The sequence below is a fragment of the Monodelphis domestica genome, chromosome 7, assembly GCF_027887165.1.
Source record: "Monodelphis domestica isolate mMonDom1 chromosome 7, mMonDom1.pri, whole genome shotgun sequence".
Taxonomy (NCBI): Eukaryota; Metazoa; Chordata; class Mammalia; order Didelphimorphia; family Didelphidae; genus Monodelphis; species Monodelphis domestica.
The window spans coordinates 146,888,626-146,991,920 of record NC_077233.1 but is presented as its reverse complement, the minus strand read 5'-3'; the positions used below and the strand labels follow the sequence as shown (position 1 = coordinate 146,991,920).

The following is a 103,295-nucleotide window of genomic DNA, read 5'->3' as shown; positions in this document are numbered from 1 at the left end:
CTTATCTGAAAAATGATTTAAGAGGAAAGAATCTCTATCTATAAGAACACCTGCCTTGCATGAGCACTAAAAGTAAAAAAACATGGCAGTGGGTGGGATTAAACTACCCATCAGGCAATGTCTACACAAGCCACCTTGTGGATCTCCAAACTCTGGCTGCTCTAGCTTCCAGGTCCTCTTCACTCATCCTAATATTTGTATAGTGGGACTCTTTCTGGTCCCCTCTGCTTCTGAGTCTCTTGTCTGTCTTTGGTGGGAACAATCCAGCCTGGGTTCCTTATGGTACCCAGTTTTTTAGTGCTTTAGAAATCAGCTCAGGTTCTATCTTATATGGCTTAGCTAAGGCTGAAAACCTATTTCCATATTATTCATTCTTGTTGGAAAATAATCTGATAAAATCAAACCCCCAAATCCTATATCCATATAAACAAGTGATAAATCTTATGTTTTCATCTTCATTTCTATTCATACTTCCCCCAGTTCTTTCTCTGGATGTGGATAGCGTTCTTTCTCATAAGTCCCTCAGAACTGTCTTGGATCACTGTATTGCTGTTAGAAGCAAAGTCTATCTGATAGACTCTATCATATTTGATTGTTCCACAATATTTCAGTTACTGTGTACAATGTTCTCCTGGTTCTGCTTATTTCACTCTGCATCAGTTCATGGAGGTCTTTCCAGTTCTTTCTGAAATCATCCAGTTCATAAGGAATGAGATTTCTGAAAAGAAAAAGATTCAAACCAGAACTAGTCCTGGCTGCTAAGAATCAAGCTGCAGAAAGGAGAAACAGGGAGCCAAGGTGAACAACACACACAGCAGAGATACTGCACCCAAGGACAAGAAAAAGATCCTTCTTTTCTGGAGAAGGGAAGGACCGAAGGTCTGAATTGTTCTGACAACATGTATACACACATGTATGTTATATATGTGCATGTCTATAAATATATGCCTATACATAATACTTCCCAAATACAATAGAATTTAATATGCCTGCATTAGGTATATAGATTTATTATGTAATCAATTATTATAATTATATTTCTATCTCTCCCAGGTTTCTAGCCAAATGTGTGCCATTTTGTATGAGACTTTCTTAATTGGTAGAAAGAGTGCTAACTCAATATTCTGTACCTACCTGAGTAGAGGACTGGGTACAAGAGCTTTGGAGAAGACAAAATTTTCTTCTTCAAAGATTCTGTTCTTGAGGAGAGATACATGAAGAAAGGGATTTTGGAAGTGATAGACATGGAAGGGAAGCTGGCTCCTTGCATGCCTCTGATTTCTAGCTGGCTTCCCAGAGACTTTGGGGAACATATCCTTAGGGAGATCTCTTGGTTGAGCTGAGATCTCAAATTACTCCCATCTGTATAACTTCTCCAATTTCCGTTTGTGGTTTGCTTGGATAAATGGGTTTAATCACTATTCACTATTTGTGATGGCATTTTGTATAAGCAGCATTTAGGGGGAAGGAGTTAACTCTGTGGGTATAACTCACAGAATTTAAACCTGTTGGCATAACTCATCGAAGTTAAGCCCAGAGGGCATATACCAATTAGAAAAGTAGGGATTTTTTGGACCTATTGGGTCCTTAGGCCAACAATATTTAGTGGGGTAGATAGGTATAATTTATAAGCCTGGCCCAGTTACTGTTAGAGAATAGAGAAAAGAGTGCCCAACATCAAGACTCATGAGGCTCAAGGATTTGCCTGGCCATTCCCTACTTCTCCAGTTATCATTGGCTCTTCTCCTCTCATCAGAGGCGGTCCAGATCTCAGATTATTTCTTCCCACACCTTCCCGAAATTGGTATCCATACCTTTACACAACCCACATAAATACACATATTTTAAACAAGCATGCATATCTTATGCACACCCATAATTCATACAGAAAAACAACATATACACATATATTTTGTACACTTGATATATACACACATATAAAAGTATACATTATATGTACATTATATGTGTATATACATATATATCCTTCATATTTTCAATAAGATTTCTCTCATTTTTACCAAAGAAATCCTTTTCCCTTTCCGACCCTGCTGCATGGCTATGTAGCTTTTGGTAGCCAGACTAAAAATTTAATATAGAGAAAAAAGAGAATGGGCTATCACTCTGAATTATGAGAGTCATGGAAATCTCCATATGACTTGCCCCTGTCCCGAGACTAGGAAATTTTCTTCAGTCTTACCAATTCTCTTATTTGTGTCATACATTATAGCGGCACATCTTTTATTGTGCAAAAAAAAAGAAGGAAAAAAAGGTCTCTGTCTCTTCCTGTTTCCCTTTCTCCATTAGTGCCTGAATGAACAACTGACCAGAAATCTCTTCAAGGAAAAAAGAAGAAGAATCTTAGAAATCTTAGAAGAATCTTAGAAATCTGAGGATCTGAACACTAGAGATATTTTCATACCTTCTCTTGTTGACTTATTGTTTTGTTTTAAACCCTTACCTTCTGTCTTAAAATCAATACTGTTTATTGGTTCCTAGACAAAAGAACCGTGAAGGTTAGGGATTGGGGATTGTGACTTGCCCAAGGTCAAGAAGCCGGAAGTGTCTAAGGCCAAATTTGAACCCAGACCTGGCTTTCTATCCATGTGGGATGAGGAGGAAGGGACAAGCCTCGAGTCAGGAAGTTGGAGTTCAAATCCAGCCTCAGATATTTACTAGCTATGAGATCCTCTTCCCCTCAGTTTCCTCAACTGTAAAATAAGCTGGAGGGGAAAAAAATGGCCAACCACTCCAAGATCTTTGCCAAGAAAATCCCAAATGGGGCCATGAGGAGTAGGACACGACTGAAAACTGACAACAAAACTTTGGGAAGGGAAATAAGTATCTTACTTTTCACATTATCATAATTTTACTGAAATAGTTCAGCCTGCTTCCCATGAAGATTCCTATTGCCTTCCCAATTTTCTGTGAACTTAAGGACTATACACAATAGATTCGAATACATATACAATTTCAGTAAATTGGAAACAAAAGATATAATGGTAAAACTCCCTAGTGGCTATAAACCCGACACTGTCAGAGAGGTCTGAAATCCCAGCTCCCCAGTGGGGGCAGCCAGTTCTGTTAAGATCTAAGTTTTCGATTTCACAGACCTGCCCAAAGGTCCTTTGCTGATGGGCACCTGCAATAGCCAAATACGAGAACAGTCTCCCCATCTGCTGGGCAGCCATTCGCTTTGCATTCTCAGAAAGATAACATTCAAATGATCCATGTTTACATGTTTACTCAGTGGGATTGCTCATTGGCTACAGGAGGGGGAGGGAAGAGGAGAGGGTAAGAACATGAATCATAGAACAATGGGAAAAGATTCTAAATTAATTAAATAAATAAAATAAAATAAAAAAAGAAAGAGATAACATTCACCTAGGTTCCTGCCAGGTCTGGCCACCAGAGGGTCTCTTCTATGGTTTAGATATCATGAAGGATGCAGCAATCTCCCATCCCCTACAAACTCAGGAGGGCTTCTCAAGGATTGATTCCCAGAGTGAGGAGGTGTAACAGTTAAAATTTAGGGAAACTGAGGCAGGTAGAAATTTGTTTCTCTCTGCAAGGAGTATTATATTTTTTAGAGGTTTATTAAAGGTTAAGGATTAAAGAAAATACAGAATAAGAAAAACACGTGCCTAGGCCAGAGGCCTAGACAAGATAACCTCACATCATGAAAGAATCGTGTCTGCTCCAAAACAGAAGTCCAAAAGAGGCCAAGCCTATTCACAACCAAGTTTAAATACCACATCTTACTCTCGGCCCAGGTGAGATTACAAAGCATTCTGGAGAAGTGGAGCAAAGGCTTGTGGGGATTGAAGTCCTGGATTCGAGTCTATTTTTACAGAGGGAAGAAGGGAGTAAGACAACATCAATCATATAACTTTGGAAAACTTATGTAGAAATTTGTTACTAAAATAAAATAATGCTAAAACATTAAAAAAAAAAGATTGATTCCCAGGCTTCCTTTGGATTGTTTCCTGTAATAGTCATTACATATGCCTTTGTTTGAAATACTCTGTAGTAACACACAATTCCTCTGACCTTTTTGGCAAATCCATGCATGTTAGTTCCCTGAGGCTATATAGGCACATACTTCTGTTTCCTTTGGTGCCTTCAGGGCAGAAATATTACAGAGGAATGTTGAGAAAATGGAAGGGGATGAGCCCTCAAAGTTGATGGAGTCACAGAAGAACTAGGAGGCAATCACAAAGTATAAAGCAGGTGTTTAAGGAGTTTTTCTAGCAACCCTCCCCCTACCTTCACCCTCCCCAAAATGTGAAGCAGGTATTCATCTCAAGAGGATTATAGAGGCTTGGTCATTGGATAAAGGCCAAGAAACATTTTGTGACCGACTGAAAGAATCTGTCATAGCCCTGAGGGCTACAAATTAAAGAAGCAAGCCATTTAGCTATGTGAAGAATTTAAGTTCAAGTTTAAAATTTGGAGGCAGTTTTCGGGGGACTCCTAGTCCTGTACCAGAAGGCAGTGATGGGGAGGGGGAAGGAATTGTCTCCTTTCTGCCCTTTCCCTCCACCACTTGGTTATGTCATTGAATGACCAATGGATAGGATACTGGCCTGGAGGGAGATGCGGCATTCAGCAGGTGGCAAAGATGCAGGGCCTAGACAGTCACGGATGCAGAGATAATCACTCTAAAGGAGAAGCAGCTTCAAGACGTGAAACCTCTGGCAATTGAGTGTTAAGCTGAGAAGGAATCCTTGGAACTGAGCTGGACAGACTGCCTGGTAAAGATGCTGTGCTAAACAGAAGCTTCTTATGAACTCTATGAAGATTTATCCTAGGCCTTGGATACCAGGAATTGTGAGTAGATGAGAATTCTTTCTACCTTTGCACTCTTAGCTTGGGTCCTCAGGGAGAGCCCACTATTCCAGATTTTAAGAGGGACCCGATTATTATACCTTTTAGCCCCCCACAGATGTTCTTCCCTTTAATAATCAGTCAGGAGATTTAATTCACTCTTTGCAAAGGCATTTATAAAAATGTTGTAGTAAGAGCACTTGGTACAAAACATTCTTTCTATAAAAGTGGAGTACACTCTTTTTTACAGAGTCCAGAGAAGGAATGGGCTGAAATATATTACACATATGCATGTATATGTATCATGATAGTGAAGCATATAGGTAGGAGCCAGAAAGCAGGAAAAAAACCCTGGTCTCTCTGATTTTAGGATCAGCCCTGTTCCCCTATATGAATTCACATTGATGTGTGTTAAGAAAAGAAGCTCCCTTATGAGATTAAGAAAAGAAGCTCCCTTAGTAGAAATGCATAAGAAAACATATGATTTATCACTTGTATAGGATTTGGGGTTTTAGTTTTTAAAAGATTATTATAAAAAGGAAAAATATGGAAATATGGTTTGAGTGATAATACATGTATAACCCAGTAGAACTGCTTGTCAACTCTGGGAGGAGGGAGGGAAGAGGGGAGGGAGACAACAAGAATCATGTAACTATGGTGTTATGGGCAAGGTCCACCCTCATTCCCAACTCCAGAGGTTCCCGACTGGTCAAAAAAATAACAAAGGCTTAATCATTACGGCCATGGGACTGCTTTGCCTCTTATAGCTGCTCCACCATCCCCAGGCCTGGCATTTATTTTTATACCTATTTTCTTGGCACACAGATACATTACCCAACACACATGTTCAAAGAGACATAATTGGAAAAGTGATACATTAACTTTTAACAAATCACTTGATTAACATTCTATATTCTTATATTGTGATTACAGACAGAATAAAAGGTTGCACACAAGATAAATGATTTTATCACAGGTGGCTTAATTTTCTCATTACCCTGTGAGAAGTTTTGAGCTTATAAACAATCAAGGAAAATTACTTATTGCTTTTAATAAAATGGAATAATTAATCAACAGTTCTTAAAAGACAATTCAACAATCATATCATTGAGGTTGAGGGGTACTGGGAACACAATCCAAATTTAATATTAGACTGGTCATTTCTCAGGATTTTTACTAGGGAGTTTCCCACTGGTGAGTTACTGGTTTGTGAAGTTGAGTCACTGAGGCATATTGAAGCTTAGTGTATTTGTACATTTTGTATGGGCCTTTATGATTGATTTGTGTGCTGGCTTCATGAGAACAGGTTTCTGTGAATGGTGTAACAGTTAAAATTTAGGGAAACTGAGGCAAGTAGAAATTAGTTTCTCTCTGTAAGGAGTATTATTTTTGTGAGGTTTATTAAAGGTCAAGGGTTAAAGAAAAAAAGGGTCAAGGGTTAAAAAAAAAACTTACAGTTGGAAAGTTTTGGGCTTGGCCTGTAGCTGCAGTTTCACTGGAGATCATGTACCTAAGTAAAAATTAACCCATGATAGTCTTTTGGGATAGGGTTTGAGGGTCTGATCTTTTGGTGATGTTTTAGAGAATTAGGGTACAGGTATTTTGCTCTTGCATTATTCCTTCTGAGACTGGGGGAATAGTAATCATGTCACTTCCATATGTAAGGGACATTGATGAGGGAGGTCATGTAAGGGGGACTGAGTGGGCAATCACATCTTGCCAAGGGCCACTCTGTGGCCTTCTTAGCTACCACACGTGACTCTATCAAGGTGTCATGGCCTGATGGCTCCCAGCATATTCCCCTTTTTTTTTAAATTTTTGAGCTGAAGAGACTTCAGTTCGATTTGAACTTGCCGAATGGTGGACCCTAGGTATTGAATAAGGACTGGAAAGAAAAAAAGAATAAGAAAAAATGAGACAAGAGAAAATCCACAATCAATAAAGGTATGGGTCAAAACATTGTTGGAGATTAAGGAAGAGATGATGTCATAAAATGAATTGGCAATGGATGAGGCTGAATAAAAGGAGGTACCAGAGTGACTGATATCCATGATTTGTCTGTGTAGTGTAGACTCCTTGTAGGGAAGGTTGCTAGTGATGCAATGAGTGCAGGGATACCCAAAATAAGGGGTGCAATGAAGGGTTTAGGATGATTTAAACTGTTGGAAATTAATTATAGGGCATAAATGCCTGGACCATCATACTAGTCAATAATCATATTAACAGGTAGCATAATAAAGGGTGGTTATTTAACAACAAATATAATGATAGCAGGAATGGAGGGATTAAGACAATTTGTTAAAATACATGCCAAGAATTTCTCTAAGTTGTGGGGGAAACACATTGTACAATCAATGTACAGGCTTGAATGGGCTTGGAATTTTTCTTGTCACTAGAGCACAGTAATACAGCAGGGGGAGAGAGAAGCAATGAATTTCCACAAAGAAACATGAGTAATGGGAGATGAGAGGCTTTCAATGGCAGAAATACCAGGGGGTACAGATAAAATGGCTAGCATGGCAAGAATTAAGGTGGCAGTGCAATCAAGAGGTGTAAATTGTTGCTTTTCCATTCTTTGTTTTGCTTGGGCTGCAAGTGGCCCAATTTGTACCCAAGTTGGTAGAGCATCTTGTTGTTTTAGCACAGTCTCTGTATCTGCATTTTCCCAGGCTTGTTGTTGGGATGGGAGTCATAGCAGGGACAGGTGAATCCTTATGGAATCCAAGTATATATGAGAGTACCTGGGGGGAAAACACATAAACAGATCCTTGCCCCCCAAAGTGGGCTGCGACTAACAATGATTAATAATGATACTTTTCCAAATTACCCTTTCTCTTTTTTTAAAGATTAATTTGAAATTAGCAAGAGCTTTGGATGTATGTTTTGGGCCATTATCTGTTTTGAAGGTTTGGAAGATGCAGAGAGCATACTGCTTCAGTAGCATGAATAGAAGTAAAAATTTAGATTAGAAGAGGTATCCAATGATACACAGATGGGCAGGATTTAACATCTATTCCAAATAGCAATTAGTAATATTGATGAAACTTTAGCTGAATTTTCTTTTCTTCTTCATGGATCTTGTTTGTCTGGATCCTGATCTATGCGGTCCATGTGGCTTTGATATGTCCTTTTATTAAGAAAAATTTTGGTAGAACTAGCATATTGTAAAATAAATTCTTTACTTCAGGAGATATAAAGATTCCTGAAGTCCTAACCTTTTACTTTAAATTTTTGATTATCTTTCCCTTATAAATAACTAAATTATATTTGTAACATTTAATTGTAGGCCAGTCAGAATCTCAGTAATGCAAGGGAAAAGATTTTGTTTAAAAATATACATGCATAGACTAAGCAGTAAAATCAATAAAAGCAAGCTATCATGGATGTGGTTTGTTTGTTTTTTTTTCTTAAAGAACAAAAATTCTACCCATAATCAATAATACTCCAATTTCAATCATTTTCATAATTTGGAAACAGGTTGCTTACATATTTACATAACCTGGCAATTGTAACCGTGAAAATGTGGGTTTCAAGACTGTGAACTGTCAAAACTGTGAAGATAATTTTTAGTGTCTTGATTTAAATAAAAAATAAGTGGTTGCCAAGGAAAAAATTCCCAAATATGAAAATACCCAAGTCAGCTGGGTTTTATGGAGATTTTAATTAATACAAATGAAGGAATTTAAGGGAAGGGAGAGAGAGAGAGAGAGAGAAAATAGTAGGAAGGGCCTAGGCCAAATGGCCTAGGCCTGAACCTTAAGAGAGACTAGTCAGTCTTTTATCACTCAACACAAGATTGTCCTAAAGCAAAACTCCAGTCCTTCACTGAAATCCTCAACTCCTGAACTCAGTTCAGAGAGCCAGCTCCTCCAAACTAACTTCAAACTCCAACTAAGTTCAGAGACCCTCCTCTGAACGCCTGACCTCCTTTTAAAGAGAATTTTCTCTTATGTCACCTCTCCTAAATTTTCACATCTACCAATCACAGTAGATGCTTTTCCCCAGGACTGTCCATTCTTAGTTCACATCTTCTTTTGTTATCACCTTCTCTGATTAGATTATATCTTCTGAGTATTTCACATCTCTTTGCTAAGCTTGTCCTTTGTAAGTTGCTTGACCTTTTAGTGATTAATTTAACCTTTATAGGTACTTATCACTTTTTTGTATTAGATCTAAAAATAGACCACCTAGCTTAGGGTTTTTGCTTCACTATAAGTATGAGTTGGGGACTTTTCATTGTTCAATCAGGAATTTGCAACTTTATCTTCCCCTAAGGCACTGTCTGAACAGAGTGGAGTAATTTTAAAGTTCTCAATACATTCCTGACCAAGTACCTCCATTGTAGAGAATGGGGAATAGCTTAATCAAATCTTCTGAAGTAGAGTCTGAGCAGTTTTAAGGTTCACACAATTGTTAAAATATTTACCTCAAATAAGTGTAAGGTTCTCACAAACTTTGCTGCATAGGAGCTTTATTTATGTGCATGTCACTATAATGGTGAAAAACTATCCTATCCTATCTTAAAGTCTATTTAAAATTAGTATGATAGAACTTCTTAGTGTTCTCTCTAAGAATTCTCTTTACTGTAGTAGGAAGAGGGAGGGGTAACAGGTAACTTGCTGTGACGGGAGAAAGGGGGGGTGAGTATGATGAAACAGGTTTACTCAAAAATTAAAATAAAATCTTTAATAGTATTATTTTAAGGTCATAGGATTATTGTTTTCAAAATTATATGTGGAGTCCCATACATGTAGGTGGATAATAGAATCCCTTTTCCAATAATGAAATTATTTGTAATCAAAAACTGCTTCTGTTTGCCAGCTACTGTATGATTATTTAACTCTAGCTGTGGGGAGAAAGAAGGGAGGGGTAGCAAGGACTCAGAATGAGTCATCAAGTTTGTATCCCAGCAATTCTAAATAATTCCTTTGAGGAATTAATATACTTAACTTTTCAAAATGTGATCTTAAATTTATATCATGAATGTATTATGGTTCACACGGAAGCATTTACAGAAAAAACTGACATGTTTATGTATAAAAAGTAATCTAGATATTTTCTCAAAAATGTATCCTAACTACTTGAACCATAAGTCTTTCAATTCTAATATATTCACATTAGCTCTTAAACTGTTAATCCATAAATCATTGCATTTTTATTTTTGTTTAACTAACTGTAATATAACAATTGTTGTTATTAAAAGGAAGGCATGTTTTCTAACCTGAGCTTCTTTACAATTCTGGATTTATAGTTTGGACTTTTGCAGTTGTATCACATAGCCAAATTGTGCAGTTTCAATTAAAAACCCTTTTATTCCTGTCTGCTTCTAGAAAAGCTCATAATTTTACTCAATAGTAGTTTATAGAAATTATAATATTTAGGCATACTCAAATAAACTCTTAAAATTCCTGTTACTTCTTTAAGCCTTAGCTGTAATATGTCTTATTATCAGATCAAAATTTATTAGCTATCAGCTAACCTCTCAGGTTTCTCAAATTATATCTTTAAAGTTTAGATAAAATAACTGAAAACTTTTATCTGTTTAAAATATTTTGTTGTACTGGTCCCTTAATAGAAATGTAAAATAACTGCAAGCACTTTTGTTCTCCTTCCTGTACCTGAGGAAGGGGCTAAATTACTTTTGGATTGTTTCCAAGACAGTAACTGCTGGACTGGACTTGTAGTATAAGATCTTTCCTTTTTTCCAATCCTTTTAACACTTTAGTTACATGTTTTTAAAACCTTGATATTAAACCACTCTCAGCATATTCATTAAAAACTTAACAACTTCCAAATTGACTTTGTTTAAAGTTTCCTAACAATATTTCCTTAAGATTCCAGTTTTCCTTTCAAACTTCTGCTCCAAGCAGAATAAAACCTTCAGTTTTTGTTTCTATTACTCTTACTATAAGTAGGGGAGAGGTGCTTTTACCTATATTTAATAGCCTACTAATGAATCTTATTTGATTTCTGAACTGGTCAAATTTCCTTTGCCAATTGCACTATACACAATCTGAATAAAAATTAATTTTCTTCACAGCACAATTTCATACATATTTTGTGTACATCTACTATGACATTATAACAAATTATATTTGAACAAATAGAAGTTTCTTCTTATTTGTAGCACATATATTCCCAATCAAGTATAACATTGTTTAAAACTTCCAACCTTAGTCATATATCACATACTTAACAACTATGCAAATTCACATATGCTAATTACCAGTCCTGAACTTCTAAAGTCTCAATGCTAACATGCAATCACTTGTTGCTGTCTTTGAAGGACATCTCATTTTGAAATTCAAAATTTAATTCTTAGAAAAAGTTCTCCACTATAACTGTTGTCTGACTGAATTTTACATATAAATATCTTATGTTTCACTAAGCATCCAGTATGGTTTTTTTGCCTTTTAAAAAGGAAAATTCCTCTTGGTGTCAAGCTGTCTATTAATTACCTTCAACCAGTTCTGAACTTATTTCAATCACTATCTCTTATCGGTTCTGGTGTTGATAAATAGACCTCTGGTTTGAACAGAATTGAATTTAGTTAACATATCACTTCTAACTGAGACACAATAAAATCACCATAAAATTCCACTTATCACAGTGCATTTTCAGACTAATTAGCAGTTTTCCAAGGTTACATATATAGATCTTTAATATCAAGTCTAAGAGAATAGCCAGTTTTGGGGATAAAAGTTCCCTTTGTGTGTTCCAAATCCTTCTTTCTCTCTTTTTTTCCTGGATGGGCCCTTTCCAAAACAAAAGGAGAGAAGATTTATGGAACCTAAATTACCTCTTTTTGGCGGAGGACTTTGAAGTATTTTTTGTAAATGTCCAATTAAGGAAACATGAACACAAAACTTATGACTCAGACATATATATGAGTCACACATAACAAACATTAAACACGTACTAAGGGAAGCATGCTTTTAAGAGTTAAGGTGTTTACTCAAGATCTTGAGGAAGAAAGAAAAAGGAAGAAGACATGAAAAATTCCATCTTTCTGTTTCCAAGGTACTGTCCCTTTAAAACTGTTAGAGGTGAAAAAAAATTTTGGCTCTAATTGTAAACATTTGAAAAGGCAGGTGACACGGGATTGAAAAATGGGCTTTTCTCTGCTAGAGCCAAGGATCTGGGGGTCATGGAGCTGGAGGAGGAGGGGGACCCCTCATTCCTGACCATTCACTCCTCCTTCCCTCAGGTGGAGGGGTTGCTTGGTGGTTATCTAGCCTGAACGGAAATGCTATAAGATTTAAAGTCAGGGCTAACTTTTTCTTCTGTGTCTAAATCTACCATCCATACATTGGGGAACCACAGACTGCAATTTTGAATAAACTCCAAGAGCTTAGTCAGCTGTGACTTGCTTACTTTTCTCTCTTTTACTCCTCTTTTCTTAAAACTGTGTTTAATTATTTCAGTGAATAGTTTGCTTTCTTTCAATTCACTGTGTTCCATGGCGGTCCTTTTCTTCTCCTACCTTTACCTGTTCTGAACTGCTCCTCTTATATTGGGAGCCCTGGATTACTCCCCTGCCCCAAACCCTGCTCCATCCACAGGGGGGCCTCTTGGGGGGGGGGGAGAATATGATCCATTCGAAACTTATGGGGCTTTGGGAAGGGGACTTGCCTAACCGAGAATGGTCCTGTTCTGGCACCAGAAATGTCACAGGCAAGGCCCACCCTCACTTGTGATTCCAGGGGTTCCTAACAGGTGGCGAATGATCAGTCAAAAAAATAACAAAGGGAAGACAGCTTAATCACTACGGCCATGAGACTGCTTTGCCTCTTATAGCTGCCATCCCCAGGCCTGGCATTTATTTTTATACCCATTTTCTTGGCACACAGATACATTACCCAACACACATGTTCAAAGAGACATAATTGGAAAAGTGATACATTAACTTTTAACAAATCACTTGATTAACATTCTATATTCTTATATTGTGATTACAGACAGCATACAAGATAAATAATTTCATCACAGGTGGCTTAATTTTCTCATTACCCTGTGAGAAGTTTTGAGCTTACAAACAATCAAGGAAAATTACTTATTGCTTTTAATAAAATGGAATAATTAATCAACAGTTCTTAAAAGACAATTCAACAATCATATCATTGAGGTTGAGGGGTACTGGGAACACAATCCAAATTTAATATTAGACTGGTCATTTCTCAGGATTTTTACTAGGGAGTTTCCCACTGGTGAGTTACTGGTTTGTGAAGTTGAGTCACTGAGGCATATTGAAGCTTAGTGTATTTGTACATTTTGTATGGGCCTTTATGATTGATTTGTGTGCTGGCTTCATGAGAACAGGTTTCTGTGAGTGGGAAAGTTTTGGGCTTGGCCTGTAGCTGCAGTTTCACTGGAGATCATGTACCTAAGTAAAAATTAACCCATGATAGTCTTTTGGGATAGGGTTTGAGGGTCTGATCTTTTGGTGATGTTTTAGAGAATTAGGGTACAGGTATTTTGCTCTTGCATTATTCCTTCTGAGACTGGGGGAATAGTAATCATGTCACTTCCATATGTAAGGAACATTGATGAGGGAGGTCATGTAAGGGGGACTGAGTGGGCAATCACATCTTGCCAAGGGCCACTCTGTGGCCTCCTTATCTACCACATGTGACTCTGTCAAGGCGCTGTGGCCTGATGACTCCCAGCACTATGGGAAAATGTTTTTAAAGAAAAATTTTAAAAAAGAAAAAGAAAAGTAAAGAAGCTCCCTTATGAGAGAATAATCCCTGAGCCACAGGTCACATAAATATCACAAAGGAAGTAATAAGAGGTTGCGAATTTTAGATCTTCTCCATTTTGCTTAGATTAGCACCCAGGAATATAGACACCCACATTTAAGGATTAAGTGTCATGGAGGAAGGCCTATGACTAGCATGTGCTAGCAAGTGACAAATCAGAAACAACTGACTGATCCTAGGACAACTGGGCTGTCCTAAGCCAAGCGTAAGCCATCATTGGCACATGTGAGACACAGGAAGAGATGTCAAGAACTGCCTTTATATTTTGTATCACTTCCTGCAGTGGGGGAGCTTTGGAAGAGTTGACCCTGGAACTCTAGCCTGGAGGAGCCCCTCAGATGATTTCCTTGAGACAGTCATGTGGTGAGTGATAAGACTGACTCCCCTTTCCCTTTGCTTTCTGGGGAGGCCCCCTTGGCCAAGGCCTCTGAATTCCTGCCTGACTCAGCTCGAGCTGGAGCAGTTTAAATTCTTTTCCTCTCTCTCTCTTTCTTAATTTCTTCCTCCTATTTTAAATAAACCACCATAAAATTCCATTCTGACTTGAGTATTTCATTGGGATTTAGAAATTAAATCCATGGCTTCCAACTAAATTTATATTCAGTCTCAACCCTAAATTTACTCTTAACAAGGTGCATGATAATTATGATCAAGGCTATAACATATAACAAACTTTATTAAACTTTGAAGAATTGGAGTAAATGAAAACAAATGTCTGCTTGAAAAAGAAAATGGATTGGTCACATGGTAAGAATGAGAGATGGACATTCCTAATATTTCACTCTTGCCTCTTGATGTCAAGAGAAAGCAAGGAAGGTTTCAGGCATGTTTAGTAAACCCCTTGTGATGACTTTATGGAAGGCCATAGAGAAGAGCCACATAGGAAGGGCAGGAAGGTTGCAATCTGCATTGGTGGAAAGAATATTCAATTGGAGAGGTCCCCAATCCATTTAAGAATCTGAGCACGCTCATTATAATCCAACAGAGTCATGGTGGCCAAAAATGTTGAAGAAATCTCATAGACTGCATTATGAGAGACATAACATCCAGTGTGAAGAAGGTGATAAGTTTTGCTATATTCTATTTTGATCTGACAACATCTGAACTATTATGTTCAGTTCTTGGTGACACTTTTAGGAATAACAAAGATAAACCATGCAACATCAAGAGATGTGTGACCAGGAGGATGAGGGAACTGCTAAATATCTTTAAGTGGAAGTTAACCAACTATTTGTTTGGAATGTGGAAGAGCAAGAAAACTATTCAGATACAGGTTGGATTAGAGGGCTCATGTTCCATTGGTGAGATTTTGGAATTCTGTGGGTCAGACAAGTTAAGTAACACTCAAAGTAAATGGGGATATTGAAAAACCCCAGTCTAATGCTTCATTTTAGGAGTTCATGACCCTGTATTCTCAAAACCTCTACTTACAAAACATAAGCTCTAGAAGGTTCTGTCATTCTGACAAAGTTTCCCCCTCCCTCTTTTTCTTTTTCCCCTTCCCTTTCTTTTTATCTCTCCAGACTGGAAGTGTGGCAGCCACTCATAGGCCTGATCTCAGTACTGGTTGGTATGAAGTCTTTAAAATCCTATTTTCCCAAAATGGACCCGTTTTCCCTCCAAACGCAGCCTGGTGGTCCTTTTCTCCCAGGGGCTTATGCTAGGGGGTGGACTTGTGGACCCCCAATCCTAAAAGTCAAATTATCCACCAGCCTTAGCCTCCATAGTAATGGGGTACCCTATTATGCCTGGATTTTTTGAAAAATTACTTTTCTCCTGACATATGAAGTCTGCTATAGAAGAACCAAACCAGTAAAGTAGGAAGATACTGATCAGCAATAGTAAGTAGGTCATTAGGTTATACAATTATTTGGGCATGGCAAGCCATGAAACAATGAAAAATTCAAAAATTGTTCCCAGTCCTAGGAGCCCTGTTTCACTTTCACAAATGACCATGGAGGAAGAATAACAGAAAAGAAGCAGAAAAATGGTGCAAAGAATAGTTTTTAGATGGTGTATAAATATTAACTTATCTGAAAACGCTCTAAACATGACATTAATGTCTAGTGTTTAGCATAGTGCCTGGAACACAGCAGGCACTAAATAAATGCTTATTAACTGATTGATAATGAACAAATCGAGGTATCAGTGGAAGAATTAAATTATACGAATGTTATATTCTTGTGATGAATGAAATCAGAAGCAAGTGGAAATTTGCTCCTTGGAGATATCGAACTGGTGGGCCTGACCAGGCCAGATCCCTTTTAGTTTAGATTAGATGTTAGAACAAAATGAAACATTAGTAGGTCACCCAGCAGTTAACAAAAGGAAGTTTACTTAACCCTAACACTATATTCAGCAAGGATACTGAAGCACTTAGACTGGGGTAGATGAAGTCCCCTCACTTGCATATGGAAATAAGGGTCTGGGGGTAGCCAGGCAGGACCTGGTGACTTGAGTTTTGGCATGTTTGCCAAGTTTAAAGAGCCCTGGCTCCAAAGCCATGTCAAAATGCTCAGACACTACCAAGAAACTGCCCCAGGATAGTTCTGTGGCTTTTCAGAAGAAAAAAAAACCAACAAACTAGACTCACCAAAATTGCAGGGAATAAGGAACCCTGGCACATAGTGTTACTCTCACAAGAAACAAATAAGATGTGGTTTCATCTTGTACCCAAAGACAACAAGAAATATAATTTCATGGTTTGTTTAAGCATCTGATCTTACAATAGTTTAGCAAAAAGGTCCTAATGTAGATAAATACAACATTCTAATATACTGAAAAGTTGAATAAGTAGAGAAATTCTTTAAAGAACTTGGCAAAAACCTCTACAATGCAAAAAGGAGTTAACCTATTTGCATTATGGATTCCTACATAGAATAATGTTTTTAATTTCATAAAATAAAATTTAAGTTTACAAAGGAAATCAATTATATTTAAATACAGTTATTAAAATATTTTTTAAAAAACAAGTTATGGGTCCCCTGGTTAAGAACTATTGCTCTAAGCCAAGTCAATATACAATTACCTTAATGAGCACTATGGGCATGAGGGCCTACAATTCTGGAAAATTCATGCCCATAGGCTTATTTACTGATGCTGGATAGCTAACAGTTGGAAGATGAAGACTGAAGATATTAGATAAACCTTTTCAATTATAATTATAAACCAGAGTTAAGGCTGACGTGGGAATAGGAAATCTGAACGCTCTCAATGCATAAATGCATTATGGGAAAATGAACAGAAGACACGAACTTTTGTACATATCCTGATATTTGGGGGATTTTCTTATTCAAAAAAGAACTAAACTTTATGTTGGCAGCAACCTTTCTGTCATGGTACCATTGTCTTTTAATATTTTTCAATCTTTGGGTTTATTTTATCTTATTTTTATTTTTAAATTTAAAACAATATTTTATTATTTATTTTATTTGTTGCTAAAGGTGTGAAAGATTGGTTTTCAGGGATAGTTACAGTAATGTGTGCTGACTGGTAGAATGTAATGCTGCATCTCCAAAAGGTGTACTTTGAAAAGAAAATAATGAAGAATTCATATTTGTGTCAGGTTTGGGTTAACTCTATTTCCCCAAATAGACATTTCTGCCTTAGAGCATCAATTACATTTATAACACTGGTATAGGCTATATATGACACTCAAAGTGTTGTAACACCAATAATCCATGTCAGTTCATATGTGTATTGCTCAGGCCTACAAGATGGAAGACTCTCACTATGCTAATTATATTGTTTTGTTTTTGTTGTGTATCAAATATGCATAGTAAGGTAAAATAGATGCTCACTCTGTCTCTGCTGGAAAATGCAAGTGCTGTTTTGCATTTTGGGTCCATTACCTCTCTGTTAGAAGTGGACATATACTTCACCACCAGTCCATGGTGGTTGGCCTTTGAATTAATCAGAATTGAGAAAATTTTCCCTGGACCACTGGTCACATCAGTATCACACAGGAAACAATGAGAGGTGCATGGTGATTATGATCAAAACTATAACAGATAATAAATATAGAATTTTGAAGAACTAAATTAAAGCAAATATTGGCTGGAAAAAGAAGATGGAGGGGAAAGGACCTATTTGTACAAAAATATTTTTAGCTGCTCTTTTTGTGGTGGCAAAGAATTGGAAATTTGGGGGATGTCCATCAATTGAGGAATGGCTGAACTCTTGTATATGATAATGATGGAATGGGATTGTGCTGAAAGAAATGATAAACAAGATGATTTCAGACAGCTGGAAAGACCTTCATGGATCAATGCAGAATGAAATGAGCAGAACCAGAAGATTGTACATAGTAACAGCAATATGATAAAATAATCAACTGTGATAGACTTCGCTACACTATGCAATACAAAGATTCAGAACAATTATGAGGGACTAATGACAAATACTATCTACCTCCAGAGAAAGAACTGTTGGAGTCAGAATGCAGATGGAAGTATATTATTTTTCACTTGTTTATTTGGGCTTTGGTTTTATATGATTATTCACTTATAAAAATGAACAATATAGAAATATGATTTGCATGATAATATATGTTTAACCCAGATCAAATTGCTTGCCAGCTCTGGAAATGAGAAGGGGAGGGAGGGAGGGAATTTGGATCATATAATTTCAGAAAACGTATGTGGACATTTTTTATTACATATATTGGTAAGAAAGATAAAGAAGATAGACTGGCCACCTGGCAAGAATGAAAGTTTCAAAGTTGTTTGTTTCTATTGTGTTATCAAATAAATTGTTTTCCTGGTTCTGCTCACTTCACTCCATCTTAGTCCAAACAAATCATCTCAGGTATCTCTAAAACCATCCTCTTCGTCATTCCTTATGGTACAATACTATTCCATTACATTAATATTTCATAATTTATCAATAGAAATTTTTTAGTTCTTTGCCACAAGAGAAAAAGCTGCGATAAATATTTTGGTACATATGGAACTTTTTCTTCTTTCTTTAATCTCTGTGGGGTTTTAAGACTTAGTAATGGACTTCCCTACTAGCCACAATGCAATGATCCAGGACAATTCTGAGGGACTTATGAGAAAGAACGCTATCCACATTCAGAGGAAGAACTGTGGGAATAGAAACACAGAAGAAAAACAACTGCTTGATAACATGGGTTGATGAGGATATGATTGGGGATGCAGACTCTAAACAATCACTCTAGTGCAAACATCAATAATATGGAAATAGGTCTTGATCAATGACATATGTAAAACCCCTTGCACGTTGGCTATGGAAGGGGGATGGGGAGAAGAGTGGGAAAGAACATGAATGTTGTAACCATGGGAAAATATTCTAAATTAATTAATTAAATAAAAATTTCCAAATTAAAAAAATAATAAAAGGTATCAGAAAGACTTAGTCAGTAGATGTTCTCCAACTATTTTGGCATCTTGAACCCCTCTGCAGTCTTGTGAAGCCTATTCTCAGAAAAAAAATTTAAATACATAAAATATAATACATAAGACTACAAAAGAAACCACCACCTATGTTGAAGTACAGTTATCAAAATATTTTAAAACCCAATTCATGTACTTCAGATTAAGAATTTCTGGTTTAGTATCTGGAATAACCAGTGAGTGAGTGTAATAAATATTCTGTCCACAAGATGCTGCTCTGTTCCAGCTCCCCTCAAGCTATCTCAGCAAGAAGACACCAAATAAGCATAAAATGGACCACACATTTCTATAAAGGTCTATTTTCATCATCAGGGACCACTGAACCCCAATAGCTTAAGTCCCTGAGATGCTACCCAAGGAAATTTAGGTAGCACTATGAAAAGAGTCACAGAGAACAGTTGAACCAGATCAAATCCAGACTGAGAAAATCTGTGCTAGAGGCCATCCAAAGAAAGCATGGGTGAAAGAATTTTAAATCTCAAGGAGAGGAAGATATCAAAAGATGGGGAGGGAAGGGAAGGGAGGGAATCATAGACAATATTAGTATTCTCCCTTTCTCCCAAAGAAATGAACAACAAGAATGGACACCCAGGCCTAATTTCTTATGCTTACAAAGTGTTCTGCACATGTATCCAGGGTATCCTTGATACAAAATGAAAAGGAAACAACAGGAAGCCTTTTGAAAAGAATTTTCTATAGTAGAACATATCTTATTGAATATCTTTTTATAGATATGTTTCATTTTTATATCACCCAGATTTCCTCCATATTCCTCCCCTCACTCCCTCTCAAAGAGTTGTCTCATAACAACGAATTTTTAAAATACAGTGATAACTCTGGCTTCAGTCTCTCAGAGCAAAACTGCCTACATCTCTCCATTCCTCAGGAGACTTAATTTCCTGGTTTCTTCTCTAATAATATTGGCTTGAGTTCCCACTCTGGTATTTTCTACCCAATTAAATTTGACACTCATTAATATTTATAAAGAGATATTTCTTCCTAAGATAAAGCAAGAACAAAAGTTCTAAACATTTCTCCCCAATATCTGGGGGCACAATCTCAGATCTTAGGGAGAGTGGGCTCAGACCTAATACTGTTTCTACATTCTATTGGTTCCCCTAAAGTTTACTTTCAAATGCAAAATAACTACTAGGTATTGGTCAAGCCTATCACTCAGAACCTTACTCCTTAACATCTAGCTTCAGCAAATCCCAGCATTGAACTCTAGTTTCTGGAATTCTGGTAGATTGCTCTTCCAACCTTTTGAAGCTCAACTTTTCGAAGTTATTGCAATCTCTAATCTTCTCTTCCAAAATACAGGAAAAAACAGACACTGTAGAAAAAGAAGCAATGGCAGGGCCATGAGCTCATGGGAAATTTTGTGGCAGTTGGTAGAGAGAAAAAAGAAGAGGGAGAGGTGAATAAAAATTCAACAAAACTAATCACTATGTTGAAAAAATTTGACAGCATCTACCAGAGTAGTGGTGACTGACAGCAAGCAAAGCTTCCATATAGGAGAGAATGAATGACCACCAACAAGAGAAATAGTCTAAGCCTGGCTGTTTTATCAGCAATTAAGCATCCAGTGTTGTTTAGATAGTGCTGACAAAAGCTGAAATATTAAATTGCCTACTTTGCAGTCCTGCAAGCTGCTCTGTGTTCTGATGAGGCATCTGATCAGCTTCCCAGCAGATTACACCAGTAGTTGTAAGTTAAGTTACTAAATCTTATTTTTTAAACCTTTACCTTCCACCTTAGAATCAATATTGCATATTGGTTCCAGGGCAGAAGAACAGTAAGGGCTAGGCAATGGAAATAAAGTGACTTGCCCCTAAATCTTATTTTGTTAATATGTGCCTGTGAGTCTTTTATAGTTGGAATTTTTTTGAGAGTAAGAATAAATGATCCATCTCATAAGAGATACATTATCTATGAATCTTTTGATAAAAGAATAAAATATTTTCATTGATATTTTTATATAGGAATTTCTTATTACTCCTTTTAAAGGAGGCCCTAGACAGGAGCCAAAAAATAAAATCACCCTCAAAGGTGCTTGAGTAGGGTTAGGGTTGTGTAGTAGTGTAGTAGTGTGTTGGTTAATATTTAACAATTAGCTTCAAAAAATATATGTACACAGAACCCATTTTAAACTTTAATCTGAATTATTAGAATTTTCTCTATCACTTTCTTAAGCTTAGATAATCAATGAAACAATAAATGAAGCCATGATTTGTAATGTTTGCTGATTTCTGAGGTGGACATGCTCATGCTGAAAATTTAACAATCAGTGGGAGATGAGTTGTTCAAACTAGCTCCAGCATACCACTGAATGGGGGGATTAACAAGCCAAAGAGTGAGAGGAAAGGGAGCCCTTTAACTCCTCTCATTAGAGCAAGACTGAACCTGTTCCAAACCACATGTCTGGGTATAGGACAGGGAGTGAACACAGTAGCTCCCAGGCCTTGTGGCAGCCTATCAGTGGTTCCCTAATGATCCAGAATTCCAGGGTTTAGAAGAATTGGATTAATTAAGACTCACAGATCAATCTCTTTGGCTAAGGACCCCACCCAATGTTTTTTCCTGTAATGTCAGAATTTTGCCTTTTGTCTGACCTAGAGCTTTAAAACTTAGCTATAATGTTCCCGTGAGTTTTTATTTTGGGATCTCTTTCAGGTGGTGATCAGCAAATTATTTTTCAAGTTCTATTTTACTCTTTAGTTCTAAAACTTCAGGGCAATTTTCCTTAATTTCTTGAAACATAGTTTCTGGATTTTTTTTGTCTTATCATAACTTTCAGGTTGTCTAACCTTTCTTATATTATATCTCCTCAATCTATTTTCCAAGTCAGTTTTTTAAAAAAGCCCTTACCTTCTGTCAATATAAATATGATTTAGTCTTTGGCTTTTTGGCTCTTCCAGTGTTCTATGATCTAAGGTCAGGTGTGATCACCAATTCTCTAGCTCACACCTTGATCTCTATGAGTGGCCTCTGACATTTCTCTCTGCCCCTTTCACACCAGGGCCCCTTCAAATGCTGTAGGTCTCTGTGGTCTCTCAGGTAGCAGAAAGAGTCAGCTCACCTCTCTGCCTTGGAATGGAAACCAGAGTCTGGGAGAGTGACCACAACCAGCTGGGCCCCCATCCCTCTTCATCCCTCTTCAACCACAGTCACTTCCTGTGCTTACTCCTCCTCACCTGGGGCCACAGCCTGGGCCCTGGTGTTGCACCAGTAGAGACCCCCCATAATCTTCCCCTCAGTCCCCCCACTGACCATGGGCAAAAAGTTCTGGAAGCCGAGGCTGTCCCCAAGACTTGCTATTTGTTGGTTCATAGATACTGGCCAGACTACTATCTTTGGAGGTCAAATCTTTCCTGACTTCCTTCCAAGTTGTCTTGGATAGGACAACTGTTTTCCCCAGACTTCTAATTATTTCTACCACACTAACATTCACTTCAAGGTGTCATTTTAAATCATTTGGGTGGGGAGGGGAAGTTATGCCTTATTCCTTCATCTTCCCATAATTCCCTACCAATGATGTGGGGCTGAGATTGGGATCTTGATCAAAGAATTAATGATTCAGACAATCTCCATGGTGAGGAAGCAAGCTTCATTGAGAGGGAGAAAGGCAGTGGAGTGATCCTAGAGATGGAAAGGTCATGGTGATAAAAGGGCTGGTGGTGGAAAGACCATGAGGGGTATTCAGGAATGCTTTTTATCTTGATTAGTTACTAAAGAGGGGGTCACTTGTTTGGGCATTGTTGCCCTGTGTGTCCAGGGAACTGATGCCACTTTACCCATGGTTCACTCTGTTTGCCTACTCCGGGGAGCAAGCTGTAATGTAAATGGAATAGGAATAGTATGTTAAATACCCCCGGGCAACTTCAGGTCACTTTACCCTGACTGTGAAAACTGAGCATTGTTTGAATCTAGTCCTATGTGACTGGGGACTGGAACCATCTGTGTTTGCTATTCAGAGACCCCCCATCCAATGACCTATGACAATGATCATCCTAAGATTGATGCCAGGAGTTTTCTCATAATTGTGAATCTAAGCAACTCACATGTCTTAGATGAAAGGTAGCCCCATTCTACTCCATTAGTTATTGTTTCTATGTTCTTTTCATTGTGTACTAGGCAGGCAGGGTTTGTGGGACATTTCAGCCTACATCAATAGCACATTTGGGTCAAATCATTTTAGTTATTTTTTTAAAAGACAAAATTCTAATTTGCTTTTCAGAGTAGTGGGACCAATTCTCAGTTCCACCAAGAATACATTATTAGTGTGTCTGACTTCCAATAATCCTCCCAACATTAACCATTTTCATCTTCTGACATCTTTGCCAATTTTCTGAATGTCTGGAATCCTTTCAGTTGAGGTCATCTCTCTGGTCTGAGGTTCCAAAAAGTTAGTGAACTATACAGAGGTGGGAGACTGTGGGTATGGAACACTGTATATAATGGCAGACTTTTTGAGCATATTGGTTAGTTTTGCTGAACTGTTTTCTCTTCTTTTTTTCTTACCACAGGGATATTTTTCTGGTAGAGAAGAACATCATGAAATATGAAATACAGGTAACATAAAAACAACTATCAATACAAATGTATTTTTTAAGCCATACCTTCCATCTTAGAATCAATATTAGGTATTGGTTCCAAAGCAGAAGAGCAGCAAGGGTGAGGCAGTGGGAGTTGGGTGACTTGCTCAGGGTTACACAGTTAGGAAGTATCTGATGCCAGATCTGAAGCCAAGTCCTTCCATCTCTACACCTGGCTCTATATCTACTGAGTCCATCTAGCTGCCACTAAATGTATTTTTAAAAAGAATTAATGAACTAAATGTGAGCTGTATTATTACCTAGCACCTATGGCATTCTGCTCTCACATGTGAGATCTCCAGAATAGCTGTTCCATGTTCAAGGTACTCTGTAGTTCCATAAACCCCAAAGCTCAGGAATGAGCCCTCACTGAAATGTTTACTGTTCTCCAGAGAACACAATTAGTTCAAAGCAAAAGGCATTTAATGAAATAGAAAGAAGATTTAATAAAAATAAGACGATGATATGCAATAGAACATTCCCCTTATAAACAACAAGGCATGCTATTACACAAATTTACATGCCACTAGTAGGAAGAATGAGAATGCCTAAGGATCATGGAGAAATAAATGTGGAGGAATAAACTCACATCTCTGATGTTTCCTGGCAATTTTATTGCTCTGCTCCCAGAGCTGGCTCTTTGCTGGCACGTTCATATCTTCAAGACCAGTTCAGACATATCAGTTTCAGTCCTATAGGGCATAGTGATTAAAATTGCTAGCCCCCACACCAACTAACAGAAGTCAAATTGTGTGCTCCTGGATGAAGGTCAGGTCTTTCCTTTATGTATCGGCTAGAGATCAAATCCTTCAATTACAGATAATTATCTAGTTTAGGGCTCATAAAATCTGATGCAACCCTATCATCCAGTCTGGCTTAGCTGTAAATATATTTGAGCCAGATTAAAAGGTAAGTTAAGATGACAAGTTTATATTTGTACAACTCAGTGGAATTATTTGTTGACTTTGGGAAGGAGGAGGGAAGAGGGGAGGGAAAGAAAATGAATCATGTAAACCTGGAAAATATTTTTTAATAAAATAAATAAAAGATGACAAGTTTAGTGTTCACCCAACTAATCAAATTTCTATTTTTATTCAGCATGTTTTTCAATAGCAAAACCTGAGTACTTTAGTGCTATATTTTGCCAGCAAAAACCTATTGACCTATAATTATTAGTAGTAGGGCCAGGCTCAAAACTTAAGTGTACTGATACTTAGCCCAAGGCTCTTTCTATCCAACCTCCTTAATATTTAAAAGGGCACCCATAATTATACTTTCAAATAATTTATACTTTATATAATTTTATTTATATTTATAATTTAAACTTTAATTTATAAGTTGTCTTTTACATACATTTTATATTTTTTGTAAATTTTATATGAATTAGATATATTTTGTAAGCTTTATGTAAATTAGATATGCATATACATTTTATAATTTTTTAACAAAATTTGTAAATTATATATAGGTATATTTTAAAATAAGCAATACAGATTTACATATAATTTAAGCTTGAATTTATACTGGGCACTCATAATTTGTGCTTTCAAATAATTTATACTTTCAAAAAAATTCAAAACTCAAAATAAAATAAACAATATGATCATTTATAATTATTTTAGTGCAAGCCTCTAAGCTAGCAATTCAAGATTGAGATGAGGGAAGCTAACCTAAAGGGAGAAGAGATTTTTCTCAGGTCAATCTGGGATGAGTGGTGAATAGCTTAGAAAGAGGGTTTCTGGAATTTTAATAATTTTCCAGAGCATTTCCTAGACTGCCTTTTTGAACCCAGTGAGAGACTTAATGGGGACACAAACTTGTAATTAGAGCAATGTTGGGGTTGCCATAGTTGCAGCCAGGCACACCTTTGGCATTGTTGTTGCTGGCAGTTAGCCTTATTTGGCAATCAGGAGACTCCTAGGACTATACATCCAAGGTCCTTGCAACAGAGGAGAACCCTTCCTCACCCCCAGGCCTCCCCTGAACCCAGCACACCCCTATGATACTTTTTCTACCTTTGTCCTTCACTCCAGCTTTGTAACACCCCTGAAACCTAGAGCACTCTTTGATTAAGAGATTCACAGACAATTGGAAGTTATGTCCACCTGGCTGAGGCTCAGGGATTCAATGCGTAGGGCTTTCTTTCTGCTAGCACATGGTGCCTGGGGTGGTTGAAAGATGAATTCAGAGTCATGAGAGGCCTGGATACAAGTCCTACCTAGCTCTGACACTTGGAGAAGGCTGATCAGATTAATCTTCCTGCTACCTCATTTAAAGCTAGTGTCAACATGATAAGCCTTGATAAGGTTACCAATTGAGAATTGTTCACTCTCTATTGTTCACTAGATGTGAACAAGGCCTGTAAGCCTCCCTAGGTGTGAAAATAAGTCTGTTTGGATTGGGTCATGCCCTCTGGTGTTTCTATAAAATGAGGAACATAGTTCCAAAGCCAAAGGACTTGAATGCCTTGTGGTAGAAAGAAGAGAGCTAGAACTAGGATGGCAATACTTTGTAGGGGGAGAGAAGAGTTTCAGTTTGGGCCAAGGTGTTCTCCTTGCACCCCTGTGATCTTTGGAAGATCTTCAGATTTTCTCATCAAAATATTACACTTAGCAAAATCTTGGAATAACGTCTATATTGGGAGCTGAGGACAGACTAGACACACTGAGGGAAAGGATATTCAAGACTACAAATCAGAATCAGAAAATCTACACTTTACCTAAGAAAATCATTGTGAAGATTCCATTAAAAGGGCATTCAAAAACTATGAGTTATCCCTTCATGTGCTTTCTAAGCTTGTCTACTTTTCCCTGAATTTTGTAGGCATTTGTGAGGGAGTGAGTCAAATACTTTGTGTGTTAGGGGGATGTTTTATTCCAACTGTTCTTATGATATCACCTTGGTGAATACCCCTTTCTAACAGCACATTAAATCTGATTGACTCATTTATATCAACTAATAATTAGGGGGAAAGCATGCTGGTGGGGGCTCATGAACTATAGAAAATAAATACTCTACCCTCCAAGTCTTTAGGGCTACATCTAGAACCCTAGGGAGATGTTACCACGGATGTCAGTATGAATGGGATTTGGGATAAGAACTCCTAGAGTCTATGCATGCTACATGAAGAGCCAGATATGTCATGGCAGGCTTGACATTTTGCCTTTCTAGTGCTTGGTTTACTTCTCAGTAAAATAAGGAAGTTGGACTAGATGACGTCTAATATCCTTTCCAGCTGGAATACTCTGTTAATGGTGTATGGAATTTCAGGCACTAGGGAGGAAAAAGACCAGGAATACTGGTCAGTCTCCATCCCAGCCATAGTGGTTTGAGTCAAGAAGGTTAATGTTGTCCTTTTGTTTCCTCTATAGTAAAGGTATTAAACCATATGTCCAATGAGTTCTTTAGGGGAGACACTGAAGAGAAAGAAAGTCTAAGAAGGTAAGAATACAAGCTGAGAGAATGATGAGGTTTTTTTAAAAAAATTAATCCATTCCCTAAATTTAACCCTAGGAATCCAGGGGCTCTAGGGAGGATAGGTTTCCTTCTGCACATGGGCAATTAGCAAATGTACAGTAAGCTGGTAGCTTATGCTTCCAGTGCCACCTGGTGGCACGCAGCATCCCATGGAGCTTCTGGAAGCCAAGCTCCCTAGTTCTATCAATACTGTTCAGGTGAGACTTAGATTGTCCTTGGTACTTGTAAGGAGGATAAGCATTTCAAGTAAAAAGAAGGGGTTGGATGAGATTAATATCTAACTTCTCTTCCAGTTTTCATTCCAACGAGAATATAAACTTACTTCAAACTCCATGAAGGCAGAGACTGAGTCCTTTTATATCTCTTACAAGACCTTTTAATTGAATGAATCTTGACCAAAATGATCTTTCTTCAATGATCAAAGGGAGGGAGGGAGGGAGGGAGGAAGGAAGGAAGGAAGGATGACCATGAAGATTTCAGAAAAACCTAGAAAGCCTTAAATGAACTGATACAGGTGAAGTGAGCAGAACCAGGAGAACACTGTTCATAGTAACAGCAATATTGTAGGATGAACAACTATACATGACTTAATTATTCTCAGCAGCACAATGATCCAAGAGAATCCCAAAGGATTCAGGATCAAAAAATGCTATCCACCTGCAGAGAAAGAACTGATGATTCAGACCAAAGTATACCATGTTTCACTTTCTTTTCTTCCTGTTTTATATATCTTCTTCCACAGAACAAATATGAAAATATTTTCTACAATAACACATGTATCACCAATACCAAATTTACTGTCTCAGAGAGGGAGGAGAGGAGGGAAGGAGCAGAATATTATCAAACAAATGCAAAAAAATTGTTTTTACATGTAATTGGGAAAGAATAAAACATTATTGGAGGAAAAAGAAAAAACAACATCCAAGGATTAGTACAGCATCTGTCGTATGATAGACACCTGCTGACTGACTGAAAGACAAGAACTTTACCTGAGGGGACAGACAGGGAGCCCAGGAGGAGACATAGGACTTGGGAATGGGGGTACAGACATAGGGCCCTCATCTAGGGGAACAGATAGCTCTAGGGTGATAAACATAGAGTCCAATCTAGTCTAATGCAATTAGTATCAGGCCTAGGATGTGAACATGGAACCCAGGTGGGCCACGTGGACATTAAAGGCCTGGGCATAGACAGGGGAGCCCAGACCTGAGAGGTGCAGACTGGACGAGGGACCACTCACTCTGATCATTATAAATGGATGGAGGAGAAAGAGGAGGGAACAAGAATTGTAACTAGGAAAGCAGAATCCAAAGCCAGAAAGAAAGGGGCACAGGGCAGGAAGGGCTAAGAGAGGCCTGGCCACGGAGGGGTGATGGAGCACGGTAAGAAAGGAAAGAGTGGGACTGAAATCCCTGCTCAAAGCTCTGACCTCAAGCCGCATTTCGTCGAACTTTTCCCATTCATTGCTCCCGTGGCTAAGCTCCACCTAGCCGTCTCCCCCTCCGTCATGGGCCAAGACACCGCCTCGTTACATTTACCCTGGTCAATCTAGGATAACCCTTCCTTGGGCCCCGCTTTCCCCTTCCCGACTAGAAGGAGAAGCACCTGGCTTTCAGGACGACAGTCCTCTCCCTTTTCCCCTCTCCCCTTCCCGGATGGCTGACCGCTCCCCAGGGGCAGGAGGGAACCAGGCGGATTGTAAAGAGAGCTCGCAGCTGAGTCTCCTGTCTGTTTTGTGCCACAAGGTAGCAGCAGAGAGAAGGGCTCCGTCACCATGACAGGACCGGAAGTTGACTTGGGGCGAGTGGGCGGAGGGGGTGATGGGAGAAGGCAGAAGGACCAAGAAGGGAGTCAGGGTCCTAAAGGGAGGAGCCCGGGGAAGGGCGTGGCCAGGGCCGAGGATTCTAGAATTTCAGAGTTGGAAGAGATTCCAGGGGTGATTTAGTCTAGCGTCCTCGCCCCCTGCTCCAAGCATTAATATCTTCTTCATCCACCCCAACGGAGGATCACGCTCCCCCATCCCAACCCCCGAGCCTTCACCAGAGAATACGGGAATCGTCCCCGGCTTCTGCCTCAGGGCTTTAGGAGGAGAGAACAATGTGTAACTGTCCTGGTGGGGGAGAAATCCGTGTAGGGTGACCAAGAATGAGAGTGAAGGGTGGGGAATCACCTGATGGAGTTAGTGACTGGCCACAAGAATGTCCCTGGACCTGAGGGACAACCACGATATGTGTGTGTGTACTCCAGATCTATCCCCAGTTCCCTCCAGCCCCTTCTTTTAACCAGCCGGAACCATTTAAAAGGAGCACCGGGGGCAGCTGGGTAGTTCAGTGGATTGAGAGCTAGGCCTAGAGATGGGAGGTCCTAGGTTCAAATCTGACCTCAAACACTTCCCAGCTGTGTGACCCTGGGCAAGTCACTTGACCCCCATTGCCTAGCCTTACCACTCTTCTGCCTTGGAGCCAATACACAGTATTGACTCCAAAATGGAAGGTAAGGGTTTTTAATTAAAAAAAAAAAAGAGCACCCACACATCCTCCACTAGAGATAGAACAGAGTGGGAGACAGACAGACAGACAGAGAAACCCGGGGCAACTCCTGCCTACTGGAGGACCTGGTCAAAATAAAGGGTCTGAGGCTATAGCCTCATTTTGTTGTGTCTCAGAATGGCTTTAACTGGTGGCCCGGAAACCTGGGTTCTATTTCCTATTCTGTCCTGGAATCTCTCTGTGTGATCTTGGGACCACTCCGGGGATTCCTCTGCCTCATTCCTCATTTGTAAAATAAGGATTACCATTCTTGTTTTGCTGGAGAGTCAAATGACAGAAGATACTCAATTAAATTCAGCCAATGTTTGGCTTAGTATTACTTGGGCCTTTCCATCTCCCCTAGCACCCTGGCAGCCCTGGACACCCCAATAAACTGTGCAGAGCATTGTGCTAGGTGGTAAGGGAGATACAAAAGTTAACAGCAGCAATTCAGTCTAGTGAATGAGGTACTAGATTTCAGTCAGAAAGATCTGGACTTCAATCCTGCCTTTTCTTCTTCTTAAAAAAAAAATACCTTACCTTCTGTTTTAGTATCAATGCTAAGACAGAAGCAGGCAATCAGGGTTAAGTGACATGCCCAGGATCACAAAAGTAGGAAGCCTGCCTCTGTTCTTACTGGCTGTGTGTCTGGATAAATCATATAACAAAGCCTTAATTTTCTCATCTGTAAAATAGGGATAGTAATAGAGCTCACAGAGTCTTGGGGATCAAATGAGATAATGCATGTCAAGGACTTTGAGGTCTGCAATATGTCATATAAATGTCAATTATTTTGACTATAATTCTTATGGAATGGTAGAGTACCTCAGGTGAAGTGGGAATAGCCATACCAAAATCTGCTTCATTCCACTACTGGCTCATCTCATTCCCTCTCTGATTCCCAGTGGATCCATATATGCAAAAATACTTAAAGGAGTTCTTTTTGTGGCAACAAAGAACTGGAAATGAAGGGATTCCCTGTCAGATGGAGAATGGCTGAAAAATTATGGTATATGAATGATAATGGAATACTATTGTGCCATGAAAGTGAGAACCAGGAGAACAATTTATATAATAACATTATAAATTTGAACAGCTCTGAAAGCCTAATTCTGATCAATGTCATGACTGTTCAGAATTCTAGGAGGCCAATAATGAAGCATGCTATTTAATTTCTGAAAGAGTGACAGACTCGAAGTACAGAAATGCGTTGTACATTTTGGACATGGCCAATGTAGGAATTTGTTTTGTTTGACTGCGTGTTTATTAGGAGTATTTTGTTTTAATTTTCTTCCAGTGGGGAGAGGGAAGGGAGAAGGGATGAGAAAATAAATATTTGTAAACTGAAAAATATTAATTTTAAAAATTCTCACTTTTAGTTTGAAGACAGTTTGTTTAATGGTATGTACTGGGGTGTTTTCAGAAATTACCAAACTTGCAAACTTTCTGTCTCAATCTCTACCCTGAAATAAAATCAGGGAAATTTTCATCTTTTCCCATGGGGTATTTTCCTCTCTCAATCTAGAACCACAAATTTATAGGCTCACACAAAACCATCATTAACTGCTATGTAATTTATTAGCACTATCAAGTAAAAGAAAAGCGGCTACACATTTCAACAAGGTAAATAGAGAAGGTTATAATGATGTTCACAGCTCAGGTCACTTTTCCCCTCTCACATCCCCTTTTAGGCAATCTGAGTGGTGATAGTTAAAAATTGGATTTAAATTATGGGTAGGAATGTCCACGGTGCTGGTTGTGCTCTGGAAAATCCATAGAAAGAAAGAAGCTGTTGGCTGAATTTCACCCTCACCAGCTGCCAATTCAATCTGGGCCCAGCGCCAGCACATTCCTGCCCCCATATGTGTCTTCTCTCTTCCTGATCTTTGGTCCATACATTCTGCTTAGTATTACTCAGACCTCTTTATCTCCCCTGGCACCCCAAAACTTGGTTAAAATCCCTTCCTCAAGGCTACTAGAAACCTGACCAACCTGAACTCTCTGGAAAGCCTGTTGTTAATGGGCTAGCTGGAGGATTCTCTATCATCCCTGAAAGGTCCTCCGGGATCTTTGGTCTTGGCAGTCTGGAACCTGCACTCATGGAGGTTACATACATCCTATAGGAGGATGACACTTGGAAAATCAGATGATCATCATTGTTTTCATCACAACTGGGCCAGAGGTATCACTCTCTAAGTGGGGCTAGTTTCTTAGCTGGGCATTTCTACTGCCTCTATTATGTTATAAATCTCCCCTCTCATCCCCCTCCCCCATCTTAAACCTTACCACCTCCCCAAAGCTTGAAATTTACCTTCTATCTAGAGGGGCGCCAATGAGGTAGAGGACGGTCAGGGTTGCACATTAGATCATTCTGGCTGCTTGTGCAGGGTGAATTGAAGCAGAGAGAGATTGTTTAAGAGGTCATTGCAATAGGCTAAATGAAAGCTAGTGGGGCCCTGAACAGGATGGTGAATCATTTATGTACTTACTAAAATCCCATTTCCTCTCCTGATCAGTGTCCCGAGAACTGATATTCCCACGAGGAAGCAGCTAAGTAGGCCAATGAATTGAGTACTGGAGTCCTGAAGTCAGAAAGAACTAGGTTCAAATCCAGCCTCAGTTACTGAGTATCTAGATGACCCGTGGACAAGTCATTTAACCTCTATCAACCTCAGTCCCTCAACTGTAAAAAGAGGATCAAATAAGATCATATTGTAAAGGGCTTAGCGCAGTCTGGTACAGAGTAGGCATTTAATAAATGTTTATTTCCTTCCTACTTGTAAAGAAAATGGGATGAATGGAGGGATTCTTAATCTATTTTTTTGTGTGTCACAGACTCCTTTGCAGTCCAGTGAAATCTATGGAACCCTTCTCAGAATAATGTTTATACTCTATGTATATTTATAATCTGGTTATTAGAATGTATCCTAAATATAATAAACAAATACTAAACAATATTCATATATATAAATGTGAATACATACATATGTCTATGTATGTATAGGCAGCAGCTTGGGGGCTCAATGAATAGAGCACTGGGCCTGGAGTCAGGAAGACTGAATTCAAACCTGACCTCAGACATTCTTAGCTTGTGACCTAGACAAGTCACTTAATCTCTGTTTGCCTTAATTCACTGGAGAAGGAAATGACAAACCACTCCGGTATCTTTGCCAAGAAAATCCCATGGACAGTACAGTCCGGTCCATGGTTCTCCAAGGGTTGGAAACAACTAAACAACATTTGCATATACATACACACACATATACATCATGCTTATACACAAAACATTTATATATTTTACTAAGAATACAATAATTTTGTGTTAATAATGTACTATATAGATGTATAGTTTCATATAGAAATCTTATATCATATATAACATATATCACATGTGTATGTATATAATGTTGGATCACAAAGGATTACATAAGGGATGTATTTTTTTTCTTAGCCAAGTTCCTGGTCTCTCTCCTGAAATCTCCTTATGGAGGGTGTTGAGATCTGTGGACCCCTGGTTCCAGGTTAAGAACCCCTGGTCTAGCAGAACTAGCCCCAGCCTGGGAGTCAGGAGAGAACTGTGGTCAAATCCTCCCTCTGTGACTTACTATATGACTATGCGTAAGTCACTTAACTTCTCAGTCTCAGTTTTCTCATTTGTAAAATGGGACAGTAAGCACCCACCTCACAAGATAATGCCCATAAAGCCCTTTATAAATTATTATGATCATCATCCCCTCCTCACCACTGAAGTCACCCTGCCTGTCACTAGATTACCTCCATTTTCCAAGCATCTGTCCCAGGAAGGCCCCTGTGGGACATGCGGTGGGAAGCCAAAGAAGATGCTGACCGATAATCCTCAGTTACCTCATCTATAAGAGAAGAGGGTTTAGCTAGCGAGCTAGATGCAGCCCTTGTTAGAATCTAGGCCCTGTGCTAAGGCACAAGCAAGCAACACAGTCTTGCACTCCAGGACTCGGTTTGAATGGGGGAAAACCAGTCATAAATGGGGCTAGAAAGCAGGGAGAGAGGGTCTTGCACCCAGGCAACATGTGGAAATGACCAAGAAGTGGCATAGAATGTTCCCCTCTCAGAACCCAGGATCCCAGAGGGCAGGATCCAAGGGTCCACTGATGGGGGTTGAGGATGATGGTCCAAATACAGGCAGCACAGTGTAGAGAAAGGTTCCTTTCATCTCTAAATCCTATGACTTATGAGATATGCCTTCAAGGGCCTTACTTCTATGGAGATTGAATTTGTAGGAAGAGAAGGGGAATGAGAAAAGGCTCTTTTGGATGATCTAGTCCAAACCCCTTATTTTACAGTTCAGATAACTGAGGCCCAGAAAGATTAAATTATTTGTCTAAGGTCACACAGCTAGCAAGGAGTGGACCTAGAATCTGAACTAAATATCTATCGCTAATAACACAAAGCAGGATGTGGTAGATGCTAAAAGAGACAAGAACAATTTATTTTAAGGACGGAAGGAGAAAAACTAAGGTAAGAGCTGCAATCTGTATTATGATCCAGGCGTACGCAGCATATACACTTGAGGTCCTGCTGGTGCAGCCTCCACTGTCTTATGTGCTGGTTTTCTCAAGCTCACACAAAGGTAATGTGTTCACATATTAAGGATACAGAGAGGAAGTATCATATCTGAATTGTCCACCATGTGGCACTATACTTAAGCCATCAACCAAGTGGTCTCATCACTCTGGTATGCTGTTGCAAAAGCCAGCCTCCTCCACTACCAAGTTGTGCCAGGCCAGAGGAAAAAGTCCCTACGCCGGATGGATTCTGAATTTAGACTAGAAGACGATGAAATGTCACTCAAGAAATTAAAATATATGCTGCTGGTGTTCTCATCTGTATATTCTTTTGTTTTCTGTTGCAAGCTAAATTACAGAATCTTTGCATAATGCTAATAAACCTACTTAAAAAAAAGAAATTATAAAACCCACAATTTGCACACTCAGAGCCCCCATCCTATAAGCTGGACTTTCCTTTCTCAGTTTGAATGATATTATCCTCCTACCTACCCGCAATTTATAGATCACAAGCATTAGACTGTAGTCATGCAATTTATCCCACATGGTAAAAATGCAAGGAAAAATGGTTTGTAGTTCTCCTACTTGGAGTATCCTACCTCCTTACTGCCTCCTTGCTCTTACCATCCCAGCTTTTCCTTTTGGGGCATCGGAAGGAAGAATTCTGCAGCATTTCTAGCATCTCCTGACCCCCCTCAAAGAGAGGGAAGGATTGAGTGCCTGATGACCTCATGACTGTAACTGAGAAGACAAAAGAGAGGACAGGGAGGTGAATAGGCCTCCCCAACTTTTGCTTGTTGATGAGGTTTACACATGCTACAGTCCCTGGTCCTCAGCTCAATTTCACCCCTACACCAATCATATTGCTCTCAGGGTTTGCTGGTCCCAGTTGCTATAGGTAGAAGTTTAGGGTAACAGAGGAGTCTGATCCCCCAAAGTCTGCTGTTTCCCAGAGGTAGTGTGTACCTCAATTTCCCTGCAATGGCTCCTGGTACCCTCACCCTTCCATGAGTTAAAAGAAAGTCTGTCTTAAGGGTAAAGGCAAAGGATGGAAGAAAACCAGTCCTGGACACCAGCATCCAAACTTCCTTCTTCCCATTCTATGGCTTCCTGTCAATGAGTGTGTCTGAGGAAGTATCACTTCCTCCTTCTTCTCCTCTCAAGTGGTTTCTTGCTTGTTGTGAAGGTGCCTTTCTTGAGCTTGGGGAGGGGGGAATGATGTGGCAGTGGTCAGCAACACTCAGTACTCAGATGATTATTACTCTGGGTCCTGAGGAGCATTATCATTCAGACAGACATTGCCTAGAAGAACTTGTCCCTTTATGTGTGCTAAATATTGGACCCAAAAAATACTGTTTAAGGCCAGTGAAAGACCTGTCCTTGGCCAGTTACCAAAGTCAAAGTAAGGCAAAATTAGTGGCAAGTAAAGTGGATCTCATCTCTTCCCCCGGGCTGATTCTTCTGTCTTTTCCTCTTCCCTCCTTTCCCCCAGGACAGTCCTGTGTCTCTTATTATCTATGCAAATAATTCTACTATCTATAGCTCTACCCATTTTCTCTCTAGAACTACCTTGTCAGATTTCTTGCTCTCAGCTCTCCATCTTTATGGGGAAGTCTCATCAACATTTCAGACTCAATAATCTAAATGGAACTTATCCCATCCCTTACCACCTGTGCCACTCTCCCCCTGCCCCCAAATACCAACAACAGCAGCAAAACTTGGCTTTGATCACAGTCACCTCTAACCATTTCTTCCTCTTCCCAGTCCCACCCCTCATTCAGTCCTCAGCAGTCTCTTCCAGTTCAATCTCTTCTCCATTCACAGCATTACCCTAGTTCAGGCTTTTATCACTTCTCACCAGGCTTAGTTACAGCTTCCTAAACTAGCATCACAGTCTCCAGATTCTCTTCCACTCTCATTCCCCTCCTTAAAATCCATGCCAAAGTAAGCTGCTATTAGACTACTCTGGTCACATTTCTGTTCTTAAAAACTTTCAGTGGGTGGCTCCCTATGGTCTCTAAAGGATCAAAAACACAAACCCCTGACCCATCATACCTTTTCTGGTCTGTTCTACTATCCTCTCGGAGTAATTTATATTTATATTTTAAATTTTTATTCATATATTTCATATGTATATATAATATACATATAATATATAAAAATTTTATTTATATTATTAAAAAACATTTTCCCATGTTTCCATGATTCACTTTCTTTCCCTTTCCTCTTCCCTCCCCCCTCCCAAAGCTGACAAGCAATTCCACTGGGTCGTACAAATGTTATCACTTGGTACCTATTTCCATATTATTCATTTTTGCTATAGAGGGATTTTTTTAAGCCTAAACCCCAATGTGATAAGTGAAGTCATGTGTTGTTCTTTTGCATTTCTTGAGTCATTTATATATTGCTGTCCAACTGGGTAGGCTTCTCTGGTCTCCCTGATTTCATGCAGTCTGCCCCCATTCTTAAAAGTCTCCCCAATTCCCCACTGCCTAGGAACTGCCTCCTCCAGAAAAGTTTCCTCACCCTACATAATCTCTCTTTTCCCCAAGCTCTTGCCACTTTCTGTTTTGACCTCTTCTAGCACTTAGAATATTTTTAACATATATTCTAGTTACCGTTCGTGTCTTAACCTCCTACCAGAGTATAAATTTCTTTAGAACAGAGACAATGTCATTATTCACCTTTATATGTCCCCAAATGCCCAGGTAATAAATATTCACTGAATTAGACTTCATTGTCCTCAACAGGTTATCAACTAATCCTCTTGTGGGTGTCAGCCAAAATGGTTCAGATATTACTATCCTCATATAGATTTGCATTGAAATTGGAAAGTTTTCTTCCAAAAGAAATGGCTGTACAATGGTGGATCTTCAGGCCCTGTGACAGGGAGTACTGCAGGTGGCAGGAAAAGGAGATTCCTCACTCTTGCTATGGGATAATGGAAACAATACCGGATTTGGGGTCAGAGGTTCATGACTCAGACGTGCCTCTTGGAATGACCCACTTAGCTCACCTCTGTGAACTTCAATTCTCTCAGCAGTAAGGGAGAATCATTTTTTTCACTTTGTGGTGAGAAAAGCACATTGTAATCCGTAAACACGACATTTAATCCATAAACTGCTATCATTATTGTTGCTGCAATTGTTATTTTTATTACTCTGAAATGATCCTGAACAAAACAAGGTGACCAAGGCAGAGAGCACCATGGCCTGGCAGACCAGAGCCAACCAGGAGGTGTGGGTTCTTCTACCCTGTCTCAGCCCCAAACAGGATGGGCAGAGACGCTGCTAAGTAGGGGGAAGCTCCTGTCCTTCCTTACCAGGAAGCCCCACACTGGGGCCCTTGAGGGATCCAGCTGTACTGGGGCCCAGATATGAAAGTGGAATTTGGTCCCATCTGTGATCCGACTCTAGGAAACCCTGTTGCTGTGCAATATCAACAGGTCATCGAGTGAGTGTGAATAATGGAGGAACCCTGGCAGCTTGGAGAGATTGGAGGACAGTGAGAGAGGCTGAAATAGATCTCCTCTGGCTCCAATCAGAGAGGTCCAGCCTGCTTGTGGCATCTGAGCTGCCCAGAGTGAATGGGCCAAGCCACCCTCTAGGAAAAAGATGTTGGGAGATCTTGTCAAAGCTCTTTCAGGTTTTCCCTCTAGGCCTGCCTCGAGTCCTACCTCCTCCAGAAAGCCTTCCTAGTCCATTCCACACTGATCTTTCCTTCCTCAAAATCATTTTGGCATTTGTGCCACTGCTGTGAAACTTGTCTTTCATCAATAATTGTTATTGTTGCTGCTCTGTCATTTCAGTGGTGTCTGACTCTTTGTGACCCATTTTGGGGGTTTCTCAGCAAAGATATTGCAGTAGTTTGCCATTTCCTTTTGCAGCTCATTTTACAGATGAAGAAACAGGGTTAAGTGATTTGCCCAGGGTCACTCAGCTAGACTGGGACCAGATTCGAATTCAAGAATTCCTCACTATCTACTGTGCAAGCTGGCTGCCCCCTTCCTCAGTAATAGCTAACACTATCTCACAAGCTTTACAGAGCCCTTCACCTCATTTGATCCTCATAACATCCTACAAAAATGGGTAATATGAATAGTATTATCCCCATTTTATAGATGAGGAAACTGAGGTTCTAAGAGATTAAAAAATTTGCTCAAGACTACTTTTTGGGATGGAGGCAAAACTATGACTCCAACCCAGGGCTTCAGCTTGCCGTTTGGGCCTCTTTTCACTGTATCATGTTGCCTCTGTGCTCTAGCATGCTTTTTCTTGTCTGAACATCTTGTCTCCCCTAAGCAGCTGGGGTGAAGCACACTTTGGATGGAAATTGAGATAAGCATTGAATGAATAGCTTTTGCTCATAGCTCTCTTTATTTAATAAATCCTTCCAAGGAATGATGGAAATGATTTTTCCCAAGGAAACCCCAAGTACCTGGTAAAATTTTTTTTCCTCCTCCACCCTCCTTTTTTTTTTCTCTTTTAAAATCAAGAATCGGTTTTCTTTTGTTAAGTCACTTCTTGCTATTTTATTAGTACTTCAAATTTGGTTTTTCCTAAATAAAGTTTTAATCATTCTTAATTGTTTTGGTCTTTATTTTAGTATGGAGGAAGGTAAACAGCAGGGAAGAATGTTAGATAGCTGCATAGATTTTTATCTCTCTGATCTGGTGATTAAAGGTCCTTCTAGTCTGAAATTTTATGGTCTTAATAAAAATGTTTATTAATAAGTTCCTATGACATAAGAAGAAAAATAGCAGAGAAAAAAATGATCCCAAATAAGCCCTGACTTATAGTCAGCAGGCACTGACTCTCTTCCATCCCTTATCTCTTCTTTTTTGGAAAGGAGCAGAATTAATCCCTTCCCCACCCACCAGCCTTCCTGCACCTTCAGGGGATTGGCGTTGGGTGGAGTCTCCCCCTTGGCCACAACTTTCACCAGCCTTTCTCTCATTCCCCACTTCCTCAATTCTGCCATAGGACACTCAGGTTCAAAGGAATCCGGTTGGTTTGATAAAAAAGTTAAACTCACAGTTTCAGAATAGGAGTGATTTTTTTTCCTTTCTTGCCCCCACAGTCCAAGTGGGTCCTTTTCTCTGATATTTTATATAATGAAAATTATTAATAATTTCATAAAAGGTAAGCTAGGTCAGAGATGAGAACCCCTGACCGGTAAAAATCTATATATTCAAATAGTCATTGCTATGCCCATTTACCTAACTGGCCAAAAAAGAATGATTACAATTCCTTTATCTAGGGAAATCCATATCTGCATTACTAATGAAATAATAAGGAATGGCTAAACAAAGGAAATAGAGACTTAGAATTTAAACCTGTATTTTTTTGGACAGAAAAAGGGAGCAGAGAAGAAAAAAGCTGCTTTACTAGCTGCTTGGGTTTTGCTTGGGAAAAAAATCAGTCCCCTCCTTCCTCAGGAGGATTGTCATTAAATAAGTGGAGCTGTGAGAAACTGCTTCTAGCTGCTCAAAGTCAGTTCCCATTCCAAGTGTCCTTCAGGCCATAGCTATCTCTTTCTCTTCCTCTCAGTTCACACCGTAGTCCCATTCCAAATTCCTAGAGCAGAATAGCCCTATCCAGTCTAGTTTAGTCCAGTCCCAAACAGCAATGACAGCCCCCATCTCTTTAGAGAAAAGAATGCCATTTCTTTGAAATGTCTAACTAAAATTTTCAGAGGGCACACTCTAGAATTTGTAATAAAAAACAAACAAACACAAAACCTAAAGGAGCTCATTTACTTGTTGGGGGAAATACATAAATAAGTGGGGAAAAACAGCAAGTCAGATAATATTCTCTTGCACAAAAAGGGAAATCACTATCTGTGGAGCTTACCAGATTCCAGATGTTATTTATCTAAATATATCTCTGCAGTGTGAATCATCCTGGGCCCCTGTGACCAAAATTTAAAATCTTAAATATGCAAAATAAATGTAAAGTAATTTCTAGGGGGGAGAGGACATAAACAACGGGGGGCATTAGGAGGCTTTTTATATGAAGGCAAAAATTTGATGGAATGGAAGTGGCCTGGATGTGGCCCCAGTAAGTCAAAAATAGGATGAGATGTCAGGATACCTGAATCTATAGGATGAAATTGTTAAACTGGAAAAAACATAGAACCATTAAATAGTCAGAAAAACTGTCTTTAATCAGGGGAGGGATAAATGGTACAAGGCCGAGGCTCTGGCTACTCTGGGTACCATGTCCCTGGGAGTGCCGCCACACTAGACAACAACTCCGAGGAAACTCCATGAACGTTAGGGAACTTTTATAAACCTCTTGGGGGAACTGAGGACTGGAGAGTATGGTTGATTGGCTTTGCCAGAAACTGAGGACTTCAGGACAGGATTATCAGGGAGAGGCTGATGCTTTACAACACACAAAGGGGAAAGATCCAGCCAAGGGCTGGGCCACCTTAGAAAGAAAGGACCTTGACCCAAAGGGAGAAACTACCCGGACAACAGAAGGGTACCTCACACCTGATTAAGTCCTCTAGCTCCACCTAAGATACTTTAAGGTCTATTGTTAGTCTGAAACTGTGAAGTTGGGATTTCCATCCCATAGAAATTCTCATGTGACAAGGTCAAACTTGAGGTCTTCAGACCTCTCGCTGCTACAAACTTGGGGCTCTCAAGATCTCCAGATTGGGGTTTCTAGACTCCAAGTTGACAAAATCTTATAAAATAGGCAGAAGAAATAAAAGAAAAAGGCAAAAGTTGCACCAGCTTTTTGTGGCTGACTAACAACTAACTACAAGGAATGGAAGTGTTACAGTATTAGATAGGGAGTTTCCTTTAGCTATATGGATTGAAGATTCCAATCAAAAGCACATTCCTCCGAGCAGAAGCAGCCATTCAGAGAAAAGATTCAAGTTTACCTAAGGCAGTGAGAGAAAATAGAAATGAAGTGGATAGTGAAAAAACTTCTTACAAGCTTTGATCACTTTAAAGATAGAGTTCGATCATGGAATGTTGGAATTACTAGCCTAGTGGAGATGAAGATGAAGCATTAAATATCCTAATACTTTGAAGAAAATAATTAAAGGTAGGTACTCTGATGAACAAATTTTAATTGTGGATGAAACAGGCTTATTTTGGAAAAGAAAGTTGTATTTCTAATAAAGAAAAAAAAACAACCTGGATTTAAAGGGGTCTACCAAAAAACACTTTTATTGAAAGGTAAAGGGATTTTAAATGAAAACTAATGCTTTAGCCCTAGTCCTAGGTTCAAATTTGGCTTCATATACTTCCTAACTGTATGACCCTAGGCAAGTCACTTAACCCCCATTGCCTAGCCCTCACTGTTCTTCTGCCTTAGAACCTTAGAACTAAATACAAGCAGAAGGTAAGGGTTAAAAAAACAACTAAATGCTTGTTTATTGGCCTAGAAATTCTTGCACTCTGAGAAACTACAACCACTCACTGATTATTTCTAGTTTTTGAGAGTCAAATAAGAAAGCTTGAAAACTCTGGGGATTCGAGGTTGTTTGTTTTTTTTCTCACTTGAGTCTGATTTTCAAGTTACTTTAGTCTAGTTATGGAAAAATATTGTAAGGATAACACTTTCAGATTTAAAGCATTAATGATTTTAGATAATATGTCAGTTCTTGGTTCAGTGCATGCAAATTTGTTTAGATGTGGATAAAGTTCTCTGAACCTAACAGTACTTGTATATAGGAAGATTTAAAGAAAGAGAGGAAAGTTCAATATATGCCAAAATATCTTAAATGATAATAACAATATTTTTGTCATCATCAGTTTATATTTATCTTTAATTACAATATTCAGTAATTTAAGTGTTTTTAATTTAAATTTTGTTTTCTATAACTATTGCATTAATTCATAGTAAATTAGAATTGGAATTATAGGTCTTTTTCCTATTATGGTACATTAATAAACAGTTGAAAAACTGTTTATTTATTTAAACATTTTCATTGCATATTTCCATTGAGTTGTAATCTATTTCTGTACTTTCCATATGAGCTATAACTTCAAATAGTGTGGATTCAAATAATACTACAGCTTCAAAGGAGTGGGTTTGCACTAATCTTTTAGGGGCATTTTGCTCTTCAGTGGGTACCTATAGATTCAGATTACTTAGAATGTTATCACATCTTTTTTAAAGACAGAATTAAAATGCCCATGTCTTTTATTCCTCTGGTTCAGATTCTTGGACTAAAGAAATTCCAAGGAGTTGAGATTTTCCAGTTGGTCAAGAGCAAGATTTGAAGTAGACCCCAGTTCTCATCAGACTGGTGGTAAAGTACCTGCTCGTCCTGACCTAGTGGGGCCTGTTGCTCATACTGCTGATTTGATCCCAGATGTTGGCTACCACCCTTTTGGATTTCCATTATCAGAGGATGAGAGAGGTTGAGAAGATGAAGAGAGTGACAAAATAAAGAATACAAAGCACAAATAAGATTCTTTTTATACTATCACACTGACTTCTGATTCTGTTGCCAAAAACAATTACTGTGATCCCAGAAGTGGGAAGGATAACCCTCTCCCCACATCAGGATCTCAGATGGCGCCCAACCAACTTGACAAGAGGTTACGGAGTAGGCCTGACTCATGCTAGTCTGCTGGCTCAGGTTTATGATTAGAACAAAAAGGGATCCTGGCAGGACACCTGATGGTTAACAGAAGGATATTTGCTTCGTCATAGCAGAAGAAGGATACTCAGGGCAGGGAAAGGATATACAGTGAGGAGACTGCTTTGTTTCCCAGTCACCAAGGTTGGTCAACAAGGTCACAATTGTCAGAATTGGAAGGAAGGATCGATCCTGTGACTTCTTATGTCTATAACCCAACAACAGCCCAAGACCTTGATCCCGGAGGCAATCAAATCTTGAGGATAGCTTGACTTGGAAGTAAAAACTAGTCTGGCCTGCCCATATTAGGCCTTGGAATACTGCTCCAACCAAGAGGCTCATAGTATTGTATGTAATGTATAGTATAATGGCCGGGATCTGAGGTTGTTTTGTGGAAAATTAATATTGAATTGGGATATTTTTAAAGAAATGGTTCCCCCTTTGTCCCCAAGAAGTCTATTTTTAAAAACTACAAAACCGTCTCTCTCCCTGGCTATGAAATTAGGTTGGGTCCTCTAGATATAAGACTGGCTGGGACCTGTTCCTTATTTATTTTATTATTAAACACCTGATTAGGTAACTTGGCTAGGCAGCTGCCATTTTAAGATGAAGTACTGTATAGCCACATGGCAGGGAGGAAGAGGGCCTCTAGGAATCCTCATGAGACCCACTTCTTCCTTCTTCTTGTGCTTAAGCCTCTGTTTGCCTCTCCCCCCTTTCCTCCTGCCCACTCTCCCTCTCGATATCTGTCTCTCTGTTTCCCTCTCTGTCTCTAACTCTGTCTCTCTTTCCCTCTGTCTTTCTCTCTCTGTCTTTCCCTCTCTCTCTGTCTCTATTTCTCTCTCTCTATCTCTCTCTCCCTCTTTGTCTCTGTCCCTCTGTCTCCGTTCCTCTCTGAGCAGACTGATAAATTGATATTTTAAAACTAAAAATACAACCTCCAGAGGATTTCATTCACTACAATTTGAACCCCAAATCTCTTTGTGCCAAGTTCTGTACACAGTCCATGTAGCCTATTTGTATAATATGTTTATTTTGGAGGGTCCAGATCTGAGATGTGCACTTGTTAAACATTTCAATAAAGGAAATAAAATTTTTATCTAAATCTTTTCCCACACTTTTATCACTGAATGAGAACACAAATACCAGTAATGTTACTGGCTTATGCTATGCCCTCTATCTCCCTCAGATTATTATTCTGCCCCAGTGCCTAGGGTAATGGTAGTATGGGGTATAGAAGGAAGAATAATAGAGTGTTGATGATAATCATCATACTTTCCTTCTTTCTCTCATCAGGAAATCAGTACTACACTGAACTGAACATATACACAGAAGAGAATGGAGCCACTCAATAGGAGAATAGGCTCCCCCCCTTCCTTCCTGTGTACTTGAGAGACTTGTTATTCTTTTCAGAAACAAGGAACAGAGAGATGGGCAACTGGGGCACCTGACAGGCAACAGTGGATATCTGCTCCATTATAATCTACAGTGAAAGAGAAGAGGGGAGAACGGAAATTGATCCTAGAGATCAGTGCTGTGGAGGCTGAGAGACCCAAGAAATGCAGACCCTAGCTGGAAACCAAGCCAACAGTCAAAGTAGCAACTAGCATGGAGGTGTGCCAAGGCCAGAGATCAGCTTCTGAAAATCTCAGCATAGAGACAGGCCAGGAGAATAATTCATCTCCTAGAACTCCTTCCAGTTTCTCCCTGGCTTTTCCTTTCTAAGTCTAGGACCCAGAGTTGAACCCCGGACAGCAATTTCCTTTCCTTGACCAATGGGTATTGGAGGAGGTTCAGTGATATGGTCATGAAGTATTATATAGGCATACCAAAATTTTTTCCTTGCATTTTTGATTTGTTAAACTATGGAACTATAGAAAGTTGATGTCCTGTGTTATAAACATATAGACTAAGGTAGAAGATTTCCAATTCGTAGGGTGGGAGAACCAAAGAGGCTTTCTAATTTCAGTTGTTTTGAACAATATTTTCTATCAACCTGTAGGTTAAAATTGGGGACCCTCCTAGCTAGAGTTTTTTCCCAAACATAAGGAGCTATGAAGCTAGGAGGCTGGGGGAGGGAAGCTCCTGCACACAGAGTAGAGAGGACTTCTTGCATGGGCATTGCAGAGACTTTACAAAATCACCAGGGGCATAGCTCAAGTACAGTGCCACCTGCCAATGAAGGATCATACTATTACCAGGGTTAAAATGAACTAATTATTGCAGCAGAGTGGCTCTTTCTATCTCTTCCAGTTGTTATGTTAAGGTTCCTGGGGGTAGGTCCAGCCCTCTCCTGGGCCCTTGTAGAGAATGGAAGCTGCACATCTCCCTACCTTAAAGAGGTTACACTCCCCTGGCTGCCCCTCCTCAATGTGTCTAACTGTCCCCTCTATGCTTCTGGCTAGAAGCATTGTGAGTGGCCCAGGATCTCAGATGACATGTCGAGGTAGGAGAAGAAGAGAGTATCACACTCTCTCTTGGCTCATCCTCCACCTCCTCTTCTGGTTACAGGTACAAGGGTCTGGCTCCTCCAAAAGATTAACTCAGCTGGAGAGCAATTCTACAACTTTTTTGCTGGAATCTTCTTCTTTGATATACACAGGCCCAGAAGTGAGTTTAATTCTTTCAATCAGTCCTAATTCATTTCATCACCCAATTTTATCCAAGTTCAAAATACTTCACTCCTTAATTCAGTTAACTAAGTTTGTGCCTAATTTGTGCCTTTAACGGAACAACTGATTCAAGAAAGGTGTCTTGAGAATCATTCTCAACTAGTTTATACATTTGATTGACTGATTTTTGTCAAAGAAATGTTCTCACTTGATAAGTTATCAGGGCATTAAGCATCTTGTTATATTATTTGAGGTTAGAGGGGTAAAATATAAACACTTATAAAATTCTCTTGCTGGTTAATGAATAAAATGACAGATTGTCTTATAGTAGACTTTTAGAAGTGAGTACACAAGCTGATTTGGACTAAAATTACTACTAACAAACCTCAAACATCATATGGGATCTCCCCTCCTCAAGTGTACAAATAGCCTGCATTTATGTCACATCATGAAATTATATATTGAAAGACAGATCTATATCAGGGGTTATGCATCTCATGTTTCTCATAATTCTCATGACTTCAGAGAATATTTTCCCTCCTGAACTCTAGAAGACACATTCTTGAGGGAGGTGGAGGATGTCTTGTCTGTTCATCTGAATTTATCTGTGTTACAGGGATTCAGGGCTCAAGAAAGGAAGGAAATCCTAGGAGGAGTGATTGAAATTGAGTGAGTAGAAATTGGAAGCTTCTCAGTCAAGAATTAGGCCTCTAGGAAAGTTTGGGCTGAGGGCTGGGAGACTCAAATCACTTTCATTCTAAAAATTCTTATCTCAAACAGAAAGGAACTAACCTACTTGAGCTCCATCTTCCCTCTAGTACTTTTTCTCCTAGTTTAGTGCCCCAGGCACTCCTCCTTAGAGTATAATGAAGTTGTAACTATGATAAGAATTTGAAATTAACTGGTGTCCTCTTCTTTCTCACTAATTCCTTATAAATTTGAGAGGCAGAACAGGGCTGAAAAAAAAATCCCAAATTCTTTACTTTGGTTTTTATCTCCATCAAGATGGTTTCTCACTGACAATCTTTAGCAAAACAAATAGAAGCTTTTGGCAGGAATTTTTCATTCAGTAAACACTCTTAAAAAACTGTCTTGACATTGCTCCTCGAGACTATTTTATTTTCTGATTTTGAATGTTCTGCCTTCAAACATGGACAAAGATTTAGTGACTTCCTGCTTTCATTTTGACAAAATTTCTCCTTAAGTGACCTGATGATATTTTGGTAAGCTTTCTGTGATCCAAGAACAATCTATATTATACCTCTCAACAAAAACTAATTTTTTCTTTCTTGGCAATGAAATTTTGCTTCCTTTTTCATCATCAAGAACAAACAAACAAGTATTATTTTTTGCAGATAAAATAATTTAGTGTCCTTAGTTTTAAAATCCTTATATTTCAATAGTATTTATATAGTCAGAATAATCATACACCCCAAAATATTTATAGCAGGGCCTTTTCTTAGTAGTAAAAAGTTAGAAACAAAGTAGGTGCCCATCAATCAGGAAATGGCTAAAAACGTTATGGTACATAAATTTAATGTTAATTCTACTATGCTTTAAGAACAAAAGAATATAATGAACAGAGAAGAACATGTGGAGAAACTTAAATGAATGCCTTTTGTTTTTACATCATAGCCATTTGCCATGCCAGCTTCCAAGAATAAATCCTCCCACATTACATAGAAAAACAATGAAAAAGAAATCCAATAAGGTATCTGACAATATATAAAATATTCTGTACCAGAAGTCCTCCAACTCACTGCCATAAAGGAGGCTATTTATTCCATTCTCCCTTCCCCAAAGTCTTTACAATTCATTGATTTTTCCATTATTCAGAGTTCAACTTCCTTTAGTGATCTTTTTATTTAGAGTTGAAGCTTCTTTGTCTATTATTCTCTTGGCTTGGTTCTATTTCTCTCTGCATCTATTCATATAAAACATCCCATATTTCTCTGAATTCCTCATATTTGTCATATGTTAATGCACAATAACACATACCAGACTCTTTTATCCATTTCCCAACTGATGGATACCACTTTGGCTCCAGTTCTTGGCTAACATAAGCAATAATATTGATACTTTGGTATATAGCGGATCTTTAATTCTGTCTTGACTTCTTTCCATCTGACCCCTCCTCAATTAGAATATGAGCTCTTTGAGAGCAAGGATGGTCTGACTTTTCTAGTGTAGTGCTTAGCACATAGTAAGGACTTAATAAATACCTTTTCATTCATTTTTTCCCTCCTAAAACCCTTACCTTCTGTCATAGAACTGATACTAAGTATTGGTTCCAAGGCAGAAGAGCAGGAAGGGCTAGGCAATGGGGTTAAATGACTTGCTCCGTCACACAGCTAAGACGTGTCTGAGCTCGAGACCTTCCATCTTAGGGCCTGACTCTCAATCCACAGAGCCTATCTCAAGACTGTCAGCGCCCCAGCCCTACAGAATGCTGTTCTGTCCAGGCCTTAAGGGGGTCAATCCTGTGATGCCAACAGTCCAGGGGCCCAACGTGTGCCTGCTCTAACAGTCAACCACTGCTCCTGCTTAAGTTTTACAAGGCATTGTCTTCACAATAATGCCCTGGTGTAGGCAGAACCGGTTTATTGTTTCTAGTTTACAGCTGAAATAACTGAGGCCTGGAGAAGCAAAATAACTTGGCCAAGGCCCCAAAGCTAAGCGTAGGTGGCCTGGATAAAGCCCCAGAGTTAGTGCATGTCCATCCTGAGGCCTGGGCAGCCCAAGGCTGCAGGGACTTTCCTACTCAGCTCTGTGGCCAGCTGGAAGAGTTTGTTTCTTTTGCAGAGACTTATCATGTAATTTTTTTTTTTGCTCAAAGCTAATATTAATATCCTTTGCCTCCCTGGCAGGTTCAACCTAAAGAGAAATAACTTAAATCAACTTAAAGAGAAATAAAATGACATAATGCTTGAAAGTTAGAATGGTTCAAAGTTATGAGGAATCTTGAACACCAAGAAGAGGAGGTTTATTTCTCTTTATTTTCAGCAAGCATTAAAGTTCAGGAGAAGCATTAGGAATATGAAGACAAAAAAAATGGAAACTATTCCTGCTCTCAAGAAGTATTCATTCTAGTGAGGGGGCAGTCTGTGCAAGACAGATTGTTTTGTCCTGGCACGCAGGCCACTCTGCCTAGGAAGGAGAGAAGGTGAGGAAGAATAAAGTATATTTCATTGTATTGTGAAGGGAGCTTTTAACTTATCAAAAAGGAGATAGGAAGTCAGTGAATCTTTTTGAGCTGGGGGAAGGAAACTGGTTTTTGCTTTAGGAATTTCAGTTTGGCAGAGATGAGACTTGGGGCAGGTAGGCCAGTTAGAAGGCTATCATAATGGTACAGTCAAGGGGTAGCGGTCATATGGTTGGAAAGAAGATAGATGCGCAAAAGGCACAAGAGTGGAGTTAGAAGGGGCAAGACAAGCTGAAGGAATCCACAGACTGGTAGGATAACCAGGATGGAACAGTATCAAGGAAAGAAAGGGCAGAGAGTAAGCAAAGGCTGCTGAATTTAGCAGAGGAGAATGCACACACATAGCCTTTGAGGAAGCCCTTTCTTTCGGTGGAGTGCTGGGATCTAAAGCCAGGCTGTAAATGGTGAAGAAGTCAGTGGATTGGTGAGGAAGTAGAGGCAACTGAAAGCAAACATTCTTTTTTTTAAAACCCTTACCTTCCTTCTTAGAATCAATGATGTGTATTGGCTCCAAGGCAGAAGAGTGGTAAGGGCTAGGCAATGGGGGTCAAGTGACTTGCCCAGGGTCACACAGTTGGGAAGTGTCTGAGGCCAGAGTTGAATCCAGGACCTCCCATCACTAGGCCTGGCTCTCAAACGGGTGAGCTACCCAGTTGCTCCCTGAAAGCAAACATTCTGACAAGGTTTATAAAACACTTCACATGTTATCTTATTTAATCCCCACAATAACCCTGGAAGGTAGGTGCTATTACTATCCTCATTTTACAGGCGAGGAAACTGAGGCTGAGTATGTAAGTGACGTGCCCAGGGTCACACAGAAAGTGTTTGAGGCTCAGCATTATTAACAAACTCTTACCTTCTGTCTTCGAATCTATACTAAATATTGATTTCAAGACTTTAGAGTGGTAAGGGCTAGTCAATGGGGGTTAAGTGATCTTCCCTGGATAACATAGCCAGGAAGCCCTGAACTCAGCCTGCTTAGCCAGCACATGGCCGGGCTATCTCAGTTTATTCTAGAAGCCTGAAGCCTGGTTGTGAATGAGAGGACAATATAGCCGGGGGTGGGGTGGGGGGTGGCAAGGGCAAGTAGAGGGCTCTTCTTAAGGATGGAGGAGATGTGGGCATGTTTGTGGGCAACAGGTAAGGAGCCATCAGAGAAAGAGAGGCTGAAGATTATAAAGAAGAGGTGAAGATGGAATCCCACGCAGGGGGCTGGCGCCTTGGGAAGAAGGACCACCTCTTCCTCGGAGAGGGGATCTGAGACTTAAAGCTGGGAGAAGAGGGGACTCCTGACTGGCGGCCTCGGATAGTGCGGACAGCCTGAAGAGGGACTCTTTAGAGTTGATGCTCTGGAACACCATCTATGGAGAATAAAGCAATGCCATGGAGCAGTGAAGCCCAGGCCGGATGGGGAAGGTCATCCAGGTATGGGGGGTGAGACGAAATGAGGGTAAAGAAGAGCATCAAAATAAGCTGGGCAATGACAGCCTCAAGATTCTGAAGGAAAGGGAGGGAGGCCAGGGTCAGGTCTGGAAGAGCAGTGAGGGATGGAATGACTGGAGGTTGCAGTGAGAGCAAAGTGTCGGCCTCATACAGGAGAAACCCAGGGAGAGACGGCACGGCAGGCCACGGACCAAAAAGCAACTTCAGAGATCATTCTCAGGTGAGATGAGGTCAAGGGCACAGACATCACCTGTGTGGCTGAGGAGGAGAGAAGGTGCAGGCTCTAGGCATGTGGGATGAAGATGTGGGGAGACAGGCTATTTGAGGGAGACCTTCCCCTACCCTGGCCCATTCTGAGTCAGAGAACATTGTCGTTCAATAATGCACTTATACAGTATTACATATCTGAATTATCAAGATTTGTACCTGATCTCCCTCCCAGACCTTAAGCTCCTCTAGGGTGGAGACTGACCCTTAACTCAATTTTATATTTTCTCTAGCATCTAGCACAACACTGCCACATAGCTGGCGCTTAGTGTCTGCTTAATGTACATTTTGGATTCAGTCCTGTCCAGAGCCACAGAAACAAAATGGGCTCACATCCCCAGGTTCTTGTTCTTAGCTGGAGGCTTTGGTCTGTACCTGGATTTCAGATGGAAGGCTCTATTTTTGGCTCTCTACTGGACTTCTGGAGAATCCTTGTGTGTAGACACTGAGCATCCAAAGGGGCAGGGCCCAATTTGTATCTTGGAGCAAGCCCCGCTTCGCCATCCCCACCTTTCACCGCCACCACCCCCCCTCCCCCCCTTCTCTGTACAGCTGCTGCTTCTGGCAGAACCACACAGAGGTTCTCCTCCTGCTTCCTCCTGGCTGCCAGGCCTTCTATGTCTGAAGCATGCAGAGCTTCTTCTTTACAGTCACCCTCTTGCTGTCCTTGACTCCTGCACATGGGCTCCACACTTCCAGAAGACTCTGGGCCCAGGGTTTTTTCCTTCTTGGAGAGGAAGGAATTCTATACAGGAACTTGTCCCAATAATAAATCGTCAGGAATTACTTGGATAAGAAAGCTCCTAAGGGAATGTTTAAGTGGTATGATTACAGCCAAGGGGAAGCCAGAGCTTGTAAGTTTACGTGAGACTTGGCATGAGCCATTCATTCATTTTGCCTTCTCTCTCCAATGATTTGTCCCCAAACACATCCAGGATGATGATGTATTACTGTTGAGACCATTTTGCTTTATTTTTCAATGAACAAGCACTTACTTTCTCTCCCTTCCTGTCCTCCCCTCACTCCCCAACAAAGATAAAAGAAAAACAAAGCCTTTGTAACAAATATGCATGTTAATCATAAATTTTAGCAAAATTCTCCACTAGGACTTTGTAACCTTACAGCATTAGGCAAATGCTACTATCATTACTGAGCAGCAAGTGTTCTGTACTTTCTTCCCACTACTTGGCAGGGTGATAAAATGGACACAATACCAGACTGGCAGGCAGAGGCCAAACCTGAATCCCTGCTCTGCCACTTCCCAGCTGTGTGGCCAGGGGCAACTCCCTTCCCCTCTCTGACCCTCATTTCCTGACCGAGAACATGGAGATAATGATTCTATCGATTTCGTATGGTTGTGATAAGGAAAAGACCATAGAAGCAGTGAGCTATTTATCATAGAGAAAATAAGAAAATAGCCTTGGAAGGGCTTTGAAAGTAACTTGGGTGCTACAAAATGTATTATTTTTATCATGTCCATTAATTTTTTTTCTCCTCCATTAGTCCTCTAAGGCCTCATTCTAGGGAGGCTGGCAGTGACCCCAATGTCCTGACAGCTATGCCAGTGGACCAATGACCAGACACTTTATCTGTCATCCAAGGTCCAGCTTAGCTAAGTCCATCAGGTTGGCTTCAAGGTGAGTAAGTTCTAGCCAAAACAATATGAAGCCCATTTCCTAAGGTGCAAAGGGATGTAAGCTGTGCTGGTGAAGGAAAAACTCATGTGCTCAGTCACATTTCTTGGAAGCACTGAAATAAAAATCCTTATAACATCCTTATATTATATAAAAAATGGACTTGAATCCAGGACTTCAATCCCCAGAAGTCCTTGGTCCACTTCCCCAGAATGCTTTGTAATATCACTGAATTCTCACCTGGGCTGAGATCTTAATCCTTAATCTTCAATAAACCTCTAAAAATATAATACTCCTTGCAGAGAGAAACTAATTTCTACCTGCCTCAGTTCCCCTAAATTTTAATCTTACAATTACTATCCTTATTTTATGGATGGAATAACTACCCAAAGGGGTAAAATAATTTGCCCAAGGTCATAAAACTCAATAGTGGCACTACTTGGATAAAATCTAGGAACTCCTGGCTTCTGGTTCAATGTACTATGGACCAGAGCAGGATGTATCAATCTTTTTCAGATTGAGGCTTTTTTGTAAATTCACAACATACTTGAAGAAGTATATGGTACAGTGCAGAGCTGGGCTGGAAGGATTAAAACTGTCTTTGCCAGTAGTTTCTGTACAAAGTCAAGCAAGTCATTTCCCTCCTCTGGATCTCAATTTCCTTTCTTTAGAATGAATGTGATGGATTATATGATCATGAATGTTCCTTCAAATTTTAACATTCTTTGATTTGGTCAGCTGCCTTCCTTTAAAACGCAAGGGAAAGATTTCCTTTGTGTCCTAACAAAAACCAAAAGAGAGAATGAGGAAACCTGAATCAAGATTTAATTCTTGGAGGCAGCTAGCTGGCTCAGTGGATTGAGAGTCAGACCCAGAGAGAGAGATCCTGGGTTCAAATGTGACCTCAGATACTTCCTACTGTGTGACCCTGGGAAAATCACTAACCCCTATTGCCTAGCCTCTATTGCTCTTCTGCTTTGGAACCAATACACAGTATTTATTCTAAGATGGAAGGTAAAGATTTTTTTTTTTAAAGGCTCAATTCTTGTCCAAAGGGAGAGAGAGGAAGGAAAAAGGAAGAGGGAAAAGAGGTATACAACAGAAAAACAAAAGGGGGAAAGAGATCAAATTTGAGACTCCTAGTATGGATCCCCCATTTGCAGCTGAGCTGAGGTTCCAACTCTGTGACATCATTCACCACTTATAGAGGGAATCAGGCCCTAGGAGACATCTCTACAATATCATATCACCTAAACAAACTGAAGTGACATGGGAACAATCCTGATTCCCCTATAGAGACACTGCTCAGGGGCAGAGGAAAAGAGAGCATAAAAATTCTAGTGGCCAATAGCAACTATTTGTATACTTTATTTAGGGAAAAAGTGACCTCACCTGTATCTACCTTGGAATACTGGATAGGAGGTTCTCCAGAGACAGAGGCTGGGCCTGAGGCCCTGGCCCATTGGTCATTTCCTTAGAAGGATCTTGGTAAATACTTCAGAGCAAGGTATCTGAGGAGACAACAAATTGTCAGTGCTCCTGAACAGCTTTTCCATTCTCTCCTAGAACTACCTGGCTCTTTTGATAGAACAGGTGACTTTCTGGCGATTTTTCTCCCATTTTCTCCCAGCTACCAACTCCTCCATGTCTGAAGAATGGCAATGGTCCTTCATCATATTCAGTACTGTTTGCCCTCTCTGAACCCTTGACTCTTGCACCAACACTGGGCATGGATCTGGTAACTCCAGTAGTCTCTGTGCTCCATGGCTTTTTCCTTCTTGTAGAAGGAAGAATTGTATGTGACCCTATACCAGTCCTCGGGAATTCCTTAAATGGGGAAGTATCTCAAGGAAAGTTTAAGCATTACAGTTAAGTGAGGCTGTATATGTCAGATGGGTCAAAGGTGAGAAGCGGGGCACTCATTAAACCCATTTGTCCAGAAAGGTGGGTTGCTACTGGCAGTGTGGGCAGCCAAGAAATATCCAACCTCTTGAGTTCTGTCTCTTTAAAAACTATGACGACAACAGCAGCAGCCCTTATCTTCTGTCCTAGAATCAGTGCTAAGTATCATTTCCAAGGCAGAATAGTGGTAAGGGCTAAACAAACTGGGGTCAAGTGACTTACCCATGGTCACAGATGTGTCTGAGGCCATGTATGAATCCAGGACCTCCAGTCTCTAGAGGTGACTCTCTATTCATTAAGCTATCTATCTTCCCTGTAAGCCCCTTAAAAAAAAAAGGGGGGTTTCTTTTTTTAAAGTTCCAAATGGGACAAAGAAAAAAACAAGATTTTTTTGTTCCTTGAAAATTCATACTTAGAAAACCTATAAATAATAAGATTATGGTTTCATAGTTTTTTTATTTTTGCTTCTGTCCTCAAAGTTTATTATTGTTAATGGTTACCAAGTTGATTATTTTTGTTAATGATTACTAAGTTGACAAGATATCCAGTCAGGGTCAATGTCTTATTATATAACCCTAAGGTGTCATATTTTCATTTGCTAGTCAACAACATTTATAGAGCTATAAGTCATATTTTAGGAAGGATGATGATAACTTATGCAAAAGATGGCAACAAAGATGGTGAAGGGTCCAGAGATACTGCCATATGAGAATCAGTTAAAGCAAGAGTTCTTAAATTTTCTTGTGCCATAGACTCTTTTGATGGTCTGGGGAAGCCTACAGACATAGTCTCAGACAAATGTTTTAAAATCATAAAATCAAATACATAAAATTAAACAGGAAATCAATTAGATTAAAATATTTTATGTAAAAGTTTATAGACTCCAAGTTAAAAATTCCTGACATAGAGGCAGCTGAGTAAGCTCAGGGGATAGAGCACCAGGCTTGTGAGGGCCTGGGTTCAAATCTAGATTCACCCACTTCCTAGCTGTATGACCTTGGGCAAGTCATTTGACCCCAATTGCCTGGCCCTTACTGCTTTTCTGCCTTAGAACCAATATTAATTCTAGGACAGAAGATAAACAAAACAAAAAAAAAAACCTGACTTAAAGGAAATGGGTATGAAGAGGAGGGATTTCAAGGGGAAATAGAAGCTATCTTCAAACACCTGAAAGGGTGTCATAAGGAAGAAGTACTAGACCCTTATGGTTGGCCTCAAGGGTAGAAATAAGGAATAGCATTTCAAAGTTACAGAGAAGAAAATTTGAGCTTGATGTAAAGAAAACCTTCCAAACAATCAGAGCTATCCAGAAGTGGAATCAGTTGGGTTGAAAGGTAATAGGTTCTCCCTTATTGAAGCATAAAGGCTGGATGGACCATTTGTTGGAGGGGACTCTTGTTCAGGTTTGAGGTGGGATTAGATGGACTTCAAGTCCCTTTCAACTCTGAACCTGTGATTAAGTTTGGAGGGAAGGAAGGAATACAGATATTTAAGGAAGGGATAAGAATACACCAGGTAAGGAGATTGTACTCAGCAAATGACAGGGGGGTATGCTGCACAACAGGCAAATTTCCTGGCAGTAAGCCAAGGAACACTGGAGGTGTTTGGGTTAGCCAGGTAACTGGTGGACTTGGAAACCCAGACTGAGGCAGACAGGTTTGAGAGATTGATTAGTAGAGCTTATAAATTTGCTAGAGGTAGGGAGAAGGGTTGGAGCCCCTAAGTGCCATGAGGCCAAGGAAAAGGGGTCAGCTGCAGACTAGGTTAACCCTTGGTTTATATTAATTATCAGATTCCATAATATTCTTGATTAGAAGACTCCTTTAAGCATACGCAACTGGCTTTGTTGAAAATTTAGCCAGTCAATTCTTTTCAACCTTTTTCCAGTGATCTACTGCAGAACAATGAGGGGAAGACACAAAGTTTAGTTTAGGCACAAACCCAACCCTCAGAGAGCTTATAGTCTAGAAGGGGATGTATTACATACATAAAAGAAGGATGGAAATAACCATTTATAGAGGGCCTACTAGATACCAAGCACTGTGCTAAATGCTAGACTATATGGTCTATGACGGCAAGAAACATATCTTCTCTAAACTATGCCTTCGCCTAGCATTCAGTAGGTACTAAATGAGTATATGCTGGCTTGAGTGGCAAGGAGATCATAGGTCTCGAGCAAAGAAAAAACATGTTAAAAGATGCCATTTGAAAATTGGTTTTGAGGCTGTTTTTCGATGGACTGGAGAGGCTAAACTGAGGTAGCATGACACCATGATGGACATTTAAAGAATGTTTCTTTATTCATACAGAACCATTCCTATTTCTGGTTTAATCTGGTGACAGATTAAATACAGTGTAGCCCCAAAGTCTCTGTGAAGCTTTAAGCTTTAGTAGCTTAAAGCTGTAAAAAAAAATTATATATATATATATATATATATATATATATATACACATATATATATATATTTAAAATAAACTCTAACAGCTTAAAGCTGCATGAAGACTTTTGAGACACCCTGCATATAGATAGATGCACCTGAGATTCCACAATCTCTCTTCTCCTGACTTCCCTGATATATTCAATAGCACCACCAATTAAGTTTATCTCTTAGGTGGGAAATCTTTGAGTTCTTTGTCACTCTTCTCTTTCTCTCACTAATCAGTTAACAAGACCTGTCGATTTCACTTCTACAATATCCCTTGCTTCCCCTGTTTCCTCTTTATTTTTATTGCCATCACCCCAGCAACTCACCAGACTACCGTAATAACCTAACAAGTCTGCTATATTCTGGCTTCCCCTCCCTATAATTTCTCCTTCTCATGCTGCCATGAATCTTCGTTACAAGTACATCTGTTTATGTCACTCCTCTGTTCAAAAAACTCTCCATTGGCTTCTAGAAACATTTCTTGGTTTGTCATCCAAGACCCTGCCCCATATGATGATGTCCCAACTTTCTGGGCTCATTTCATCTAACTCACTCAATAGACCTTATGAACTGGACAAACTGTCCCCCATACACATCCTCCTTCCTTGCCTCGGTCCATCCCTTTGTTCATGCTGTTCTTTATGTCTGGAATTCCCCCTCCCTGCTCCTTCCTGCCTGTTGAATTCCTACTCATATTTCAAAACCTAATTCAAATGTCACTTGCTCAAGACTCTCCTCCTTACCCCACCTCCCCCACCCCAAACCCATCCCCTGGTTGGTAACGCCTATCCCCTAAGACATCACATACTACTTGGGACTTCTCTTGTATTATACTGCATTGTAGTTATTTGTGTGTGTAAGCTGCTTCCCTCCAAAACACACTACACACTGCCCTATAAGTTCCTTCTGAAGGCTGTGCCCATGGAATAGCCAAGCTTTACCCACAAGAACTGTTAGTGCTAATGAACATTCATTGAATTGAGTTACTCTTTCCCTGTGAGAGCTGAAGTGGCCTTGCAATACTCCCACTGTGAAATGAGAAGATTCTTGGGAAGAGTTGGAGGAGAATGGCAATGGAGTACCTTCTAGACTGTCACCTTCCATAAACAATACAGGGGAAGGAGATGAAAACTAGAGGATTCCATCAACAATGACAACAGCAAGGAAAAGGTAAACTACTCTCTTCCCTAACCATAGACAGGAAGTAAAGAGATTAGCTCTCAACCAGCTCCTATCCTAACAGCAGCCGTTTCATTCATACCTCTTTCCATTTCATTCTTGGTGTTCAAATTTGGCCTCAGACATTTCATAGCTCTGTGATCCTGGGCTTGTCACAACCCCATTTGCCTAACCTTCTGTCTTAGAACTGTTACTAAGACAGAAGGTAAGAATTACAAAAGAAAACAAGGGAGAAAATGCTTTGAATCCCACGTTTATATTGTCATAGGGGGATTAGAGATGGAAGAGACCTCAGTTTCCACTGAGTCCAAACCCCTCATATTACAGATGGAGGCACAGAAGCAAAGACTTGCCCAAGGACAAATAAATGGTAAGAATCTGAGGCAGGGATTTGAATTTAGGTCTTTTTGACTCCAAGACCAGAGCTCTAGCTTCATACTGCCTACCCACCTGCTTTACAAGCAACTCAAGATTCCTGAGGTATCTTCCCAAAAACCATTTTTGGGGAGGCAATGTTTTACCATCTATTTCTTGGCTAGACTTAAAGAGAAAATACAGTTAGCAGTCTCTACCTCAGTATGCTTTTTTTAGAGCCTGTGGCTGACTTCTTTTGTTCTTGTCCTTTCACCTCCAAAGAACCAAACATATGCTCTATGCTATGGAATGGATCTTTCACTTTGTCTCAAGTGTGCTGGAACTTGTCTTCCATTGCCAAGTCTTCCATGTCTGGAGTCTTGCAATGCCCCTTCATTACAATCACCCTTGTCCTTCATGACTACTTGGCTCCTGCACCTATACTAAGCATGGTCAGGCACTTCCAGCACATTCTGTCCGGTGGATTTATCTTTCTCACAGGAAGCAGTCATACACAAGTAAGTTATCTTCATAAGACGTTTTCAGGAATGCTGAACACATGGAAGCTGCAAGAAAGAAACAAATATTGTTAAACCATGTATTGAACACATGTAAATCTGTGTTCAAGTCTGTGTTTGAGGAAGAGTGGAATGGGTGGCAGTATTCTATTATAGAAAAGAATAATAGCTTCATGGATATTGAATAGCCATGTCAATGACCGCATTGGGCACAGACCATAAAGAGAAAAGGCCCAGAAAGACTCGGTGCCTCTGGTGCTACCCCAGTTCACTGGGCATGAGATGTTCAAGAGTCAGCCCCACGTTAACTGTTTATGTGTCCAAAATCTAGATCCAAAGGATATAGGTTAGGTCCATGTGGATGGTCCATTGGTACCTGGATTTTCTTTCTTTTTTTTTAAAACACACCCTCTGACTTAGTATCACTTATAAGACAGAGGGGTGACAATGGAGATTAAGTGACTTGCCCAGGGTCATACAGCTAGGAAAGGTCTGAGGCTAGATTTTAATCTAGGTTCTCCTATTTCCAGGCCTGGCACTCTATCCACAGAGCCCCCTAGCTGCTCTGGTACTTGGATTTTCAAGGTTTTATTTTATCAGTAAAGTTTTTAGGGTTTGAAGGAATTTCTTGTACTATTTCATTTATACAACCAAGAGCCACATATTTATTAGGCTATTGTTTTGGCCTTTTTCTGGATTTCTTTTCAGGTCAGAATTGAGTCCAAGAACACAATCTCAATCCTTTTCCAATTTTCTCCAGCTGCTATTTTTTCCTCTAAATCAAAATACAAACGGATCATCCCAAATGCTATTCCAAACCACATTTGCCGTCCCCAAAGCATCCTGCCAAACAGTTTCTGTCCCCAGACTAAACTTCCCAGATAATTCCTATTTCATTAAGAAGACTGAAATCATACAAATGGAGTTCCCACAACTCCCTTCTCCACTCCTCCAAAACTTCTTAGCACCATCACCCATTCTCCCTGCCCTTCCTTCTAATCTTAGAACAAGAGACATCTTTACTTCTCACTAAAGCACCCTACCTATGCCCTTGACCTCACCTCTCCTCCTCCTCCCCTAGGATCTTGTTCCAACAATCAACCCTACTGTCTCATGCATTTTGATTTCTCCCTCACCACTAGCTTCTTCCTATCTGCCTACAAACATGTTCCAAGCATCTCTTATCCTAAAATAAAGCCTTCCCTTAACATTCTTTTTTCCCCTTACGGCCATGTCTTTTGAGAAAAATATCAACAATGTCTTCATTGCCCAATGACTTACTTTCTCCTAAAAAACCTGCAATTTTGTTTCATTCCCACCATTTTACTGAAACTGCTCTCTTCAAGGTCACCAGTTACTTTCTTGGAACTATATCTGATGGCATTTTTCTCCTTCTCCTCCTTGACTTCTCTACAATATGACACTGTTACCATTTCTTTCTCCTGAGTATTTACTTTTCCCTTCTGGGTGTCTTATCTCTAACTTGTCCCTCCTCTGGTTTCTTTATTGTCTCCTTAATGGAATGTTTCCCAAGGTTTTGTCCTTGGCACTCTTTTCTTCTCTCCCTGCCCCTTTACAATCACATTCACTCCCACAACATCAACTATCACTAACACATAGATGACTCCCAAGTCTCTCTCTCTCTCTCTTTCTCTCTCTCTCTCTCTCTTCCAGAAAATGAAACTCAATCTGTCAACAGGACATTTCTATATAGATGTCTCACCGACTCAAACTTAAAGCTAACCCAAAACCAAGCTTTCCCCCAAAACTCTTCCCTTATTTCTTTCTTTTTTTTTTTAGTTTTAAACAATTTATATTTTACCATTTTAATTCTAGTGGCAATTCTTGTCTCTGTTCTTCCCTTATTTCTGATTCTGCTTTGCCACTGGCATTATTATTCACTCAGTTTCCCATATTTTAATTTATGGTATTATCTTTGATTCTTTTTTCTCTCATTTCCAGTTGGCTATCTAGACCTATTGATTCTATTTCAGCAATATATCTAACATATTTCCCCTCTTTGTTCTCATTGCCACAATCCTGACATATTAATGATCTAAACTACTACAACAGATATCATCATCTTTACTAGTTTCCTTTTAAAATTCATTCTTTAAAAAAAAAGCAAACAAATTCTTACTTTCTGTCTTAGAATCAATCCCAAGTGTCAGTTCAAAGGCAGAAGAATGGTAAGGGCTAGGCAACTGGGGTTAAGTGATTTGCCCAGGGTCACATGGTTAGGTAGTGTCTGAGGCCACATTTGAACATAGGTCCTTCTGACTGCAGGACTGGCTCTCAATCCCCTGAGGTACTTAGATGCCCCCTAATTTATTTTTCATACTACTGTCAAATTAATCTTCTTTATGCAAAAATTGGTTCATGTAAGAATTCTCAATGGCTCCCAAATACCAAAAATTAAAATTCCTTTGTCTGATATTCTGCCACCCAACCTTTTCAGTCTTATCTTGTATTATACTGCACTCTGTACTCCTGCCAAACTGCTCTACTTTCTGTCCTTTGAACAGAACCTATATAGTCATCCTCTTTCCTGTACATTAGTCCAAGTACCTGTTTAATATCTCTACCTGGCGGGAACCTGCAGTTCTGCCAGCACCTAAAATTCAACATGTTCAATACTGAACTCTTTACTTCAAGTCCCAAAACATCTCTTTCCTCTCTTTCTTATTTCTGTGGAGAATACCACCATTCTCTCAGGAATTCATGTTTGAATCCTAAAGTCATCACTGATTCTTTATCCTCTTATCTCCCCAATCAATTGCTGACATGTTGATATTACCTCTTAAATAGGTCCCCTTCTCTACACCTACAATGCTATTATCCAATTTCTCTTCATCACAGGCCAGGATTATTACAATAGCTTCCCTAGTGGTCTCACTGCCACCACCATCTCCCCTCTCCAATCTTTTCTTCACATAGTTGCCAAAATAATCTCTAAGGAATAGATTTGACCATGTAACTCTCCTTCATCAGCTCCAGGTTGGCTAAAATAGAAATTTTTAGCTTAATATTCCAAGTTCTTCCCAAGATGGCTCCAACTGACCTTTCCAGACTTATTTTCACATTTTTTGCCCTCATATACTTTATAGTCAGACCAAACTGAACCACTAGAGTTATTCCATGAAATGAGCACCCAGTTCCTTTACTTTGCATAGGCCATCCTTCATGCCTGGAATCCTTCCTCATATTCACCTTCTAAGACTTTTTTTCCTCAACACTGAGCTTAGATGTCACTTCTAGGCAGACATCTTTTATCCCTTGGATTCCAAATTTTCTCCTTCCTCAAATATTCCTAGAGCACCTTGTTTAGACTTCTCTTTAGTACCTGTAATTCCTTCCTTTTATTTGACTATATGTTCTACAATCCCAGGAGCCTATATGCTCTTTGAGAGTTGGGATCATTTCATTTTTGTTTCTGTAATTACAGTGGCCAGTATAGTGCCTTGCACATAAGTGTCTGTTGAACCAAAATTAGATTTTCTGAAGTGGGAAAGGTTCTGAAATAAGAAATACACTATATCCTGGGTGAATTATATGGAGGCAGAGGTCAGAATGTTGCATTTGGATCACAGCCAGTAGCTATTAAATAAGATTAGGCAACAAGTTGATGTCAAGCTACAGAGAATCTTAAATGACATGGAGCTTTTTATATTATTCTACTGCTATTAGGGAATCCCTGGAGGTTTTTAAACAAAGGATTGTCATGGTCAGAAATGTGTTTTTTTTTGCAGCTGTACCAAGGGAAGGTGAAATAGACAGGAAACCACAGATAAGAAGACCAACTGGGAAACAATTACACTAGTCAAACAATTACTACTAGTAGTAGCAGGATGAGAGATGCGGAAGCAACCTACACAAAAGATATTAGGGAGGGATAATTAACAGGATTTGTCAAATGATTAGATCTAGTGGCAAAGGAGAGCTATAGGCAAAAATAACCCAGAGGATTCAAGCCTAGATGACTGAGATGAAGGTAGTATTTTCTACAGAAAAAGGAATTTTGGAGTGGAGGGTTTGGGAGGAAAAATGAGTTCCATTTTGGACACGTGGAGTTGAAGGTTCTGCGTTGAGGCAGTTATGTTGCATTTGGAGAAGCAAAACTGGTATTCAGGAGAAATATTAGGACTAGAAATAGAGTTGAAATTTCCTTTGTGGAGGTAATAATGAAATATTAATTTGATTAGTTCAAGGGAGAACGAATTAAGGAGAGAAGACTATGGCCTAGGTCAGGGACTTGGGGGACACTTAAATTTAGCAGGCCAGGAGAAAAGAATGATTAAGCAAAGGAGACTGAGAAAGGAGCAGTAAATAATTAAGGAGAGAACAGTGTCATGGAAACCAGGAAGAGGGTAATCATTAATGTCAAATGTTACAAAAAGGCCAACAAGATGAAGAAGAGGAAAAGGTCATTAAATTTAGTCATTATGATTTAGCCATTAGGTTACTAGTGACCTTTGAGTGAACAATTTTAGTAGACTGAGAACAGAAAATTTAAAAGGGCTGAGAAGTGAATAGGTTGTGAGAAAACAAAGAGTAAAGACTAAGAGTTTCATCATGAAAAGGATGAATGATATAAGATGATAGTTTGAAGGGATGGCAAATTTGAGTGAGAATTTCTTCCTCTCATTCACTGATTAAAGAACTACCATTTCTTTAAAGTCTAAATTAAATTCTCCTTCCTCCATGATGTCCTCCCTGTTTTTCCTTGAGATCTCGTGGTACTTTGTCAAGCATCTCATTTATCTCTTTGTGCATGTTATCCTCCTGCTAAACTATAAGGTCCATGAAGGGTATGACCTTATCCAAGTTCTTTCTCTTCCAGCACCTAGCACAATGCTTTGCCCAAAGTCAATGCTTAATCAAATGTTTGTTGAATTGTTGAACTAATTGACCAGAATTAACTATAAAGGAGGTTAAGGGAGTAAGGTATCTGGATGACCTTCAGAAGAATACATTTTGTCAAATATCAAAAGTCTCACTTTTTTGTTAACATGAAACAAACAAATGCTATTCATGGAACAACTGAGTTGAAACATATCTCATTTTGTTTGACTAACTATTTTTAATTGTTTATGTGTTTCATTGATGAATCAGCTGTTCAGCTATATTGTATTATGACCCTAATGCTATTAAGGAAATAGGTTCATAGAACCATGGGTGCTATGCTATTCCATGTAAAACTTCTGAAATGGAATTGGAGGGCAGCCTTACTTATCCTATTTATGGAAAAATTCTCCACCTGCCACTTGAGCCAGTTTAGTTCTTCATCCAACGGGATTCATAGCCTGTGCCCAAAGTCAGGAAAAAGAAAATACTCACCTGCCTTCTTAATTCCTTTTTTTTTTATACTCTTACCTTTCATCTTAAGAGTCAATACTGTGTATTGGTTCCAAGGCAGAAGAGTGGTAAGGGCTAAGCAATAGGGTTAAGTGACTTGATCAGGGTCATACAGCTAGGAAGTATCACATTTGAACCTAGGACCCCCTGTCTTTGGGCCTGGTTTAATCCACTAAGCCACCTAGCTGCCCCCTTGATTCCTTTTTTCTTAAAACTCCTGTAAGACCTTGGGAATTCAGCTGGAATCACTTGTACCTACTTCTGGTCTGTATACTCTGAATGTTCCTAGCCTTCAAGGATAGGTATCTACATAGATATGGAATAGTGCAAAGATTTTGTAGCAAGAATCTCATTTTCCTCTAGTACTGGTTGGCTGTTCCAGTAGAACCATGCTGATGATTTCTTCCTGTTCTTTCTTCCATGTAAGGAACATGGCAATGGTCCTTCATCATAACTATCTTAATCTAAGTGATTAATCTGCCCCTGAAGTGGTATTTTACATAGCCCCATTGTTTATGTTATACATATCCCATATAAATATATCATTTTTTTTTTTGCAGAGAAAAGAATCATACACAAGTAAACTGTAACAAGTTCCAGAGACACTATGTCTCAAGGAGGATAATATAGATAGTACTTATGGAGGAGAACCTGGAGCCATAAAGAGACAATCAAAGAAATGTTGAATCTTATGGTAGAAAGGCCAAGGTAGGCTGGTTTCTAAGGGAAGAGTGGGATACTGAAGGAGGAAAGAAGAGCTGGTATACCCAAAGTCTGGCCCAAATGAAATCAATCTGATAATAGAGAACATTGTAATTTCCTAGCCTATCTTGCTTGGCCTCATTTCCAAGATTTCAAAACATGGCCTAGGTGCCAAAGCCACAGTTAACTAGTTGCAAATTTATGAGTTGCAAAGCTACTTAGTTGCTGTTCTAGAAACTTGACCATGAGGCCCAAGATAATCCCTGTAGACCAAGAAGCAAGAGGCCAGGGTTATATAATAATCACTAATATCACATCCCCCTTTCCAGTTTGGAAAGTGATTTCTGGGCTTGAGTGTCTTTCTAGGGCCTCTCTCAAATTTTGGATAATTGTTCCAGGTCTTGAATTTTTACTGCTAACAAACCTCCAACGCAGCTACTTATAAACATAAAATCTAACAAACTCTGAGTTCTGCATTTATATTTTAAAAACAATTTTAAAGGAATCAAAACCTTGTTTCCATTAGAAAACTTGATCTAAATTCCGTTGTTGCCTGCTGATTTTCTCTATGCCTAAAGGTTCAACCTCCTGCCTTAATAAATGCTTGTTTGTTGCCAAAGGCAGCAGAAGTTGGGCGGGCAGGAGCCAGGTATGTAGGCTTTAAGCCTAGACAAAGGCTTCCCTGTGGCAGACAGAGCTGGTTTGTGTTGCCCAGGAATTGGAAGATACACTGAATTCCCAACGTTTCCTCCCTGTTAAAGCACCATGGGAGGCCCAGAAGGCCAAAGCCTGTGGGCAGGGGATCGATAGGGGGAGCCCTGGGTTGTCAGAGCCCATGTTTGGACCCTTGCCCAAGCGAACTTGCCAGCATCATCAGGGGCAAGGACATTCAAGTATCTAATGCCTGCGCAGGCGCATTTTGAGAAAAAAGGTCTCTTCACCACCGCCCCTCTTCGGCTTTCAGTCTCTGGGGGCTCACATGATCTTCCTCGACCCTCGACCCTTCCACCCCACAAAGCAAACACTTCATTTGAACACGCCTTTCCCGCACTTCGTCCTTCCTCGCATTCCCTAGAGGTTCAAGATACCCGGAAAGGAAAAGAAAGCAGAATAGATAAGTGAAATTGGCCCTCCGACGGCTAAGTCTAAGGAGAACCTGCCTAGTAACATGTCACCTGACCCTCACGGCGGCCGGGCATTGGCTACACTCCTCCCCCCAACCCCCGCAGGGAAGCAGCCTGTCTTGACTCCTCTTTCCTAGTTCCAATCTTCTTCCTGCCTTCTCCCCTTCCCCCTACTCTTACTCCCACTCTGGCTTCACTGTACGCACTCTAATGCTCCCGACATGGTTCTTTCCCAGGCTTGTGCAGGGACACAAGATTTCTTTCATGGGTTTTGGGGACGCTTCTTACTTTCCCCCCCTCCCTTCCCCCAACACCATAATCTAGCCCTGAAACTCCGGGCCTGAGCCTGGTGGCCAAGGAGCCAAAAGAGTTAAAATAGCCTAGCGTCCGATTCCCCGCCTCTGCATTCGGCGGACTCTGACTGGTCACTTACCACTCTGTGATTGGTCCGTGGGGATGTCAGTAACCCGGTCGCCTGCCGCTTCTGCTCCCCACTGTCGGGTTTAGCTGCCCAAGTGAGGGTGTGTTTAAAGTGCCGCCGCGTGTCGGGATCCTTTGGGCGGCAACACCGCCGGGGCTCTGAGTGGGGCCTAGTTCTACCTTCTAAGCCTGGCCAGGCCTGGCTGCCCTGCTAACCTGAGCCCGAGGCAAAGCCCCTCCCCCTTCTCCCCCCTCCCCCCCCCCGCTCCCGCTGCCTCTACCGCGCCCCTCCCCCACCTTTTCTTCTTTGCTTCCCAGGGTAGAGATTAAGTGTCAGACAGGCTCGGTCTCTTTTTTTTCTTTGCAGTTTTAAAAAGGCATGTCATTTAAAGAGTTCATCTGGTATAATGCAGCTAGAAGAAAAATCACATACTAGGAAGAAACATCTAAATCAAGTTATCCGAAATTCATGGAAACACCAACATTCAACATTTTAATTAACTTCAAAAGCAAAAGCTTGGATCACATGTTCCTAAGGGGTAAAATAAATACTTATATATAATAAATACTAAAATAAACTATAATACCCAATATTGAACGTCTTTCTTCAGACCGCAGATACCGAGGACTGCTGTATTTATCTTTATAAAAAGCACCTCTCCTTAGGCATTTATCTCAGGGTTCTATATAATGTATAAGGGCAACATCAAATGTATCAAAAGTGAAACTGCTCAAACAGCCTTTATCCTTCTCCACCTCCCAACCTGCAAGAGTGAGAGGAGAGAGGAGAAGCTCTGTGAAACAAAGGCTGGCCCAAGGTGCCAGGGCAATGTGCCCCAGAGCCCATTCCAGGAGCAAGGACCGTGTTCAGAAACAGTTCTCAAATCTCTCATAACCCACAAATTTCTGCTGGAGAATAATTGTACCTCTTTTTTGCATTAACTGGTCTACATCTACTTCAAAAGGCCTGTGATTTTGAAACTTCCTTCATTTCTATGGATCACAAAACACTTCATGCCCTAATTGATGGGTTGATGCCTTGTTTATGGCCAACTGTTGCCAAGATGAGACCTCTATAAAGGACCCCTTCAAATGCCTAGTCATACATATCATGAAGGTGACCCGCGATCATAACCTTGGCATTATCTCTGACAACTCATTCTCCTTCTTCCTGCATACCCAATCACTTACCAAATCGCATCATTTCTATCTCAGTATCTGACCCTTTTTTTTCTACTCAGCTAGCATCTTAGTTTGGATCTTATGCATATAAGATTATGCCTTGTTTTCCTCCCTTCTATCACAAACTACAAGATATAGTGGTCATTTCTCCCCAATATTCCTAGCATTTCCACTCCAGTAGCCAATTCTTCCTTTTGATTAGTGTCAGATGAGAATATAAGTTCCACTCATCCATTCTCCCACCATTTGAAGAATCAAATAATCAAAGTAAAAGAAATTCACTACTCTGCTTTGGGAAGAGAGCTGTTCCACCAGATACCCAGATACCAGAAGTCCCCTAGAACTAACATATCATTATGTGCAACGTTTGTGATCTGTTTTTCAGATTCCTTATCTATTTCCTCTTTCCGTTTAGGTAGACTATCTTCCAATGGCAGAATCAATCCTGTTTCTGCTTCTGTTGATCTTCATCAAACTGTTTTCTACTTCTAGTTCTTAGATTTATTCGCAAGTATATTTTTAAAATATTCAATGATACTCCACCCTAAGAAAAAGTAGGGAAGAGATAGGAGGCTCTCTGTGTTGCTTGTTAAAACTCACATTGTTTGTGTACTGATTGTGTCCTCTCCTCTTCAATTCTATGTATGCATACCTGTGTGATTAATGCAAAAAAAACAAACCAAACCAAAAAACAGGCTTCCACCTTCTCTGTGCTGCCACATAGAAAGATTCAGGGAGAAGTTTTGATCTCTTTAAAGAGATGGGAGACATTATCTTCACATGGATTTCCTGTGCAAGAGAGATATATTATAATCATATCCCCTAGGCAAATATAATTTTGCCATATATAGGACATATACAGGCAAATATCATAATTTATATACCACTGAACTAACAAAAATAAGTCCTTGAAGCAAATGATATGCTGGGCATTGATAGCCTCATGAGGAGAACATTCTAAGCCAAACTCTCCCTTTTTCCAGACTCATATGGTATGACATTGGGGGATACCTCACCTGGGAGTCCCCTCCTTATTCTTAATTCCTCAGTCTCATTTATTGATATTACACACTGGGATTTTCCTCCAGCTATACATTTTCCATTTAATGCAAGTGGAATTCCTCTCCTTCATACAAGGGATATATATTACATAATCAGATAATAGATATTTTTTAAGTATCTATGTATTAGAAACAATATTTGAACTCAGATACTCTGACTCCAGAACTTGTGTCCTTTCCACTGTACTAGACTTTTCATGCAATATATTGGGACTTGAAACATTCTCATGATATCTTTAAATGGCATCTATGGGTAGAGTAGGGTAGGAAGTGAGGAGTATATAATACTGCCCAAGGATAAAGTCAAGAGGAGTGAGACAGAGAAATCTTGAAGTAAAATAGAGAAGCTGAACATAGGATGAAAAAGGTTGTGGTACATATGTGAAAAACATGGGATATGAAAGGAGAGGATAGAAGGTGAGTCAGACAATATATGAATGGAATGTATGATGCTATGTGAATGGTGCTATATATGTATGTCAGTAACACAGTATGAAAAGTATACCATGGTATATATGGAAGGTATGTGTGACTTGGGTACATCCAGGTGTGTCTACTCTGATTATTTAAACATAAAGAAGAAGTTAATTGGTGGATTAATTGGACGTGTTTGGAATCTGGCCCATTCTTCTCCAAAAGGGCAACTGTGATTTCCACCTTGAAAGGAGCAGAAGGGCTAGGGCTGGGTATTTTCTCCTTTTCTTCTCTATTTCCAGGGCAGGTATTGAACCAGAATTATATATATTTACCTATCAAATATCAATAATCTAGAGGTATAAGGCTGGTTCAGAAGGAAAGCTGCTTTCCTCTTCACTCTTTAAGGGGACAGTAGCTTATCTTAATTAATCTTAATCTTAATTTAGATTCACTATTAGTTTCTTCCCAGTGTCTTCAAACTAATGGTCCTAGGGCCATTTTTTAAAATCCCTAAATCCTTCATCCTCTCCAACCCTTGAAGCCATATAGTTCTATCAATATTTTTCTCACAGAGCATCTACTCACATTGTCCAAAGTACCATGGAGGATCAGGAACAAAGTTTTCTTATTTCCCCTGCCTTTAAGAAATGTAAAGAGTCATTTCCAAATGATCATCCTAGTGCAAACATCAACAACATGGAAATAGATTCTGATCAAGGACACATGTAAAACCCAGTGGAATTGCTCATTGGCTATGGAAAAGGGTGGGGGAGGTGAGGGAAAGAACATGATTCTTGAAACCAAGGAATAATGTTCCAAATTGACTAATTAAATGAAATCTTCAAAAAATAAAAAGAAATTTAAAGAGTCAAGGAGACAAAAGGACCATATTTAAAATAATTAGAGGATAATCATATATTAAAACTTTGATGGTGGGGTAGTTAAGTAGCTCAGTGGATAGAGTCATGCCTAAGGGGGGGGGGGGGGGATTCTGGATTCAAATATGACCTCAGACACTTTTTAGCTATGTGACCCTGGGCAAATTGCTTAAGCACAACTGCCTAGCTTTTACTGCTTTTCTGCCTTGAAACCAATACTTAGTATCAATTCTAGGACAGAAGGTAAGGGTTTAAATTAAAACAAAACAAAACAAAACTTTGGTGGCTGCTAACTAGTTATATTGGATAACAGCTATGTCCCACAAGCTCTGTGTGCCTGATTTTAAGTGCAATTGGAAATCCAAGAAGGGAGAGATCCAGGTGGGCTGGAGAAACTGGAGAAGGGTTCTTAGAAGAGGTGAAACAAGTAGGGCCTTCAAAGATGGGCAGGGCTTAGATAAGGGGAGAGAAGAAGGGTTATTCTAGGTTGAAGGAGATCATCTAAGTGAAACTTCATGAAGCAGGAATGCACAAGATTTTGAAGAGGCCAAAGAATAGAGAAAGAGGGTTAGTATCTGAGGAGTAGGGAACAAGGCCAGGTAGGTAGGTTGAGGACCAATTGTGGAAGGTCTTAAAGGTTAGGCAAGGGAAAACTAGCCTATTTACTGGCCTTCTTGACTTTGATGTCTTTCCTTTCCAAACTATCCTGCATATTATGGCCACAATAATCTTTCTTTAAAAAAGAATTTTTTTTTTAAACCCTAACCTTCCACCTTAGAATCAATACTATGTATTGGTTCCAAGACAGAAGAGTGGTAAGGACAAGGCAGTGGAGGGTAAGTGACTTTCCCAGGAAGTGTCTGAGGTCAGATTTGAACCTAGGACCTCCCATCTCTAGGCCTGGCTCTTAATCCACTGAGCTACCTACACAGCTGTACCCTGCATTAATCTTTCTAAAATATAATTCTGATCTCTGTCACTTATTTTCAGAAAACTTCAGAGATCTTCCTGTTGTTTATTGGATAAACTCCTATGTTCTCAGAATCACACATTTCAGGCTCAATATAACTTTCTCCACTCTTCCTATCAAATATCCTGTGTTCTAGTCAAGCTTTCTTTTTTCTCGACCCTATTCTTGAAGTGCCCTCCCAACATATCCAAGTCTATTGAAATTATATCCATCCTTCAAGAAAAAATGCAAATAATTCCTCTTTCATGTAGACTTCCTGATATACAAAGGTAAAGGTGATTTTTCCTTCCTTTGAAAAATCCACTAGCATTTTATTTTACCTCTCTCAGGGACCTATCTGCCTTATATTATAGTTATTTCTTTATATGTCTGCCTTATATTGTACTTATTTCTCTACATATCTATCTCTTCTATTAAAGAATGAGTTCCTTCAAGCCAAGGAGCCATCACAGTCATTTTTCCATCTCCCTCACTATCCCTCAACCATAGATTTTTATGTGAATTGAGAATTCAATAAATACTTGTTAGATATTTTAAATGCTTAGTCCATAAGAATTAACTCTATCTCTCATGCATACTTCATCATCCCTATTCCTTCCAACTGTACCAGTTCTTTGACAATCTCCTTATTGTGATCCATTTGTGATTTGCTTCTTTATGATTCTTAAGAGTATTCAAATATCTTTCTCTATTTTTTAGAACTGGCATGTTTTGGATTTAGCAAAATGCCTCTTTGACATAGATATAGATGCAAGAATATATTGGTATTGTTTAGTATTGACATTATAGTGCTTTAGTTCTGAGAATTCACCTTAAAATGGTTTACAACTATCTCAAAAAACTACAAACTAAATCATAAAATATGAATAGAGTTTGATGTATATTAAAATGTATATTAACAAAACAGTAATATTAAATTTATTCCCAGTAGTATAGCAGGGGAAGCAGCCAGAGATCAAGCAGCAGTTGCTATAACAATGCCATCAGTAGCCACAGCAATGCTGCCATCATGAATCAGGAGATGTGGGATTATTGGAGTAAGGAATAAAAAGAAAGCTAGACTAGAATATGGAGTCCATTTCATAATACCACTTGTAAAAGGCAGGTTGCCTTATAATGAGAAGTTACAGATCAGAAAGTTCAGTAAGAAATAAATAACTTAAACTAATTTCATTTCCCCTATGTCACCTTGAAATGGTGATCAATGCACCAAATTACCAAAAAAAAAATGAAAGCAATGTTAAGTAAGGGTAGGGAAAAGAAATAAATGCTTGTAGGAATAACCTCACAGAAAAACTAACAGAAAGACTGAAGTGAATAAGCAGAAAAATACAATGAATAAAGATTATGGAGTAAAAGAAAGTGAGGGAAAATCTGCAAATAGGAAAGAACAAGATTACAACAATTACGCCAGTAGAAGAAAGAATAGGACACATTGCAAGAATCTGCAGTAGTGACTGAGAATCACAATAAGATTTTTAAAAAGAACTGGCATGTATAAGATTGGTAGAAATAATACTAAAGGAAGACTTTTGAAAGATGTATATGAGAATTGACAGAAAATTAAAAATGGAAAATATCACTGAATTTTCAGATAGAATAATTAAGCACAGCAATGAGCAATGAAAGAACAATTGATAGAGGAGGGAGGCAAAAATGGGGAAAAAATTTAGATCTTTAAAAACAGAAACCACAGAAGGGAAACTGAGAATTATTGTTCTAAAAAATAGGAATAGATATTTAATAACATATTTTAATAAATTATATAAGAATTAGTGGAAAAAGAAAGTATTTTTGATAAAAATCCACAGGGTAGTAACAAAGTTGAAAATTAAATTTAATTCCCCCAGAAATGTAGTTTTCAAGTTCTAGAGCTTCAGTATTAAAGACAGAATATTATAAACAACCAGGAAGAAGTAAATAAAATATCAAAAAGAACCTTTCTGATTATATAATACAACTCAGTGACTATAAGTATTGAAAGAAGATGGAATATGATACCTTGAAAAAGGAAATTGGCCTATACTCCCAAAGTTAGTTATCTTGAAAAACTGAGCATACAAAAATATAACAAGGCACCTTTGACATTAGAACAATCTTGATACTAAATGTAATGAATGGTAAAGTGATAAAACCTCAGTAATAAGACATTAATCCTGACATTTCTTCATCAGAGTTTGGCAAATCTAACTGAAAGATCAAGAAGGAAACTACACACCTAAAAAAGTTTTAAAATTAAATTTTGTAGACATATGGAAATTTCTGAATGGAAATATTATAGAATATGCATGTTTCCTCAAGCTCCTGTAGGACGAACACAAAAACTGATGGAAGTACTAGGATGTAAGAGTCTCATCAACAAATGCAGAAAATAAACATCTTATACATATTCATTATAGACCCTAACAGAGGAAAAAAAATTATAATCAATGAATGAAATATGAACAAAGGATGAAGATATAAATGGAGAGTAAGAAATGACATCCTAAATAAGACCAGATCCTAGGATTACTACAGAATGTATATTAATAATAATGACATTATGTAGCATAAAAGATTAATAGTCTTTTATTAAATAGCAAAGTCTATTTGGAAAAACAAAAGATCAAGAATATCAAGGTAGATAATGAAAAAAAATGCAAAGGAAGGTGGCCTAGCAGTATGAGATCTTAAAATGTACTATAAAGCAGTGGTCATCAAAACAATATGAAACTGACTAAGAGACAGAAGGGAGGATCAGTGGAATAGACTTGAGGTAAGTGACCTCAGCAAGACAGTCTATGATAAACCCAAAGATCCCAGTTTTTGGGACAAAAATCCACTATTTGATTAAAAAAAAATGCTGGGAAAATTAGAAGACAGTATGGGAGAGATTAGGTTTGGATCAACATCTTACACCCTACGAAGATAAACACAGAATGGGTGAATGACTTGAACATAAAGAAGGAAATTATAAGTAAATTAGGTGAACACAGAAGAGTATACTTGTCAGATTTTTTTTTTTTAAACCCTCACCTTCCATCTTGGTGTATTGGCTCCAAGGCAGAAGAGTGGTAAGGGCTAGGCAATGGGGGTTAGGTGACTTGCCCAGGGTCACACAGCTGGGAAGTGTCTGAGGCCAGATTTGAACCTAGGACCTCCCGTCTCTAGGCCTGGCTCTCCATCCACTGAGCTACCCAGCTGCCCCCTACTTGTCAGATCTTTGGGAAAGGAAAAATTTTAAGAACAAGCAAGAGTTAGAACAAATTACAAAATGTAAAATAATTTTGATTACATTAAATTAAAAAGTTTTTGTACAAACAAAACCAACACAATCAAAATTAAAGGGAAGCAACAAATTAGGAAACAATCTTTATAACAAAAACCTCTGACAAAGGTCTGATTACTCAAATTTATAAGGAGCTAAATAAATTGTACAAAAAATCAAGCCATTCTCCAATTGATAAATGGGCAAGGGACATGAATAGGTAATTTTCAGATAAAGAAATCAAAACTATTAATAAGCACATGAAAAAATATTCTAAATCTATTATAATCAGAGAGATGCAAATCAAAACAACTCTGAGGTATCACCTCACACCTAGCAGATTGGCTAACATGACAGCAAAGAAAAGTAATGAATATTGGAGTGGATGTGGCAAAGTTGGGACATTAATGCACTGCTGATGGAGTTATGAATTGATCCAACCATTCTGGAAGGCAATTTGGAACTATGCCCAAAGGGCGCTAAAAGACTTTTGATCCAGCCATAGCACTGCTGGACTTATACCCCAAAGAGATAATAAGGAAAAAGACCTGTACAAGAATATTCATAGCTGTGCTCTTTGTGGTGGCAAAAAATCAGAAAATGAGGGGATGCCTTTCAATTGGGGAATGGCTGAACAAATTGTGGTATATGTTGGTGATGGAATACTATTGTGCTCAAAGGAATAATAAACTGGAGGAATTCCATGTGAACTGGAACAACCTCCAGGAATTGATGCAGAGTGACAGGAGCAGAACCAAGAGAACAATGTATACAGAGACTGATACACTGTGGTAAAACAAAATGTAGTGGACTTCTCTACTAGCAGCAATGTGATCCAGAACTATTTGGAGGATCATATGAGAAAGAACACTATCCACCAGAGGAAGAACTGTGGGAGTAGAAACACAAAAGAAAAACAACTGCTTGATCACATGGGTTGATGGGGATATGACTGGTGAATTAGACTCCAAAAGATCACCCTAGTGGAAATATTCATAATATGGAAATAGGTCTTGATCAATGATACATGTTAAACCCAGTGGAATTTTGCCTCAGATACCGGAGAGGGGTGGGAGGAGGGGAGGGAAAGAACATGAGTCTTATAACCATGGAAAAATATTCTAAATCATCTAATTAAATAAAATTTTTTAAAAAAGACTAAAATAGGAGTAATTGATTGAGTATGTGATTTTCTCCAAAATCTCAAACTAAAAGAGAATTTTAAAATTAAAGGCCAGATGGAAAGTTAAAAATTAAAATTATGTTAACAAATAAAGTTTTAAAAATTTAACAAAATAGATAAGCCAAAACAAATTGGATAAAAAGAGAAAAATAAAATGAATAAAAATAAAAAGTATTTACAACAAATGAAATCACAACTAGAACAAAAGCTACTATATTGAATTATCTGTTAAAACACTGAAAATTTCCATGAAATGAATGTTAATAAAAATAATAACAGTGTAAACATAATAGGAAATAGTTAAGCTAAAAAACATGATCTCAGAAAACAAAACCAAGGAAATTATAAATGAACTCCCGTTGAAAAAAATTCTAGGTACATATTAAAATATAAATAAATTATATTCAATAATTCATGAACAAGTAATCTGTGCTACAAAAACTATTTTCAAAAATATGGGGGGAAAATCTTTCTATGATATAAGTTTGGTGTTGATTTCCCTACTTGTGATAAGAGAAAGTGAACTATGAACCCAAACCACTAATAAACACCCATGAAATTTTAAATAAAATACTGACAAAAAGATTACAGGAATATACTCTAAAAATGTATTTGTTACAACTAATTTGGATCTATACCAAGACATAGAGTCTGGTTCAACATTAGGAAAACAACTAGCATGTTAATTATTAAACTAGGCCACTCACTGTTAGCAATTGGAATGAGAACTCTCCAGGTTTGAAGAATTTGAAAATGGGAAAGGAGACTTGAATAGTTTCTCTTACCTGTTTCAGTTCTTTTATCGCTGGCCAATGAATGCCTTTCCAAATGAATGATTATGTGATAACCAAGTGTCTGTATTAAAAGACTGGAAAAGAGACCTGTGCTCAATACTTAGCATATCCAAAGAAATTTTTAAGAGGATTTTTAAAAAATGACTAGATGGAGATGGGAATGAGATGTTTATAGTTTTCAAATCTGTATCCAGATAGGAATGATGTGATAGTATGACAATTCTGAAGATGACCACCCTACTTTTTTTTGTATAGGAAAAGTCCTATCTCTAAAATGTGTTAGAGATTCACTTTCCTTTTCAAGAGTTACAGTTTGGTAATTGTAAGGGGCAAGATATTATTTGTTACCTTTGCTTCCAGAACAATACTTTGGAATCTTCAAGCACAGCAAACATTTTTTAAATTCTTACCTTCCATCTTAGAATCAATATTGTTAGTAGTTCCAAGGCAGAGGAGCAGTCAGAGCTGAGCAATGGAGGTTACATTATTTGCCCTGGATAACAGAGCAAGCTAGGAAGGGTCTGAAGTCACATTTGAATCCAAGACCTCCTGTCTTGAGGTCTAGCTTTCAATCCACTAAACCACATAGCTGCCCCTAACCCCTGAAGCTCAGTAATTTGTTGAGGAGAATAAAAGTATGAAATTGAACATTTTCAGATTGATTCAGTTATTCAACAAGGGGGATGTGGAAGACCTTATGTAAAGTATCAGGTACTACAGGGCCATCTGGGCCTGAATTGATAGTCATCTAGGAAATTATAAATTGAAGGTAATGGGGATACCATATCTGATGGTTTGGGGATAAAAACAAACAGGCTTTATAGCATGCTAGATAATTTGTATGGGCACAAATCTTTCTAAAGATTTCTACCATTTTCTGAGAATCTCTTCTTTTATTCTCTTCCTAATGGAGAGAAGATGCCTTCTCCCAATATTTCATCTTTCACCCATCTCACATTAAGAAGTGTCCTTTTACTTGTCAAGGCAAACACCTTTACATGTGCAAATTATTTTGTTCAATCCCTTCTTCTCTGGTAGATTGCCTCTTCTATCATCCTCAGTTTTTCACTTAACTTCAATCTTTCCCTATTTATTGGCTACTTCCCCACTGCCTATAAACATGCCCCATGTCTCCTTATTGTCAAAAAACCCTCATTTTATCTCAGTATTTTTCCTAGTTATTATCTCCTTTCTCTCCCTTTAATGGCTAATTTCCTTGAGACTATCCACAAAGAATACCTCTACTTCCCTTTCTCTCACTCTTTACTTTCTACAGTCTCTCTAACCTGATCATCATTCATTTGACACTATTCTCTCTAGAGCTACCAAGATCTTTGAATTGTCAAAACTAAAGGCTTTTTCTTAATCATCAACTTTCTTGACTTTTCCACAGCCAACTGTCAATTATTACCCTCTTCTCTTTATTTTTTCCTCTCTAGATTCTAGTAACTGCTTTTATTACCTGTCTAATAGCTCCTTCTCAGTCTCTTTTGACCCTTGATGGATATTATTCAAGTCACCCTTGCTAATCTTGAGAGTTTCACTGGGCTCTGTCCTAAGCTCTTTTTCTTCTTTGATACCTTTTCACTTTTTTATTTCATTAGTTCTCATGGATTTAATTATCATCTCTATGCTAATGAATCTAGATTAACCTATCCAGTCCTAACCCTCTGCTGACCCCAAATTTTATATATATATTAAACCTTTACCTTCCATCTTAGAATCAATACTGGGTATTGGTACTAAGGCAGAAGAGTGGTAAGGGCTAGGCAATGGGGGTTAAGTGATTTTCCCAGGGTCACACAGCTGTGAAGTGTCTGAGACAATATTTGAACCCAGGACCTCCAGTCTCTGGGCCTGGTTCTCAATCCACTGAACCATCCAGCTGCCCCTCCCCCCAAATTTTATATTTTGAGTTGCTTATAGGACATTTTGAACTAGATGTCTTAAAGACATCTTAAATTTAGCCTGTTTAAAATTAAACTCATTACCTTTTGCCTCAAATTCTCCCCTCTTCCTAACCTCCCTTTTCCTGTGCAGGGCACTTTCATTCTCCCAGTTACCCAGAATCTCAATCTAGTTGTTAGCCTCTACTCATTACTCTTTTATCCTTTGTTCTATGATCAGTTGATATGTCCTAATAATTCTCCCTTTGCAACATCTCTCCCTTATGCCCCTTTCCCTACTATGATACTGCCCTCATCCTGGTACAGGTCACCATCAATTCACACCTGGAATGTCTAAATAGCCTTCTGGTGGGCCCCTGGTCTAAAAATCTCTCTTCACTCTAGTCTATCTTCCATTCTGCTATCAAAATGATCTTTCTAAATTCTAGGTCTGACTTGTCATTCTCCTGTTCAATAAAACTCCAGTGGTTCCCTTTTGTTCTAAAAAAAAAAAAAATCAAATATAAACCCCCCTATTTGGTATTGAGAGCCCTTTGTAACCTGGGTCATTCCTATTTTCTACTTTATTCCTCCATCTCCTGCCTCCAGATATTTTTACTCTCTCCCTCCTTACCTCCACCTAGCAGATTCTCTGGTTTCCTTTAAGTCAGCTAAAATCCTGCTTTCTGCAAGAACACTTTCCCATTCCACCTTAATGTTAGTACCTTCCCTTCCTGATTATCATCAATTTGTTGTGCATATATCTTGTCTGTACATGGTTCTTGTATGTTGTTTCTCTCATTACACTCTGAATTCCTTGATGTTGGAGGCTCTTCATGTCTTTCTATTGTTTAACATAATGCCTAGTACTCATGGGTTGGTACTTAACAGTAGCTTTTTGAATAATGACCAACTACATTTACAAAGGACTCTTGAGGAAACATGCTATCCATTTCCTGATAGAGAAGAGATGAACTCGGAGAATATTTCAAAGCATACTTTCTTTTCTTTTTTAGACATAGTTAATGTAGGAATGTTTTGCGTGACTATACATGTTTGTAATGGGCTTTGTTTTTCGCACTTTTTCAGGGGCAGAATTTGGAAATTAAAATAAAATTAAAGTGAAATTTAAAAATAGTTGTTGACCAGTCCTAGAAAAATGGCCACACCTAACCTCTAAGGAGGGGGGCTACAGGTCTAGCATTGAGTTTGAATTGACACTATTTTGGGGTGGAAGTGAGAGAATTGCTATTATCTAATCAGTGGATATGAAAACTCAAGCTTTTTCAGTGACTAAGAATGGAGGAAGGGGTGATATGCCATTTGCAGATCAAATGCTATACCTTTATTATAGTTCAGAAAAATTATAGATTCTTATTTTGGGGACTAGTCTTTTTGGTGAAAGGTTGTGTCTGATTTGGACATATCTTTCTCTTCCTGCCTAAAATGTCATCCTGCCCCTTTTCTGGTGAAATGCAGGGATGATCTCTGACTACAACTACTGATTCTGGGCTGTAAAGGTCATATCTTAAAGAACAATCAAAAACAACCACATCACTCTACACTATTTACAAGCTTATCTAAGTATGAATGCTCTCTCTAGATTCAGACAGTCTAACAGATATGTTCTGGAATATGTAAAAAATTACTCCTAAATGCAAACCTCTCTCTGACTCAGCCCCTAGTTTTTTCATTTTCCTATGGGCTGATACCCACTCTCATTCTCAAATCCCAGACTCACAGGATCAGACAAACCAAAGTTAATGGCCATGCACTTTCTTAGCAGTACCAAATAACAGAAGATAAAGAGAGACAATATAACAAAGTATAGTAGGCTGATATAATTTGCAATTAGAGTTCAGTTTTTCCTTTCCTCCTGAATTTAGTTCTTCTTCCTACTCTTCTGAGGGAAATACAGGAAGTAAAGGGACAGTGGAAATAAAAGAGGAGAGCTTCTCTCACATTGAGCTCCAGGGAAGAGAGAAGGACAGATGATCTGTGGACTGGACTTTTGTTCACTGTTCTAACTGTAGGCTGCAGATTGGGTTCAATGTGTTCTCCTCCCCAGTCTGGCTGGCCCCAGTCTGCTTGGGCCAGGTCAGTAAGGAGGTCTCAGCTCCTGCTTTTCATTGAAGGGGACAGTGCTCCATCCCCAGCTTTTTGCTGACTCAATTGAAGCATGTACATTGCTATTTACTCTTTCTAAATCTGTTATGTGGCTTCTTGGAAGAAATTTCTCTCAAAAGCTTCAAAACCCTGGGGAATTCTGGGAAATAGATACATATTTATGTGCCCATATTCTAGTCTACCAAAAGTCTCTTTGATTTTTGGTCCAGGAAATTCCTCTTAAACTTTCCTGAGTATTTTGAGTCTTTCATGTCCAAAGTTTTATAAACTGGAAACTTCCAGCTCCTCAGACAATTATCACCTCCTGGTTAACTGGAAGGGGGAAACCAAATCAGACTGCCTAAGTGGGATCCTCCCTGTCAAAAATACCTGGCCCTGTTCAGCTTGACTGAGATGCACTGAGGCACAGATTGAAGATGGATCTAGGAATTCCACCCATGGAACTGGTAAGAGCTTGGTGTAAAGATGGTTTAAAAGCTGGAAGCTGCCTCTTGTAAAACAATGGAGGACTCACACCTCTTTCTATATCTGGATGATTATCATATCCAAGGTTGTCCGGGAACATCCTCAGTTGCCCCTATCCCTCACCCCCCTTTCCTGCATGGAGGTGTGAGTCTGAGCCCCAGGAATGGCTATAGGAATTCAGGGAGAGAGGTCAGTGTACTGCCCTAATTTTGGAAATGTCATCTTCTGGCCCAGTTTTGGGAATGGATGCTGTTATAATCTTCCTTTGTTATCCCTGCAGCCCCTAGGTGATCCATACTTTGGATGTCTCCAGTTAAGTCACAAGGCCTTCCTTTAGACATGATATAAAAGAATCTATTCCTTTCAACACTGACTTATTGAATTCTTTTTTTTAAAGCTCCTTTAAGTCCCAGAAAGACCCCAACAGCTCTTTTTGTCTGTATCTCCAGAGTTGCAGATAAACTAATAGATTGAAATTAGAATCACTGATGGACAAGCTTTATCCACCTGGAGGGAAGCAGAGTACATGGATGCTAGAAAAACTGAGAATTGGGTTTTCTGAGATTGGATGGGGACAGAAAAACCGAGACTCCTCTGAAAAATTCTTGATTCCTTATAGCCTAAGAAGACCTAGGCAAGTCTACTGGCTTCCCTGCTTCCCAAGCAGGATCCAGCATGGTCTCACAAGCTCCTAAATACCTCCTTTACTCCTAAAATTCCTCAATAATGTCATTGTCATCAATTTTGGAGATTATGGGATTCATTTAGATTACTGTATCCTTTAAAAAACATACAGATTATCCTGGGAAGGCTAAGAGGGTCCATTAGTCATTCATATCTTAGTATGAATTTAGTCCTGTATTCAGTGAATCCAGGATTAAAAAACATCAAAGAAGAAAAACGCAAGATTCAAGAAAATTTGTTGGGGAAACTGGTGTTTAAAAACCATCTTCAGCGAGGGGCTTTTCCCAACCTGAGGAAGCCACAGCACCGGGAGACGCCCCCGGAAGCCCGCACTCTGGTGCTCCACAGTCTTTCCAGCCGCAGCCCCTCTTGGCCGGATTCGGAGCCTTGCGTTCTAATGCGCCTGCTTGGAACGAGAGCGGGAGGGGGAAGGGTGGAAGCAACCTGGAGAGGGCGGGGCTCGGCGGGCGGTTGAACCGCTAGCGAAGGGGGAGGGGTGTGAGAAGGAGTAGGCGTGGGAGGGAAAGAGCCCTGGGCAGGCGCGCGAGGTCCTGGTCCGCCCTAGGACATGGGCAAGGTCCTCGGTTTGGACCAATTTGGGCCTCTTCTTCCTTTAGGTCGCGCTGTGGCTGTGCACTCGTTTGGCCTCCCGTAGAGTCCGACGGTCCGGACTCCCCTCCAAGTCTCTTTTAGCTGCCCCCTCCAATACAGGCCCATAGCAGGGCTGTCCAGGGATTCAAGTGTAAGCACGCCGAAGGTCATTCTGGCCAAGAGCTCGGAGAAGTCCTTTCAGATTCAATAAACCCCGAGGGTGGAGTGGAGTGGGGCGGGGCCAGACAAGTATCTAGGGGTTTAGGCAGGACACTGGCATCCTCTGAGTTTATAATCGACCTGAACTAGTGAGGCACATTTGAAAAGATTATCTGCACTGTCAGATGAGTCCTGAAGGGTCTGACTAGTAAAGGAGTTCAGAAATGGGAGAAATCCCTTTGAAATGACAAAAGTTAGGAAAAGCTCACATGAACAGAGACAGAATTCAAGGGTGAAATTTAGATATATGCGTTAGTTTATAGTGCCACATCGAAGAGAAACCACTAATATTCCATACATTTTCCAAGGTCTTAAAGCCTTTGCTGTGGAACGGATGTCTTTTTTTTCCTGGAAGAAAAAAACATAAAGCTCAATTAGAAGAGAAATGGTCAGTCTTGTGGAATATTAAGGTGAGAAGACTGGAGAAGTAGGGGACATGCCAACAATTTTTTATTAAGCACCTACTATGTGCGGGGCATCCTGAGGCTACAAAGAAAGGCAGAGGATATAGTTTGTACTCTCAAGGTCACAATCTAATGGGGGAGACAGCAGAAAAACAACTATATACCAATGATTCACTACGGGATAAATTGGAAATAATTAGCAGAAGGAAGTTACTAGGCTTCTTGCAGAGGGTAGGGTTTTTAGCTGGGACTTGAAGAAAACCAGGGAAGGCAGAAAGCCAAAATGAGGAGGGAGAGAATTCCAGGAGCAGAAATGCATAAAATCAGGAGATGGAGTCACCAGATTACACTGAACTAGGAAGAATGGAGGCACCAGATTGGGAGTGGGTCTAGGATAGCCCAATGTGTGGTAGAAGTAGGAAGGATTCCTGTGACAAACCAGAAGATCAGAGCAGGGCCCAAGTTTTAAATCTGTATTTCTAAGTCCAAATGAGCAAAGGTAAATCTCACTGAAAAACATCCCAACTGGGTATCTATCCCAAAAGAATTTCTCCCTTTAAATCCTACCCACCCACCCAAGAACTACTAGGGGAGGCACTCATAGTCAATAGCAACCTTTTCCTCACCTTCATATAATAAGTGAAAGCAGCACTTTAATACATTTAATAATTTCTTTTATGAATTTCATGATTACTCCACATACATTTAATTGGATATTAAAGTTGAATCTTTCTTTGGTACATTCCTAAAGAAAAGATAGGAGAAGGAAAACTATGAACTTAGATGCATAAACTCCATTTCCTCCCTAATATCTCCTCTGAGGAGAAAATCTGTAACCCACAGACCTGGGGTCAAGATAAGCATAAGGATCTTAGAATGTTGGAGCAAGAAATTTAGGGACCTATTTGCACTAGGGTGATTGTTTAGAGTCTAGATCCCCAATCATGTCCCCATCAACCCATGTGATAGGGATATGATTGGGGATCTACACTCTAAAGATCACTCTAGTGTAAATATCAATAATAGGGAAATAGGTCTTGATCAATGACACATGGAAAACCCAGTGGAATTGTGCATGAGCTATGTATGGGAATGGGATGGGAGGAAGGGAGGGAAATAACATGAATCTTTTAACCATGGAAAAATATTCTTAATTAACTAATTAAATACAATTTCCTAATAAATAAAAATAAAGTTAAAAAAAAATTCAGGGATCTAAAGATCCCCAAGACCTCAGGAATCAACATTACTTGCAGTCTATAGGTAGATTTGAGAGAGATCTAGGAACATGGGTTCAGAAAACAGTTATATCTTTATTTTCACTACCCCCTAATTACATTCATTACACAGTTAAAAAAAATGTTTTTTTCCCCCTGTATTCCAAACCAGGGTTATTTTCACAGTAGGGGTCCCAAACAGAAAATTTCAGTTTATTACTAGACCAAAGGCAAATGCTATTGGCACAACCTCCTTTGCCAAAATTCCTTAGGAGAGGAGGTATATACAGCCTCTATTCTTTCTCTAATTCCATTAAAGTCTTTACTGTAATCCGGCTGACCTCCAGATCTTCAAAAATAAAAGAGGGAAGGAAACCTCACACAAAGATTGGGAAGCCCTATACTATACCATCCTAACTAAATTGAGCCCAAGAGTCCTGTTCCCCATTCTCTTCTTATTAGACCATAGAACTTGGATAGGACATAAGTCAAAGCAGAGATGGCTATCAGGGGAGCAGAGATAGAAGAAATACTCACAAGATTCATTGAAAAAGATAGACCTTCTTTTTCCATTTTCTCCCTTCTTGTCTCTTGTTTTTGAGTAGGCAAATATCCTGTCAGGCAAAACATAATTAATCTCTCTACTAGCCTGCCCTCCCCTCACTGACCTCTTGGGGGATTTTTTGCCCTCCCAACCCACAACCCCATCTAATCTCCTGCTTTGCATTCCCTTGTCAGAACCCAATATTAAACCAACTGTGGCTTTACTTTAAATTGCTTTTGCTGGGTCTATATTCTTTCCCTTCTTTCACTGAGATCAATCTATGCTCTTCTATTTTCCTTTCTGCTTCCACAAACTTATCCTATTACTTCTTTTGCTGAGTACCTTCTGTAGAGTGTAGAATCTCTCTCTCTCTCCTTGTTTAAGGACTAAGATTAGAGAATAAGGCTGGACTTTACAGTAAAGTGAAAGTAATTCTAGAACTCTCACCATTTACGGAAGCTCCAACTTCATGATCCTGTCACATTTACCTTCTTTGGTGTGAGACCATGAAGGAGTGTGGGCAGATGCATAATGAACAATTTCAGAATCTAAGCCAAATTCAATTGATCAGCCTAGTAGAACTGTGGTGATAGAGGAAATGGAGGCAGGTGGTGATTACTACTATTACTATTACTACTCCTGTGAATGCTTGAAGTAGATTAGAGGCAGAGGTCAAGGGAGTTGGGAAGGGTGAGGATTTGGGAGACTGAAGAATTCAAAGGGTTCAGGGATTTAGTCAAAGACTTTAATTATTGGGGGCAGTGATAATGATAAAAAAAAATAAAACAAAAGAGCATCAAGGACCCATTAAAAATACACAGAAGAAAGCAAAAGGCCATTCAGAAGGGGACACAGACAAGAAGGGCAGTGTTGTTAGTATCATATTAAATTTGATACTTTTTAATTTTTAAGAATTTATTTTTCATTAAAGATTTCCTGATTCCTTTTTTCCTCACCTTCTGTCAGTATCAATTTTAAGACAGAAGTGTGGCAAGGGCTAGGTAATTGGGGCCAAGAGACTTGTCCAAAGTCATATAGTTAGGAAGTGTCTTAGATCAGATTTGAACTCAGGTACACCTAACTCCAGCCCTGGCATTCTATCTGCTGTACTACCTAGTTGCCTCTTCCCAACTACTTATAAAAACAATTTTAACAATCACTTTTAAAAAAATTTAGTTCCAAATTCTCTCCGTCTGTCCCTTCCATTCCCTCTTGAGAAAGCAAGCATAAATTTAATACTTTTTGAATCAAAGCAAATCTACTGAATAAAAATCTATAGCTTCATATTTAACTGTCTTTTTTTCTGTTCTTTGTGTATTAAAAGTATATGTTTGTTGATGTTTGTTCATACCAACAGAAATATTAGTTTTTAAAAAGTCATGAACTGCAATTTGTTTTACCACTGGAGGGAACTTTCAAGAAAGGGGGATGATTGTAGAGAGAGGGTCTGAAAAGAGTAACGGGAGCCAAGTCCCACATTTGGGAAGGTAATAAGAAATTTTTTCAGAAGAAAACTAAGTTCCATTTGTGTGAAGTTGGCCTAAAGGACTCCATGGTTAAATCTTTCTTAACCTTTGTGTACTTACTTGCTCTGAACATACACCTGTGCATGAGTACTTAAGGGGGAAAGCAGGGGTGGCATAAAACCCATTTCCTCATAGTATGAGTACCAATCAGCATTTTTGTCTCCAAATCTAAGTCATTTACTCTATAAAAGCAATGTCTGGTTTGAAATCAGCACAAGCAATATCTCATTTGCTTGCTGCCTTGGAGTGCTAATAAACTACTTTTACTTTATTTTATGAGTTTACTTTATTGATCAGGGCAAGGTTCAAACCAAGAATTCCTTTTGACACAGGGAGCACCAGAAGATAGAAGGAATCTTCGAGAAAGTGATCTGGATGAATAGGATTAAATTTAGAAGTGGAAGGGGGATTGGGGGAGAGCGGTCATTCAATTCAACTCTAACACATTACTGATGAGGAAACTGAGGATCAGAAAGATGAAATGGCTTGTCCCTAAGTTATACAGGGAATGAGAGGCAGAGTCAGAATTCTAACTCAGTTCCTTGGACTCTAAATATAGCCATCTTTATGCAGCACCACAACAAAGAAAGGTTCTCAGAGGGTGCCATGGGAAGAAGTGAGTGCTGAGTTACTATACCTGGGCTAAATACATAAGGATAGCACTGCCCAGGTTAGCTTTGGAGGTCCAACTGTGTGTCTTTGTGACCTTAGCCTTTCTAGACCTCAGTTTTATCACCTGTACCAAAAGGGATGCTCTTCCCTGCTTTCTCTGTCTCACAGATTTGACTGAATGAAATAATGGATGTGAAAGCATGCATGTAAGAATTTTAAAATTATTCAGGTTTGAAGAACTATTAAGGATTATTCTCTATTACAAGACAAGATTAAAACTAAGTTGTTAAATATTAAATTTACTAGAGTTAATACTTAAATATCATACATATTATTAGTTACCCCAGATATATTAAATATATGTATATATACCTATATGAAATCAAAGAGAAGTAAACAATATTAACCATTTGTATTCTAGATTCCTTAAGCTATTCCTACTACCTTCTTCTTGCAAGCAAAACTGTGAACCCTAGTCTATTCCCCTCAACCTTCTGCTATTATGTTTCAGAGCTGGAAGAGACTCTAGAGATCAACTGATTCTACCCTCCCTTTCCCCCTTAGCCTTCTCATCTTATAGAGGAAGAAATTGAGGTACACAGAGAGAAAGTGACTTGTTCAGGATTATACAGTTGATTAGTTGGCAGGAGCACTGCCCTCTTGGCTCCCCTGCTTTTTCAGAACCCAAATATTCTCTTCTGTTTCTAGATCCCTGACTTTTAATTCCCTTTGAATGAACAACTCAGCCATCTGTGTCCTTGGCCTCTGACCCCTCCAGCAGGTATCCTAGCTTCTTCTCAGGCTCCTGATTCTTTTTCTCTGGCTCTGGTCCAAGCCCCTCCTCTAAGGGTTCTGAGGTTCCCGTCTTTTTTTCTCAATGGTGGAGGGAACAAAGGGAAGTGGATTGGGTTAAGACAGGGTTAAGTTTGGGGGCTGCTCCTCTCCCTTCTGATGTAGCTATCTTTGGGGAAAGGAGGGAACTTCTCTGAAATCATGTGACAGGAATTCTTATAAAGCCAAAGGAAGGAGGTAGTGGCAATGTTCCAGCCCAGTGTTACACACCCACACGAAACAGCTAATTTGCTTTCCTCTTCCTTGATGTTCAAAATTAGGGTTAGGAATTCCTGCCCTGAAAAGATGCTTAAATTCAGCAACTTCTATGCTTCAGAATTTAAACAGTGTAGGAGCACAAATTCCAGAGATGCTTGTGGTTCATCCTCACTGCTTCTCCCTCAGGTCAGGCCTTCATCACCTTCCCCAATAACTAGCATATGAACTATAGTACTATTTAGTGCCTCATATGGCACATAATAGGTGCTAAATAAATATTTATTGATTACTTCTTACCTGACCTAAATGACCTAACTACCTTCAATCTGTCTCCTCTGATCATTTTGTCACACTCCTTCCAGGTTAATTTTCCTCGTGAATAGCTTCAACCTTCACTGGTTTCTCATTGTCCCTCACTGTGCCAAACATAGCTCCATAATATAGGCATTCAATAAATGTTAGTTGAATGAATGAAATGTCTTAACTTGGCATTCAAAGCTCTATAGAATCAGCCATCGACCTACCTTTCCAGACTCATCTCACACTCTATGTGTATTTTCATCATACATGCTAGACTATCAATCAATCAAGCATTAATTAAACAATATTACAAGTATCAATTAAGCTGAGGGCTGTTAGGTATTCATATCTAAAACAAAGATCACACAGTTCCTGCTCTGAATGATTTCCAGAGGGAGACACTATAAGTGTGTAAGAGAGCTTTAGGGGCCCCATTTGCAATGAAGCTTTCATGTCCAAATAAGGTTGAGTTCCAGGTCAGAAGAATCCAGGGAAAACAATTCTCTCTTGGTTTCCTCTCTCTGTTTTTACTGAGAGACTTAAAAAAAAACTCTTACCTTCTGTCTTAAAATTGATACTAGGCATTGATTCCTAGGCAGACGAATGGAAAGGGCTAGGCAATTGGTATTGAGTGACTTACCTGAGTTCATATAATTAGAAAGTATCTGAGATTTGAATCCAGGACCTCCTATCTTTAAACCTACCTCTCCATCCACTGAGCCACTTAGCTGCCCCTGCTGATAGACTTCTAATATTGCTTAGTGTTGTAGCTAGGAATAAATGCAGGTTTGATTATAGCATTGTGCTGATCTTTATTTACCTTTTTTGTCTATTCCCTTGGGCTGTCCTAAAACTCTTTGGGTGATGATGTTGATGCTTCAGGCAGGGAAGCTCATTATTCTTTCCTTACTTTAGTCCTGGGGGCTGTCTCCTGAGGGAAATCTCTTCTGTTCATTTTGGACCAAGTTTATCTCCTCTTACCACCCCCAAATGATCACATAGCCAAGGTTAGCATGCTAAAAAATAGTTCTATGCATCAGAGAAGATAAATTGGAACATAAAAGGGGCTTTTCAAATAGAATGCTTAATGGGAGGATAGGAACTAATCAGCATCGTGAATATATGGCAGCAACTAGAGATTTGTCTTGATCTGGGGGAGTCAGAAGGGCTTTCTGCTTATATACTGGAGGAGGACAGTTCATTGATACCTTCCCATCAGTGTCAGGGAAGGACTTATCTCACCCAAATGGAAAGAGTTCAATATAATACTACACTGCCATCAGTATTTCTGTGCTTGTTAGTTTTGCTGGGGAGAAAACAAGTCACTCCACATATTTCTCAGACTGAGTGTCTCTCTGTTCTTCCCAGACTTTGATGTAAACCTATCCCAGCCAGAGACATCTATTTCTGGGCATCCTGTCACTGCCATGCTTTGAAAGGCAGGTTGTATGTATGTATATGTATAAGTATATGCAAATTACAGACAAAATAAAAAGTAATTTTGGGAGAAAAGGCACTGGTATCTGAGGAGGATCAGTAAAGTTGTCTTTAATATATACACTCAGATCAAATTTGACCCCAAGGAGAAATGACATGTACTCCTTTTTTCATTGAAGAGATGGAGACTAGAGATGTGAAATGTGGCAGATGACCCTTAGACATGGTCAGTGTATTAGTCTGTTTTGCTGAACTGCTTTAAAGAAAAAAAAATTTACAGGGAAAGCTTTGCTGAGTAGAGAAGGTTGGGATATTTGGAAATGGATGTGATGAAAAGAAAATGACATCAAGAAGACAATAAATAAAATTGCACATGTATATTATAAGGCCCTGAATTTTTAGGAGATATGAGATCTCAAGCTGGGGAATATCTGGCCTAATTGGATGAGTGACAACAAAGGAGTAGAATTGTGAAGAGCTTTGGGGTTTTTTTGAAAATGCTTAAAGGAACATTGGTTGGGGAATGGCTAAACAAATGGTGGTACTTGATTATAATTTAATACTGCTGTGCTATAAGAAATAATGAACATTATGAAAACAGAGAAGCATTAGAACTCCTTGAATACAAAGAAGCATTATAAGACTTGTAGGAACTGATATAAGGTAAAGTAAGTAGAACCAGGAAAAATGACATTTAATTACTACAATAATGTAAATGTAAAGAACAACCAAAAAACCAAAACTGAATGTTGAGGAATTACAATTACTAGTCTTTATCCTAAAGAAGACAAATGAGAAGGCACCTCTGCACTCCACCCTCTCCCTTTGCTTCTCTGTAGTCAGGAGGATGCTGTATACATTAGACTTTATCAAATATGGAGCTTAGTTTTGCTGCAGTTCTCCCCAACACTTAAAGATCTTTATTATAAGGAATAACTTTGGGAGCAGGGGAGGGGAAGGATATATTGGGAAATGTAGCCAATTTAAAATCAAAAGGTATCACTAAGAATGTAATTTTAAAACTAAAGGCATGATATGATGGATAGGGAAGGGAACAAAGAGCATAATTTACTGGCAGAGAAATAGGAATAAGATGGAAAGAAGAGAATATCCTATATGCTTTAATACAGAGCCATTGAAACTATTTGTCAGAGAACAAGCTAGAGAATAGACAACCAAGAAACCTACTCAACTACAGACCTACAGACAGAAACTGTGATAAAATGGCAACTTAATTGGCCATTGAATGGCAGAATCAGGGGAGAACAGCCAGAAGAATTAGAAGTGTGATCTGGTAGAAAGATCCCTACTTTCCATATCAAGAACTTCACCAGGCTAGACCAGTTGATTAAATGCAATTAGAAAGGAAGGGTGGGTGGGGCTGGAAGGGGCAGGCATTAATCCTCATTTAAGGATTCTTGAAGGCTGGATACTGACTTATTTTTAAACAGTAATTTTATCTATTTTTATTTATTTTATTAAATATTTCCCAATTACATTTTAATCTGGTTCTGGCTGCACTCTGGAGTGTTGTGGGCCACTATGCCACAAACCACTTCCCTATTCTGGGCCTTTGTTTTCTCACCTGTAAAATGGGGGGGGGGTAGAGTAGATAATCTTGAAGGTTATATTTAGATATTCTATGCCTTAAAATCCCTCCCAGCTCTAACATTCTCTCTATATATTTTTGTTTTTGTTTTAAAGTCTCTTCCATTAACGTCTCTGATATTCTGTGCTGTAATATTTTAATATCTTTTCAGCTTGGTCTAATAAGTATGTGTGATTCAATGAATTTAAGCCCCAAGGATCAGGGATAGTGCACTAAAGGTGCGTGATATTAAGGGCTGTTTTAGGGCTTTAAATTGCTAAACAGTTGCGGTCATTTCATATACCAGCAAGGTTATTCTTAAGATTCTGCAAGCTAGGCCTCGGAATTAGGTGAACCAAGAATCAACAGAAGAGTCCGCTGGTTTTTAGAAGAGGCAGAGGAAGTAGAGACCAAATTGCCAACATTTGTTGGATCATGGAGGAAGCAAGGGAGTTTCATAAAAACATCTACTTCCGCTTCATTTACTACACTAAAGCCTTTTACTGTGTGGATCACAACAAAATATGGCAAGTCCTCAGAGATAAGGGTACCAGCTCATCTTTCTTGTCTCCTGAGGAACCAATATTCTGGGTCAAGTAGCAACAGTTAAAACTGAACATGGAACAATTGATTGGTTTAAAATTAGAAAAGGAGTAAACCAGCCTCTATGCTGTCACCTTATTTATTTTATTTATAGAGAGGGTACATCATGTAAAATCCCAGGCTGGATGAATCAAAAGTCAGAATTAAAATTGCTGGATGGAATATGAACTTTTCAGTTTGCAAAGTTCTTTCCTTACAACAACCCTATAAGATAAGTGTAAAGGTAAAGTTGAAAACCATTTTACCTATTTTAAAGTCTGTTGTTTGTAGGAAGGGGTCTACTGAACCACCTCTGAGAGTGGGTTATTATATTTTCAATGTATCTCCACTTTAAAAATATGAAGGCAAAAGGAAAAGGGAATGACAGATGAGATGACAGATGAGATGGAAAGACTGTCATGGAAGCAAGAAACATAAGCTTGGAATGACTTCAAGAGAGAATGGAAGATAGAAGGACCTATGGTCTATTGGGGTCATACAGAGTTGGGCTGAACACCTGAACAACAGAGCTTTAAACCTGTGATGGTAGATTGAATCCAGTATTTTAATCCTGAGCCAAACTAATGGGAATTGTGTCTGTAAGACATGTTAGCCATATATAATCTCTACAGGGAAATTCCTTCACATTGGAGTAAAGTGAGAAATCCCTAACCTAGTCATCAACAACCTTTTAAAGGAGAATATCTGTTTGTGACAGAACAATCTTAGAATATAATTTTAGAATAACCTAATATAATAGAATATTTAGAATAATAATAGAATATAATCTAAAATATATAAATAATTTCATATATTCATCATTAAAATGCATTTTTAAAATTTGATGATAGATTTTACATCAACTCCAACTCTAATAATTTATATTTTGTATTATTTAAGGCATATGGTAGTTTTCCAAAAAAATTCTATTCTGACACTTCATCCTATGGTGACCTTGGATTCTTAAAGGCTATGCCAACAGAGTTCAAGAACTGGTAAAAACTGACCAAGCTGCGAAGTATTTACATTGGAATGGACTATATGTTTCTTGTCTGAGGACTATCCTAAGTAAGTTTTGAGAGGCTTGTTGCCACCACGTAAATTTTTTTTTTGACCATAGACACCATGGAGGGTTTGTGATCTCTGCCAGTGGAGGTAATATTCACACAGATAAACTTACCATTCGTTTGAAGAATTGATATTAGGTAACAAAATATAAATAATTTAAAAATGCTATTATTAATTCATCTTTTTTTTTTCTGAAGTGCTCTGAACTTTAAAAATCTCTAACAGCAAGAAATACTTCCAAGGTTAATGATTTATTGTTCATAGTGTGTAACTCATTTTGTCACTGAGATGAATTTACACATACTACAACCTACTTGTTTATTTTAGCTAAAATAAATGCACAATGCTTTTGAACCAATGGTTGTTGATGTTCTGGGCTTTCTGGACCTAGATGCAGTAGAGAAACCAAAAAGTTTAGGGAAAGTCCTTATTAACAAAGAAATAATCTCCCTCCCCTCATATAAATACAATAATAATGCTTTTCAGTTTGCAAAGATCTTTCCTTTCAACGACCCCATAAGATAAGTGTAAAGGTAGAGTTGAAAACCATTTTACCTATTTTAAGTGTCACTTGTATGAAAGGCTCCCCTGGAGCCACTTCTGAGAATGGATTGTTAAATTTTTAGTGTGAATATTTCCACATTAGAAATCTGCAAACTCTATAAGACTTGCTTTATTGTTGTTGTTTTTTGTCTAGACTTAAGAAAGTGATAATCATCCAGATTAAATTTAGATATAAATTGTGGGAAGTTTTTCAAGAGATATGTTATTTAACTTTTATTAGCATTCTCTTGTGTGAGAAACTTTTTTGTGTTTTAGCGCTTCTGTGTTGTATATAGGAAAAAACAACCCCTGTTTCATACATACTTCATATTGTACACTGAATACTTTTTGATACCCCACTTTTGGAGAAACCTTGTCCCTCTGACAGGAGGTGGGTTCAATGTTTCCTCATGATTCCTCTAAAATGATGGTTGGTCATTACCTCCATTAGAATACCCAAGTCTTTAAACTTTGAAAAAAGTTGTTTGCTTGTTATTATTGTATATATGGTTCTCCTGGTTCTTCTCACTTCACTTTATATCAGTTTATAAAAATCTCCCTGGGTTTCTCTGAAACTATCTCCCTCATCATTCTTATAGCACATTATTATTTCATTACATTCATAAAACATGATTTGTTCAGCTATTCCAGTTTCCAATTATTTGCCACTGCAAAAAACTGCTATAAACATTTTGTGTGTGTGTGTATATATATATATATATATATATATATATATATATATATATGGGGTGTATGGGGTGTTCAGGGAGGGGTAGTATCTCTGGTATGGAGGGCTTGTCATGGTGTCAGCCACTGACCCTCACCTGACACCCAGCTCTCACTTGTGGCTCCCAGTAGCTGCTAGCATGTGGCAGCGGCCACACCCCGGGCAACGGCTTCGACAGGCCAGCTAAACCTTGTTAGAGTAGCCATTGGGTTGTCGCTGACCCTTGGTGAACCAGGGCTTTGCTCACCCAGCATGTGAAGACTGCTTTGGCAGAACAGGCGGAAGAAACCAACAAGAAGGTTCAGCGGCTGAGATGGCGACGCAGCAAAGCACTGTGGAGTGCTTAGGGCGTGTTGGAGCACAAAGGACAACACAGCCATCCAATGCAGCTGAGGAAGTCTCCAGGTGTAACGACTTTTCCTGCCACTGGACCCAGGCTTCCAATGCTGAGAGAGTGGGACTGTCTCTGTGCATCAACTTTTCCACTTAAATCTCCTTCACACACAAGTGTCTTTGTGCACACTCATCTGTCATAGATGAAAACGCACAAAGACAATCGTCATCCTCGGTTACTGAGACTATTACTAATATATATCTATATCTATATCTATATCTATATCTATATCTATATCTATATCTATATCTATATCTATATCTATATCTATATCTCTCTCTATATATATCCTTTTCCTCTTTCTTTGAACTCTTTGGGATATAGACCTAGCAGTGATGTTGCTGGATAAATGGTGTGTAGTTTAATAACCTTTTGGACATGGCTTTAAATTGCTTTTTAGAATATCTGGACCAGTTTACAGCTTACCAACAATGCATTAATGTGACTGTTTTTCCACAGCCCCTATAGCAGTTGCCATTTTTCCTTTCATGTGTGTGGACTTTACTCACCTTCTGGGATGTGAGGTAGAACCTGTTACTTTAATTTGTATTTCATAAACCTAAGCTTGAAATAACTTCCCCAGGATGCCAGGGCAAGGGGTTTAATGACCCAGAGAATAAGAAAAGTGAACCTATCTCATTTCTCTTCAAAGTCTGGCCTTCTCCAGACCATGTTGTATGTCTGGGTCTAGAAAAGGTGAGTTCCTAAATGAAGCAGGGAGTGGTGAAATATTCCAGTTCCTTTATGACCAGCAGAAATTCTTGGACTTTAAATGGGGGTGGTAGTAAAACTACTTATCCTATCATTGGATGAATTAGGAAATCCAATTGGATGTTCTATTCATTAATAAGGATCTAGTGGGAAAACATAGGAATATATATATATATATATATATATATATATATATATATATATATATATATATATATATATATATATATATACTGTGAATCTTAAAACTGCTCAGACTCTACTTCAGAAGATTTGATTAAGCTATTCCCCATTTTTAACAATGGAGGTACTTGGTCAGAAATATATGAGAACTTTAAAATTGCTCCACCCTGCTCAGACAGTGCCTTAGGGGAAGATAAAGTTGCAGATTCCTGATTGAACAATGAAAAGTCCCCAACTCATACTTATAGTGAAGCAAAAACCCTAAGCTAGGTGGTCTATTTTTAGATCTAATACAAAAGGGTGCTAAGTACCTATAAAGGTTAAATTAATCACTAAAAGGTCAAGCGACTTACAAAAGGCAAGCTTAGCAAGAGAGATGTGAAATACTCAGAAGATATAATATATCCAGAGAAGATGAGAACTAAAGAGTGATGAGAACTAAGAATGGGCAGTCCTGGGAAAAAGGGTCTACTATGATTGGTAGATGTGAAAATTTAGGAGTGGTAACATAAGAGAAAATTCTCTTTAAAAGGAGCTCTTTGAACTCAGTTCAGGAATTCAGGAGTTCAGAGGAGGGTCTCTGAACTCAGTTCAGGAGTTGAGGATTTCAGTGAAGGACTGTAGCTTGCTAGGGACAATCTTGTGGTGAGTGATAAAGACTGACTCTCTCTCTGTTAAAGCTCAGGCCTAGGCCATTTGATCTAGGCCCTTTCTACTATTTTCTCTTCTCTCTCTCTCTCTCTCTCTCTCTTTCTCTCTCTCTCTCTCTCTCTCTCTCTCCCTCCCCCCCAATTCCTTCATTTGTATTAATTAAATCTCCATAAAACTCAGCTGACTTGGGTATTTTCATATTTGGGAATTTTCCCATGGTGACCACTTATTTTTAATATAAATCAAGATACTAAAAATTATCTTTACAGTTTGGCTGAAACCTTTACAGTTTTGGCAATTCACAGTCTTGGAAACCCACATTTTCATGGTTACAGTTTATGTCTGACCATGTAGGTTGTAATGAAAACCCTCAAATTTCTGTGAAATCTCTTTCCTTTCTCTCTTATTACTTGCTCAAATCAGTCAGTCTTTTTAAACGTGCTCACTCAGCTTCGAAACACAGCTGCAAGAGTGGGTGAGTAAAAAACATTTTGATTCTCCTGAAATTAAATAGAACACAGCTGTTTTAAATCTTAGCAACAGGACCCTAACATCCTGGATAGGAAAGCTTTTTCTAAATATCCTTTCCTTTAGGGAACAACTGCCTAAATTAGGATTAAGGGAAACCTGAGAAAAGCTTTTGGCCTTGTCCTGCTCCCCACCTGTTTACTTTAGAAATATGGGGTTTCAGCCAGTTCACAACTTAGTCAACAATTGGTTTTTCAGGCTTTTCGGTAAATACATTGTTCTTTTTACAATACAATTATTGTTCTTTGTCTATTTCATAATCCTGGACTATGTATGGCAATGGCTATACTACACATTGTTTCTGGTTGGGATTTTACTTGTTGGAGCTGTAATGTATCTAATTCTCTCTAAGAGAGTCCTGAAAAATACTATGCATAAGATATGGAATCTAATAAAAGATTCAGGTCAGTCTCCCCTTGAAAAACCCATTTCCCAGTCAAATCAACCAATTGCTCCTTCTAATATTCAACAAAATGCAGAAATAAATACTCACCTTGAGTTTTTAGAGAAAAGTATGGGGGAGCTCATAGCTTTTATGAAAAACACTAACCCTCCTAACCAACCCACTACTCCCCCTGTCCCCTCAGCCTCAGAAAACCCTATTCCTAACAAACCCACTCCTCCCATTACCCCTGCCCCCTGCCCAACGTGCTCAGCCCCAGTTTCACACCCTGCCCATGCTTCCTATTCCACACCTTCCACTCTAGGTTCACACCCCACCCATGCTGACCACCCTACCACCTCCACCCTAAGTTCACACTCTACTCATTCATCTAACCCTAACAACTCTGTATTCTTTCCCCCTGCTAATGACCTTTCTTCCTTTTCCCCTCCTTTCCACCCTGTCCAATTCAATTCCCAGATCCGTCCTACCTGTGATCCTTCTGGTACTATGGGACAACAACAAACCCTCTCCCTCAGTGTGCCCAAACTTTCTCTTTCTCATACCTACCCCATTGAGAATGGATTAAAAAGCCTAGAAACAGAAACAGGAGCACCAAATAATTCAGATCATTTATTCCCTTTAAGGGAAATATCCACTTTTAATAAAAATGGAAACTTGGTATCTGTAAGATACCACACACATTTTAACCCTGAAGATTTAAATAAATTTAAGGAAAATCTTCCATCATTTGAGGAAGAACAAATATTAATTATAAAAAATTAGAGCACATATTCAGAACTTTTGACCATACTTGGCTGGATGTTGAAAATTTATTAGAAACATTTTTAACAAAAAGAGAAAAAAATAATATCATCTCTCTGGCTAATCAGAAGCAAAGTAGGAAAGGATATTATTGGCCAACTGAAGATCCACACTGGAACCCCAATGTTGAACCAGATTATACAAAACTAAACCAGGCCAGAGAAGTGTTATTGACAGCCATGAGAGCTTGCTTGGATAGACCTGAAAAATGATCAAAATTTGAAAGAACCCAACAAGAAATTGATGAGACCCCCTCCCAGTTTATGGACAGACTTATTAATGTAGGAAATACATATATAGAACTTGATTTATCCAGAGAAAGGGACATTAGGCAAATACATAGGCAATTCGTTGAGAATTGTTGTTCAGTGGTAAAAGACTACTTTAAAACCAGCCGTCCTAATTGGGACTCTATGGACCTCGAAGAATTGAAGAGAGTAGCAACCTATGTTTATAAGGGTCGTGTAAAAAGACCTGAGGAACACAATATGTTAGTGGAAGACTAAAAGAAAGAAATTGAAATGTTAAAGAGACAATTGAAAAATAAGGGAGAGACCATAGCCCTTTTGCAGGAATCCACAGATAAATCAGTAACCTGCCATTTCTGTGGGAAGGGCCACAGAATGATAGAATGTAGAACTTTTCTCATGATTATCGGAAGGAATACACAGTTCAATAACAACTTTAGAAATAATAACTATAAAAATGATGATAGTGATCATAGAAACCAGAATTTTAGAAATTTTAGAAATTATTATAATGACTCTAGAAATAAAAACTTTAGAAATCAAAATTATAGAAATAGAAATTGGAAAAATAATGACAGTACTCCAAATGAAGAAAATGATAATACCCAACACAATGCCCAACAACAATATATAAAAAATGGTGTTCATCCAAAAAATACTTGAGGTGCTAATGTCTCTCATGGGGGTGCCCTTCAGGGGGTGGTACCCAAGGAATGTCCCAAACACAATGAAAGTGTCTGGGGGGACTGGGGCACAGGAATCAGAGGATACAACCTTTGATTTTCTGGACCCTGATGTCCTACTACCCGTTGTCTCTATCCACTGCCCTCCCCATACTAATGAACCCCATGTTACCTTAAAGGTGGGTAACAGCTATTATGATTGTCTTTTAGACACTGGAGCTACCAGGTCTGTCTTAAAGAGTATACCTGATTTAAATTGTTATTCCATTGACTCACAGAGTGTAGTGGGAGTATCAGGAATGCCCCAAAGAGTTTAAAAAACCTCCCCCTAGAATGGTGTCTGTAGGACCCCTAGAGGTACAACATTCCTTCCTTTTGATGCCTGACTCCCCTTTAAATTTGCTGGGGAGGGACCCTCTATGCAAACTCAGAGCCACAATAACTTGCTCCCCAGATGGTTCCTTATCATGAGAAATACCAGAGGAATTTTTAAATTTACTCCCTGTACTTCTCTCAGAGAGCCAGGAGGCAAAAGAGCCTACCACTTTTGAGATACCTACAGATATACCAGAGTCTCTTTGGGCCTCATCTTCTTCCAATGTAGGCTTACTTAAATCTGTTGTTCCTGTGCAGATAAAAACTAAATCTAGCCCACCTCCTTCTGTTCCTCAGTATCCCCTCTCAAAAGAGGCAATTGAGGAAATTACCCCAGTAATTAACCCATTAATTGCACAGGGAATAATAATCCCTTGTAAATCTGAATATAACACACCCATCCTGCCCGTTAAAAAACCAAAAAGAGGGCCCAATGGCAAGCACCTCTATAGATTTGTACAGGATCTAAGGGCTGTGAATAACCATGTTATAAAGAGACACTCTGTAGTTTCCAACATAAATACTATTATTTCCTCTATTCCTAGCACAGCTACATACTTTACAGTAGTAGACTTGTGCTCAGCTTTCTTTTCCATACCTATACATGAGAACTCCAGGCATATTTTTGCTTTCACCTGGAAGGGCTCACAATGTACATGGAGTTGTCTGCCACAGGGTTATGTGGAAAGCACGAGTTTATTTGCACAGATTTTGAGCCAAGACACAGATAATATAACATTTAAAAATAGCAAATTAATCAAATATGTAGATGATCTACTCTTGGCTTCAACAGACACAGAAGCATGTCAGGAAGATAGTAAACACCTTCGTTTGGGATTGCACAAAAGAGGACATAAAATCTCAAAGGATAAGGTTCAGTGGTGTCTTCCCCAAAGTAGAATATTTGGGATTCATCCTGACTGCCAGTGCTCGTTATATTTCTCCAAAACGAATTGAAAACATTCAAAGTTTTAAGAGCTCTTACCACTAAGGAACAATTGAGAGTAATTTTTGGAGCAACAGGGTTTTGCAGACAATGGATTCCTTGCTATGTGGAAATTACTAAACCCCTTATAGCACTAACAAAGGGTTTGGTCCCTGAACCCTTCAAATTAGAGCCAGAACACTTGTCAGCTCTATCAGATCTAAAAAAGGCTATCCTGTCTGCCCCTGCTCTAGGCATCCCAGATTACAACAAGCCATTTACTTTGTATGTACATGAGTGAAGAGGAGTAGCTTCAGATGTTTTAATTTAGACTTTGGGGCCTTCTTAGCACCCAATTGCTTATTATTCTGCCCAATTGGACCCAGTAGCATCAGGAGCACCACCATGTCTTAGAGGAGTAGCTGCTATAGCCTTACTAGTGACAAAAACTGTCGATCTAGTATTAGGATGCCTATTAACAATTATGTGTCCACATGAGGTAGAAGCTTTGTTGCTAAGGAATAGAACACAGGCATTTTCTGATCAGCAAATTACAAGATATGAAATAACCTTGTTAAATAGTGAAAACATTACCTTGAAACATTGTACAACCCTTAACCCTGCCACCTTGCTTCCAGATTTACCAACTTCAGGAGAACCATTACACAGTTGTGAAACACTAGTGTCCATGGCAGAAAAACCTCGAGATAATCTCTTGGACACTCCCTTAGACAATCCAGATCTGGTCTTATTTACTGATGGTTCCTCTTTTATAAGGCATAGCCCCTGGTATAACTACTATAGCTTCTAAAGTGTGTTCAGCCTGCTCTACCTTGTGAACCTTAAAAATTCCCAGACCCTACTTCATAAGATTGGAATAAGACCATTCCCCATTTGGGCAGTGAACTCTACTTAGATCAGGAATGTGAGAACTCTATTTCACCTACTTAAGTCTGCCCTAGGAGAAGATAAAGTTGTAAACTCTTTTCTGAACAATGAAAAGTACTTAAACCCATACTTATAATAAGGCAAAAAGTTCTTAAGATAAGTACCTATAAAGGTCAGGCAACTTGTGAATTTACAAGGAACAAAGAGCTGAGAAACTTACTCAGAGCTTTCCTGGTGTGAATTACTCAAAAATTTACACCTTCTTAGGTGTGAACTAAGAATGGTCTGTCCTTTGAAAAACATCTAATGTGATTGGTAGATAGGAGAACTTAGGGGAGGTGACATAGGAGAAAATTCCCTATATAAGGAGATGAGAAATCTGAGAAAAAAAAAAAACAGTCTTGAAGGAGGCTGTTGGGAGAGACCTCTTGGGAAAGGCTCTTGAGGACAATCTTTTGAAGACAGTCAGAAGAATCCCTCTCTGGAGAAGGAGGGCTGGCTGAACTGGTGTCTGAATCCTTGCTTGAACAGATCTTATGGTGAGTGATTAAAGACTGACTGATCTCTCTCTTAAGACTCAGGTCTAGGCCATGTTGGCTAAGGCCCTTCATACTTATTCCTCTTTTATTCTCTCTCTCTCCTTCTTTAATTCCTCATTGTATTAATTAATTAAAATCTCTATAAAACCCAGTTGACGGGTATATTTCATAATTGGGAATATTTCTCTGGCGACCACTTTATTTTTAATATAAAAAAACATATTTCTGTGGTCACAATTTACTCATCCACTCTTTTATCTACTACAATTTAAGTCTTCCACTATTTAATCACTACAGTTTATGACAACCAACTATTTTAACTATTACAACCTGCCAAGCATATAACCAACATGCCTTTTGTAGCAAAGCCTTTGGTGGGCGCCTTCTGGCGTACACACCCTTTGAGCATCTACAGATAGATTTCATAACAATGCCAAAGGCTGGGCATTATACATTTTGTCTTGTCATAGTAGATCAACTGACCAGATGGCTGGAAGCATTTCCTGCGACCCAAGTCACAGTAGCTTTTTTTGCTAAGGTACTTTTAAAAGAAATTATTCCTCACTTTGGTCTGCTAACATGTATTGATTCAGATAGAGGAAGTCATTTGACTGATTCTGTCCTAAATCAGATATATTCTTGCTTGGGGATAACTCCCAAATTCCATGTTCCATATCATCCCCAGAGCTCAGGCCAAGTTGAGAGGATGAACAAAGAACTTAAAAGTATGATGGGAAAATTATGCACTGAGACACATTTAAAATGGCCTGAAATTCTCCCTCTGGCCCTTTTTTATCATAGAAGCAGACCTAGAGGAGACCTACCTATCTCACCATTTGAGATGCTTTTTGGACATCCGCCTATATACACTAAACCTTTTTCCCCTGCATATACATCACTATTAGTATTAGCAATACTACTATTGCTTCCTATATACAGGAATTACAGCACAAACTATGTGAACTTCATGAATCTGGAGCTGCAGTCCAAGCTGGACCACTAGATTTTTCTCTTCATGACCTGAACCCAGGAGATAAAGTGTGTATTAAGAATTTCAAATGTACTGGAGCAACTCAGCCTTCCTGGGAAGGACCATTCCAAATATTGTTAACTACTCCAACATCTATAAAGGTTGGAGAGAAGGACTCTTGGATTCATTGTTCACATGTGAAGAAAGCATCTTCTGTTGAGCCTGATTGACTGTACCCTGTCACATGTATTGGAGATAATAATCCATTGGAAAGTGGATGCTGTTTTTCGAGAATACCTTGAATTACTGATTTTTTCCTTATTTTTTTATTGCTTTTCTTTTATTTTGTTTAGAATGTTTGATTTTTTCTAATTTCTTGTACTAAAGGTACATACAATTAAAATTATTTTTCTGCAGTAATATAAGTTTAATACATATATTCTTGCTATAATGTCAATGCATACCCAAAAGCTTTAAACTATGGGAAACTGCCATTTATTGATAAAATATAATGGGACTGTGATTAATGTTTGTGTCAGATTCCAGAAAAATGGGATAAAAAAGAAGTAGCACAGGCTTAACCTGAATAGTGCCAAAAAGAGCACACAGGAAAAACTAGTGTAAGACTCGAGGTTGCGCACTTGACATATGTTAAGTCGTAGGACTTCCTTGTATCTACAGTCTTTGTGAAGTACTCAGACAAGTACCAAATTTTGACTATCATGTTGGTTCCCTATATCCCTGAGAATGAGAAAAAATCAGATCAGGGAATGACATTTCCCTGTCAAAAAATAAAATTCTAGTTCCTTTTCTTCTTATAGTATGAAAAATTCCTGTAGTCTTGGCTGCAAATGTGTAAGTGAAATATTACTTCATTCTGTCCTACAGACTTGTGGGATAGAAATTACTTCAAATTGGACCTATACAAGGGCCTATTTTGAATTTTTTTCCTTATGTTTTTGGTTGTGTTTTTTCTCTTTTTTTGATAATTGACTCATACACCCCCATAATGCAACATTGCATCCTGAGCTGAACTGGATGTTTTTAACACCCACTTCAGGGGGGATTGCATTTTAATAAAAATCCAAGATTTTGATTTTTTGTTCAAGAAAAGATCTTCACGGAAGAAGCTTGCTAACTCCTAAATCCAGAGAATGAACTGTTGCAGAAAGATGCCAGAAAACCCACACTACATCAAGAAGATCCAGAACAAACTTTGGGTGTGGTTGATTGAACTGAAATTTTATTGAACATTTATTTGTAAATAATATAATATAAATAAAACACTTTTATGCCAAGGGGACTGCCCCTAATTTGGCTTTCTGTCAATGCGCCTAGTGAAACATTGGTTTTGCTTTCTTTCTTTTCTATTCCTCCCTCACTACTGTAATTTGTTCTTAGAAAATTGAATATTGTATACATCTGTAGTTAGAAGTGCTTTAGGACTACAAGATGATTTTGTTAAATGATCAATGGGGAGACTAGTCTCCCAATGATCATCATGGGGGATTGTGAATCTTTTTTTTTTTAATTTTTTTTTTAATTTTAATATTATTTTATTTGGTCGTTTTCATACATTATTCACTGGAAACAAAGATCGTTTTCTTTTCCTCCCCTCCCCCCCCCCCTCCCCCGCCTTTCCCTCTCCCATAGCCGACGCATGATTCCACTGGTTATCACATGTGTTCTTGACTCGAACCCATTTCCCTGTTGTTGGAGTTTGCATTATAGTGTTCATTTAGAGTCTCTCCTCAGTCTTATCTCCTCCAACCCTGTGGTCGAGCAGTTGCTTTTCAGCGGTG

The 103,295-nt window shown here is 39.0% G+C and overlaps 2 long non-coding RNA genes across 5 annotated transcripts; both read right to left on the bottom strand.

The window, feature by feature from the left end:
- Window positions 1-26,294: 26,294 nt before the first annotated feature.
- On the bottom strand, window positions 26,295-66,120 carry LOC130455531 (uncharacterized). 2 transcript variants are annotated; one of them, XR_008913558.1, is made up of 5 exons: window positions 65,903-66,120; window positions 57,989-58,336; window positions 53,302-53,420; window positions 33,375-34,885; window positions 26,295-32,182 (listed from the first exon to the last, which is right to left on the bottom strand). It is a non-coding gene; the product is annotated as an uncharacterized LOC130455531 (long non-coding RNA). The 2 variants fall into 2 exon arrangements; XR_008913559.1 differs by lacking the exons at window positions 26,295-32,182; window positions 33,375-34,885; window positions 53,302-53,420 and having other exon boundaries at window positions 57,654-58,336.
- Window positions 66,121-66,205: 85 nt separating this feature from the next.
- Window positions 66,206-84,593, bottom strand: LOC103105129 (uncharacterized). Of its 3 annotated transcripts, none has more exons than XR_001623577.2 (6): window positions 84,206-84,593; window positions 83,752-83,828; window positions 82,624-82,742; window positions 75,613-81,941; window positions 69,135-69,187; window positions 66,206-67,860 (listed from the first exon to the last, which is right to left on the bottom strand). It is a non-coding gene; the product is annotated as an uncharacterized LOC103105129 (long non-coding RNA). The 3 variants fall into 3 exon arrangements; XR_001623578.2 differs by lacking the exon at window positions 84,206-84,593 and adding an exon at window positions 84,101-84,195; XR_470300.3 differs by lacking the exon at window positions 84,206-84,593 and adding an exon at window positions 83,983-84,092.
- Between the last annotated feature and the right edge of the window lie 18,702 nt (window positions 84,594-103,295).